The sequence below is a fragment of the Euleptes europaea genome, chromosome 6 (assembly GCF_029931775.1).
Source record: "Euleptes europaea isolate rEulEur1 chromosome 6, rEulEur1.hap1, whole genome shotgun sequence".
Taxonomy (NCBI): Eukaryota; Metazoa; Chordata; class Lepidosauria; order Squamata; family Sphaerodactylidae; genus Euleptes; species Euleptes europaea.
Window position 1 is genome coordinate 23,819,601 of NC_079317.1, and position 144,179 is coordinate 23,963,779.

A 144,179-nucleotide genomic window follows, 5' to 3' on the forward strand; every position below is an offset into this window, starting at 1 on the left:
ACTTTTGGCATCAGCTCCTGAAGGGACCACTAAAGGGCTGAGAGAAACCAGCTGAGGTAGCCCCATCCCCATCTTCCGTGGGGTTAATCCAAGGACTGTGAGCCCTGAAAGGAAGGCAGGATTAATTTCCAGGCCATGGAGCTTATATCAGCTCTTAAAAGCACAGCCAATGTCCTGAGCCATTTTTTAAACTATTTTTTGTTTGCTTTTTCAAATTTTAAATTGTAAACTACCTTGGATGCCTTGACAGAATTGTATAAATATATTAAACAAGTAGGGACCCACAAGAAACGTGCAGGGAACGGGTATTACCCCCACCTTTGTTTCCTCCACTCTACCCCTACTTCTCTGCCTCTCACTCTCCATCCTTCCAGCCTTTCTCTTACTCTTCTCCGTTTGCTCCCCTACCCCAGCTCTTTTTCTCTTACAAAGGCCCCATTATAGAGTTAAGTTATTGCTCGGTGTAGAAGGTCTGAATTCTATTTCTGAAGCATCTCCCTTTCCCATCTACTGCCCCCCACAAAACAATGTGAAGCTTGGATTGGACCCACTGTGGCCTATGGGGCCTCTTTCCTGAGGGTCACTTTTGAAAAATGCAATTGTGAGGCATGCAGGGGCCTGATTTTGATTGGGAAAATGAGTGGAAGATGCAGTTAAGCCCTTAAGGGACTGGGAATGTACTTGTGGAATCTGTAGGGGGTAGGGTGGGGTAGAAAATGGGATGGTTTCACCATGGATTGGTCACCACCAGTTCATACTGATCATTGCCTTACAGCCACGGGAAATTTGGGAGAATCACCCGTGCAACTCCGTAAATGGCAGGTAGCATCAGTTTCCAGGTGAGCGTCCGTCAGTAATGCTACATTCGCTTTTGATTATACACCTGCTACTGGATATGCTGCTAACTGGGCAGAGGATCATGATTAGACAACACTAGTGTTAAGCCTGGACTATCAGCTGCTTGCAGAGTGACCCTAGTTCTGGTTAGCTCGTTATCCCTTAATCTAAAATAAAGCTTGCAAAAATTAGATTTCCCCACTCCCTCAAAACATGCAAATACTTTAATATCCTACGTTTTATTGTGCGCAAAGCAGTCATTATTTCACATCGTAAAAAGTAACCACACACATTTTCATTCACAAAGTAGATTATCTTTATCATACACCAATATATTTAAAAAAACAGATTTCTGATATCAATATAGTTTTGCTGATTGCATTTGTGAAATAGAGAAGCTGACAATAGCTTCATACAGTCTCTCAAGTATTGGCATAAATAGAACTTCTTAAATAGAACTGCATGTTATCTGCAGGCAAATTTTGATAGAAATGTGAGCATGAATACAAAGAAAATGCCGTTGATGTCGCTAAAAAGCATGATAGCTTAAAAGAACAACCAATTAAAAACTGGATTCATCATTTTCTAAAGTGTTGGATAAAGAGAAAACTACAACCTGAAATACTAGAAGTTAAAACAAAGTATTTATACAACGAAATTGCAATATGAAACTCAAGAAATCATTTTGTATGCTATTTGGAGGTATTTGTTATTTAAAGGTAAAAGGAAAACCTGTCGACGAGTTCTATACACTCGATAGGCAATCTTATTCAAAATCTTAGCACAACCGCATCTCAGACCACTTCTGAATCACTTCTTTGTCCATGTGTCCCAAGTTCCACATCAGAGTCGACTCGATGTTCAACAACTTTTCTGAGCAAGGGAAAACTTAACTTGTTCGATTCATCTTATATGCAGAGCCGATTCACCTATATTGCTCTATTGCCGTAGCAAAGACATGTTAGGAGTTCTTAAGCTCGTCAGTAGGTATGTTTTAAAGGAGAGAGCACTTGTATTCCAAATCAAGGAACCTGAACTATAAAAAGGCATAATTGAGAGGAAGAAGGAAAAAAAAACCCTGTTTCTTTAGCTGCAGCAGTTTTTAAGCACATTGCTAAAGTAACATTGAATTAAACACTTCACTTACAACATTGGAATTCTGCACATATTACATTATTTCTATGAAGATATTTTACAACATAGGAATTTATTTAACTGACGGAGGATGTTAACAATGCAAGATGCAGGTAAGTCTCTCTTCGCCACTCCTTAAGGTCAAGGTTCTACTCCAGCTTCTGCTGATCGTTCATCCATGTTGCCTCCAGCGGTCTTTGGTTTGCATCCTTTCTTTCTCCAACTCTAGGAATTTGACTTTCTGTTTTTCCTTTAGGCAAACAAAGATACTCAAATCACACTCAGCCTGACGGGGAAGTGGCATGACACAGACTTGCACATCAAAGCATGACTGAAAAGCAACATTATTGATCAATGATAGGTGGACGTCTGACCTGATCAAAAGCGGCAGGTATTTTGCCTTTTAGAAATCTGATGATAAATTACTGGGATTAATTACAAGGTATAGCCACGTAGTTTCATCATCTGTATGCTCACTGTAGTAAATTATCAGACACAACACTCTGACCCACATTGGAATGATTCACCTCACAAAGTAAAGGCATTTGATTCCTCTCCGTGTATATCTTTAAATCTGTTGCAATGTAGGAGGCTAAGCATCAGCTATTATGCTGAGAGAAAATTTCTAACGCGCCTCACAATGAGCAGACGCGTAGAGGATAATAAAACCGAACCCAGCATAATAGCAGCGGAACAATCTTTTGTTACTCCTAATGCCTATGATTCACATCTCCTGTTTCTTCTAGGATGACTCATTTTATAGTGTCTATTTGCTATTTGCTACCAGTGGATTTTTACATGCTTTTTCTTTGAAATCTCTCTCTCTCTCGTGTGTGTGTGTGTGTGTGTGTGTGTGTGTGTGTGTGTGTGTGTGTAGGGGGGGGGTCTTCTGTGGGTTGAGGCACTTAATGGACAAAATTCTTCCAAACATGAACGCATGAAGCTGCCTTATACTGAATCAGACCCTTGGTCCATCCAAGTCAGTATTGCCTACTCAGACCAGCAGCAGCTCTCCAGGGTCTCAGGTGTAGGTCTTTCACATCACCTACTTGCCTAGTCCCTTTTAACTGGAGATGCTGGGGATTGAACCTGGGACCTTCTGCATGCCAAGTAGAGGCTCTACCACTGAGCCATGGCCTCTCCCCTAATTCTACAATGTGCTGCAATCAAATCCATGAGCTTTCTGTAGCTGAAAGATGCTTCAGCTATCCAGGGATTCCCATCGCTGCCAGCTCAGCAGCACTGAAACCCACACTAGGTTGCCAATGCGTAACTCAGGTTTTCAGGTGGGAGCAGTGCAAATTGAGTGGGTGATGCCCAGCAGTGCAATCACACACACAGAGAGAGAGACACTGAGGATATGGCCTTCCCCGTGAACCTCTAGGACTTTTGAGAACATAGCCTTAGATGCTATGAACAAGTTCCTTGCACGCTGGGATAGTCTCCGCTGAAGTGCATGCGAACCCCCCTCCCGCAACAATGTCCATTTGTGCAAGGGCCCATTGAAAATCAACAATCTCAAGTAAAAACGGGAGCTTTAATGGAAGAGAAAATATGCTCTGCAGCAGAGACTATCTAGCATGCACAGAACTCATTCACAGTATCCAAACCCATATTTGCAGATATGTATTTGTTTGTACTGCAGTCTCCACATATACTTTCACAAATAGGTTTTAGTTCTTTGTGTGCCATCATTGGTTTCACAGAGTAGCTTGCATTGCACTGTGTATACATGTCGCACATTTTATAGACAATTCGTATGGGGTTGGCTCCAGCCAGCTTTTCTTTGATCATCAAAAAGGTTATGCTGAAGCTTATGAGACCTGTCTTTTTAAAAAGCCAGATAAGAGATAGAGGCTGTCATAAGTAGAGGAACTGATCAAGAATGAGCAAAAAATCTGGCTGGATCCAACCTATGGAATTTATAAATGCTATTCATTGTTTTTTTTGGGGGGGGGAAGTTGCCATCAAGTCACAGCTGACTTATTGTGACCCCATGGGGTTTTCAAGGCAAGAGATGTCCAGAGGTGGTTTGCCATTGCGTGCCTCCGTGTCACAGCCCTGGTATTTCTTGGTGGTCTCTCTTCCAAATACTGACCAGGGCCAACCCTGCTTAGATTCTGAGATCTGGCGAGATCAGGCTAGCCTGGGGCTACCCAGGTCAGGGCATCCATAGTTCATTCATAGTTACAGAATACATATAATGAATAATATGGACTTATGGGAGGAGCTGTAGCTCAGTGGTAGAACATCTGCTTGGCATGCAGAAGGTCCCAGGTTCAGTCCCCGCCATCTCCAGTTAAAGGGACTAGGCAAGTAGGTGATGTGAAAGACCTCTACCTGAGACCCTGGAGAGCCACTGCCAGTCTGAGTAGACAATACTGACTTTGATGGACCAAGGGTCTGATTCAGTATAAGGCAGCTTCATGTGTTCACTGACATACAAATAATATTGAAAAACTGGTCCATTTTACAGGAAAGAGAGAACAGTGTGAAAATAAAGAATCATGAGTTCAGTTTGCGCACAAAGGAAAAGCTAAAGGTTTGGGTGCTGAAACAGCAGGTATGAGAAATGCTAAAAGATTTATCTAACATGTTTTGTTTACCACTGCCCCTCCTGCAAGAAGCTCTGGCTGGTTTACATGAATCTCCTTTCCTTCATTTTATCCTTACAACAACCTTGTGAGGCAAGTGAGGCTGACAGAGTAACTGGACCAAAGTCCCCAGGTGAGTTTGTGGCCATGTGAGAGATCTGAACCTGGGTCTCCCTCATCCTAATCCAATACTCTTAACCACTGGAAACAGAAGATTACTGTTAGCAGTGTGGATAACACCCAAAGCATCCTACTCCAGAAATCTTCTGTCTTACATACAGAATGCTAGTATTCTTGCTGGTCCGGTTGCTCACATTCTAAATCTCATTACGGTCTGGATGATGAAGCTGCCACCATCTTCAGAATAGTGGAAAATCTACCGCAAGGATCAGAGAAGGCACAGGCCAGGCTCCACAATGGAAAAATTCCAGGTCTTACAATGTGTGGGGCTGGTGGTGGTGGAGGATTTTTTTTTTAACTTTCTCCAGAGCTTCAGTGACCCAGTTAATACATTTGTTGGACAGCTGTTGTGTAAATGTAAATATGTAGATATGCTTATGTAAATACATGGGTAAATATGTAGGTTTACAAATATAGATGCCTATACAAAAAGACTTCCTTTGTTCATCTTTTATAATAAAAACAAACAAACCAGAAATTTGAGAATACAAAATTAACTTATAAACTACAGTATTATATGCAAATTCTGCCCTATCTTTAGATGATCACTTACAAGCTAACCTTCCGCGAATGGCTTTCTTTACTCCCATTGTTCTTTTGATCAACTGAGTTGCTCGAATTACGAGAGGAAGATGGTAAAGTGGAAGTAGAGGAAAAGGCAACAGTCCCACTGGAGTTGCTGGAACGAGTACGAAAAGTATCATCTGAAAGAGAAGGAACAGAAGTTAGGCAAGTAATATGCAATAATTTGCTATTTCCACTGAAGCTGAGATTCTGGTAGCGAATGTACCAGAGAGCCAGTGTGGTGTAGTGGTTAAGAGCGGTGAACTCTATTCCAGAGAACTGGGTTTGATTCCCCACTCCTCCACATAAGAGGCAGACTCTAATCTGGTGAACCGGCTTGGTTTCCCTACTCCTCCACATGAAGCCAGCTGGGTGACCTTGGGCTAGTCACAGTTCTCTCAGAACTCTCTCAGCCCCACCAGCCTCACAAGGTGTCTGTTGTGGGGAGAGGAAGGGAAGGATATTGTAAACTGGTTTGATTCTCCTTAAAAAAGGTAGAGAAAGTCGGCATGTAAAAACCAACTCTTCTCCTATATTGGCTGATTACAAATCCCAATGAATGGCTGCTTATTTATTTATTGCAGAACCAAGGACAATGGATACTTTGGTACCAGTGGGTAACCCATACAAAAGATTCATCTAATATTTCTGCCCACTCATCCACCCAGAACAGTATGCTCATGGCAGCTTAACAACAAGCTTAAAATGGTATAACATAGTAAAGCAAAAGGAATAATAATTCCAGTAAGGTAATTTACAACCAGTCAGCAGAATAAATCCAATTATTTGAGGAAACACTCGTAAGTCACAGTTATCAGCAAAAATCATGCCACCTCTATTTCTGATGATGGGAGCACACAGAGAAAGACCTCTGAAGGTGATCTCAGTGGGTGTGCAGGTGTTGAAGAAGAAGAGTTGGTTTTTATATGCCGACTTTCTCTACCACTTAAGGGAGAATCAAACCGGCTTACAATCACCTTCCCTTCCCCTCCCCTCCCCTGTGAGGTAGGTGGGGCTGAGAGAGCTCTAAGACAGCTGTGATTAGCCCAAGGTCACCCATCTGGCGTCATGTATACAGTGGGGAAACAAACCTGGTTCACCAGATTAGTGTCCGCCGCTCATGTGGAGGAGTAGGGAATCAAACTCGGTTCTTCGGATCAGAGTCCACCGCTCCAAACCACCGCTCTTAACCATTACACCACACTGGCTGTATATGGGAGAAGGTGATAAAGTTCACTAGTTCCAGACCATTCAAGGCTTTAAAGGTCAGTACCAGCACTCTGAATATTGCCCAGCAACTGACTGCCAAGCACAGATTAAAAAAAGAAGAAGAAACATGCTAATGACTTCCCGCATCAGGAATTGGGCAACCATATTCTGGAGCAGTTACTGCTTCTCACCTCTCTTCAAAGGAAGCTCCATTTAGAGCATGCTATAATAGTCTAGTCCACCCCTAGATCAGCATGACTTCAAACAAGAGCTCCTATGCCTCGCCTGGCTTAAGTTTCAGTTTGTTCAAACCTATCTGGTCCACCACTAATTTCAGATACTGGTTCAGGATTTCCACGGCTATTCACGAGAAGCTAAACATGAAAGACAGAGCTCGGTGTCAAGTGCATAACTGTGGACACCAATGGCCACATGTCCAGGTGACACTCCACCACTAGTTGAACGCACACGCTAAACGTAATATGAGACACAACAGAAGCCTGGCCATTTTCCAGGCTAAAGACCATGCGGTAGAGCAGCAGCACACACACACACACCGGCACCACCTTCTGAGACCGAGCTCCAGAAAAGAATGTCGCTACTGCAAAATGGAGCCACCAAATCCAACCCGGTTATGAGATCCAGAAGGAGATAGCATGATCCACGATCAATGTCACTGGATATCACAGTAAGATCCAGAAAAACAAACAGGGATTCCCTTGCCCTATCCCACCCCCTGCATGGTCTTCCCACCGGGAAGACCAAAACAGCCTTCACTCCAAAACCAGGCAAGAAAGCAGAATCAAGGGAATCAAGATAATCAGTTCCTCCTAAGTTGCTCCCACACATTCAAGAACCTTGCCCAAGAATTGAATATTGGTGATTGGAAGAAAGTTGTAAACAGTTGTAAAGATTGTGGGGAGGTTTCTTCAAGAATGACCTCAGTATTGCTTCCTTAGACGGCCATTTCTAACCTCTCCCAGATAATTGTTCAGTTCCATTCCGGCAGCTCCAATAAGTCACAATGAGCAAGTGTTGAGTAGGCAAATAGCAGGCCTAACTTCAAAGATCTTGTCTGCAAATTTGGTTTGGTCAAGTTGAAATATTTCCAGTACAACTGGACGAATGGAACTCTGAGGGGAAACCAGGTTCCCACCTGTCATTAATGTGGCATCCAGTTTCAGACAAACACAAGGCATTTCATCTGCCAAATGCCATGCGGATTGGCCACAGTGGGCTACTGGAGGCTCCTCCCACTCTCAATGCAGCCTTTTGATGCAATAGGTCTCAAACCCCTTGGAAAAGCTCCACAAGATGGTTTCCCAGACAAAAATAAAACGGAGAAGGAGAATTCATCTCCACTGGGGAGAAAAGTGGAACATAATAAAAGAATTGTAAGAAAATTTATTTAAAAAAAACAGCCATCCTACTTACCTGTAAACGAGAACAAGGAATTTTTTCCTACTCCTGGCATAGAAGAATACCCTGTCGAAGAACTTTTGCTAAAAGAAAAATATGTAATTATGTTACTGTACACTAGAGAAGTACATTTAAGTTTCGATATGGAGCAACCACAATAGCTCTACTGAACTGCCACCTCTTTCACAGACACCCGGAGGAACTAAATATTACACACCTGGAACATTTATCAGTGCTGCCATATTTCGAGTGCAAGGCTTGACTACTGAAAGACTGACTTCGAACCAGCTTGGATTTCTTTACTTCCTTGCCTAAATGGGAAAAAACGATATATATTGTTTATGATATTTTTGTTAAAGCTGACCTTTTACTTCTTTAGTTACAGCAGTATCACAGAATCATAGAGTTGGGACCACCAAGGTCCTCTAGTCCAACCCCCTGCACAATGCAGGAAAATCACAACTACCACCCACCCACCCCCACACACACACCCAGTGACCCCTACTCCATGCCCAGAAGATGGCCAAGGTGCCCTCCCTCTCATGATCTGCCTAAGGTCATAGAATCAGCACTGCTGACAGATGGACATCTAGAGCCAGCGTGGTGTAGTGGTTAAGAGTGGTGGTTTGGAGCAGTGGAGTCTGATTTGGAGAACCGGGTTTGATTCCCCACTCCTCCACATGAGCGGTGGAGGCTAATCTGGTGAACTGGATGTATTCCCCCACTCCTACACACGAAGCCAGCTGGGTGACCTTGGGCAAGTTACAGCTCTGTTAGAGCTCTCTTAGCTCCACCTACCTCACAGGGTGTCTGTTGTGGGGAGGGGAAGGGAAGGTGATTGTAAGCAGGTTTGAGTCTCCCTTAAGTGGTAGGGAAAGTTGGCATATAAAAACGAACTCTTCTTCTTCTTCTAGTCTCTGCTTAAAAACCTCCAAGGAAGGAGAGCTCACCACCTCCCGAGGAAGCCTATGCCAACTGTTAGGAAGTTCTTCCTAATGTTTAGCTGGAAACTATTTTGATATAATTTAAATGTCTGGTCATTACCCTTGTGTCCCTTCCTCATAACATCAGACAGCCTGAAACTCAGTAAAGTGCAGAGTTCATTGTTACAAACTGCAATAAGAGGAACAACTGCAGTAGAGTTTGGGAAGACCGCTGGGGAGGTCAGGCAAGTTACCCTAATCACAGAACTTATAGGTCCAAGTAGAAAAGAATGGGATTTATATCTGCCTTTGTTGGATATAAGAAGCATGGGTGACCAGGATTTCCAGAGCCTCTTATGAGGAAGGGGGAGCTTCAAGTAGAACAATCTGTACAAGACACATGGGAAGGACACCTGAGTGATCAGCCGGGAGAGGAAATGCAGAAACAGAATCTGCAGGCCGGGTTACTTGAAATTCCACATTTGACCTGCTGGCTGAAGGTAAAGTAGATAGCACCTGTCATGATTGCAGATTGGCAGGAACATTGGGGACCATGACTCCTGACTACCTGATGAGCAGGGGCAAGAAATATGGCAGCTCTGTTTGCAAGAAGAGCTAGTCCCAGCGATGTGACTTGACAAAGGCATACAGAGGAGTCAGGATATACAGGGCTGTCCCACTGATCAACAGGTGTTCCATATAGTGAAAGAGGAGAAAAGTGGAAGGTCTGGGAAGCACAGCCTACACGCAGGTTCAATCTCTGGCATCTTCACTTGAAAGAACCACAGGCAGCAAGTACTAGAAAAGCTCTTTCTCTTCCTGCGACTCTGGAGAGCTGCTACCAGTTAGAGTGGATAATACTGGGCTTAGACAGATTAAGGAGTCTGCTTCAGTATAAGACAGTTTCGCAGGTTGAATGACTGTCAGTAAATACCAGCAAATTCTTTCCTACCTGTGTTTTCCTATGTTCATTGCACTGTGGAAAATATATGTGGTAGAGATTTTTTTCTTACTTGTTGAAGAACCCGGAGGATTTCCAGAAACAGACATTGGTATGTTCTTGGTCAAAGTTGATGACGTTTTACTGTCTCTGCCTAAAACAAAGGGTATTTTAAGCACCGCAACTGTTTCAATTGAAGAAATAAAGCACTGCACAAAGCTCAGTGGCAGTTAGTGACCGTACTAACATTTTAAATTCTACACAACCTTCAAACTCTAAAATTAGTCAGAAAGACTAATAAACGGACCTAGAATAAAAACTGTCACCTCATCAAGGAATCTCTGTCGGGCTTTCAACCACAGCAGAACTGAAGTACACCAAGACAGAGTCTGTAATGAGTGCTTGAGATGTGAGGTTATCTGCGACAGTGCAGAAACTGGATTAACAGTGCGGTGCTAAGCAGAGTTACAACCCTTTAAGCACGCTGACTTCAGTGGACATAGACGAGTGTGACTCTTTTTAGGATTGCACTGTTAGTGTTTTGGTTTTAAGCTGATGTTTGAAGCTCACTCAGTGGGGTACAAGGTGTGCTTTTGGGTCTGCTGCAGAACCAGATTGGTTGTTGGGAGGGGACAGCACAAGATGTTGGCTCAGTGGATAAATAAACCTGCCTCCTGGTAAGCCATGGTTTGCAAATCAGAAAACATCCTGATGAATGCACGTTCCCTCCTCCTCCATCTGGAGTGATTCCCCACCCACCTCCAGTTGTTAACCATGGTTATTGGAAGGGGACAGCACAAGATGTTGGCCCAGTGAATAAATATCCCTGCCTCCTGGTAAGCCATGGTTTGCAAATCAGAAAACATCCTGCTGAACGCATGTTTCCTCCTCTTCTGCCTGGAGTGATTGACTACACACCTCCAGTTGTTAACCATGGTTTTGTGCTATGCACACATCTATGCAAACCATGGTTCTCAACTCTATTTCAACGTGGCTTCAATCCCTGCGTATGAGAGCCATGGATGCATTAACAACTATTTGCACGAGAGCACATATAGCACAAAACAATGGTTAATGCCAGGAAGTGAAGAAGGAGAGAGAAGGGTCACATTGAAAAGGGAATGATGGAGGGTTGGAGTTGAGCTCCAACTTGCAAACCATGGTTTGTTGGACACTGAGGTTGTGGACAGCAAGGGCACTCACTACTGGTTGTGGATGCACTGAACCACTCAAGGTGTGGCCCTAAAACAGGTCAGCTTCCTCAGTTCTAGAAATGAAAAGCCACTTTGAACTGTGAGGAAAGGTGGGATACATGTTTTAATAAATAAATGAATAAAATAGAAATCCTTGCACAATACTGTCTGATATGACGTCTGAAACACGTTTTCAGAAGCGGGTCTGTCCTTTTTGCCAAGGAACCAACTCCACATCAAAATGCACAAACTATTGGCACAAGCCAAAGCATTTTAGAGGACTGCGCTGCACAGTGCTGTGAAATTAGTTCTCACAGTAAATTAATAGCAGATGTTCTCATTAACTAATGCCACCATCACTAGAATTTCTTCACAGAACACTGATTCAATTTAGAAATGGCCTTTCACACCTCCACCTCATCAGCCCTCCATAAAAAGAAATTAAACTTTTTGTAAAAGAAAGCAAAATAAAAAACCACTTACGCTTCTTTTCGTATATTTTGTCGCTCATACTGGTAGACCTGCCCTCATTTTGCTGTTTCTCTTTTTCTAATTGTTCCTGTTGTGGAAACAATTTAACAACAGAGGTAATAGAAACCTGACATCTAAATGCGGCTGGCAGCAACCCGTAGATAAATATGCTTCCAACCCAATGAGCGTCAAAAGAGAGAAAGATGAACCTTGAAATGCTATTATGTCATATGTGATTAAAAAGAAGATTGCTCAGAGAGCACTATAGCCACACTAGAAAATGTAACTCCCCCCCACTTCAAAAAGAGAGAGAGACAGAGAAAGAGAGAGAGGGAGGGAGAGAGGGAGGGAGAGAGGGAGGGAGATAATACAACACAGTTATGCCACACAGAGCTCTTCTATTTAAAGCAACGGTTCCCAAATTGTTTGAGTCACGGAGCACTTTTCAGGAGAGAAATTCATCACGGAGCAGTAATTTTCACCTAGCACCTATTTACTAAACCAAATGACAGTAGTATTTTTCTTTCCAATCTCTTCATGGAGCACTAGGAGATATTTTGCGGAGCACCAACTGATCCACGGAGCACAGTTTGGGAACCGATAATTTAAAGCATAGTCATTTCAGCTTTCCCTCTGTTAAACTATGGGCACGTTGCTTTACAATGATTCTTGCAATTCAGGTGCTATACCTCCCAATAGCGAACACTGCTTCCAAACGACCCCATTCAACTAATCTTCAAGTTAAATACTTGACCCAGACACACATGGCGAAAGGTTTGGAACTACAATAAGGGTGATTCAGGAAGGCTCTTGTCAAAATGTCACTTGCAGCTGCCAATGGCCTTAGACAAGAATATGACGAGGAGCCACACTAGACATTTTCGTGGAGGCAAAGATTTCCACTCAAGGAGCACTACCCCCTTCCCCCGAGGCAGCCCAAAATGCTATCCTGAAATTCTATTCCGGGGTGTATGTGTCCTTTTTGTGGGGCATTTCAGGCTGCCGCAGGAGGAGGGAGGCAGGAAAATCACTCTCCATGGGCAGAAATCTTTGCCTCCAGGGAAATGTCTAGTCTGGATTCACCCCAATATTCCCCAGTTGCAACTTTTGGAGATCATAATACCTCCCTCCTTTTCAGGGTTGTGGTATGAATTAGGTGAAGTGTTTTGAACACTGGTCAAGCACTAAATATAATTACAAAAGATATCAAACCCTGGGAAGCGGTGCCAACACTCCATTCTCTCCTGAATGTGATTTTCAAATGTCTTTACACAGACAAGAATGCAGCCCCTATAACCTCTGTCCCGCATGTACAGCTCCCTTCAATTTGGACTTTGTTACTTCTAGAAATGCCTTCTCTTTCTCGTTGACACAGAGGGCTGGGTTCACAAGGAGGGCAGTTCTAATTCTCTAGCCACAGGGAGAAGGAACAAGCCTTGTGCTTATTCATGTCCTCTTTCCCCCCTTCCCATTCCTCCCGCTTCCTCTTTCACATCTGGAATCAATCTGCTACTGTTTGGTTTGAGCAATCATAGGCCGCTACTGCATCCGAATCAGCAAACTATGCCTTGTGCTTCCTTTACAAACCAGATTGGAACCCAACTTCAAACTGTGGTTTCCAGCACTGGTTTGGAAGGCAAGAACAATCATAATTTGCTAGTACGGATGTAATGGAAAACAATGATCCTGAACATATGTATATAAGCCTTGTTTCTAATCCTTCAAACTGTCATTAGCAAGTCTGGAAAATACATGCATACCAGTCTAATATGTCTTAAGTAATATGTCTGAGAAGCATTTCAGTTTTCTATTTTTTAACCCTGCTTTGAAGGAAAGTTAATTCACATCTTTATTCTGAATCTGCTGAGCATTTCTATAATACAAAGTAGTGTACATTTTAATAAACATACCATTTCCAAGAGAAGATGCTCCTCTCTTTCCTTTTGCTGGTCCAAAAGGTCATTTTCATAATACCTCTTCTGAAACTGTTAAAAAAGTTTAACCAAACAACCAGTTAGAAAGCATGCCGATGGTTTCAGTTTGTTTTTTTCCAGTATTGTACAAGTAGACACTTACAGCATCCATAGACGATTCCATTCTATCCAGTTCCAGCACCATCTATAAAAATGTACAAATATCATCTTTAACTTGTGGCAATGCATTTTAAAACAATTTCTAGTACCTTTAAAACAGGAATTTCTCAGAAGCAGATAAGAATTTTCCTGGCCACAGACTTTTAAAGCATGTAGTCTTGTTCGGGGGGAGGGGGGGAGAGGGACCAGTGGGCGACATAAGCCCCACCTGGGGAGCAGCCATGCCGATGTGCCGTTTGAGAGAACCAGAGCTGATACATGTGTGCTGAAGGTTGTGATTGTGCAAATTTCAGCAGCCATATAGCCCCTATCCAGATGGAGGCACTGGTTCTCACAAAAAGTGTATCTGTATAAGCACTGTTTGAGGGACAGCTCCTGAGAAACTCATGTGGAGGCCACTGTAAGTGGGCACTGACGCCATAGTGTGGGTATTCACATAAGGCAACAATAATTCTTTTAGACCGCTTGCTGATCACACTAGTTCAATCAATCAATCAATCAAGTTTTATTTCGATACAAAATCAGCTCTGGATAAAAATCAAAGTTAGGTTAAAATAATAAAATAAAATAATAAAAGTTGATAATTCTGGGAGGGATGATTTGAAGAAGAGGAAAGATCTTCTATGGGGAAAGGTTTTCAATTAGCCATTTACGAATCCCACTAGACTGGAGGCAAAATTTGGCTACTTGAATGGTTATCTCCAGAGCGGAGTCTGCTAAGAGAAGGGAAACTTTAGCTTCTTTCAATCTCCCAGAAAAGGAAGACAATATGGGGAGAATATACTGCGATCTTATGTTGTTGTAAAAGGGACATTGCAGCAGAACATGTTCTATTGTTTCCACTTTCTGATCACACTAATTAACAATTTGCTCTTTACACCAGTTTGGTCCTCCTGATACCCATTATGAGGGGTATCAGTTCAGTGTTTGCATAATTGCATAGAGAATGCAATGGTCTAGTTGCATCCTAAAATGATCTCGTTTGCTCAGTTCACACATAATGGCAAACCATGGTTTGGCATTACATGCATGAACTACACGCTCCTATACTCCCTCCTTCACATAAACTACAGTTTTAGCTGGGAAGCTACAGTTGGCCCTTCTCCTCCAAACCTGGGATGCAAGCCACAGAGAAGCTGGTTTACAGTCCTAATTCGGAAGGAAGCACACACCACAGCATGCTGGTTCAGATGTTGTGAGAAGCTATGACCGGCACTAAATTAGAAGTCATTGAGTCACTACTGCTTTAAATAATTTAGTTCCTTCCCCCTTCTCTCCCCAGTTAACCAGTTTTTAAAATTCATTTTCACTCTTTTCCAAGTCCTTTCACACACTGATGCACTTTGTCACCACTATGCGAAAACCTGTTGAGAGAACAAAAAGTGGAAACACATCCCCCCCCTACCTTTTTCACAATGCTCAGGACGTCCTTGTCTTTCTCCTCACACAGAAGTTTCCTGACACATAACTCCAGCTGCTGCAGCAAATGTTTATCTGTCGGGACCTTGAGAGTAGATTTCACTTTTGGCAATAAGTAGCAAAGTTTCATTCTGTTGCAGGAGGCGGGAGGGATGGGGGTAGAAATAATGTAAAGATCTAAGCAAAGCACGCAGAATGTACAAGACAAATCCTCACTCTGCCTTGGGTCAGCCAAACTCTCTCAATGTCATCTCTCTTACAGGGTTGTTGCGAGGATAAACGGGGGAAGGCAGAAAGAAGTGTGCCCTGTTGAGCTCTTTGAAGGACCAGCGGGATAAAAATGTACAAGACAGATGTGTGTGTGCATAAAGTGCCATCAAGTCGCAGCTAACTTATAGCAACCCAATAGAGAACTGGCACACTCTGGACGTGAAAAGAGCTTTACGCATCTTTTTGAGAAGGAAGGAACCTTTCCGGCGCTCGGAGTCTTTATTCGTTTCTATTTCATCACCCAATAAAAGTTGCAAAATGTCAAAGGCAGCTATCAGCAAGTGCATCAAACAGTGTATCCAGCTGTGCTATCAACTTAGCAACATACCAGTGCCGTTAGGAATTACCGCTCACTCAGTCTGCAGCGCCACTACTTCAGCAGCATTTGATGGCCATGCAGCCGTGGAAGAAATCTGTAAGGCTGCTACCTGGTTGAGCCCTTCTATGTTCATAAGACACTACAAGATAAATGCCTATTCTTCATCCGACGCGGCATTCGGCAGGAGAGTCCTCCAGAATGTTGTATCAAATGATCAATGAAGACTCCCTCCCAGTGAACGTCAGCTTTTGAAGAGCCCGCTGATGAAGATGTACTCCGAACTCAGTGGGAGAATGGAACCTTGGCTTACCTGTGAAGGTTCCTTCTACACTGAGGGAGGAGTACATCTTGCCCACCCAGGGTGAAGAATGGATCAAGATGAAGAATGTCAAGTGTCCAGATAAAGCTGAATTAAAAATATATATTAAAAATGGGAAAACAATACGTTATATATAGGAATAATAAATAAGGGGAATTAGAATAAAGTATTTTCATGTTCTACTTGTTACTATTTCTTGGTTTTAAGCTGTGTTTTTTGCAGTGGCTGCTCCTTGTTCTTTTGGGTGCACATCTGTCTTTCTGTTTTTAAAAATTCTGCTATGGAAGTCCTCGAACTGGATATCAGAGGGCGGTCTTGGCACATGTGACAGGAAGCAAAGTTTTTTTTGGATCCTGCCTCCTGAGCATAGGAACGACAAAACCCGCTGATGAAGATGTACTCCGAACTCAGTGGGAGAATAGTAGAGGTGGTTTGCCATTGCCCGCCTCTGCATCACAACCCTGGCGGTCTCCCATCCAAGTGCTAATCAGGGCCAACCCTGCTTAGCTTCTGAGATCTGATGAGATCAGGCTAGCCTGGGCCATCCAGGTCAGGACACAAGACAGATATACCAATTCTGGACATCAATCTCATGGTCACATTTGCTTGGTCATTACATTTTTATCACACCCTTCCACCAAGGAGTTCAGGGTAGTGCACACCATTCTCCCCTCTGTTGTATTCTCACAAAAACCTTGTAAGGTAGGTGGGGCTGAGAAAGAGTGACTGGCCCAAGATTACCGAGAAAGCTTCCATGGCAGAGTGGGGTCTCCCAGACCTGGGTCTCCCAGATCCTAGTCCCACACTCTAACCACTACACCATGCTGGCTCTTTCGTGCATCCACTGCAGTCTGTCCTGAATCCAGGGTAAAGCCAAAAACAAGTGAGGCTCCAGACGGAGATGATGCATACATTCTCATATTATACAGCTTGCTAGTATATGGGAGGTTTAATGTAATAGTTACTCTTGAGAAATCGGAGGCTTCCCAATGAACCTGCATTACACGACATCATCATAAAACAGGTTTAAGGAACTTGAAGAAACTGCCATGCAGAGTATTTTTTTAACGACTTGGTATAGTACCTCACGTTTGCCACTGGATCATGTGTAAGTTCAAGCACTGGAAGAAAGAAGTATTCGCAGAAAAAAGATTTGGAAAAGAGTTCTATGATGAATTCACAAGTGTCTAAAAACCGCAATCTGTTCCAATAGCTTTTCCCTTGGCCCAGTTCTGGGGAAAGAACATGTTTAAAAGAAATGCATAATCACCATCTGCAGATTTTTTCAGAAGGAACGTATAAAAATCTCATGTGTAATTACCCCATAATTACTAATCAATAATCTCAGAGGTAATGTAACGAGGTGAATTCATCACCATCATACTGATCCTGAAAAGTGTTTTATATCTTTTGCAATGAAGTGGAAGAAAACAGTCTTAATTCCCATCAAGACAAGTGGCCCACCGCAGACGTTAACACTGCCAAACATGGATAAGTATATAAGATCAGGAGTTGGACTCTGGGGTCCTCTGTCTCCTTCTGGTCCTCTCTGCTGTAAAGTCACTAGGTCAGGGTTAACCATGGTTGTATGTTACACTTGCACAAGTACTAACCATGGTTAACACTAGCCAGATTCCATTTGAATGAAAAATTTGCAGACCAACTTCAAACAATGGTTTTAAATCTGGCTAAAGACTAGCTATGGTTAGCATTAACCATGGTTTGTATTGATGTGTATGTAAAACTTAAGAGTGCAATCCTGGGCACAGTTACACCTTTCTAAGGCAACTAAATGGGCTTAAAACGCTATAACTCTGCTGAAGACTGTACTGCAAACCATAGTAAAAGTTGACAAGGGAAGAGGAAGAACTTCAAATCAGAGATAAGATGAAGTAGAGGGAACCTGTAAGCCCACCTCTGATTTCTAAAACTGGCAGCTTTATATCTACCCTGGACCATCTTGTTCTCTCGGTCTGAGGAGACCACTAGAAAATTACAACTTCCCAGGACTATAGGAAATGCCTAGAATGGAAACTGACATATATTCCATGCCATTTACCAGGAAATTTAGAAGTGCGAACATTAATATTCATCAAACGCCTATCATCCTTTCTGTACTCTTTCGGGTAGACCTACAAGTACAGATCAGAAAGTCAGGCCAGTCAACTGTTATTGCATTATTTAAATCTTTACATTATTGATATTTTTTCAGGAAGTTTAATATTCAGCACTTTTAAACTGAAGCCTCTGATGTTCTACTTCTTGAAAACTATCACGGTTATGCAACAGAGAACCTTGGGCTAAAAACACAAGATCTGGTGTAGAATGAATCTTCTGCAGAATAACTACTTTCTTGAATACATAGCAGAGTAGCAGCATACACACGCACACACACATACATGCATTGATGGGTTTTTGAAACATGCACTGGTGGGTTTTGCTGTACCCGCTCAAAGCTGGTGCAATTATAACTGGTATAGTTATAACAAACTTTTTTCCTTATTTTTACCAGGTGTAAATCTGGCCCCAATAATATCTTCTGATAGCTCCGAGCAGACTGAAGTAAAGGAACCTATAACACTACCTTAGACTGAAGGAGACCACTGGTCCATTCATTGGCTTGCTGTTTACTCTGATGGGAAAGGGCTTTTTTAGGTCTCAGGCAGGCCCTTCCCCAAGCCCTGTTCTTTGAGATTTTTTTAACAGAAGATACCAGGGGTTGAGCTTAGAAGCTTAGTATGAGTGCAAAGCGTTCAAACTATCACTCAGGTTCGGACTCCCCATGTATAAAGGCTAACTTAAATGTAATGCTGGGACCAACAATTTACTGCACAACATTACACATGCCCACTGCCTTGGTTTAAACTGGGTTGCTTCACGTGCGTTACCATTACGCATACAATGGCAGCACAGCAGCATAACGCCAGCCTGGTTATTAACCTCTGGTGTGCTAACGCTGCACACGTAGCAGTCCAAACAAGACATGGGTTGTTTGGAGCATCCAATGGCCACATCCTTGACCACCAGCATTAGATTTGAAATCACGCCTATATCTAGCCACAGTCACCTTTCCTTTCACTCTTAAGCATGCTGCAGTTCTCAGAATAAAGAGGAAACGACTCACGTTCAATCAGTTTCTGAATGACCTCGTGCCTCTGCTCCTGCTTGCGATTGTAACGTAAGTAAATGCATAGGGTTCGAGCGGCTGCTTTCTGCACAGGCAAGACATTCTTCGGGAAAGAGAAAAGGCACATTTAATCCCATGAGAGTCTCTACAAGCATTCAAGGGTGCATGGTGCCTTATGAATAGTGTACAAATAATGAAAAAGTACAGTACAGGTCATGGAAAGTAGAAAGCGGCTGGAACTTTGATATTCTCACTTCAGAAACATGGATCCGAACTAGCTATGGCCAGAAATAAAACAAAATACACACACAAAACCCAACCCCAAAACAAAACAAAGGAACTTCTTAACATTTCAAATGTGGAGACAAATCCTGGTGTTGGGGGGAAAGTTCTGTGTAGTCAAACCCAGCAGCAACCGGACAGGTGCCACTGACGCCATGTTCCTAACACATGGAAACAAAGATAAAAGGGCAATCCTCTGTGAAGGTTAAAAACAGCCATTTGTTTCTGCTGCCCTGAGGCGATCACTGCAGCTTAAACTACACCTGTGGGCAAGAGGAGACCACTTGTTTCTATAATTTCTAAAAGTCGTGTTAACTGTTGAATAACACAGTGGCAACTATGTTTCCCAATGAACCATGAATCTGAATTTCTGAGGGGGAAGGAAGATTCTCCCACTGTGTTTCATACTAAAAGAAAAAAAGGCCTCTTTAATTAGGCACTGTGGTTTCCTATAGTCTGCGCCAGAACCTACTCAGCAGAAATTATTATCCCCTAATATATGGGAATAGATTTCCTTTAATAAAACAACAACAATTCAAGATCTGACAGATGTCTCTCCCTCCCTGCTTCTACCACATAAGCCCAGCTCCATGCATTCACTGGACCAGAAAAGAGGGAGAACTGGCAATGAGCATGCTGGCCCCGCCCCCTCCTCCATGTGATCACCCGGTCATCCGCGGGGTGACCACATGGAGGAAGTGGCTGTGTGAACCCCCATGATTGGTGACATTCAGAAAAACGTGTCGCTGATCACAGGAAGTGGATGTACGCACGGCTACTTCTCTGCGCTGTCACACCCTGCACATGACCAGTCATGCGCGTACCCACCCTCCCTTGAAAGGAAGCCCTCTGAAAGGGATTACATTTATTATTTGCACAAGTACAAGAGCTGAGACCCAAGGCCACAGGCACACAGGGAGTGGGAGAAAACATAACCCAGCGGCCTATTTGAGCCAGGCCTGGTGTGACTCATGGCGTGGAAGAGACCACCTCAGGAAGTCAGGAAGATTCCCATGTTTATATCATTCCACCAAATGTATAAAACAGAAGTATTCTGGGTTTTTTGGGGGGGGAGGTTAATAAAGAGAATAAGGTTGTAGTTATTGTCTGTCAAGTTTTAAGACAACGTTCATTCTATATATTGGGTTGGAGCCAACCAGTTTTTCCACTGATGAAAAAGGGAGGACAGAATTCCCTTTGATCACCAAAAGATTTATGCTTGGGATTACGAGGACAAAACCTATTGCCATGAGTCAGTCTGCTGAGGCTTCCTCTGAGGAAGAGGACCTGGAAGCAGCAGACAGTGAAAGGGAAGAACCACAGCAAGCAGAGCAGACACAAAGAGATGAATGTTCCCTATGCCCACAACCATCCAGGGCAGGGGACTCACCTGCGTCTGACAGTAGCTCTCCACAGCCTCTGGAGCAGCGACGCAGGAAAGGTAGATCAGTCCTACTAGAGCGTAGGAGAAGTGCTAGGTTGCAAGTACAACAAGAGCACTGCCAGCTAACAACAGTGAGGATAATGAGCCTCTTCCAGCAAGGTGAGTCAGAGTGCTGTTGCTGGTTCCTCCTAGGCTTATTTAAGCAGAGGCTTGCATTCAGATAGACATGGAAACAATTTGTGCTACCAACCTTGTGCTACACAGTGACTTTACCTTGGAACTCTGCTTGCCTATGACTCTGGACTGACTCCTGACTATTCTCTTGGATTGCATTTGTATTACTTGGAACTGAACTCTATAGATACACCAGCTTTGACTTTGGACTGCTCTTGACCCTGCCTCTGGCCCTGGGACATGTCACCCATGTGGGATGGGGGTTTTCACAAGATGAATTTGCCAAGAAAAAGCTGGCTGGACACAACCCATTATACTGTTTTTGCTGTGTCATTCTCCCATTTTGTAATCCTGCTTTATTGTATGTACTATACCGATGTCTAGTGCATTCTCTAAATTTGTAATCCAGTTTTCATTCCACTGTTGGTTCTGTGTATTACACTGTTCCTACTGCATTGTTTCTAACTGTAATCTGCCTTGAACCTCTCCAAGAAAGGAAGGTATAAACAAACAAGAAAGCGATTCAGTGGTGAGCCACTATATTCCTCCCTTGAATGTTGATTGCCTTTCTCAAACTGGTGTAGAAACCAATCCAGATGCACGCTGTATGCTAGGGCCTACATCACGCTGAATTGATAAACCTGAGTCTGGATGCACCACCTGAGTTCAGATGACACAACTGAATACTTTTCCATACAAAAGGTTCCCTGCGAGCACAAAAAATTATTTAATGCCAGGGGAAAGGGTTCGAAGCCAGCTTTTCCATGACCTGCTAGCATCATATGCGCATGGATTTTCTTTTGTATGGCGGAGCCCTCACTAGCGTTTACCACTGCGGTGAAAACCATGCCTTGCAGCTGCCATCCCAAAGAGAAAGGAGATGTGCTTGAGAGAGAAAGACAATTCAATGAATAACTGAAGGGGATGGTCATGTGAGGAGCTCACATTTGTCATAATGATTGTCAGCATCCTGTGCAAAAAGCGGTAATAAATTTGATCACTCGAGAGAACGTGAGGCAAGCAGGCATATTTTTGTAGCAGCTTCTCGTGAGTCCTCCATTTCAAAGAGGTGGCTGCTCTCTGCTCCGCTCTCGTTAGTGCTGGAATCAACTCTGGAAAATTCAATAGCTACAGAAGAAAAAGAAAAAGAAATATAAATGTTGGTTATGTCATTAAAGAGAGTCTAAAACAATGGGGCCGGTTTCTTCTATAGAAAACTGTGCTTGCGTGAGTGAAATCTGCTTCTTTTGCCCAAATTCTGTCCTGAAATTTCCAACCCAAACCACAAGTGCCCCAAAACAGTGACCCAATGGGAATGGTGTTAGACATGATTGAATTCAGGAGAAAAAAATCTTGGAACTAACAATTTCTTTTTCTTTTTTTTCCAGTTGACGTTCTATGATGTTAAGCCTCTCTCCACATCCCAATCAGGCAGGTGGGCATACCTGCCCTGCAGGTGAAGCCCCTACGATTGTGCCTCTCACCACATCCCCACCTCCAACCCTACTGTTTGATCCCTTGTCACTTTGGGACCATTTCTCAGGATCAGTTCCCCTAATTCATGGGTTAAGAAGTATTTTATTCTTTTTCTATTTTACTGCATTTTAAAAATATGTTTCTTCTTTCTGTATTCATTGAACAGCTGCACCCGAAAGCAACAGCAGTATCTTTCTTAGAGTTTTTTTTTGTTTATAGGTATTTATTTATTTAATGTCTGCCATTTTTGTCTGTCATGTTTGTATACTTGCTTTATTACATTTTTTTTAAAAACAAACAAACCAATCTCTTATGTGCACCTACTTCAGTCAATGTTTGCAGTATAATTCAATACTGAAAGTTCACGTGGGTAGGGCAAAAATGGAGATGTTTTCTATAAATACATGTAATCTGAGTTGTGGCTCAGTGGTAGAGCATCTTCTTGGCATGCAGAAGGTCCCAGGTTCAATCCCCAGCATCTCCCGTTAAAAGCACTAGGCAAGTAGGTGATGTGAAAGACCTCTACCTGAGACCCTGGAGACCCTGCCCGTCTGTGTAAACAATTCTGACTTTGATGGACCAAGGGTATGAATCAGTATAAGGCAGCTTCATGTGTTCTAACTTGCACCTCAAATACTACACATATGAAGTCAGAAAACATTACTGGTATTTTATAGATAAGAAGCCCAGCAAAATTGGAAATACTCCCCTGGCACACATCTAATTCTCAGGTTAACAGCCAGTTCCTGAGATACACATCTACTCCTCACACCTTCAGACATCTTTTTTTCTAGCAACGTACACATGAGAACAGGTATCACTTTGTGACCACACTGAGAAAGCTTGTACAGCTGTAATTGTGAGAGAGCAGAACTAAGAATAGAAAGAAACCAATGCTGCATCCTTTGAGCAAACAAATAGTTCCAAATCGGGACAGCTTCCCTCACCCCTCAGTCCCAATCTGGGACCCCCTGCCTCTTTCCTTTGGCGTCCCACTCTCTAAAAGGACTTATTCCTCTTGATAACCTTATGATTTTGAATATTCTTGTTAAAACAAATCAGTTGTTTCTTTCCATTTTATTAGATGGACAAAAATAGAAGGGTTTGAAAAACTGAAATGCCAGTAGAAAGAAAGGTCAGCGGGCCGTGTATAGTGTTCTTGACATATACTGAAGCTTTTCGGGAGTTCTGGGGAGAAATCACAAAAGGGCATTCAAACTACATTCCCTTCAGCTTCAAAAATTCCCTCTGAAATCTATGGTATGATACTTAATGTGGTGTGAAGGACCACAGATAGAAAGGAAAATAAGAAACATGTATGCTTGTGCAAGGGCCTTACAGCACAATCCTAGACTAAGTTACTCCAGTCTAAGACCATGGATTTCAATGGGATTAGAGTGGAGTAACGCTGCATCAGACTGTACTGTCAGGCATGTACACCTGGATCTTTGGATCCCAAACAAATTCATGACCACATGTGGGGCTCACAGAAATTATATAGTGTGGAATTGGTACTCTCTGGCTGTGCCATCTGAATACTAATAGTGCTGCTTCATATATATTTGTGTCCATACTGAGAAGCTTGTACTCAAATAGAAAGATACTAAATGGTGGTATTCAGAAAGCCAAGGGAAGAGAAGCCAACTTGGAAGGCTTTAAGAGGGGAGTGGGCATGTTCATTTAGGAGAGGGCTATTCATGGCTACTAGTAAACATGGATACTAGTCATGATGCATGTCTGTTCTCTCCAGGATCAGGGGAGCATACCTATTATATTAGGTGCTCTGGAACACAGGCAGGATAATGCTGCTGCAGTCGTCTTGTTTGTCGCTTCCTAGAGGCACCTGGTTGGCCACTGTGTGAACAGACTGCTGGACTTGATGGACCTTGGTCTGATCCAGCATGGCCTTTTTTATGTTCTTATAAGTGAGTGTGGGGTTCAGACACAGTTTTCTCACTCAGAAGATGATTCTATTACCATGTCTGTCTGCCTTACCTTGCTTTCTGATCCACCACCTTCGCCGCCAGTAGACAACAGTTCAAGAATTTCAGGAAGGTGACCTATTACTGCATCTAACACCTGGTTAAAGAAATGATGAATCACTCACATTTCCAATAGCTGTTTTAATATTCTCCTTAGTGTGACATAGCTAATATTGACAGTATTGCTCTTTTTTATATATACATATAAAATTTTCTCTACAGAACTGAAGAGTTAGGAAAGAATCCTAATCTATCCCCATGCTGACAGGTAGGATGCCTTGTTAAATCACTGATTCCTATTTATGGTTTTGGGTTTGTTTTTTTGAAAGACAGATTCTATTGCCAGCCAATAGTGACTTGATCTATTCAGTGACTACACTCATATCTTTACTTCTACGGCCTCCCCTCAAGATACAAGTGTGAAGAAAAGCACCTTACTTTTCCTCTTATTAAACAATGGTTCAGGCTTTAGGCCTAGGGATCCCTGATATTGAAACTTTAGTAATTAAACTTAGGGGTCTGAAACAGCAAAAATGGGCCTCTTACTAAGGTGAATGTGCTTTCAGTTTTGGAAATACCCTTTGAAGGTCAGAGGACTAGAAATAACAGCTGCCCTGAATTTACAGCTATGCACCAACTGTGGGGGCAGCTAGGAACGATTTATCTCCAAGGTAACAAATAGTGCCAACAAGTGTTATCTCTGTGTTTGAGTGCTTCCAACTGGCTTGCATTTCTGCAGGATGCGAGTCAGCTCTTAACACCCGTGACCAGGGATGGCATGACGAATTAGTTCTGGTTTAATTGGCCTCTTTGCGATCTCATTGGCTAAATGGCCATTGGCTTGTGAGATGGAGAACATAAAACGATCCACCTTCTAATCAGAATCATGGAGGTTGGGTGGTGCACGGACGCAGCTAAAACCTTTCATCAAACTTTGTTTTGCCTCATAGAATGAATCTATGCTTGACTGAAGGAACCAGCATGCTGACATCCAGATGCTAACCTCTTGGACCTTGGTAACTTGTTGCATCACCTATGTGCTTTACCTATTTGCCTGATTTGCCTAACTTTATGCCAATTGCCTTTTCAACTGAAATGTGTAGTTAGAATACTGAAGCTTCGTTGTTTTTTGTGCTAAATGCCTCACGTAACTTTTGTCTTTCTGTAAACGAGCACAAATCCTTAATAAATCTTATGCCTATTGATTTGAAGTGTCTAGTAATTTCTGTGGGTTCCCAAGGCTGAATCCGAAGTGCCTGTGTGTGTTTTGACCACGCTATACTTGCGTAAACTCTTTTGGGAAGTGTGAACTGTCCGAGCTAGGTCTCAGCCTAGCGGGGAAAGTAACACACTGAAATTGGAGCCTGGCAGGGGTTGCCCTGAACTCTTGCCTGTAGGCTTAACTTTTGGCTCAGGGCTGGTGGCAGCTACTCATTGGACTTAGGGCGGAAGACCGGAGTTTAATGTTTTGCTTTTTGGGAAACTTCTGACCAAACCAAAGCAGCCCAACTGGTGGAGGCCGGTTGGAGCTCTTTGACAACAAGTCCCATGATTTCCACACAGAAAACCAAACCCAGTACTCCCAGATTTATATCATCCATTCATTTATAACTTCAGGTTGCTATTGCAAAACATGAGGCGGCCATGTCCGTGTACTAATTCATTCAAATGCAAGGACTTGTAGCTGATCTTTAAGTATGCTAACTCTTCTGGCAACCCTGAGTTGTAAACAAAGGTGTTGAATGACACTGAACTCAAGTCTGACCTCTCCCCTCCACCCCCTCCAGTTTGATATCACCCCCCTAATTACTCCTCTTTGCGTGTGGCTTCTCAAGCTAGTTTGTATCCTTACCCCCCCTTGCTAGCTCATTCGACTCTGCATTTCTCTGTCTCTCTTGGGAAGGCGTGACATGGGGCTATGTCAAAAGCCTTCAGTCATCACTTGCAGATACCTCTGTACCGAACACCTACCTCATTCTTTATGACTAGGAACATGAAGCAAACAGAAATGATTCATCCCATCAAGTCTTTCTTATTTTGGCTTGTTAGAATGTCATTTGGGATAATCGTAAATGATCTTAACACAAGCAACAAATAGGGAACAATAGGCGATTACCTCTAGTGACTCATCCTGTAATAGGGCTACCAGTTCTTTATGTACTACATACACATCGGTATTTAAAAGCTTAGCAACCTGAAAGATAAAGAACCAACAAAGCATGGACATTAGTCTTTTTTTAAAATAGTCATGTTTATTTTATAACAAGCCTTGAATGGCCCAAAGGAAACAAGGGTGCAGATTAGATCAGGTAATGCTAACAATCAAACTACGCAGGCTGTTGAGGAGTTTGTGACCTTTCCACACCTCTAGTATAGCTGCTGTGTTGCTAGAAGCACACAAAGGGAACATTCTACCAACTCCATACCCCTGAATTGTGCCCTCGGGTTCTGGAACTGCATTTTGCAAAGTTTTCTTACTTCTAATTCCTATCGAACATCTAGAAACTTTACAGTCTTCTGCCACTGGGCAGATATACTAAATAGAGTTCTGAGCAGCCAGATTTTACTATTTGGGATTCCCCCAACAAGGGGCTGTTTCCAGTCTTACTGTGAAGACACAAGTATGCAAATATGTGCCTTAAGGTGTACATATGTAACACAGGAAGGGTAACATGCACATTTCTACTAGTCACAGCTGACTTACGGCAACCCCATTGGGTTTTTACGGTAAGAGATGATGGGAGGTAGTTTGCCATTGTCTGCCTCTGCGTCACCCTGGTATTCCTTGGAGGTTTCTCATCCAACGCTTGCCAGGGTCGAGGCTAAGAGTGTGTGACTTGGCCCAAGGTCACCCAGCAAGTTTCCATGGCCTGAGTGGGGATCTGAATCTGGGTTTCCCAGATCCTAATCCGACACCTTAACCACCATACCATGCTGGCTCTCTTAAACATTACGTGTATTTATTTGTCCATTAGTATTAACTCCCATGTTACTGTGACTATGGCCTCATGTTAATTATTAGAGTAGCACTCCCATATACAGTAGAGTTAGATTGTCGCATGCTGTCTTGATCTTAAAAATAAGGATTATAGTGTTAGTGGGCTGTATCCTGTAAACCAGGGGGTGTCGAACTCAATTGTTACGAGGGCCAGATATGACATAAATGTCACTTGGTTGGGCTGGGCCATGTCTCGCCAGCCCTGATTCAGAGTGGGGATGTGGCTGCCTTGTGGGCCAGATAAACACTCTCAAGGGGCCGGATCCGGCCCTCGGGCCTTATGTTTGACACCCCTGCTGTAAACCCTCAGCAGAAAAAAATTATAGAACAAACCTCTTGCCCTTTAGCTTGTAACGCCCCTCCCAAGCTGCTCCTGAGTAGCAGGGGACCCTCAGAAACAGAGAGGGGAAGGAGCCAGGGGTGCAGGCTGCTGTTTCAGAAGAAACTGGCAGAAATCACTCTTCCTTCTGCTCTTCCAGGAGTTCTCTCATGCAAAGAAGGGAGTCAAATTCTGCTGTTTCCCCTTCTTGCAACAGCCCCCCCAGTGAGGCCTTCTGCTCTGCGCCCAAGGATCTCACAATCCTCAGAAGGAGCTTTGTGGAAAGGGGGGCAGTATGCTTTAGGGGGGGAATCTCCTCCATGAACTCCTTCCACTCACGGTTAGCAGGATCTAATAGAACATTTGCCTCTGTCTATGACTGGCTGACTAGCAACAATCTTATCTTACAATGGTATCAAAGCAACAGCAAAACGTTTCTAGATCTCTGGATCAGAACGTATTTGTTAAGGGTCACGACTATTATCAAAACAAGCCAAAGGAATGTGAAGTAATCTGTATAATATATTTAAAATGTAAAGTACCTCCAGTGATTCCACAGTATAGAATAGTCAGTATAAGACCGAGGTAGCAATTAAAAACAAAACAGCAATTAAGGGAATATACTGGAGATCTAACAGGTAATTTTTCACTCGTATGGAAAGCAGTCCAGATGAGTACTTAAAATTATTGTACGCTAACTGCCAATTAAATCGCCAGGTCCTGCAGTCCTGTGTAAGTTATGCAGAAATTGCCAAGTATTCCATTCCCACCTCTTCCCACATCTGTGCCTAATTCCCCTTTTCCTTCCAATCTGACTCCCTATGCCTCCAATCCTGGTCTTGCCTCCTATGTGAAGACAAGAAAAGGAGTCCTCTGGCCCAAATATAAATTTCTAGCCAAAATTTAAATTATACTTGCTTTTATTCAATTATCCATAATCCATCACCTTCTGCTTCCAAGTCAACTTGAATTCCTTCACCTGGAAGCATTTCACATTAACAAAACTGAGGGATTTTGTGTGTGTGTCTTTGAAGACTTCAGGAGAGGCCGTACATAGCTAAGTAGTTAAGCATATGCTCAGAATGCAGGAAGTCACAAATTCAATCCCTGGCAACTCCAGTTATAGAATCATAGAGTTGGAAGGTACCACTAGGTTCATCCAGTCCAACCCCCTGCACAATGCAGGAAATTAACAACTACCTCTCCCCACATCCCCAGTGACCCCAACCCTCCCCCCGCCATGCAGGATCCCACAATCAAAGCACTCCCGACAGATGGCCATCTAGCCTCTGCTTAAAGACCTCCAAAGATGGGGACTCCACCACCCTCCGAGGCAGCGCATTACACCGTCGAACAGCCCTTACCATCAGAAAGTTCTTCCTCATGTTTAGGTGGAATAGCTTTTATATTAGTTTAAATTCATTACTCCGTGCCCTAGTCTCTGGAGCAACAGAGAACAATCTAGTTCCCTCATCAACATGACATACCTTCAAATATTTAAAGATGGCTATCATGTCTCCCCTCAACCTTCTCTTCTCCAAACTAAACAAACTCAACTCCCTAAGTCTCTCCTCATAGGGCATGGATTCTAGACCTTTGACCATTCTGGTCGCCCTCCTCTGGACACACTCCAACTTGTCAACATCCTTCTTAAACTGTGGGGTCCAAAACTGGACACAGTATTCCAAGTGAGGTCTGACCAATGCAGAATACAGTGGTAGTATTACTTCCCTTGATCTAGACACAATACTCCTATTGTTGCAGCCCAGAATTGCATTGGCCTTCTTAGCCGCCATATCACACTGTTGACTCATGTTCAGTTTGTGGTCCACTTAGACTCCCAGAACTTTCACATGTACTATTGTCAAGCCAACTATCTCCCATCCTGTACCTGTGCCTTATGTTGCTTCTGCCTAGGTGAAGTACTTTACACTTCTCCCTATTGAAATCCATTTTATTGCTTATGGCCCAGTTAAAGGACTGTGAGTAACAGATGTTAAGACTTTCTTCACCAAAAGACCCCTACCAGACAGAATGACCAATAAAAGAGTAGGTGGGCCAATGGCCTGACTAAGGATTTAGCAAGGTTCAGATAATAAACCTTCAGCAGTCTGTCACAAGCACAATGGTTATGAGAGAAAATTTCACACTCCTCACCACAAAATATGTATACCGTATATACTCGCGTATAAGCCGAGTTTTTCAGCCCAAAAAAAGGGCTGAAAAAGCCGAACTCGGCTTATACACAGGTCAATACGGTAGAGGGGGGAGGGAGGAGGGAGGGGGGAACTTACCGCCGCCGTCTTTTCCTGGCTGGGAGCGGCCTGCAGAGGCCCCCTGCGGCCGCGGAGAGGCCGCCCAGCCGCCCCCTCTGCCTTCTCCCGGCCGGGAGCGGCCTGCAGAGGCCCCCTGCGGCCGCGGGGAGGCCGCCCAGCCGCCCCCTCTGCCTTCTCCCGGCCGGGAACGGCCTGCAGAGGCCCCCTGCGGCCGCGGAGAGGCCGCCCAGCCGCCCCCGCCGCCTTTTCCAGGCCGGGAGCGGCCTGCAGAGGCCCCCTGCGGCCGCGGGGAGGCCGCCCAGCCGCCCCCTCTGCCTTCTCCCGGCCGGGAGCGGCCTGCAGAGGCCCCCTGCGGCCGCAGGGAGGCCGCTCCGCTGGCCCCGCCGGGCCCGCCGCCAGGAGCCCAGAAAGTAAGCCTGTACGCGGGGGGTGGTGGTTATAAGCCGACCCTCGGCTTATACGCGGGTACCTAATTTTCCCCCATTTTGGGGGAGAAATTAGGCACCTCGGCTTATATGCGGGTCGGCTTATACATGGGTATATACGGTATATATACTACATCAATGTAGATGAACTATGTGTGCATATCTTATAACCATGTAAGGACCTCTGTGCAGAGCAAAAAAACTGGGCAACTAGGTGGTTATATGAATTTTCTATACCCTGAGAGAAATCTTAGGTGTGCTTTTTAAAGAGTAATTCCAACATCTTTGTGCACGCAGATGTTGCATGGAGAGGAAAAAAAAGAACTTTGGCTTGTATTTTGGGTTGCCAGAGCAACCCAAAATGGAACCTGACAACCGGTGCTGTGGTAGATTATTGGGGGAAGCAGAAGCAGAGACACAATGGAGAGGGGAGAAAGAGGTCACTGTGGGAGCTAATAAAAATAAAAAAACCCAGCAAGTGGGTAGGGGCAAGCAACCCAGAGGGAGAAAAAGCCAGCCAGGATGGGCAGTAACGATGAGCAGGAATGTGGAAGGAAAGAAGAGGGGCGGTGGGGGAAGTAAAGCTAGAGCCGAAGGATGGAAGGGGAAAAGTGGCAGTGCAGGGGCAAGATGGAGGGAAACTGGAATTGAGGGAAGTGGCATACACATACAAGTACGCACAACACACACATATTGCAATGGTATGAAGTCAATGTAGGACTACTATCAGTTCCACACAGACGACCATTAATAATCCAGCCAAATTTAATCACTTGTAGGTAACATTAACAATATGATGCTTTGGAGGTTATTAATTCATAGGGTCGCCATAAGTTGGAAGTGGCTTAACAACACTTACAGAGAGATAATGTTGATTTCACTGTGATTTCGCAGACACGGATATTGAGAGCTAGATTCCACTCCAGGAGCACCTTTGTGAGAAGGAGCTTTGACTCTCAAAAGCCTCCAAAACCTTGTCGGTCTCTAAGGTACTACTGGACTCAAATCTAGCTCTTCTACTGCAGACTAACACAGCTACTCTCTGAAACACTGATGTTTCTCCTGCTTTAGTCTCTGCTAAAGGTTAGAGTACTGCGGTGAACAAAAGTATTCACAGCACAAGACTAGGGTCTTCCACGCATTAGAGAAACTGGACCAAATTCCTCCCCTTTGTGCTAGCAAATGAAATCTTGGAGCTCAGCCAAAGGTAGTGATTTTACCCAGTTCTCCCTCCTTACTGTAGCCTCCTGCACCACATGGCATTTTGTTCAAACTCCCTCTGGCTACAGATGGTAGCATCCAGTCTGTTAAGTATAATGCAAGCTAGTACTGAAACATGTCATCTAGTACATAGCACATTAAGGGACAAAACGACACACAGTTAAAGTCCTATTAAAACTAATGGGGGTTAATACTGAGCAACAGTGCAGGAGTGAATTAGTATCTTTAATTAGAATGGTTTATAACCCTGCAGTTAATGGGACACCCAATTTAGACAGAGCACATCAAATATCTGAGCAATGACCTTAATTATATTGCTGGGAATGCACGCCAACTAGCGGGGAGGGGGGGACTGAGGTCCTTTTTCATTGCTGCATGAGACAACGGTAATTGCAAATTACCTAGAAAAATGTTCCAGATGTGTCAAAGGTAAGCATACAAATGAAGCTTGGCGTACAGAACCTCTATTAGAACTAACCCAAGGAGCATTATCCCTAAGAGGCGTATGCAATTCCTGGACTTACTTCATAGAAGCCAATAGCCATTGTGTGTCTGACGGGCACTTCAGGGTCATGGCAGAGACAGAAGAATGTAGAGTAGAGTTCCAAACTGAAGTTTTTGGGATCCACAAATACAATCATGGCCTAGGAACAAGAAACAGTGCAGCCGTCAATGTAAATTTATTATTATTATTTAGATTTTTACCCTGCTCTCTCTCACTGGCCAAAGCTGGGCTCAGAGCGGCTTAGGTTAGGTTTTATATGGACAACTGTTTTTTATATTAGCGAAGCCACTATACAGAGTCAGAGACCAGTGAATTGCCAACACTGCAGGCTTCTATTGACACTGCAGGCTCTTCCTGAATTTTGGTTTAATTAATTCCAGAACTGGAGCACGTACAGTTATGCTGCAGGTTTAACATGTGTGTGTGTGTGTTTTGTTGTTTGGTGTTTTTTTTCATCTTTACTCTACTGATAAATTTTGTATTGGTACAACAATTCAACCCCCCGCCCAAAAAAACCCCAGTCTTGATGTAATCAGAGTGTATCAAGATTCTTTCTGTTAAACTCTAGGTTGAAATTCAGCAAGAGGAGAATTTTGAAAGCATCCCACTGAAGCATCAAAGTGCTTTTAGCCCTTTTATGGCTCAAGCTCCACATTCCATATCCTAGAGTCAATGGAAGTACATTTCCCGAGTCAAAGTAATGGTAAGGAAATGAAACTGCACACTCAGCCAGTATGGTCTAGTTACTCCCAATGTTGTACTGCAGATGATATACACTCCTGTAGCTACAAAAGAAATATCACCACTTAAGGAAGTGAGACAGCAAGGTAGACTTCCTCTGATAGTGGAGGATCCATTTAAGTATTTTGATTTAATAGTTTGTGATAACCTCTTTTGCTTTAATCTTGATTGCTTTACGGTAGCTTCCTTGGTCAATGTATGGAGTGATCTGTATATGGCAAGTAGTTCTTCCCATCTGCATGCAACATAGCCCTAAACTAGATGTTACACGCAATCCTAATGGGGATTCGCAGCCAGGAGCTGCAAGTTCCCTATTTGAATGCAATTCTGAAGCGCTGCAGGGCTCTGATTTGGTTCAGGACTGTGGGTCAGGGGGAGGAGGGGCTTCAGCCTTCCTCCTGTGTCATTTTCTCAAACTGAAATGGGCTTAGGGAGACATTATTTGCCCCATTGGGGGACTCCATGTGCAATGAATACAAATAACTGTACGTGACCCCCCCCCCCGGGCAAATAATTCCTCAGAGCTGTTGCACATCAGGAAAACAGTGCGGGGGGGGGGGGTGTCTGAAGCTCCTCCTCCCCCTGCACCACAATTCCTATCTTTTGGACCCTGCATGGCTTCAGAATTGGGTTCCCACAGGGAACCCACAGCTGTTGTCCTGCTGCAAGTCCCCTTGGTGGTAATATCTTGTTTGGCTTATAGTAACAGGATCTTGCCAGCTCATATGGGGCAAGCAGCAATCAGATCTGCGAGCAAGCCAGTGGCGGCCATAGCTCTGCCTTTCAAAACTATTCTGTGTCACCGTCCCCTGCAACACCAGTTTTAAGAGCCACAGCTTCAGCCCTGCTAGCTTCAAGGTTCTCGTTCAAGTGTGACTTAAGGATATATGATCTCTTTAAATCCAGAAGAGGCAGTTATGGTTTTCTGAGAGACAACAGATTTTCTGGCACTTATTCTGGCCTAAACGTTTATAAGAATGCATTGCACACAGGCTATAAATGAATTTGGGGGGGTGGGGGGTGGACACAGAAATTTACTCACTGGTAAATTGTACGCACAGTTCTTCCTCACTGAGATGTACTTCTTTTCTTGTTCTAGGGTCTGGAGTTGTACCTGGTTGTCATTGTGTCCGTTTTCCTGCTCTAATCCCAGTGTGCAAAGCTTCTTATAGAATTCCAAAAATCGCAAGTGCTGCTCCGGTGTAAAAATCCCTTCAAACAAATGAAGTACTTGTTTAAGATTTTACTTTTACACAACAGCACAGAAAAAAAGTCTTTCAAGGCAGCCTGAGAGTTGCTAGACCTGAACTGTCAATACCTGTGTTCAAGCCCACCCAGCCAGGAAGATCACTAGGAGATTTTAGGCAGGTGACCCTTTGGGCCTGGTCTACCTCAAGGAGTTACTTATGGGATGATGGCTCAGTAGTAAAACACTAGCTTTGCATGCAAAATGCCCCAAGCTCAGTGCCCACCATGTGGCAGGTGTCAGAAATGATCTTCCTCTACCTGAGACCTTGGAAAGCCATTGCCAAGTCAGAGCAGATAACATTACTGAGCTAGTGATCTGAATATGCAAGGACAACATGAGCTAAGTCCTAGCTCCATAAAGCAGTTTAGCTTGCTCATCAATGTTCTCGCATGATAACTCCGTGGGGAGAGTTCACCTGCCAATCTGAAGGAGCAGCAGAGTTCTCAAGGAACTAAGGAGTATTTCACCAAATACGCTTCAGTTCTGCAATGCAACACTTGAAAATGCAAAGGCTGCAACCTGGCTAGCCCCTTCAGCCTTGCTTACAAACACTGGTGGGGCTTTTCACTCCAAACAGCAGTCTTCTCTGCTGTCCTGCAGATCACTTCCCCAAGAGACAAAGCCAAATACCACTGCACTTCTGGTCACATATTTCTCTAGAGAGTGGTCATGGGGTTCGCCTGCACCAGAGTCCAGGGTTTTTAAATACTGGAGAATGACATTTGGTTTTTAAAGTCCTGCTGATTGGCTATTCTACAATGCACTGGGAGTAAATAATGGCTAAGCTACCACAAATCACATGAGAATAGCGCATGGTGAGTGCTTAGCAAGACTTTGGTGTATTCCAGTCACGAGGGGAGTTGTTCCCCACTCCCTCCGGCATTTGTGAACGATGAGCTGAAGTTCACGGGCTTAGGAGGGATCTTGCCACGAGAAAATTAAGAAAAAGCTATCACTAGTGGAGGGCCAGGAAAAGGGTCCAGCAGCCCAGGATTATTCACAGTAGTACCAAGCTAGCATCAGCAGACCCATTTTGATGTCCTCAATGGCAGCTTCCTGCGCTGTGAGGAACCGGCCTCAACATATTACAACAGCAGGAAATCGCAGCATATTTCTCCCTTTTCCAATTGTCTTGAGTGTGGCCCTCCAAAGCAGGATTAAGACAAATGTTACAAGCAACGATTCATAGACTTATTATTTATATTGGGTTGAATCCAAGAGTAATTTTCTGAATGGGCATTTTTTGCCATCTCCCACTGCAGTTCCCGCACTTTGCCCTCATGCTTTTCCTGAGGGTCCCGTTTCCCAGGAGAAGCATTCTGGGAAGTTCAGTATGTTGCAGCGGGAAGGGGAGAGGCAGAAAATTTTTGTTCCACTAGTGGAAGTCCCTTTGGGCTTTGGAAAATGACTTTTGATTTGATTTATGTGATTTCTAGGCCACCCTTTCCCGGCCAAGCCAGGCACAGAGCGGCTGTCAACTTTTTAAAACACTCTAAAATCAGTGAATAGTTACATAAAATACAACAATATAACCAGGCACCCTACTGTCATAGCAGCAGATACAACTATAACAACATCATAACACAGCAGCAATAACAATTTATCCTATTTGTGGGGAGATAGCAGAGACGGAGGAGGAGGGACAAGTGGAGAAGGGGAGGCTAGCCAGATAGAAGACCGTCGCTGCCCTCAACTATATGCCTGGCGGAACAGCTCAGTTTTACAGTCCCTGTGGAACTGTTTTAAGTCTTGCAAGGCCCGAACCTCGATGGACATAGCGTTCCACCAGGCCAAGGCCAGAGTTGAGAAGGCCAGGGGTCACCAGAAGATTTTCTCCAGATGAGCAAAGTGCTCTTTGGGGGTATATTGGGAGCAGTGGTCCCACATTGGATCCAACACAATATATTCTAAGTTATTTAACTGATTTAAACTAATTTTACTAGATATTTTCTATCTCTTTCTAATGCTATCATTACATACCCTTAGCTTTAGGGATGAATGTGAATTAGAAATCTGAATGAATGAATCTATTCCACATTCGCTAGGGGAAAAATGATAGCTAATCTGATCATCTAATCATACATGACTCTCATCCAGATCACGTTGACTTGGGAGTGCCCCTACTCCAGTAGAAAGTAAGTGTGTTTAGGACTGAAGCATTCAGAAAATTCTAACCCAAGCAAAAAGTACAAAAAGCGTTAACGACCTCTCCAGCATACCATATAGTCCGTTACACAGCTTCCCTAAGTGGAAAGATAATGAAACAAGAATAGATTCATCTGCTTTGAAGGATTTTTCACAGAATGACTTCACTAACGGGAGGACAGTTTGACTTCTATCATCTGAAAAACAGAAAAGATGACAAAGGTGAGGCATGCTGCCCTCTTGGGGTAAGCATATTAAAACCAAAGAAGTGCTGCAGTGCTGCGATCGCAGCACCTCTGCGTCAAGACGTACCTGCATCAAACATTTCCAGTAGATTAACCAGGGTCTCAAAAGCTGCAAGACGTACACTGCTGCCTTCATCTCTTGCTAGTTCTACCAACTCAGGAAGCACAACATTTTTAGTCAGCTCCGCCCTATCAAAGAAAAATAAACCATTAGAGGGTGGGGGCTGTGGCTCAGTGGAAGAGCCTCTGCTTGGAAAGCAGAAGGTCCCAGGTTCAATCCCTGGCATCTCCAGTTAAAGGGACTGGGCAAGTAGGTGATGTGAAAGACCAGTCTGAGTAGACAATACTGACTTTGATGGACAGCTTCATGTGTTCATTTAAAAAGACCAAGGCCAGCTATGACTATCCACATACACATCAGAAATAGGTTGGGAGATTCAAGAGAAGTTAGTCACTTGTGCGTCCTTCAGAAAGAACCTCTGTATACTTAGACAAACAGTGGATTGGGTCCAGCAGTGCGTGAGCAGAAACACAAACTCACTCGCGAAAGCAGTAACTTTAGATAAACTGAAATATAGACCAGGAAGAACCAGCTGCTAATGACTTGCATAATGTCTTGCTCAAGTAGAAATGCAAATAGCTTAGTGCAAGCTGCCAGCATGGCCTTGGTATATTTCTGTTTACACAAGGGCTCTATCGCACATGGAAATATTCTGCTACTGTTCCATTCCTGTTTCATTCCATCATCACCTTTGTGTTCCTCCACCACAAGACGTACTGATGGAATACACCCTCTCTCAGTTAACTATATATTACATTTCAATACAATGCATACAACTCTCTTCGTAACTACTCTCAAATCATACAATAATTGCTGTCAGCACATTGCCTTTAACAAACACCGCAGAATATGAAACTTTCAAGCTATTTGCAAAGCAGGCAATACAATCCTATGCAGAGGTTCTCCATCGAAATCAATATGCAAAGACTGGAGTAACTCTGCATAGGATGGCACTGAAAAGTCCTATAATTCAGCCCACTAACTGGTGGAGCTACAGAGAATCCATGTAAGCGCTTCAGGAAACAACAGGAATGTTAAGTAAGCCTTGAAAGAAGGGGGGAGGGAGAAAAGGCCAGTAGTTGGAAGTCAATAAGGAAAGAATATGGTCATGAGTATGTTCACTCTTGGGATGTGGAATGGTATAGTATAACCCAGTCCTGTCAGATCTTAGACGTTAAGCAGGTTGGCAAACCTCCTTCTCATTGGCCTTGAAAGCCCCTTGCTGGGGTCGTCAAAAGTTGGCTGCAACCTGATGGCACTTCACACACACACACACACACAGGTTCACTCTCCAAATAAAGACACAGGAAGACCAAAGAGAAAAAGAAACGAAAACAGAATTGGTGGGATTCTTAAATTGGGGGGTGGGGGGAGATCTACATCCTCATCAAACATAGGACTGAACAGAAAAAATAGCCAGACAGGAAATAATTAAGCAGCGCTCCACCGCCACCAACATTTCTCCACTGAAATGCAAAGAGAGAGAGAGAGAGAGAGAGAGAGAGAGAGAATATCTCTGAAGAAAACAGTCTACATTTAAAGACGTATACTATAAGTCTTTTTCCAGCACCTGCTACCTGAGACCCTTTTCAAATGATGATGATGGGGATTGAATTAGGAGCCTTCTGCCTGCCACAGCCTCTCCTAGACCTGGTGGTACAGAGTAGGTACACTGTGCTACTCTGAACCATCACCATCTGGCATATTGTCAACATGTGTGGTTGCCAACTATAATGTGCAATGGTACTTCTTGTAGTTTTAGATTAACATCACCATTCCTCTGGAACTATCTATAAAATGTGTATCCAAATTGTGCTCACCCTATTCCTTGAGCTATGTGCTCCAGTTGCCGACACATGCAGGAACGGACTTCATATTCTACATCCTGGCAGAGAGATTTTACCAGTGGGAGAATTTCTCTTTTAATGCTAAAAAGACAATTTTTAAAAATAAATTAAGGGGCAGAAAAACTGATCTCCTTTTAGCTGACACATCCATTTCCAAGTATGTTAAAAGTAAACTGCAATTGTCACATAGCATCTGACAATAATTGCTAAATTCTCCAGTTTTTCCATAAGTAAGCCACAAGCAGGGGCAATGCTACAATAATACTGATTTAAACTACAAAACAAAACTTTAGGAGTCTTCTGATCTTTGAAAATTTTCATATAAACATAGATTTGTCCACACCAAGAACTTGGACTTGATTTGAATTTCTTACTGGAAGAAGTAAATTCTAAAGGCCTCATGCCAAATTACTGGGTTAGATCTAGTCAGCTTTTTTCATTCAATTTCACCCAGTTCTCCTCCTTACTACAGCCTACATGGGGACAGGGCTTCTAACTCCAGGGTGGGAAATTCCGACAGATTCGGGAACAGAGCCTGGAGAGGGTGGGATTTGGGGAGGGGAGGGACCTCGGTGGGGTATAATGCCATAGGGTCCACCCATCAGGGGAACTGATCTTTGTTGTCTGGAGCTCAGTTGCAATTCTGGGAAATTTCCAGGTCCAACCTGGAGGTTGGAAATCATACAAGGTGACCCAATATCCCACACACAGGTCCCATGATCATCAACACAGCCATTTTTTGTGGCCCCTGGGGACCACTCCATCCTTTTCATCAGTGGAAATACTGGTTGGGTCCAACCATTGTCTAGTTTTTTTTTAACTCGGATAAATGGAGAAGGATTTAAATGTGGCTGTACTAATCAAAGAAGGGAACCAGTTTGGGACAAATGTAATGGCTTACAGGAGAATTTGACTGGGATTCCTTTTCTTTCTTTCTTTTTAGAGCAACCCTGGTATTCCTTGGTGGTCCCCCATCCAAATACTAACCAGGGCTGACCCTGCTTAGCTTCTGAGATCTGACGAGATCAGGCTAGAATGGGCCATCCAAGTCAGGGCGACTGGGATTCCTTTTCAAAAGTATCTTATCCCTCACAAATAACAAGGTATGTACAAATTAACTATAGACTTTTGTTGGAGATGCCTGCCTGGCCATTCCAATCTCATTCATCTGTTTTAGACCTGTCCTTGAATACAAAATCCTTGTGATACAATTCTTAATCTAATAAAGGAAATTGTGAACTATTTCTTTCCCTGTAGATTCTAAGAAAATTCCTTTATTTTAAGATACTGTTGATAACACCAGTTAATATCTAATAATGAAATTCAACTAAATGGGGAAAAGAACAAATTTTTTCATATACATAGAAATGCAAACCTTAATTGCTTGGTCACCCCTTAAATGCTTACCAGCAAAAAAAAGGGGGGTGTTAATGGAAACTACTAATTTACAAGTTAATAATAACAGTGGTAAAACAACCTGAGATGCATTTGTTCAGGAAAGGCAGATATGCTCTAGTATCCATTTAACCAAAAGAGCTCCTCTGAATGGTCAAGGTTTGTGCAAGGGCTGAGCCAAATATTTTATAATAAACACTTTCACCTCATAAAAAGAGGAAGAAGTTTTACAAAAGCCACCCACTCACCTTGCCTTCTCCTTCCCTGCTGCCTGATCGCAGTCCCAGTAGTTGTGGTGACTGTGCCCCAAGCCACTACTCTGAACCATTTTTAGCCCACCATCTGTGCCAGAGAAAGGGGAGAATGCACCACCTTCATTCTGATTTGGCTTTGTGATGCTATCACAGAGCTAAATCCGATGGGCTATGTGGCATTTGTTGCCAAATCAGACAAAAGGCGACGTTTGGTGCCCTCAGTCTGAATTGTCTTTGTGATCTCCTCCAGCAGCCAAATCTTTTAGGCTGTGTGGTGCTGCCACACAGTCAAACCAGAATGAATTCAATGTTTTCTGCCTTCACTCTTGCACAGTGGAAGGAAAACAATGAGATTGGGCAGAAGCAGGGAACATAATTGCCAGTACACTGATTGCTAAAATGGACAAATGTAGCATACATATTTGCAGCCCCCTCCCCCAGAACCCCCCCCCCAAAGGCAGGTTCTTTGCTGGCGGCAAATAAAGGGATGAAGTTATAGCAGAGAGGAACCATTTCAACTCTCTACTCCTTTATTTATTTTTGATCTGTCAGCTGCCGACAGATAATGATCAAGCACGCAGAGGCATCCGTTCTAAATAATCAATAACACTGGGAAAGACGTGTTAGAACAGAATATTGTAAGATGATATCTGCAGCTAGGAAGACGAAAATGGCTTCAGGATTCCAGTCAAAAGGTTTTCCTGTTGTACCAGTGTATAATAGGATTGGAATATACCAATAACTACAGTAATACAGCATCATAAAAGTCTATTGTTAAGCCACTACTGGAAGGACAATAGGGCCACAAAGAAATATGCCAGTGCAAATGTTTAAGACTGTGGCACTTGTCTGCAAAATAAAACCAGGTTTGTTTTAATTTTATTCAGAATGCAATTGTGAAGAATCAAGAGAATCTTCACTCAGTGTGACAGAGAGATAGAGAATGAGTTGTTTGATGGCATTCATCACAACTGAGGGGGTCATTAAAAATCACCTTTCTGCAGGGTTATAGTGGACATCAGAACAGTTGTATACAGAAGCAGGCACTATTCTTGGACAGCCCACTCATCATTAAGGCAAGAAGAAAATGAGGAAGACAAATATGAACCTGGATTGAACATTCGTGAATCCTGGGACACTTGCTTTGGCATTTCTATTACCAGCACTGATACTCTGCAAGTTAAGATAGGCAAAAGGATTCCAAGACCCTTACAACACCACCCTAAGCAGAGTTTTAAGCTCACTGACTTCAGTGGACTGAGAAGGATGAGGCTCTGCTTAGGATGGCACTGTTGGAGGAACAAAGGGGCACTTGCAGATGAAAAAGGAAACTTATCAAAATTGCCTTCGTGCGGGTCCAGATGCTACCATTTTATGCAACCCTGTAATCCTTAATTTGGGGCACAAGTAATAACAACACACTTGATAAGTATCCCATACAAAAAAACCAAAAAATAATGGTGACAGCCAATGGGGGTAAATATGGAAATCAGGATGAACCAAGGTCATATCTGCATAACCCTTGTAAAATACTATTATCGCGGAGAATGCTACCTTTTTTTAACCCATCCAAAGTGTGAGAAAAAGCTGGGGGCTTTATTACAGGTGCAATGCAGCAAGCGGTCATTCATTCAAATTGTGTGTGTGTGGGGGGGAGAATGCACACGCAGGAGCAGCCCTTGGTGGCTTGTGTTCATGCAAGCCTTTACATGTATTTGAAAGTGGCCAGTTTTCCCACACAGAACGGAATCTTTTTACTTTGGCTGCATATCCACGAACACTTTCCTGGAAGCAAGCTCCACTGATTAAAAAGTAGACCTACTTAGGATTGCTCCCTTTGTCTCCCTATGTAGATGTTTCAATTATTAGGACATCTGAAACACATACAAGCTACTCACATATGAGCTTCAAACTTGTTAGCTAATTTTCCCAAGATTTTACAACTAACCAAGCGAGACTGAAGTGTTTGGGAAAGCTGTGCCTTGGAAACAAGAGGATTCAGGATCTAGATGGGAAAAATGGAAAGGAAAGAAAAAACAATAAAGCTAGTATTCAGTCAAAAAAGAAGCAAAGCAATAAAACATACACTAGAAATCACTATACATGTTAAAATTGCTGCTAATGTCAGAGCTGCCTAGTCAGCTACATATAGCAACCCCGCCCCAAATGCTTGCATCTTACTTCACTTGATATGGGATAGGACAGTACACTTTTCTGCAAGCAAAGTTGTGAGTATACCCAACACAAGAGGGGGTGTTGCAAACTGCTAAACTCTATGCTGACATAGCACATATATCTAAGCTTTTGCCATCTAAGAGGTAACTTTTTCACAGTACACAGCAGTACACAACCGAGTTAATATCATCCAATCCCAAACTATTACACTATGTGTGCTCATCCGATCCCAAATCACAGCTCTTAACCACGACACCACGCTGGTGCTTCTTCAGTGCTCCTAGAAATTTCTGATTTTTCTGATTTTTCCACTGGGAGAAAAGTGGGGAAAGTGGGACAGCAACACCCTCCTGCTTGGGCCTTCACATATTTATTCAAAGCTAGGTTTGAAAAATTAATGAATGGACAATGAAACAAATTCAGTACATAAAAAGGAAAATCAAAGGCTCTCAGAATGAGAGGGTAAAAGTAGAATAACAGTTTGGAAGAAAAATGGCTCATGGCTTCTGTCCAGATCAGCTACAAAAGGTTTGTAACCTCTTTCACAAGATATAAGGTTTTTCAAAAGAAACTTCAGAAAGCTGTGCTGAATGCCGACATGTCTTGGGACACAGTGTCTACTGTATCACCTGATGCTATTTTCTGACTAAAACTTCTTGAAAGACTATACTGGTCTGGATGCAACAAGAGTCATTCCTATTTTGTTATCCTTCTTTCAGGGGTGGTTTATGAGGAAGCTCCTGTGGTTGAAGAGTGTGAAATCAGAAACAAACCTGAAAAGAAAGACTTGACATTTCCAGCAAATGTAACCCTAGAATGCTTTCTTGCACTCTAATTAATTAAATTATGAAAAGGCCTGCGTGTCATTCCAGCACGAAGCTAAAAACAACTTACCAATTATAATCCGCACAAAGCAAGTTATTAAAGTTAATATTATCTTGTTTTACACTGATTCCAGGGAGGAAATGCAACAGAAGTCAATTTAATTTTTCTAAGTGGAATTACATTAGAGGGAACTACACCAAAATGCTTTGAGCCTTCCTCAAACCAACGTTTTAAGCTTCGTAACCCACTGAATGTAAGTTTTTTCGTAAAGAAAAGAATAATATAGATTCTAGTAATTAACATGTTTGTTGTACAAGAAAACAGTTCACAGAGCTTTCCTTTGGTAAGGTGGTTATTCCACTTCAAAGGATTTACAGCTGGATGACTAGAAAACACTGAGACCTTCATATTTGCAAATTCCACTGAAATGTGTAACAATAATAATAACACTTGCCATATATATTGTGTTATTTGAGCATTCAAATCACTTTGTATACATTATCTGTACATTCTATGACTGAGATGTACAAACTGCAAGTTAGCAAGCTGAGCAAATTCAGCTCTCTAGGCCTTCCTTAAAACTCCTATATTTGCAGCATGGATGAAATTGCTAAAATTGGGAGGCTATTTAATATCTAGATGTCTAATATCCCTGTGTTGGGCCAAGTAAATTGCATTCTTTCATCTTGGGATCCTTCTCATCCAGAACTTGGTGTTTTGAATTAGCTGGTCTTCTGGATTCATGAAGAATCCTCTACTGCTTTTTTTTTTTAATTCTGACTGTTGTACAACGGTACATACACAATTTAGTACAGTTTTTGGTTCATTAATCTCTTTTTCTTCCGTACAGATAAGCAGCTACCATGTGGCATGGAGAACATCTGAAGAACACCTGTTTATTTAGATTTATGAGGATGAAAGGGGCTCCCTTCTCCCAGGGCCCAGAGAGACTTCAAGGACCAGGGCACGTTTGCCTTGGCCCATTTGTTCAGACCAGAGTAGGGAGAACATTGCCACTTCTACACAGCACTTTGACATCAACCTGTCTTCCTAGTTGTTGTGGCTATATTTTATAAGAATATTTCTTCTCTTCTTTTGGTATCTTTCAAAAACAGCTTTTCCTCATTTGCTCCATTAATGAGACATCCTCTAAGTAAACCCAGCCATATCAGTGCCTCAAATGAATGATGAAAGTGACTAACAGTAGTTTGCCTAGGGCAATCTTGTGAGTTCAGGGCTGAGATGAGATTTGAAGCAGAGACTTCTTAGATTACCCTCTGTCACTAAACTATACTGATCTCTACTCTGAAGCCCAGTAGATAGTGCGCATTTTGTAGCCATCAAATTCATTATTTCAGAATACCTTAAGTACTACAGCTAAAGCAAAAAGAACCTCAGCTTTTATTTAAGCCTTTTTTTTGCTTGCAAAATTAATGCTGGATTTTTTTATCAGTTACTCTGTTTCTATTGATGCCATCAAACTTCTGCTAAAATGACATACTAATATATCTGTGTGTATACACACATACACACACACACACATATTTATAAAGCCCTTTTTCCTTTTTGGATTGAAATGTACAAGAAAAACATTAGAACAGCAGCAACAAGCTAATTTAAGAAAACACTATATTAAGACAATCACACTAAAGCCAGATTGACCACCTATATAAATAAAATAAATTATACTTTGATTGCACAATAACCAAATAAACAACAAACAACCCAAACATGTAATTTTAGAACACTATTACCCCTACCTACAGAGGTAGGGTTTTAGAAATACTTTTGTTTTCATTTACTGTAGCTCCTCTATGTTAAGTGAAAACACTTGGAACAAACTATATTCATGCTCCCTTATGAACACAGCTGGATTGCGCCTATCAAAGGAGAAAAGCATTACCTCGTGTCTGATGGTTTCTTTTGGCAAAGCTTCTATTGCAGCAAGAAGGGTTTCCAGCCACGCATTACTGACACCTGCAAGGCACAATGGATCATATATACATATGTTTGCATGTGAATGTTATAACATCAGCTCCTTTCAGTTACAGCCTCACTCCACAATTCTTAAATGACACAACTATAAGGCTTTTTTAAAAAATCATCAATTGCATGTTTTGATTGGAAAAGGGCTGGATGGAATTGAGCTTTAATGGTAATTTTAGCAGACTATCATTTAAATTTCCTGATTGTCCCAATTCTTTGTGTGAGTTCCCCTCTACTCCCACATTGGGTTCATATATCTAATGCAACAGCATAGTTTAAATAATATACATTTTAACAGACTATTTTCAAACTTCCTGCCCTCCCTTCCCCTCCCCTCCAGTAGCCCTCCCCCGCCCGCCCAGACGAATGAGGTTTTCCATAATTGTTCAATCTGGGACAGTTCCATGTCTTTGCCAGGCTGCTTCTTGATCTAGGGCATAGTGTTTCTTTGCACTATTCTAACAAAATCAGGGCAGCTGGCACTCCGAAGACAATGGCATGAGACCTGCTCGAAATCTGCAGATTGAATGCACTGTTCTCTGGACCTCAACCCAGACAACAGTGGACTAAATGGGAGTACAGACATTGAGTTTAAGCTAAGGCCCTTCACGCTCTAATGTATTTAAATCAAGATGAAAGAAAATTACAGCTAATCAACAGCAATACTGCATAGCGTGTGCTTCATAAAGCACAATCAGCTGGCGAGCCCACACTGTAGAGCCGGTTTACTTTATTTTTTATTTCTCGGTGCATGCACTGCTTTAAATAGTTTGTCACTGAGCAAACAAAAAAGCATAGCAAGCTAAGAAATCAGCAGCTTGTCATGCTCCTGACCTGCGTCTCTGTGCTCCAGATTCTGTAGAATGATGTGTAGGAGGGAGTGGGTGTAAGTATGGATGGATATTGACTCCTCTTGTAGAATAGTCAAAAATGAAACAGCAGCTGTTAACTGCATTTCCACCCCTGCAACAGGCAGGACCTCCTGTGTGATCAGAAAGAGATTTAAGCAAAAGGATGAGATTCACAGATACCAAAGGCAGATTCAACCATTGCAGAATATAAGGGCATAGCTAGGTCAAAACTCATCTGTGACAGATAAACTATATAGTGAGGCAGAAGAATAAGGAAGGCGGCGTCTGAAAACGGTGCCATACCCCACTCTGCCCTCCAAATGCTGCCTGACTAGCTCTGAGGAGTTCCTTGCCGAAAATATGCCCAGAGGTTTTTCTGAAAATGTGTTATCAAATAGAATCTAACAGTGCAACCATTTCGGATTGGGCCATAGGCCTGCAAAATACAGATTTGGCTATACTGGATTTGGTCACCTGTTTCAGGTGCCATCTTGACATTCAAGATGACTGACACAGCACCACTCTTGTTGACAAGCCAGTCAAACAAGCTGAGAGCTCAGGTGGCCTTACTTCCATTGCCATATGGTAAAAGTGTCCAGATAACCTCTGTCCATTCTTAAAAGCCAAGGGATATCTAACTGGCTTGGATCCTGTCTAGATTTCTACAGGAAAAAAGGGGGTGGGGATTTTTGCCGATTCCTCCTTCTCACAGCAGCCCAAAGCACACTCTGAAATGCTACTTCAGCGGGATATGCTACTTCTACGGTCATTTATGCATGGCTGTTTCCTTGTGGTCACCCTGCCAACTACTTTGGGGCTTTGCCTTGATGATGCATGCATTTCCCAACCGTCAGAGGTCACCTCGCTCTCCTACGCGTTTCTGCAAGTTTTGCCCGCATTTTCTGCATTTGTTTTTAGCCAGCATCCAGAAAACCCAGGCAAAATGTGCGGAAACACACAGGGAGAGCGAGGCAACCTCTGACAGTCAGAAAATGCATGCATACTCAAGGCAAAGCCCCAAAGCATTCGGCGGGGTGACCGCAAGGAAACAGCCATGCATAAAAGGCCTACGAACAATGGCCTAATCAGGAGCAAGGATCTTCTTGAAATAGGGGCCTTCAGTTCACACCTTTATTTTTGAAATATAGATTAATGGTTACCGCTGACTCCTATGGGGAAAAATGGCTGAAGGCAATGTTGCAGTGCCTGTGTTGCTTCCTAACAGTGGGTAATCCCCCCTGCCACTAATCCACTAATATGGATTCAGTGGGTGGGGGCAATGTGCCTTTGCATGGTGAGAAACTCTGGAACATCCCCAAAGGCTCTACAAAACATAAGTCTATCGTCACATTTTTATCCAAAATGTTTTCAAATAAATAAACCCTTCCTCCTCCATTTTATCCTCACAATAGCACTGGGGAGATTGGCTAAGTTGAGCAAAAGTGACTGGCCCATGTTCACCCAAGAGGTATCATCCCTGAGTAGGAATTTGGACTAACATCTCCCCAGTCCATTTCAGCCCTCTAACCATGATACCACATCATGTGTAAGGGTTCCACAGGCTAGTCATTAGAGAACTGACATATGTTCAGGTGCATTAAAAATTAGTGTGACAAAGATTGAAATGAACAGAAATATTGTGTACCAATTATTTACTGCAGCATTTCTTTGTTAGCCTTGCAAACACATTATCTTTCCCTATGTACAGTATGAATCTGTTACTATAATTTAAATAGAACTCATTTTAATGTATGTATTATGTCAGAATTAAAAATATGAATGTAATAAAGACCTGGAAAGCAGCTCTAAAATTACAATTTGCAACTTTCCTCTCTATATTACTGATGCAGAAAAAGCTTTTTGAAAGAAAAAGAAAGAAAGAAAGAAAGAAAGAAAGAAAGAAAGAAAGAAAGAAAGAAAGAAAGAAAGAAAGAAAGAAAGAAAGAAAGAAAGAAAGAAAGAAAGAAAGAAAGAAAGTTTTTATAACCAGATCTAGTTTAATTGAGGCACCCAGCCTGGTTTTAAGTCAATAAAGACAATCTGCTCAAATGCATAACCAACCAGTAAATGAAATTTTAAGCAAGCAATAATTTATAGAATATTTTCGGAAAGAAAGCCAACAATGCATCTGTCAGATTCCTTCAAATGTACACAAAAGTGATCACATAAAATCAAACAGGTACTGCATCTCAACCTGATAACTGATATTTAGATAAACCGGTGCCTGGGAGGAATTTTATTGAACAAAATTTAAATGTTTGATGTCCTAGATAATCAACATGGCTTATGGATTTTGCTGACAGCTGTTGCAAGAAGAGAAAGTGTGTTCGTCATTTCCTCCATGCAAGATGAAAAGCCATGACAGCTCAATAGGGAAATGTCAACCCAGAATTACACATATGGCTATAAGGAAAAAAACAATTGTTGAAGGCTTTCACGGTCAGAGTTCATCGGTTCTTGTAGGTTATCCGGGGTGCTACCGTGGTCTTGGTGTTTTCTTTCCTGACGTTTCGCCAGCAGCTGTGGCTGGCATCTTCAGAGGAGTAACACTGAAGGACAGTGTGTCTCCGTGTCAAGTGTGTAGGAAGAGTAATACTGTATATAGTCAGAAGGGGGTTGGTTTTGAGCTAAGTCATTGTCCTGTAAGTATCAAGATAATGTGCTAATGAGGGTGTGGTATGTTAATGTGGAACCATTGTATCCTGAAGTGATCTGTTAACATGTGGAATCCAAAGCTAATCTGCATGGCTATTGTGGACTGTATCTTTGTTAGTCTGGAGTTTTTCAGGACAGGAAGCCAAGCCTGACATTTAATTCTGACATTTTGGAGGACTTTCATTCATAGGGTCGCCATGAGTCGGAAGCGACTTGACGGCACTTAACACACACACATTGTGGACTGTAGACTATATATTACTCTTCCTACATACTTGACACGGAGAGACACTGTCCTTCAGTGTTACTCCTCTGAAGATGCCTGCCACAGGGGCTGGCAAAACGTCAGGAAAGAAAATACCAAGACCACGGTCACACTGCCCGGATAACTTACAAGAACTGAAAAAAACAATTATTCACCTTTAAGGAAATAAGTTTGGGTATACTCATCATGGTGCCCACATGCTTCGATAAGTTTTAGTGTCTTATCCATGAGCTGCACACTAACTATTTTACAATTCATGCTTTCTTTGGTGGTCAAGGAAGGATGCATACCAAGGCTTTGCCTTTGACTTCCGCAAACATTCCTAGGCTTCACGCCATAAAGCAAGTATGTGGCCCTTTCTTATTGGAAAACACATCGAGACACTGAGAATGGTGAGGTGGCACTGCCAATCAGGGGGTTTATTTATTTGTTCAAACATTTATACCCCACCTTCCCTCATACCGTAGTTCCAGGTGGCCACAACCCCTCTTAAGTTGTTAGAGCCTGCCCAGAAGGAGAGTCTCAAAAGATGCACCTTCAAATTTTTCTGTGGAGGATCAGCGGGCTTTTTGCAGTGGGACCAGCAGATCTTAAGTTTAGGGCACACTAATCTGGAGAATCGGGTTTGATTCCCCACTCCTCCACATGAAGCCTGCTCGGTGACCTTGTCCAGTCACAGTTCTCTCAGAACTCTCCCAGTCCCACCTACCTCACAAGGTGTCTCTTGTGGAAAAGGGAAGGCAATTGTAAGCCGCTTTGAGACTCCTTAAAGGTAGAGAAAAACGGGGTATAAAAACCAACTCTTCTTCTTCATTTCCTAAGGTGCATTGTGAAGATTATATTTTGAAGAAGCTCATCTATACCTAGGGAAATCCCTATCTCATGTTGATCTTAGATCTGGATGAAGAATTCTGTACCAATAACAACTATATGCTGGGAAATGTGACTCACAGTATTACAATGTGAGAACGAGCCCACACTCATCCTCATTCTAGAGAATTAGGCGGCTTTCACATGGGAACAGGATTTTACAGTTTCCCTGTTGCTGGTGTGGCTGCAGGTAAAGTGCAGTGGCAACGGGGCTTCCCCCCTGCAGTTTTCCTGCCCCTGTCTTCCTACAAACTGAAGCGAAGCCTCAGCTAGAGCTACATAGATGGAGAAGAAGGGGCTTGTTTGAATGGTTTGTAAAGAAAACAAAAAGCAAGTACCTAAGTCATCCACTTTTCCCTACAGCTGCAACTACTTTTACATATGTCAACTTCTGATCAACCAACTTGGATTGCTTTTAAAGAATAGTTAATTTGACGTCCAACAAAAAAATACTGAAAATACTAACCTTCGGGGGAGGGGGAACAAGGCCAAATACCACTTTTGTCATTAGCCCACAGAGCACATGGGGGTCAAGCACCTCTAAAATATTGCAAGTGCATTGAGCTATGTGGTTGAGAGGCGTAAGGGGGGGCCTCTAGTAAATTAATAAACCAGACTTTGGAAATTTAGCAACACTAAGAATGTAACTCAGGCTTCACCTGCACAAAAACAATGGCATTTAACTCTTTTACAGTGCATTCCTGAGAGGAATGCCTGTGCAGGGTTAGGAGGCAACGCGGCTCCGCTGCCTCCAAAGGAGGTTTCGGCTCCAGAAATCCGTGCAACCCTAATAGGGTTGCAAAAATAAAAAGGGGCATTCCCGGGCTGAAAGGGCTTTGGAGGCCGCCTACAGACGCCCCCGCCCCAGCGCCATAACACATCCAGAACACCATAAAGCCCCGGGAACGCCTCCCAGGACGCTGGCACGGCCTTTGACGGCATTCAGACACTGTCAGAAGGCCCTGGCAGCGTCCCAGGCCGGCAGCAGCACCCCATGACCAGCGTCCGGGCCTTCCCACCGGCGTTCGGGCCACTAACGCTGGCATTAGCTGCCCGGACGCCGGCGCAGGGGGGCCGGACGCTGGCGTGGTGCCTTCCTGACTTTCTAAGGGCTTTCACCCTTAGATCTCAGGAATGCACTGTAAATATATTTATAGGTAGGGTATGAGCTTTCGTGAGCCACAGCTCACTTCTTCAGATCTGAAGAAGTGAGCTGTGGCTCACGAAAGCTCATACCCTACCAGAAAATATTTTTGTTAGTCTTTAAGGTGCTACTGGACTCTTGCCCTTTTTGACTACTACAAACAGACTAACACGGCTACCCACTGTGAAATATATTTATAGAATCTGTAATAAGAACAAGGAGGGAAGGCAGCCAGGTATAGCCCAATTTTGTCAGATCTCGGAAGCTAAACTGGGTCAGTATTTGGATGGGAGACCACCAAGGAATACCAGGGTTGCGATGCAGAGGAAGGCACTGGCAAACCATCTTTGAACATCTCTTGCCTCGAGAACCCCATAAGGAGTCGCCATAAGTTGGCTGCAACTTGACGGCACTTCACACACCCACAATAGGAACAAAATCACACACTCCCAAACCCAAGATTTCAAACCTGCATTCGACATAGAACCATGGTCTCTGGAAAAACAAGCCAATGAAGATCACATACAACATGACAGTTTTACAGACTTTGGAGTGCTTCCCTGAGCCTCTGAAACCATCTTGTCAAAAGAGTCAATATATACAAGTAGCTTGTAGGTAGCTGCATGAATTCCAAGATTGCAGAAGCAATCTTCCCGTTTGTGTGCCTGGTTCAATGCACATTAAACTTGTCCTTCCAGTCTCCTCCCACATACCAGCTGGCTGGCTGGCAACACGAAAGCAACCAGAATAAGGGGCTGTCTCCCTATTAGATTCTGTAAGGCATTTGTCACAGGTGCCAACCCTGGAGGCAAGTGCCAAATAGTTCCAGGGTGCCTCGACTGCTACTGCCACTAATAGCAGACACGTCCCAAGACTTGGCTGCTTCCTCTGCCTCCTGCCATTAAAAAGTCAGGTGGGAGGATGGGATGAAGCTCAACCGTTTCCCTCGTGCAGCTCAGATTCTCTTCCAGTTCTGGTAGAAGCAGCACAGGAAGCCAAGTGAGACAGAAGAGCACAGAGACGTACCATATAGGAAAGACAAATAAGAGCTTTCTTCAGGCTAAGGATTAGGAATCTCCAGCCTAGTTGAGATGTGCAAAGGGTGGATAAAAATCAATGATTTTTTAAATTAAAAATCACATTTTTTATTTCGAATTTTTAAATAAAATGCTTTTTGAGAAAAACTCTATCTAAAGATGGTTTTCTATTTGAGATACATTATAGTCCAAAGGAAATAAGGATTAATTTTTAATTATGTAGCATGAGGCTGTATATTGATGCAATGTTTACATTTTTTGGTAAATGAATTCCATTAATCCATTCACAATGCCATGTTCTTCCGGAGGTTTCTGTCAGATTATTTTGGGCAATTTTTATATCTAGAAGATATTATCACAGATGCTTAGTGTTACAGTTCTCAAAACTGAATTTGTGTCTACAGAGATAACATGCCTCTTTTTCACGGCAAACATGTTATAAAATAAACAAACGGAGTTGAGAAAAAGACGTTAATCCCATTGTTCCTTTGCAAATCTATGTACACAGTATCAACCTCTTACCTCTTAAGTGCTAAATTTCAAGAAGTTAAATGCATAGAAGATTATTTGGAGTGGAACAGATCTGCACAAGGAGCTAGGTGTGAGGAGGGAGGGGCAAGCAGTAAAAATGATAGTGAAATCTTTTGAGCAGAATTCTCCTCAAGTCTTGGGATCTTTGTGCGTATAGCCTGAGGTTTATAATGTTATTCTCTTCCTGGAGGAAAAAACCTATAATGGCAGCAGGCTGCAAAAGAAGCCCAGTTTGGGGCTATTTTAATGTTCTTCTACCTATGGGTAAGGCAGGCATGTGTGCAAAACGCAAACACTGCAACAAGGAAATGCCAGGCCTAGTGGCCTGAATTAAACATGAGAATGCTGTTTATGTAGAAAACCATGATTTAAATATAGTCTTACTGAAAAATGATTTAAATGATGAAAATCTAGTCTTAGTGATTTAAATTGATTTGATTTAAATCAAACCCACCTTGGATGAGCAAGAACTGACACCTGACCCAATAAACTGCCTGTCATAAGGACGATGTTAGACGAACCTCTTCTTCCTTTCTACAATGAATGAATCACATTCAATTTAACCCTTTCCCCCAGATGTATACTTGCTGATCAAATTCAACAATGGGAGGCCCATGAGCAGGTCTTTCCAAAGAGTCACTCACAGGATGTTGAGGGGCCCTAACCAGCATGGTATAGTGGTTAATAGCGGTGGACTCTAATCTGGAGAACCGGGTTTGATTCCGTACTCCTCCACATGAGTGGCGGACTCTAATCTGGTGAACTGGGTTGGTTACCCCACTCCTCCACATGAAGCCTGCTAGGTGACCTTGGGCCAGTCACCGTTCTCTCAGAACTTTCCCAGCCTCACCTATCTCACAAGGTGTTTGTTATGAGAAGGGGAAGGTGGTTGTAAGCTGCTTTGAGAATCCTTAAAGGTAGAGAAAAGCGGGGTATAAAAACCAACTCTTCTTCTTCTTCTCCACCATGTCCTGGAAGTGGATGAGGTAGGTACCCTTTCTATGCCTGACTTTCCCCTCCTTCCAGATCTAATAACAGCCCAGGAAAGTCAGTTTTGGTTGGAGAAACTATTGCAGAGGAAATCAAACCCACTCACCACTGCACTGTGGGCCTAATCTGGATTATGCCCCTGCACAGGTGCTATGGGTAGCAGTGAACGTTGTACTCATATGGTCCTTCAGCTCTTTCTTCACTCTCTAACTTTTCCAAAGGACTGTGAAATTCTCTTCCCAAAGTCTGTGAATCTTTCCATTGCACTGCAAGAATTTGTAGTTCTTAAGGGGAATGGATGAGAGGGAAGGTGAATTTAAAGTCAAAGGGACAGGAAGATTTACACTCTTTTGTGGTTTAGCTGGTAGTCCAAGGGAATATACTTACTGCAAAATATTGTGTGTAAAACAGCTGTAGTTTATGAACATACCAGGTTTCCCTACACGTACTGCCATTTCAAAAGAGAAAACCAAACCGCATAATTTGCTACCGTTGCACTACATAAGAATAACGGAGTCATTATTCTGTGCACAAGATTAGCCCAAATTATTAGCAATGATAGTCAGAGGTTCTCGCAAGCACTTACAATTGTTACTCCTTTTCACTGTGTTTGATCTTCCCCCAAAGCCTCCTCAGTCACTATTATGGTTGACCTTTAAAATCTATCAAATAATTCAGGGAAACGCAGGAAGAAAGAGGAGGATGGAAAATGTGTTGGAACTATCAAGTCTTAAAGAGGCCTCAGGCTAAATTAGAAAATTGCCACTTTATTCAAAAATTAAATCAAAGAAGAAGCAACAAACAAATGTTCTGATGTGTTCCCGAACTTCAATCAGCAGGATTGCAAATGCCACACACATCCTCAACCAATTAAAGAGGAGCAAATTATCATTAGAACTCCCACTGCTTCCTCACTAGAAGGCCACATACCTAGGCACTAACAGCAGCTGATTAAAGCCTTTTGTGGATGACAAGCACACAGCAGAAAGCTAAAAAAAGGAGAAGCATTCCTTTGATTAAAAACAAAATCTAAATGCTTCCCGTCTGTCAGATTGAGGAGGAAATATCCAGGAATCGAATTTGACTAAGGAAGGAACTAGACATTTGTTATGAATTGGGGAGGGTGGGTCGCTCCAATGCTAAAATAATACCAGTTCATTTGCTGGAACAGGAAATCAGATCCCTAAATGCATTAAAGAAGCAGATTCAGGGTGATGGATGACTTGGGGAGGAGAGGAAGTGGGGGCAATGAAGCAGTGAGAGCCAGCATGTTATAATTGTTAGAATGTCAGATGAGAATCTGGGAGATCCGGGTTCGAATCCCTCTCCGCCATAGAAGCTGGCTGGGTGACCTTGGACCAGCCACATCCTCTCAGCCTGACCTACGTCACAGGATTGTTGTGAAGATAAAATGGAGAAGGGGACAATGTTGCAAGCTACTTTTGGGTCCTCAATGGGGAGAAAGGTGGGGGCATAAACCTCCCCAGAGGTCACTGATCCAAACAAGGGGGATACTCCCAGTTTGCAATCCAAGATACACATGTGTGCTACCATAGACCCTTTGCTTAATCTTTGCCTAGTCCAACCTGGTCTAGTCTTTCCCAGCCCAGTCATAACAAAAGCCATGTTGGATCAGACCAAGGTCCATCAAGTCCAGCAGTCTGTTCACACAGTGGCCAACCAGGTGCCTCTAGGAAGCCAAGAAACAAGACGACTGCATCAGCATTGTCCTGCCTGTGTTCCATGGCACTTAATATAATAGGCAAGCTCCTGGAGAGAATAGGTATGCTTCAAGACTAGTATCCATTTTTACTAGTAGCCATGGATAGCCCTCTCCTTCATGAACATGTCCACTCCCACTCCCCAGTGCGCAGCTGCTGTGAAAAAGTAAAAGGTATAACAGACAGAGCTCCATGTTTCTCTTGGAATGGCAGCTTCGACATTCAGTATGTAATTACACATTGAAAGCAAACGGAAAATCCTAAGGTGATACGCAGGACCTGATTTGACCACATTTGGCCCAAAAAGGCAAGGAGTAGCCCCTCAGGGTTGTTTCATATCAGAAAAAATGGTACTGGGGGAAAACTTTAACAACCCCTCCCCTCAATGCTATGAGCCCAGTCAGAATTGGAGCCCCACACACCTGCAATTTAAAAGGGGAAAACCCCACTCTGAATCCCATTAAATGAAATCCTGCCATCTTGTCAAGTTTGCAACAAACAAAACAAAATCTCACCTGAATAGCAAGCACATGAAACCTTGGGTTGGATCCAAGGAACTGTGACTGGGAACACTGCTGATGGGATGAAGTATCCCATTCCTTCTTGCAACCTTTTACACCAACCCAAAAGTTGATCCCGACAATCGGGGGACAATCAGGAACAGCATCAAGAGTTCTACCTCAAATGGGAAAAATAGGGGCTGTGGCTCAGTGGTAGAGAGTAGTGTTGTGCAAATTTAAAAAAAAAAGGTAAATTTCGAGTTCAGGTTTATTGGGCCCTATTTTTTTCAGGAAACCTGAAATAAGCCAAATACCCATACCAGTAAATATGGGCATTCGGCTTGTTTTCAGGTTTCCAAAAAACAATTCGGCCCTGGGGGGTCATTTTTCGAGATAGAGCCCCCAAATTCGCAGCGTACCTTGAAGGGACTCTCCTTACACGAACGCCAAAGTTTGGTGAAGATTGGGTCAGGGGATCCGATTTTATGGGATTCAGAATGGGTTGGCCCCCCTCCTCCATAGAGTTTGTAATGGCCGCTTCCTTCCTTTCTTAAGAGTCGTGGGAAAACTCAATTTCCCATGATTGACTGTAACCCTGTAATTAACCATGGGAAAATGAGATGGCAGCCATTACTTACAAGTCTAAAATGTAAGTATTTTTAAAATTCTCCTGGGGGGGGGGCATTTTTCGAGATAGATCCCCCAAATTCACAGCGTAGCTTGAAGGGACTCTCTTTGCATGACCTCCAAAGTTTGGTGAAGACTGGGTCAGGGGTCCGATTTTATGTGGTCTGGAGAGGTCTCCCCCCTCCTCTATAGAGACATATTACGAAGTTTGCAATGTTTCTCTATGGAGGGGGGGCGACCCATTCCGGACCCCATAAAATCGGATCCAATCTTCACCAAACTTTTCGGGTCGTGCAAGGAGAGTTCCTTCAAACTACGCTGTGAGTTTGGGGGCTCTACCCTGAAAAATCCCCCCCCCCAGGGCCTGAATTCAGCTTTTTCCGGAATTGCCTATTCAGCTTTAGCCCCAGGTTTGTGCATTCGGTAAACCTGAACTGAAAAATTACCGAAATGGCTAATTTTGGGTTTATTTTCAGTTCGGGTTTATCGATATGCACAAGCCTAGTAGAGAGCCCGTGTGGCGCAGTGATTAAAGTGCCAGCCCAGGAACTGAAGTCCTAGGTTATAATCCCTGCCATCCTATGAATCTCAATGGGTGAACTGGAGCCAGTCACTCTCTCTCAGCCTAGCCTACCTCACATGGTTGTTGCGAGAATAAAATAGGAGAGAGAGAAAATGATGTATGCCACCCTAAGCTCCTTAGGAGGGAAAGAGAAAAATGTACTAAATAAAACAATAGTAAATGCTAAAATAGAACATCTGCTTTGCATAATGAAGATCCCAAGTTCAATCCCTTTGTATCTGCAGTTAAGAGGATCAAGTAGAAGATGATATGAAAGGCCTCTGCTTGAATCCCTGAAGAGCCACTGCCATTCAGAGTAGACAACACTGACCATTTTTAAATCATTTTTAAATTTCATTTGTTACCCCAAACACAAATAAATAAATAAATATAAAACAAAATTTAACAGTGGCAGCAAGTCTACAGATAAATTGGCTTACTAGAGGTGGGCATGTACCTCGCCAGAGTTTAATTCAAATCTTTTAGAAACAGTAAGGACATGGAGGGGGCATTTTTGTTGACCATCAGTTAGTCTCCAGAAGACAGGCACATAGTTTAAAAGCACAAAAACATCTGATAAGATCACTGTGAGAGCCTGCATGGCGTTGTGGTTAAGAGTGGTGGACTCTAATCTGGAGAACCGGGTTCGATTCCCCGCTCCTCCACATGAAGCCTGCTGGGTGACCTTGGGCCAGTCACAGTTCTCTCAGAACTCTCTCAGCCTACGCAGAGGCAGGCGATGGAAAACCACCTCCGAAAGTCTCTTGCCTTGAAAATCCTACAGAGTCGCAATTCGTCAGCTGTGATTTGACAGCACACACACACACATAAGATCATTGAATACAAAAATTGATATAAGGGATTACTTCCTCCCATAAAGACGAAATAACTGGATGGGCCTAGAGCCTTATACAAAGTCATACCATTGATGAGACAATATGGACCTTGACAGATTAATAGCATGACTCTACATAAGGTGTGTTAGTTAATGTATACTTGTGTTCATGGATATAGAGGATGCCCTTCCCCTCGCCTAAAGGCACCATTGGATCCAACCTCTTATCTTGCCATATATGAGTAATTCATACAATTCTGAATAATTTTGTTCTTTGGTTATTTTCATTATTGAAAGACCAAAACACTGCCATTAAGACCATTGGGAATTTTGTTACTGGCATGACTGCAATGTGAGCTATACTCAATATTTCTTTTTTAATCAACACAAAAGAAATAATTCAAAATAAATCATACTAAACTTACTCTCACTTTTGGCAGAACTCTCCGAAGCGTCTCTGCAGGATTCTGTCGCATCAAGACTGGTAGATTTGCAACCACACTTGTTCCCTGGATATCCTGACCAGAACTTACCAAACAAAAAACAACACAGTTGTTTTAACATTTTATAGTCAGATCAGTTTTAATAAAGAGATGAACAGATACCACTCATATTTATAACACAAAAAGATTAGAAATCATGCTGATTTATGGTTTTGAGTAAAAGCACCCATAAACAGAACTTTAGTTTAAATTAACCAGCAAACACAACATAAACATTTCTACTTTCAATATGAAAAAAGTAAGAAATTGATAAAAACTGTACTTATTGATGAGGCAGGGAATGGAGAAAAGTGTGAAGCTGAGCACAATGCAGAATCAATCATTCACCCAGCATCACAAGTCTCTGAAGGGGTTTTTCTTTCAGCATTGTTGTTTTAACCAATTCTGTCTTTCGGGGATGACAAGCAACAAAATAGTGGGCTGGATCCAGCAATTCATCAGCAGAAGGAGCTAATTGCTGCAGATCTTCCCATTTCCCCTTCCTCTCCGCAGCCATTTCTGAGTCTGGGAAAGGTGATTCTACAGTTGTCCACTCTGGGTTGGGAAATTGCTGGAGATTTGAGGGTGAAGCCTGGGAAGGAAAGGGTTTGGGGAGGGACCTCTGTGGGATATGATGCCACAGAGTCCACCCTCCAAAGCAACCATTTTCTCCAGGGGGAGATCACTTGTAATTCCGGGAGATCTCCAGGCCCCACATGAAGGTTGTCAACCCTATGTGGGACCCATGTGGAATAACAACCATGTGGTTTCATGGGTTGTAGTCACCTTGCGTGCCTCTTCTGTCAGCATTCTGCTGACACAAAAGGGAGAAATTTCACCCTCTTCTCCCCCTCCCTCAATGTAGCCCACCAAACCAAATGGCTATTAATCCAGTCAAGCCCCACAACTCTGAGAATAAACTTTCCCAGGGTTGGAAGTGACTTGCCGGGAGGAGGGGGAAGTGGGGGAAGATCTGCAACCTTGCATGAGTGGGTTGCAGGGACTCAAACCACTTTATTTTCATTTGTGAATAAAATAACTGAGGGGAGAATTACATCCCCACCCCCAACCAGGGCCCCATAGCTAGTCCTCTGGCAAGTTAACCATTGTAATCTGTAATTCTTTGCAGTTAACACAGAAAAGAATGCTCTCTCCACAGTCAAAGCAAATTTAGCCCTGTATCAGAAATAAGACATCTTTATCCCGTGCCTCTGTAGGCTAGCTATTTACGAATCACTGTCTAAATAATTTAGAAGACAACTGCTTAGGAACATAAATAAAACTAGGAACCTCTGTACATGCAATTATTACGTAAAGACTGGTCTTTCGCAAATCTCAAATCCTTATAAATTATTTGGAAGAAAGAATAGAGGGGATGCTTATTAAATTTGCAGATGATACTAAATTGGGAGAGGTAGCAAATACGGTAGAAGACAAAGCCAGGATACAAGATGATCTTGACAGGCTGGAGAATTGGGCTAAAACTAATAAAATGCACTTCAACAAAGTTAAATGTAAAGTTCTGCATTTAGGTAGGAAAATCAAATGCATAATTATAGAAGGGGGGAGACTTGTTTGAGCAGTGGTGTGTGCGATAAGGATCTTTGGGACTTAGTAGACCAAACACTGAACATGAGTCAGCAGTGTGATACAGTAGCTAAAAAGGCAAATGAGATATTGGGCTGTATCAATAGAAGAATAGTGCCCAGATCACACAAAGTGATGCTATCACTTTACTCTGCTCTGGTTAGACCTCACCTAGAGTATTGTGTTCAGTTTTGGGCACCACAATTTAAGAAGGATGTAGACAAACTGGAACATGTCCAAAGGAGGGCAACAAAGATGGTGACCAAGTCCTATGAGGAAAGGTTGAAGGAGCTGGGTAAGTTAGCCTGAAGAGGAGAAGACTGAGAGGAGATATGATAACCATCTTCAAGTATTTGAAGGGCTATCATATAGAGGATGGTGCCGAGTTGTTTTCTGTTGCCCCAGAAGGTCGGACCAGAACCAACGGATTGAAATTAAATCAAAAGAGTTTCAGTCCAGACATCAGCAAGAATATTCCAACCGTTAGAATGGTTCATCAGAGGAACAGGCTTCCTCTGGAGGTGGCAAGCTTTCCTTCCCTGGAGGTTTTTAAGAGAGGGAGGACATCTTGGCCATCTTCTAGACATGGAGTGGGGGTCACTGGGGGTGTGGGAGGGAGGTAGTAGTTAATTTCCTGCATTGTGCAGGGGGTTGGACTAGACCCTGATGGTCCCTTCCAACTCTATGATTCTATGATTAATTAAAAATGCCTTGCTCTCTCGGACCCCCTTTAGTACAGCATTCCCTTTCCAGTGATAGTCAGACCAATCTGGGTGGCCAGAAGCCACCTCTCCAATTTGTCTCCAGAAGCAGAAAGATACATGGTATGAATTTATACACTGCTGCATATTTAAAGGGCACAGAATGTACTGTCAAGTGACATTATTAAACCTGAAGAAATTGTTGCTGCCCTTAGACCTGAAAAGTTCTTTCTAGATCTTTTCTTGATATTGATAGTTTTCCAAAAAGCAATCAAATTAGAATGGTATGAGGTCACATTAGCCCATTTTAGCTCAGTTACTTCAAACTGATAGTAGAAGGCCAGTGTGGGAAGCATAAGCTCTTTGCTGTAAAATCTCTGCCCCCTCTTGTTTGTGCATGCGCCAAGAATATGCCAGGAAGTAGAGAACTAAGCAGTCTATGTGGCCAAAAGGTTTTGTTTTCCTGTTTCTTCTCTTAAACTATAAAAGGACACAGGCCTTTCATATGACAACACTCAAATGCAATGCCACACCCTAATGTCATGACGCGTGCTATGTGAACAAGTTCTTCCCCCTCACAGCTAGAATCAATGGGTTGGATCCTGCACAATTTTTCCATTTACACTAGAGCTCTTGTGCAAGCAAAAACACAAGAATTCTTACACTGTGGTGGGCACAACCACAACATGACCACCATGGGAGGAGGAGGAGCCACGCACAGGAATCCCATGTACAGAGGACAATAGGAACAATGTTTAAAAATACATTGGAAAAGAGAAGAGAGACAGAATAAATCCAACATTGTAGTGGCAGCTGCCACTGAAACAATGTTATTTTAATTTGCATAGCCAATCAGATCTCCAATGGCCAATCAGAAGCCCTGCTGGACAGGAACTCCACCTAGCCCCACCTATTTTCTGAAAACTTGGCGGGCACCAGGAAAGGCGTCAGCAGGCATCATGGCTACCCACGGGCACCATCTTGGACACCCCCGCAGTAGGTGTTGCACAACAGGAACAGCACATGTCTATGTTTCCACTTATGCACAGCTGGATCCAAACCAATAAGTGATTTCTGCTTTAGCACAAACCGTGGTTTACCATCTGAAGAAGTGAGCTGAGACTCACGAAAGCTCATACCCTGCTAGAAATTTCATTAGGTCTTTTATGCATGGCTGTTTCCATCGCCATCACTCCTCTGATGACTTCAGGTCTTTATGTTGGTTATGCATGTCATTTCCGACCTCGCTCTTGCTCAAATTCGAGATGAAACAGGTCTCTGAAAACACGGGGAAATGCAGGGGGAAAGCGAGGCAACCTGTGATGGTCAGAAACGACATGCATAATCAACACAAAGACCCGAAGTCATCGGAGGGGTGACAGCGAGTGAAACAGCCATGCATAAATGACCTTAGTCTTTAAGGTGCTACTGGGCTCTTGCTCTTTTCTACTGCCCAGTTTACCATTACACCCAAATGGACAAAGGGAGTTGGGTTGTTTTCCAAACCTGGTTCGCAAACCACAAATAATCCACGGTTTATTATCTTGGTCTGCCGTTCAAGCGCAGACCATAGTGTGCCAGTATGGAAGTAATGGTGAAATATGGTTTGTGATGACACAGAAGACATTAATTGACTGAGTGGGAAGAGGAAGAGCAGGAAATGGGGAAGACAGGATTCTTCTAATTATGGCTTGGTGTTACATTTGAATCATGCCACAATGCAGAAAGGGGAAATGAAGATCCTGCTGGGTTGCTGGCAGCAAGCTAACAGCAGCTGAGGTCCATCTAAGCTGACTTCCTTCCCCCCTTCCTCCTCCTCAAGGTACATAGCCCAGGCTGGGCCAGAGACAAAAGCCGAAGAGCTCTTAGCTTGCAACCCAGGAGCTAAAATAGTCAGCTTGGCAGATCCAGCCCAGCCCAGATGCATTTGTTTGTTTTCTTCATTTGCTTTGTCGATTGGTTTTTGTAATGTGGAATATCTTGCCTTTTATTTTTTTGTAATCCACTTTAGGGCTCGCTGGGGAGAAAAGCCGGCTAAAAATGCCTAAATAAATAATAGATAAATAAATAAATCTGGCTGCCCTGCAGACCTAAAATGATAGCTTTCACTATAAGCTAAACCACTTATGCTTGCTCACTGTTTGTCATATTAGGAGAAACATTTGGCCTCCAAAGAAGGGTTTTTATTTAACCTAAACAAATACATTTAAATATCAAGGATGGCATGAGGTAAATTATGTTGTTTGTATCTACTAAAAATCACAGGCACTAAATAATAGGTTTCCGAGAATTTATGCCTCCCCATTCCAAACTACACTCAGTATCACTACTGACGCACCAGATGAGAGAAAAATCTCATGCTCCTCAATGACCAAAAAAAAAATCATAATTTGAGTGTCAACAGCCCAGTTTCAGAAGTGCTTCCTACAGGGAAAATGCCTGGATTCCTTTAAGAGTACCAATTGCTCATTTATTCTATAAAAGCCTCGTGCTACTCAATTTGAAATAAAAATCAAGGTTCAATTAAAGTAGCTTCATTAAAAATGACAATTTACTTCCTGACTCAAACAGATTCCTGCAGAATACTGGATGGGATCCCAAAGAACTGTGAACAGAGTTAGTTAGCAAAGGGGCCTTTTGCCAGTTCACCTATTTCCATTGCGGCACTCCACGGGTTTTTCAGAACATCATGGGATCCACAGAAGCAGCAAAAGGGTGTGATGGGCTGCAGCCAGAAAAGGAAATTGGCAGAATTTGCCCCACCACCACCACCACACAAGCCTGCACAAGGTCCAGCTTCCATCCCCAGGTACAAAGTTCTCAGGCAGCAGAGCAGAGAGAGTCTTCTACCAGACCTGGAGATAGTTCACGTTCAGCTAGATGAATCTACAAGTCTGACTCAGTATAAAGCAGCTACATGAGTTTATATATGACTCTCAATGCATTCACACATATGGAGATTTGCCAGAAAGGCCAGATGGAAACATCAAGTACACAATGTCTGTCCCTCAAACTGTCACAAAGTGCTGAATTGCTTCCAAAACAAGACTCAACGGAAAGATAGTAATTCTGTACCAGAAACGTCATATTCACATACAATACATTTGACCAACATACCTTAGAACACCTAGATTTGAGATCCCAGTAGCACCTTAGAGACCAACAAGATTTTCAGGGGATATAAGCTTTCGAGAATCAAAGCTCCCTTCATCAGATATGAGATCGAAATCTTGTTGGTCTCTGAAGTGCTGCTGGACTCGAATCTGGCTGTGCTACTGGAGACCAACACAGCTACCCTCTGAAACACACCCGAGTGTGTCACACTGTAATGCTCTACAAATGCTGAGGATATTCCTAGTATTTATCCAATAAAATGGCTGGGGGGGTCATTAATTTTGGCCCAAGGGGGGGGAGGGGGCTTGTGTAAGCTGCATGTTATAGCAGTATAATAAGCATTGCAATTCTAAAGAAGAGGAAGGACTTTCCTTTTAAAAAAAAAACTCCAAAAATCTGGCTTGCTGCCAATTCAAAATGTGAAGCAGAGGCTTTTCAACACCTACACAAACAGTAATTTTCCAACTGTGGAATTTTTTTTATTTTACTTCTACTGAAATGGCAGAATTGGTGATTCTCTAACTCTTCAACCCTTCGAAAGAAATGATTTATCACTGTATGGTCAAGCTCTGACAGTTTGAACAGAGAAAGACACACCAAAATAAACACAAGATAGTTATTCCTTCAGGGGGGTGGGTGGGGGAAGGATACAGAGCAAGTTCAGTATCACTGAGAAGCACTCACTTTTTTAACAACTAAGTACAGGAAAGCATTTCCAAACCCCTGTATTTATAGTCAATTTAACTGTTCTACCATTGTGTGAACACAGTTCACATTGCTAATGTTCATGGGAAAAATACTTTTTGAAAAAAGAATGCATTCTGCTTTTCCCCACCTTTTTATTTTAAAGGTAAAGGTTGTCCCCTGTGCAAGCACCGGTTTTTGTTTTTGTTTTATTTTAGATACCATATATTGGATGAGGAGATATATTCTTTAGAAGACAAATAAGCTAAAATTAGCTATTAGGGGGTGGGGGAGGGAAGGATGTTCTCAACAACCAGAAAGTATAACAGAAAATCAGGGTCACCCTATGAAACTGAAGGGCAGCAAATACAAGACCTACAAAAGGAAGCACTATTTCACATAATGGGTAGTTGACTTGTGGTGCTCATTGAGTTGAGATGTGTTTGAGGGTTCTGGCTTAGATGGATTTAACAGAGCACTGCACAGATTTATGGAAGATGTTTCTCAATGGCTTTTAGCCATGTTAGCTCAGATGCAGAAAGCCTCTGATGGTCAGATGCAGGGGAGCTGTCAGCAGGTAAGGGCTGTTGACTTCCAGCCCTGTTCATGGACTTGCCTCCGTGGCATTTGACTAGCCACTGTTAGAAACAGGATGCTGGACTAGATGGGCCATAAGTTTGATCCAACATGGCCACTTTTATGTACTTCTGAATCTGTAAATTCTAAGCAAGAGCATGAGAAGATGGTGACATTTCTCCATCTTTTTTTAACATTCTAATAGTCAAGTGTGGCCCAATCTGCAGATATCTAAATCCATGGATTGGGGCTACACTGACTATAAACAGATATTTCTGCAAACTTACAGGACCCACCAGGTTTGCAGAAATATCTGAAAACATTAAAACAATACATTAGGGGTTTTAAGTGCTCCCCCTCATCGCAAAGTTGATGAAGCAGCAAGGTTGCAGGTAGGTAGGTGGGGAGGTCGCTGGAACCATTGTGTGTGGGGTGGAAGCTGCCGGGAGAGTCCCCACCACTGTTGGTGTGGGGGGATAGAAGCTGCTGGGCAGACAGACTGGAGAGTTGTTGCCACTGCCATTGGCATGTGTGGGAAGCTGCAAGGCAGGTGGGTGGCTGGGAGAGTCGTTACTGCCTTTTGTATTTGTGGGGGGGGGGGAGCCAGGAGAGTTGGTGCTGCTGCTGGGTGGGGGGAGCTGCTGGGTAGGCGGCTGGCAGAGTTGCTGCTGCCATTGGTGTATGCTGGGAGGAAAGCGGCTGGGTGGCCAGGCGTGTCCCCACCACCACTGGTGTGGGGGAGGGGAACTGCTGGGCAGGTGGCCAGGAGAATTAGCGGCACTGTTGCTGTGAGGGGGAAAAGCTGCCAGTCAAGTGGGCAGCCAGGCAAATCGCCGCCGCCATTGCTGTGGGAAGAGGAAGCTGCCAGGCAGGCAGTTGGGAGAATCGGCAGCACCTTTGCTGGAGAGAAAGCTCCCAGGCGCATGCCTGGGAGAGAGAGTTGGAAAGAAAGTTGAGGCAGAAAGAAAGAGTGATGAGGTAGAGGAGGCAGAAAGAGAGAGTGACAGTAAGTATAAGGGAGTAAAAGAGACATAAAGTAAGTGAAGGTATGGGGGAAGGGAGAGAGAGAGGCTGAGAGAAGTGGGTGGAGAGGGGAAGAAGCAAAGGTGGGGAGGAATGAGATAGCCACTCCCACTTGTATATTCAAATAGCAAAGTGTGCCCCCTTCTGAGGATACTTAAATCCAGAAATTGGAGCAGTGAATGGACAAGATCTTTCAACAAACCTGAATAATGCTTCAGATTTACAGAAAAATCTGAAATCTTAAAAAAAATCATTGAGCAATTAAAAAGAAACCCAAAATGATAAAAGGAGATCCTGTAGGTTTAATAAACAGCTGCCCTCTGTGGCTGTTGCTAAGGAACCACAACAGTTTGGCCAGCATTCCATGCTTGGTTTCAGCCTGGTTTCTATCAGGAAAAGGAGGGGGTACCCTTTCTGGGGCTGTTTTGGCCTTTGAGGGAGGGCTTACCAGGGCAAGACCTAGCAGCAACTGCCAGGCAACTTGATACCAGCCTAACTGCATCTCCCAGGCCTGGTTGTTCGCTACTGTTCTACAGCAGCCACCCTACAAAAGTCAGTGCAGTGTAGTGGTAGAGTTTCAGACTGGGACTTTAAATGTCCATTTTTCTGTGGAAACTTGCAGGGTGACCTTGTGCCAGTTACACATTCTCAGCCTAACCTACCTCACAGGATTGTTGTGAGGATAAAATGGAGGAGATGAGAATAATGTAAGCTACACTGGGTCCCCACTGTGGAGAAAAGTAGGATATAAATGAAGTAAATAAGATGAGGGGCAGATAAAAGGTAGCTTGGAGGATAGGTGTGAAGGAGAGAAGGAAGCAGGGAAAGGTGAGGATATGGAAATTGCTACAATGAGGTAAAGAGGAAATAGTGTGGGAAGGGGATGCAGGACAAAGTGAGGTGCCCTCGAAAGTCCTTGAAGGTTCCATCCAGTGCAAATGGGCCCACCTCAGTTGGCACTGCACAACTGAGCCATAGCTTTCCTGGGAACAGACTGCCAGGGGGAGAGAAGGAAGGAAACTGCAGATAGAGGAGCAGATAATGGTCGGTTGGCTAGTGGGTAGGAAGGAGAGAAGGAAGCAGGAAAAGGGGCGAGGCTATGTATTGAGAGAAGGGGAAATGAGATGTCCCCTGCATGTCCTTGCAGGTCCCTCACTTGTTTAGATCTCAATGTTTTTGTTTTTTAGCTATGCTAGCTCCCAAAACCTTTTCAACCAAGATTGTGTATCAGGGATCCTTCAAGCCTGCTACAGTTTTCCATGTATGGCCTTGTTGCTGGCAGAAAACACTGAACAAAATTGTGATGTCCTTTTCTGATAACTTGCTGTGAAGGAAGGAAATAGCTTCTCCGCAGAACAACTGTTAACACTTCCTTCCAAAACAATCTGATTTTGAAAGAATTCCACCATATGTATATATGTACGCCTGACCACAGTTCTTCCAATTACCCAAGCCATATGTATGGTTTTCAAAATCTCCACAGCATAAAATTCGCTTGGTGTAATATGATAGTGAGAAGAATAAATCTTGAGCAAAATCATTTAAGTCTCTACAGTTATACACACATGCACATGCCTACAAACACACATGAAATTTGAACCTCCTGGAGAGTTCTACAGAGCCACATAGGCATGCTAAAATAAGTAAATAATAAATAAACTACTCCATACATAATTAAAAGACATATATAAAATTAGGGATGACCATGAATCCCTGTTCAGATTGAGTCATAAAAAACCTTCTCTCTATTCAATGCAGAATCAAAAAAGTAATAAATTTAAAGGGCCAAAATCAAGCAATTGAGAAATAAAAACGCTATGACTGCAAGCCTAAGAACACTTTCCTGGGAGTAAGCCCCATTGAATAACATGAGACTTACTTCTGAGTACACCTGTTTAGGATTACCGCCTATGTCTACTAATCCCAGTTCTAAAGGAGAGGTTTGCACAGCTGTAGAAACTCAGCTCCAGTCATTTCCATTGTCAGAAATCAGGAACAAGTCAATAACTGTCTAGTCAGCACAACCCAACATCCATGCATATTCTACATGCCGAGGATCTGTACAGCAACAGGCTGCTGGATAACCATATGTGACCCAAGGGACAGTCTCATGTTATTGGCATGGCAGTGTGTGTTTGCAGTGTACCTGCACAGTTGCAGTATACCTAGCTGGGGAGCAGTGAGGATGGCTCCATACAATGCCTATGGAGATCCTTTCCATGCATAAGGAGGAATGTACTGCTCCCAGTGAATACAGACTTTCTAGGTAGGATGCAACATGAAGGTTCTACAGGTTAAAGCAAACCTGCACATTACTACCAATGTGACAAAATGAGACTATCCATAGTAGACAGGAGGATTGAGTACTTGTTCATAAATTATTAATTTGAATTAAGACATTGAGAAATTCCTAAAGCCTTTGCTTTCCTCTCAGCAGCTACTGTAGACAGTTCCCTTAATATCTTGTGGTCCAAGCCATACAAACCTACCAATACAACAACAGCACATGGTTAAAAGCGGGTACCAATGTGAGTACCAAAATAAATGATAATTAACTGTTCACCTCTTTGACCACATGAGAGGAATTAAACAGCTTGTAAAGAATTCATATGAAATATAAAGGAACATAGGAAAAGGAAACTGTATGGTAAAAGCAAGATGCTCCCTAATTATCAAACCAAGGTCTGGCAACTGGAATTACCCCTTCCCCTTGTTAGTGAAAACAAGGGTTTAATAAGGGTTTACTGTGGTATCTTATTCAGTGCAATCATCTATATTTATACAATAAAAGGTAAAGGTAGTCCCCCATGCAAGCACCGTGTCATTACGGACCCATGGAGTGACGTCACATCCCAACGTTTACTAGGCAGATGATGTTTATGGGGTGGTTTGCCAGTGCCTTCCCCAGTCGTCTACACTTTACCCCCAGCAAGCTAGGTACTCCTATCTACATAACAGCAACTCTAAAAACTAGGACAGCGGGAAATAGGCTACACCAGAAGTTTCCTGCTGTTATGTTAGTTTTTTACTTGTAAGGAATCTTTCATAGAACATTCAAAAACCGCACACCCCACCTGCAGCCTGGAGTGTAAAGCTCCATTCCACCACCCCATCCTGCTTGCACATATAGACCTGGCCTCCCAAATTATGTCGTTCAGACCTTTTTGGTGAACCAGTTGTCAGGAAAGGTAAGTGGGAATTGTCACTACCAAGAGCAGAAGGAAAGGAAGACGCATTCGGGCTCCTTGCTAGTTCCTAATTTCAAACCATGTTCATCAGACAGTGTGATGTTTGAATCAGGCCAATATTTGTTACCAATTAATTGCAATGAAATTAACTGTTTTAAAGGGATGAAAAATTTTACAATTAAAATAAACCTAATGGGTCTCAGGCCCTAACCTGGACAGGGTTGGCCCTGGTATCTGGATGGGCGACCTCCAAGGAACACCAGGGTCCTGATGTGGAGGCAGGCAATGGCAAACTACCCCTGAACATCTTTTGCCTTAAGAGAAGAACCTTAAGAGAAGAATCTCTCACTTAAGGAAGAATCAAACCGGCTTACAATCACCTTCCTTTCCCCTCCCAACAACAGACACCCTGTGAGATAGGTGGGGCTGACAGAGTGTGACTAGCCCAAGGTTACCCAGCTGGCTTCATGTGTAGGAGTGGGGAAACAAATCCAGTTCACCAGATTAGCCTCTACCGCTCATGTGGAGGAGTGGGGAATCAAACCCGGTTCTCCAGATCAGACTCCACACCACTGCTTTTAACCACTACACCATGCTGGCAACACTGTTTCCCTGACCTTAATTGATCTCAGAACCTTGACTTCAGAAACATGCTTCTAGGGAAGAAGCAGACCTTCTTGACCGGGTGGGAGAGCAGATCCAACTGCCTTACTGCAAGAGCTATAACCCATTAAAAAACACTTATGGTTGCACTTGTATGCACACTAACATGGAAGTAAACTCCACTGTGTTCAAAGAGACTTACTTCTGAGTAAATATGCATAGTACTGGGATGTAAGGCTGCAATTCCATGCATGTTTACTTGAGAATAATTTCCCTCGAACTCAGTGGGCCTTGCTTCTGAACTAACATTAATCAGATCAGACTGCACATTTTGAAAAACACTGGGAATAAAGGTTATGGGGGGAGCTGTTCTCTCCAATTAACAAGCTTCTCTGTGCAATATCAAAAAGCCTTCTAAGGGATAGGCAAACACAAAATCTGCTGCACTGCTTTTCAACACCTTGTTAGGGTTGTCGACAATGTAATTTTAATTTTGTGAGGGTTTTTTTTAAAGCCAAGTTCTTAAACCTTCGCGGCTCACAGCCACATTATAAAAATGATGGCAAAAAGGATTTTGCAAAAAGCTCAGAAACAAAGCTCAAGACAAAAATACAGCCCCAACATCCTAATTATCAGATCTCAAGGTCTCCGATCCATATAGTAAGATTTTCTAAGAGTTGCTGCAAGCTTTTCATAATCAACGGTTAGCATTTTCAGAGTATGATAGAATAAGTACAAGATGTTCAGAGAATGAGAACTTGCATATTCATGAGAAAGATATGGAAATTACTTATTTCATGCATTTCCATTTAGCTCTGGCCCTGAAGCTCAAGATTTACTTCTGACACAATACTCAATGTAGCGCAAGTGTCCTACCTAAGCCCAATAGCCCCTTTAAAATATATATTTTAATTAACAGAACCTAATTGTCTTTGTAAGTAAAGGACAGAGAATAGATGCATAGATGATAGATGGATATTTTAAAAGAGCAGTTATGACTCAGAACGTTTAGACTGGCATTAAAAATCAATTATACCACCGTTATAAACCACAGGTGGATTCAGTCCATCTGCCAACAAGCTGCGTTACAGAAGGGATTTTTTGCCACCTTTCCCATTACAGGGTAGCCCCCAGCCCTCCGAAAGATGCTACTGAGGATCCACTTGAGAACTATATCGGATGAAGTGTGTGTGGTGGAGGGTGCTGCCAGAAAACTGAATAAGAAATCAGATATACTACCACAGACACAGGGGTCATGCCACAGACAACTCTCACAGGGCTCAGCAGAGCATGAGTGGCTCGAATAGTGCCAATAGGGAGGCCTGGATGGGGATGTGGGAGACAGTCTTGGACCACCCATTTCCTGTCAACACACCTGTAGAGAAATTCCTTCTCCCATAAAGATCACATTTATATTACAATGATTGGGACTATACTCTGTCTATGTACAAGTACATGGCTGCAAGTTCATAGCTAGTACTGGTGAGTCTAGATTGTGTCTAGATCAAAGGAAGTAATACTACCACTGTATTCTGCATTGGTCAGACCTCACTTGGAATACTGTGTCCAGTTTTGGGCTCCACAATTTAAGAAGGATGTTGACATTTGGAGCGTGTCCAGAGGAGGGTGACCAGAATGGTCAAAGGTCTGGAATCCATGCCCTATGAGAAGAGACTTAAGGAGCTGGGTTTGTTTAGTCTGGAGAAGAGAAGGTTAAGAGGAGACATAACAGCCATGTTTAAATATTTGAAGGGATGTCATGTTGATGAGGGAACTAGCTTGTTTTCTGTTGCTCCAGAGACTAGGACACAGAGCAATGGATTTAAACTAAGAGAAAAGCGATTCCACTTAAACATTAGAAGAACTTTCTGACGCTGAGGGCTGTTCGACGGTGGAATGCGCTGCCTCAGAGGGTGGTGGAGTCCCCGTCTTTGGAGGTCTTTAAACAGAGGCTGGATGTCTTTAAACAGATGGCCATCTGTCGGGAGTGCTTTGATTGTGGGATCCTGCATGACAGGGGGTTGGATTGGATAGCACTTGTGGTCTCTTCCAACCTTGTGAACTTGTGAGTCATCACTGACACAAGTGCCATGCATTTCAGGGTTTAGAGGTGCAAATGGCTCTAGCCAGCACAAGACAAAAGGTTAACTATCTAACATGGAAGCTAGAGGACCACACCTAAGAGACAGAGATTTGAAAAGCCAAAAGATCATATTTCTTCCTCTTAGGAAGATCAGGACTGACCCCAGAGGAGGAGAGACTCTCAAGGGGAGATTATAAAATCTCTGGACACAAGCAAGGAGCTCTCTTATTCTTATCTCTAGGGTTCTTCCATGCCCAAGCTATGAAGAACTAACCCTTTACAATGGGACTCCATCTCGACCACGTATTAATGGACAACAGGGAGAATTCCTGAACTATGAGAGCTAAGGTAATGATGGATTTTCAGTTATGCAACTTTTAGAGATACTAGCCTATCCTGCTTTAATACCTTTCAGGATAATATAGCGTTAGGGTTTGCAAACCTGCATGATTTCACTGTTTCTTTTTATCGTTGCTCAACCCGACTCTTGTAGAGACCATGCGTAATTTTTTTCCTTTGCTTATTAAACCTTCTCATGCACTGAGTGCCTAAAACCTGGTCTCTGTACCCACACTACACCTAATTTGGTACGGTTTTCCAAAGAGCAGGGGCAGCGGTCAAGCTCACCCTATCTAAAGCATGCAAGAGTGAAAGACTGTCCCTATGCTAGTTAGAACAAGAGAAGTGGGAGACAGGGCAACTGGGCAGAGCCTTTGAACGGCAATGCCGGCAAGAGTGCTATAAGTACAAATCCTTTTATCCATATCTCGCAGATTTGTTGACAGCCATCATTTCAACCCAGAGAGAAGCTGGTATTTATCTACAAAATTTGTATCCCACCTTTCTGCCCTTGCAAGGGTCCCACAAGATTCCATTTTGTCCCCTATGCTCTTTAATGTCTCATATCAGCAAGATTGCCTCTCCCCCATGCTCTGCAACGACAGTTTTGCACATCAGAGCAGGGTCTTCTGCAGGTGCCAAACTACAAACAGGCAAAATCACTGCCCGTAAATGTGCCTTCTCTGTTGTGGCCCCCATTTTATGGAAAGGCCTGCCTGAGGAAGTCTAGAAGGCTCCCACTCTCCTAGCTTGCCGCAAACTATGCAAAACTGAATTATTCAAGAGGGCTTTTCTACACTAGGCAATGGAGTTGCACTGTACTAAATGAGTCACAAAGTTACTTGGAAAAATTAATAGGGACTGTGGTCTATACTAAAGCTTCTTAAACTGTGGGTCGTGACCCCATATGGGGTTGCGTAACCGAATGTGGGGGTCATGAATCTTTTTTCAATTGTAAAATTAATTTCTTTATGATTTGTTATCAGTAAATGTTTGATTTGTATACCTGTTTTATATACCTATATACCCGGGGTCGCGTAAAATGTTTTGGGCAGAAAAGGGTCATGAGTGGGAAAAGTTTAAGAAGCCCTGGTCTAGACTACTGTGAATAACTTGCTGAATCTAGGATCCTACTATGGAATTTTGCACCGTTTAATGTGTCATGTTAAAACTTATGCTTTGCTTCAGTTCCGTTTTTAGACTTCTGGCTGGTTGTATAACCCTAATCCTGTTGCATTGTTTATTGAATGCCCCATCCATCAACTGAATTGACCCATTGTGTGTAATCAGCCTTGAGTCCAAGTGAGAAACGCGGACTATAAATAATGTAAATAAACAATTAAATAAATAATTAAATAAACATCTACATGAAACCGTTGGGTGAGGTCATCTGGAGATTTGGGCCGGGTTGTCACCAATATGCGGATGACGCTCAGCTCTATCTCCCACTCCCAGCTGATCCCGGGGAGGCCGTGGAAACCCTGCACCAGTGCCCGGAGGCAGTTCTGGAGTGGATGCGGGCTAATAAATTAAAGCTTAATCCTGACAAATACTACTGGTGGGCAAAAGATCTAATGCGGGATTTAAATGGTCACCCGTTCTGGATGGGGTTGCACCCCCCTTGAAGTCTGTAGTCTGGGGGTGCTCTTGGACCCAGGCCTACCACTGGATAAGCAGGTGGCAGCTGTGGCCAAGAGTGCCTTTCTGAATTTCACATCTAGTTTGTTGCATACACATTGCTATGAACAACATATTAAATGTGATGGAATTCCTTCCTGCCACATCAATCATTCATGACTCCAAATGCAATGGACAAATATAGCTAAAGACTGACATTTCATTTATTCAACTCAATTTGTAGCAAGGGGTGTCATGTTCTATATGCCTCACACTGATTTGTACTATGGCTTTTTTCAGCACATTTATTCTACTTTAAGCCCAGTGTGAAACTGTCCAAGGTCAGGCCTTCTCCCAGACTTACCTGGGCCACAGGGTCTGTAAAACGGAGCTATTCCACCAGGCCTATGATTGAGGGCAGCACCTCCCTATCTCCCCCACACCACTGGTCTGATGGTGTGGGCTCCTCAGTTCTCCAGCAACTGCTCTGTGGATTGAGCGCCATCTTTGTACTTAATTTTGTATTTAATTTTAGGAAATCATTCGTATTGTTTTAATTCAATTCAGAGATGTTAGATTTTAACTGTTTATTTTAATGACTGTTAATGGCCTGGCTGGTGATTCAGGGAGGGCTAGAAATCAAATTAATAACAACAACCACTACCACCACCTTAGGGCTGCCAACCGTTCCTACGGTTGCCCTAGACTGCACAACACTGCCTTTCCTGGTGGCATAGAGCTCTTCCACATCACCAAGCAACCCCTTTAAAGGGCTGCTGGCAACAGCTGCTGCTGGGCCAGGCCGGCCTGGCTATTAGGCAAACAAGGAACAGGCACAAGGCAGGCACAGCTGGGCTTGTGCTCAGTTACGTATGGCCCACAGAAGAGGCCAGAGAAGAAGCTCCAGGTAATCTCCAGGCTATACAGTGACTTGAGAAGAGGAGGAGGAGGAACAAGGGGCAGTTAACCCCTTCCTCTCTGCACCCCAGGGTCACGGATGGACAGGAAGGAAAAAGCAGTCACAGACTCCCTGGATCCCCACACACAAGCAACACAGCAACTATGATGTAGACCAATGTTTTGTGATCACAAAGTGTCAAAAGATAAAACCAAAGGGTTAAGGACTACTGCCAGTGGTAAAAAGGATATTGCAGAGATTGAGAAGGTGCAGAAAAGAGCAACCAAAATGATTAGGGGACTAGAGCAACTGTCCTATGAGGAGCAGTTGAAATGTTTAGGGCTGTTTAGCTTGGAATGAAGGCGGTTAGCTTGGAATGAAGGCGGTTAAGGGGAGACATGATAGAGGTCTATAAAATTATGCATGGTATGGATAGAGCGAACAGGAAGAAACTTTTCTCCCTCTCCCATAATAATAGAACGTGGAATCATCTGCTGAAGCTGGAGGATGAGAGATTCAAAACAGATAAAACTTATTTTTAATTGTGGAACTCCCTGCCCCAAAATGTGGTGACTGCTGCTAACTTGCAAGGCTTTAAGAGGGGAGTGGACATGTTCGTGGAGGAAAGGGGTATTCATGACTACTAGTTAAAATGGTTACTAGTCATGATGCATACCTATTCTCTCCAGGATCAGAGGAGCATGCCTATTATCTTAGGTGCTGTGGAATACAGGCAGGATGGTGCTGCTGCAGTCGTCTTGTTTAGGGGCTTCCTAGAGGCACCTGGTTGGCCACTGTGTGATCAGACTTCTGGACTTGATGGGCCTTGGTCTGATCCAGCAGGGCTTTTCTTATGTTCACTTCTAGGACAGCTACAGCCCAGACAAAAAGTTTTGCTGAGGCAGCCCCATCCCTATAAAACAGACTGCCAAGGGATGGGAGGGCTGAATCTTCCCTTCGATGGTTTAGAAAGAAACGCAAATCAGAGTTATTTAGAAAGGCTTTAGTTGAATATGGTTTGTATTGACCCTTTAGTCGATTCAAGATGTTCATTTTAATCTTATTTATTGTATAATGGATTGAATCTTATTATACCCTGAAATTCTCTATAGAAACTGCTCTGAACTTATCTTAAGAAAAGCAGCATATCTTAAATAAATCCCCATGGATTCCTAGACAATTCTAGTGCATCTTCTGTGCTTTTTGATACACGTATGAAGTTGCAGTTGAATATAATAATATAGCAGCAACAACCCCCTTGTTTTATCTGAATTTCCAAGGCTTACACACTGCCCTGTGGCAGACTAAATATTGGCCGGTGCAACCCTGTCAGGTCTAAAGATGATTAATAGTTTTTTAAGATTAGTTGGAGGGAAAGAGCTCTTGTCATGGGATTCAAGCTCACGCACAGATTAGAGGCACTGTTGGACCTATCGTGTGCATGAAACAAGTATGTTCAGGGGCAGTCAAAAGAACTTTAAGCTAAGAAGGGTTTCCTGGGGCCATTTGGCTGGGCACTGCAGTAAACACAATGCTGGACTCGGATCTTGCTGCCCTTGTTTTAAATTCTTACGGTGGTGAACAAGGAATTAAACAGACAACAAAGCTGCACAGGGGATTTGGAATACCTTGATATCCTTGAAGGAACACATTTTATTTATTTACTTAGATTTTCTTTGAAACATTTCTCTCCTGCACTCAAACCCGCTCCCAAAAGTATTTAAAAACAAATCCCTTTTCCTCCCCCCATCTTTTTTTCTTAGTATATCATAGTTAATTTACTATACGGCATCCACGCTGCTACCGTCCAAATACCCCAACTAATTTCTGTGGGGGGTGTGGTACCCTGGGAACTAAACGCATGTTGGATACAAGACTGTAAGTGTCTTACAATGTGAAAACTGCAATAAACAGTAGGAAAGATATTTATCTTACCCATCCAATCTACTTAAACCAAAAAGCAATTATTACAACAACTGTATTGGGAAGGGTTGAAGCTTACTATACTTTCCCCTACGATATACAAGGGAGTATTAGGAAAGGGACTGAAAACAAAGCCCTTGTATAGATCTAAATGCTGTTGTATTTAGAAGGTCATGTACTATTTACTCATTCTCCCATAACACTCTACCTTGGAGATATGCAGCAAGCAGGGTTGCCAACCTCCAGGTGGTAGCTGGAGATCTCTTGCTATTACAACTGATCTCCAGGTAACAGAGATCAGTTCCCCTGGAGAAAATGGCCAATTTGGCAATTGGACACTATGGCATTGAAGTCCCTCCTTTCTCCAAACCCCACCCTCCTCAGGCTCTACCTCCAAAATCTCCAGGTATTTCCCAGCCCAGAGCTGCCAATCCTAGCAGTAATGTTGATAGGCAGTAGATACAGGTGAAGCCAAATGAAGTATTTATTCATACAATGAGTACTAGCACTTGTGGAATTTAACATCTCAGGATGTAGTTATGGTAGGGTTCCCAACCTCCAAGTGGTAGCTGGAGATCTCCCACTATTACAACTGATCTCCAGGTGACAGAGATCAGTTCACCTGGAGAAAATGGCTGTTTTGAAAGGTGGACTCTGTGGCATTATAACTCATTGAAGTCCCTTCCCTCCCCAAACCCTGCCCTCCTCAGGCTCCACTCCCAAAATCTCCTGGAGTTTTCCAACCTGGCGCTAATAAAACCTAAGTGATGGTCACTAAATTAGATAACTTTAAAGGAGATTAAACAAATCCCCTTCACAGAGGATGGGTCCATTAATGTCTATGAGCCATGGTGACTACACAGAACTTCTATATTTGGAGTCTGTAAAGCCTTTTACTTTGACAGTATGTTCTAGTAATAATCCTTGCTACTATCTGCTTTGTTTCATACCTTCGGTCTCAGGAACCCTGTTCTGCAAGACATGACATTCCTAATTTTCATTCACCCGTACACAGACAGGACTCGGCATACTACAGATTTAGGCACCAATGATTAGTCAACATGGACTTCCTTTCCAAGTTGTCAATTCTCCATCTCCAAAGTGCGCTAGTTGCCAAAGCAAACAAGAATTACAGAGAAATAGCACTGCCAACAGAGCAGCAACCACACAGTCCAACACATGGCAAGGGTTATATTCTAGGAACTTAAATTTCACTAGTGAACATTCAATCACTTAATTTTAATATTGATAGCGAGGAGGTTAGAATATCAGTTTCAAACAATGCAGACTATCGGATTATTAATTTTATATAAAGAGACACCTAAAGACACTGTTAATTAAATACCCATTAGGAAGCTTTCAGTGTTAGAAGTTTGACATTGTTTTGCACACAGTTTTTATAACTGACTGTGATTCTATACACATACAAAGAACAAATTTTTTTAAAAGATGTGCCTGTGAAGAAAAAAATCACTAATAGAATCCTTGTTAATCTGATGAAGGCTTTTTACTCAATATTTTATGAAAACTAGAAAAGTGTGTCTTCTACCATATGAACATATAAAGCTGCCCAATATATATGGAAATAGGGCATTGGTCTATCTAACCCAAAACTGTCTGTCCTGACCAGCAGTAAATCTTCAAGGTCTCAGGCAGAGGTTTTCCCCATTCCTTTAACAGGAGATGCCACAAACTGCAACTGGGACCTGAGGAAAGACGATCCAACTAGCACAGGTTATCTGTGTAACCATCACTTTTCCTGTGCATACTATTCTATCAACATGGGGACTTCTAAGTGCCAAGGCATGCTGAATAAGTACACCTAATGTTCAAAACATTTTCTAGCTAAAAGCACCCTTAAAGCCTTCTGCTTGATCAAAGCACGACCCAGCTACAATTTATCCTTTATGTCTGTAATATTCCTTCCTGCAGGCCCCAACTGCTCATCTTATATGGGATGGAGATAGATGGGGTGGCTCTGCTGTGCTAATTAGTCACCAGAGAGTTCCAGGCTGTCCAAGTTGTGTTAAAGTCTTAGTTATTTCTGGAATTTCAACATTTACTAGTTCCATGATATGACTTTTATATTTTGTCACAGCGAATCTCCTCAGTGCAGAAAAACAATGGTTTGGGTCTATTTGAGGAGAAAACCAGGGATGCACTGTATACCCGTGTGTACATATTTGGCCTCAACTTGAGGGCAAACAAAATCAGGAGAGAGTGTTGCCTCTTTGAACTCTAAAACTGTCAGTACTCCAAAGCTTTCAAAAGACAAACAACTGCCTTGTGGATATTCTCATTCAGCACAAGGAGAGATGTCACATTTCGGTGTGTGTGTGTGTGTGTGTGTGTATGTAGGGGGGGGGAGCAACATACAGTAAAAGCTTTATTATCTAGCACCCATAAGAAATGGAGGTTGTTGGTTAATCGAATGTGCCAGATAGTCAAGCTTATTGCTCTGCCCCTCACCCTCCCAGAGGAATCCACAGCCACCAAAACTCACCCCGCTGGGAACGCCATCAAGACAGCCTTCATGTATGTCAGAACCCTCCCCGCCCCTGAGCTACAGAGCTATTCTATGCAGCAGGTAAACAAGATGGCTAGCTGTACAGGACCCCCACACACAAAAAAAAACACCCAGCTGACTCCCTAAGCTTGAGGGAGGCTGGCGGGGAAGGAGGCACCCAAGGATGATGTCCAGAAGCCCAGGAATGACAGGAGACATCAAGCTGGGAGTGGGATGTGAAGACGCAGGGGTATGGTGGCTGATGGGGAGGAGCTTACCTTCTGGGCAATGCAGATTAACTGAGCATTTTGGAAAACCAAGTGCTGGATTACAACCAATTAAATATATGCAATTCTTATTTTTATCATATCTAAATTTACTACTGAAGCATAGAAAATTAATTATGTAACTCACTATACAATTATTTAGCAAACATAAAATGAATTGCTTGGGATATTTATTTAACCAGCAGGCCTCCTAACCCTTCTCCTACTAAAACCCAACAACCTCAACTCTGTCAGTTGGCCAACAGCCAAATTGCCAAACTCTTTTTTTTTCTCTTCAACTTTCTAACCCACCGTTTGAAAGTGATTGGCTGAGGCTCCTGGAAGGTGGAACTTGACTGTCTATCACACTCCCATGCTGAAGTTAGTAATGAGCTGAGGGATGGGAACCCATCACTATCTCTCAAATCCAATGAAATAAGGATATAGCTATGATACAGTCAACATATTTATTCTCTCCCTTGGCTGTTCACCAAAGTCCCTAACCCACGTGTGCCCCAATGTGCGGGTGAAGAGACATAGCCTCGTACCCATTCATTTGAGGCATGTTTGTCTTCACTGAGGTTTATATAATGCCCAGGAGGGCTGTAATTGGCTGTATACTTAGCATCCTAGACATGGGGGTATAACGTTAGGCTGGATAAGGCAGATATATTTGACCTCTTCATGTGTTGTATGGGAAATTATTAAAGCTACCCAAGGGTTTACACCAGCATCAGGGACATGACCATAACTGAGAAGGCTTAGGATGTTGACTAATCCCTGGACTACCCCAATACACTTCTGACGCTACCCATTTCCACACAAGTGCCAGGGTTACACCAGCTTGGCAGCTTGCTGATGGCATACCTTCAAGACATTCCAGCCTATCTATGAAATATGCCAGCAGAGGGCTTAGTTGTCATACTAACCGATTCAGAAGCAGGGCTTGGGACAGCACTATGAGTAAATTCATAATAATTGTGGACATCAATAGCTTGTATATATGGAATCAGACTATTGGTCTATCTGACCCATATTGTGCAATTATTATTTTAATCCTGAGACACTGTCATTCATTTTCTTTCCCCAATCAAAATCAACAAGTAAATAAAGAAATTTCTAAGAGATCAACTGCTTTCAATTTCAAACTTTCATTACTGAAAATTTCCTTGAAATTCAGAGCTGAAGATTCGCATACAGATCAAAATGAACTTCTCTACTCTTTCAAAAGTTAATGGTTTTTTTTTTATTTGGTGTGAATACTTCCCAGCATGAACATGTGGCAGAAGATGAAAGAATCTGAACCAGGGTATATAGGACAGTATATAATAATTGATACTTTAAACTGTCTTACCTAGCTATTAATAGTTATTTTTAAAAGTAGGTTGAGGGAGTAGAGAATGTGGAACAGAATTTTGAAGCCTTGTATCAAAAATATTCTAAAAGATTGTATAATAATGAGTGAATTTTTAAATGAAAAGTTTGAAAAGATTTTTTTTCCATAAGGGTACGCCCCCCCTCCAATTTCAGGACATTTCTATGGGAGGAAAAATGAGGGTTATAAAAAAGCCTTGGGGGAAAGCAAGATCCCCCCCCCAAAAAAAAAAAATTCCAGTTTTGTTTTCCAGGTCTTTACATCTCTAATAACAAGAGATGGGACATACACATTTGATTAATATGTTGGTATTTTGTCTAATAGGGACTGATTAAGATCTTTAGAAAAAAAGACACACTCTAGTTCTTCCTAACCTCCACCCCTTCACGCTGAAATTGCTGGATTGCAGTTGATAGTCCCCCCCATATTTTTAAAATAATTCTAGCCTATTAGGGAGAAGGTAGGATTTCTCCCAGATATTCCTGTTTTCCACAGGCAAAATTTTATGTCACATGAGAAAGCAAAATACAAGCCCCACCTAAATAGCCTTCAAGCTTGAAATCTATCCCAAAACAACTCTCTTCCTTTAAACTGCTTTCCAAAACAATCCTGTGAAGGTTCTGACATAACCCCCTATAAAACTAACTACACTTGTACTATCATCTTCTTGTTACTCGTGGCTTTTGTACTCAGATCACTGCACTGGGGGCACAATCAGGATCACTTCAAAATGGCAGCTGCAGTCCCGTAGCAGCCACAAGGACACCGCCCCATCTAGTGTGGTCCTGATCTCCTTGGGGCAAGTATCTGTCCTTTTGCTTATGATACTGTGTAAAGTGCCATATATGTTGATGGATATTAATGATTCATGTATTGACGAGATTTACTCCCCATCTCGCCATACATGATGCCAAGGAGGCCTCCAACACAGCAACAACAGTACAATTAAGCCTAATAAAATCATAAGAACACAAGAAAGGCCCTGCTGGATCAGACCAAGGCCCATCAAGTCAAGCAGTCTGTTCACACAGTGGCCAACCAGGTGCCTCCAGGAAGCCACAAACGAGTGCAGCAGCACCATCCTGCCTGTGTTCCACCGCACCCAAAATAATAGGCATGCTCCTCTGATACTAGAGTGGATAGGTCATCCAAACAATCATCACAGTACAGTGGTATCATCCAGGAAGGCGCTTGAATACTATCTCTGTATGTCTGAAACAGCCACGACAGTCATTCAGGAGAGGTCAAAAAGAACTGGAGGCCTTTCTGGAAACTCTCCCCACCTCCCTGGAAAAATCTGCCTCCCACTTAGAGAGCTAAAAGACCTTTTGAACAAAAGGTATCACTTAGCATTGTCCCTCTCAGTTCCCTCACAGCAAACAAGAGTACTCTGGGCTCAATGTAATTTGCAGCTGTTGTCATCAGGATATCTCATTACAAACTGGCCCTTTTCTTCCACAAAGCTTATTTCTGCATTATTTAATCGGCTAATTCTACACAGTTTTCCAACCACTTCTGCTTTAAAGACAGGAGTCCTTACATTTCAATGTTTTGTTTAATTTGCCACCAGATAGTCAACATGATTCGCCCAGTGTTGTTTAACTATGATTAAATAAAAACAAGAATTGGCTGTATGCTACTGTAGCTATGTATCATAGTAACCTTATTTACCAAGATCAGCTTGCTTAATCCAAGTTTCATACTCCTTTGTCTTCCTTCTGAGGAACTGCCAGCCAGAATGGAGTAATTCAGACAAATGGCTATTCTGAGATGTTGCCAAAGCAAGCGTTCTACTGCAACCTCCTCCTCTTCCAAAGTTTATTCCAACAAAGTTTAAACATTACTGCCTGTTTCTAACAGATAACACAACTTGAATACTAAAGAAAATGCTACAACCACAAATAAAATCTTTCTCATCTATAAGCAATTTGGTTCTTAAACTTCTAGCTACCACCTTAGTATTACCAGAATCTGTTTCTTTAATGGCATGCTAATATGTCCCACTGTTTCCTGTGGAAGAAACCACCAACATGCTTATGTGTGACTTTCATTCTAAGTAAAAGGTAAGAAGAGTCACACCAGATGAGACTATGGAAGATCCATGATCAGATCTCCGATGCTTTTTTTTTTTACAAATCAGATTGGGGTCATGGCAATGCAAAAGATAGGGATTAATCCTTCCTCCATGCCACTGTCAAAGTCTCGCCCATTTGCCACAGGTTGAAAATATATAGGTATTTGTGTACTTTGAAGGGAAAGGGAAGACTGAGTGGGCAATATAAACTGAGCAATATCTCTTCCATAAAGTGGCATTGCCCAATTCAGTTCCAGGGGAGTGGGGTAGGAGATGATGAGCATTTGACAAACGAGAACTGTGATTGGATCTCCATCCACCTCCTTGACTTGAAACCTAAATGCTCATGACTACAGATGATAAAGAGTCATGCATGCAGAAATAGTACACTTGAGCGATCAAATGTTTTAAATATTTGACAGCCAATCTGGTGTAGTGGAAAGAGTGCTGGACTTTGCCTGGTTCAAGTCTCTGCTCTATTATAAAGCTCACTAGATAGGTCATTATGACTCACAGGTTTGCTCTGAAAAGAAAAAGGGGATAGTATCATGTACATTGCTCTCAGCTCTGTGAGGAACAGGGAGATTCAATAGCAAATAAACACTTTTGCAAATGGTGCTAAAAAAAAAAAGCCAAGGCGGCAAATATCCCCCCAACTGTTTTTCAAAGTCACATGATTTCTAAGTGCATTTTCTCTTCGTAGCAAAAGCAATAGGTCATAAGATAAATTCAAGAAACCTTCCATTATGGTTTAGCATTCGTCACGTTCATGTATACTTCCTGATCTCTAAAATGCTAATTAGAATCAAATTGAACATGATGCTGGAAGATCTGTGGCTGGCTCACTTGTGAATGTTTATTGCTAAATAGTAGCCATGTTGGACCTCAATTCAGATCCAAGGTCACTGTGCATGGGAGGAGAGGAAACTGACACTTTTTCCTTGTGTTGTTTTCCTAACCCCTAATTGCCACCACTCCTCAAACTACATTCGCTGCTGCAGAAAAACATACAGGTTTCCAGGGCAAATAACACCTCTGGAGGGGCCGCTTAAAGTCAGGAGTAAATTCCCCTGTCCCCTGTCCCAATCCAAATTGCCTTCCCCTTCAGCTACTATTTAGCAATTTAAAAACCATGCACAGGTGTCTTGTCTGGGTGTTATCTTACCCTGGTCCCTCTTGCTCCCTGTTCTCAAACTGCCCTATATTCTCCTGCTGTTCAATTAATTTTGATCTCAGGACAATTAGGTTAGATATTTCATCAAAATATTTTTGTCCCTAACTTCTTCTGAACCAGTTTTCATCTCCTCCTGTCAAGCAATTTGATCTATGCTTTCTGCCAGCAAACATCCCCTGGAGTAGAAAGATTTTTTCCCCCATGAAGAAGCAGTTTGCAGATCAAATCACATCAAACTGAGAGGATGACAGCAGCCCTTTTCAGGGGCTCAACGGAAATAGAGTGAACGTGCACGAGGTTGCAGCAGGAACGAAGTGGCATATTCTGCCCCAAACTTGAAGGGAGAGGCTGCAAGGGAGGAAAGTAGCAAGCATGAGCAGGGTCCAGCTCTCTTTACCCAGGCATCCTTTATGTTCTACAGAAACAGGGTCTCCCGCACCTGGCACGACACAGGGCTGCAGCAGATCTGGGTTTAAACGGATGAATGTAGTGCCACCATGTGTGGTTGGAGCCCAAAACTAGGTAGAACGTGTTTGTGGTGAAACCATCAGCGAACAGTGTTTCCACAAGCACAGTTCAGTGCCCCTGTTATCAACCTCACTCTCCCCTACCAGTGAATGAGCATCTGTAGTTAATAAATGACCCAACACCAGCTCTTCACTGAGCGCAACCTCACCCCTGTCCTCTCAATCTGCTCAGCAAATCCCACTTAGTAAAATGGTGTCTTCTGACAGTATAGGAAAAATAAATTATCCTGGGTTAAGATACCCATTTTCTATTTTAAAATAAAAGGCACAAGAAATTTGAGTGGGTTTATTCAGCTGCCAGTTACAGCTGTGCTTAAATCAACTTGTACCCCCAGGTCCAAAGCTCCCTGAGCATTTCCAAACATAAGGAGTTCCCGGCTGATGAGAGGAGCGATATAACATGCAAAGGGATGCGTGTGTGAGACTCCCCTCTCCACTGTAGACGGAGCAGCCTTTCCCTCAGAAGAGGGAAAGCACCAGTTAAGGAACTGAAGGTTTAATGGCACACTTTAATATTTCTTAAGCTAGATTATCAGGCATGCAGGGAGCTGCTGCTAGGAAAATCCACCAAGGCAAGCTTTCCCCATAGGACTCAATCCATTAATCTAGACCAAGAAAGCAATGTAACCCTGATGTAAAGAAGTGGAGGCACACCTCAGGATACAGCAACTGCCTCGGATGCAGAAAGGCCCCAAATTCAATTCCTGAATTTGCTGTTAAAAGGATCATGTGGCTAGAGATATGAAAAACCTCTGCCTGAAATGCTGGGGGCCCTTAGCAGTCACAGTACACAGCACAGGGCTAGATGGATCAACGCCGTGACTCAGTATAAGGAGCATTTATCCATTCAAGCATTTATCCATTCAAGCTTATTATGTATATGCTGCTAAATGAAGAAGTGATTCAAGCATGATACAGTGGATCCAGTCATATGTATAAATTGGCATTGTGGGCGTCAGTTTTCAGATAATGTACCAACTACAAAATGTAAATTTGTTATGCCACCGGGTGGGAGGGAATCATTTTCAAAAGTAGCTGCCTATTTGCCACAAAGTCATTTAAGATTCTTACACTGATATATGGCAACAAGTACCTACATGCATGAAAGAAATCTCTTTATTATTTCTGAGCTTTTGATACATTACATCATAATGATCCATCTAGAAAATTAGGTCTCTCCCACCCCAGATGATTGGGGGAAGAACGCCAGGTGGAGAAAAGTGTAACTGATAGTCATAAACCACCATGAACTTGGCTGAACCAGGGTAGAGATGGAGATGGCCCCAAAAAATGGTTATGCTGATTTAAAGCCCTGGACCTATGTTCAATAAAGCGCTGCCTGAAAGAAAGAAGACAAGACACCAGAACACTACCAGCAAGAACTGGATGTATCTTCCCACTTGTGGATTTACATCATCATTGCCTCCTTACAGCTAGCTCCCAAAAAACTGCCTTCGTTCCTAAGTTTTGCAAGAAAATTTACATCATTGACCACCATAAAGATAAAACACACAGCAGTTACCACTTTTTAGAGCTTTTATGTTAGCTAAATTGATAAAAATGTGGCTTAAGAGAAAGAAGACAGAACAGCCCGTGACCCACTAATGTCATGGGCTTCTGGAGCATCTCCACTGCTACACATTGAAATCGGAGGAATTGCATGTCCTCCATTGCTCAAATTATGGGAGTGAGAGGAGCATGGATTGGTCCCCTTTGCCCGTTTATGGAAGGCATTATTTGGCCACCGCTTCTATTCAAACGTCCCCATGAACCTCCGTCTAAATCTTGACACAACGTGGTTGTATGTCTGGTCGAAGAGGTCAGCCTGGTCTTCGCATTGCTTTGTTCATTGGTGTTTTCACGATTTTATTATTATTGTTTCTACATTTGAGCCACCTCAAGCAGGTTGCTACAGAGGTGGTAGAGAAATTAATTTAATAAATAGGTAGATCATTGCTTTCCTGTACCATCCATCCTATATTGCAGTTGATAATTCTTCACTGGAGGAATCTCTGTTGGATGAGCCCAGCACTGGGGTATATTTCCCTTTCTTAATCCACTTCTCACAAACCTATGGATAACAAAGAAGATTCCTGCTCCAGGTAAATGATTCCTTGCTGTAACAGAATGCACTCTGTAGGAATCATTTGTACAGAGCCCTGTAGGAAGAGAACTGGTATCAGACAAGGTGGCTAAGACCGAAGACAGTCCTAGGGTGGAGCTTATATTGTTACCACAATTCTCGCACTAACTGCATCTATCCCATTACTTGTATTCTCTCAACTAATCAGACAGCTCATAATCTCACTGTTATTGATTCTCCTCCCTGATTGTGCTCTTATGTTTATATATACAAATTTGTTTTAATATTTTATATATACTTTATTTTAAGTGCTGATTTAATGTCTCAAAAGTTTTAATGTTGAAATGTTTGTCCCTTTTGAGACCCTGTTTGGGTGATAAAGGTAGCATAGAAATGTTTTAAATAAACAAAATAAATAAATAAATTCAAACTGAGAAATAAACTATTCATCCAATAACATGGATGAATTTAAAAGGGTAAAATGGCAATAGGCTTGAATAATGAAGCAAGTTAAATGAGCAATAAGGTGAATCAGAGTGTGGCTAGAATTTCCATCTGTTTAAAGGATAATCCACACATAGAATCATAGAGTTGGAAGGGGCAATACAGGCCATCTAATCTAACCTCCTGCTTAATACAGGATCAGCCTAGCCCTAGAGCATCACTGACAAGTGCTTGTCCAGCCACTGCTTGAAGACTACCAGTGGGGGGATCTCACCACCTCCCTAGGTAGCTGATCCCACTGATGAACAACTCTTACTGTAAAAAAGTTTTCCTAATATCCAGCCAGTACCTTTCCTCCTGCAATTTAAACCCATAATTGCGAGTCCTATCCTCTCCTGCCAACAGGAACAGCTCCCTGACTTCCTTTAAGTGACACCTGTTCAAATACTTAAAGAGAGCAATCATGTCCCCCTCAACCTCCTCCTCTCCAGACTAAACATTCCCAATTCCCTCAGCCTTTCCTCGTAGGGCTTGGTCTCCAGGCCCCTAATCATCCTCATCACTTTTCTCTGCACCTGCTCCATTCTGTCCATCATACCTGATTCCAAATCTACCCTCTTCTGAAAATTTAAGGTGTAACATATAGGACAAAAGTCTTAAATGGAAGAACTCCTCAGGAAATAAATGGTCCTTAATGAGTGATCGGCTTTATAAAGCATGCACAACATACCAACACTAGCCTCTATATCAATGACACTCACTCAGCAGCCAAATGTGGCTCTTTGACATGTTACCAGTGACTCTTCTGAGCATTGTTCCCCAAAGAGGCACCTGTCACATTTTCCAGTAAATTGAACAAAGCCATTGTCTGGCAGGGTTTGAAACCTTGAAAGGGCCACCTGCACAGGGACGGGAAGATGAGTAAGCTGTGAGACTCCCCGAGTTGTGATCTTCATGGTAGGGATGAAAGTAACGGGCAGTTCTCTCCAGCAACACCCACCCTAGTCCACAGCGTCTGAACTCTCATCCCAGTACTAGGGTAATTTCCAGGAGGAGAGCAACCTGGTCACAGAGAAGAGAGAATACAACCACCACCACTACCACTGGGGCAGCCACCCAGGAAAAGAGCAAGCTAGCCAAAGTGGGGTGGGGACAGTTTTACTATCCTATCTCCATGACCAGCTTGCTCTCATCCATATGTCCTGGCAATCTGACTCTTACCTCAGCTACTGTGCCTCATGCTGATGAGAAAGCAAGAAGACAGAGAGCAAAGCCCTTCCCATCACTCCAGATACACAAGGGTTGGCTTTCAAAGGGAGAGGGGGACAGACCATCCTACATGCTCAGAGGTACTCTGGCAATGGAAAAGCTTCTGCATATATTTAATAGCTATATTTTCTAATATTATATGTGTGTGCTTGGAGTGGTACATGGTATACAGTAGTCACATGGCTCTTTTGGTTGATGGTAACTGCAAATGTGAATCTCTGTGAGCCACGGAGTGAGTACCACTTGCTCTATACTGGAAAAAAAAACACACACACACAAAATTCAGGTGCTCCAGGGGAACCAACAGCCATTTGCCAAGGTGGCAAGGAAGGAGAGCTCCAACTGCTGACACTATTACAGGTTGAGTATCCCTTATCCAGACTGCTTGGGACAAGAAGTGGTCCGTATTTCGGATCCTTCCATATTTTGGAATATTTTGGAATTTTTGCATATACATAATGAGATGTCTTGGGGATGTGACCCAAGTCTAAACATGAAATTCATTTATGTTTCATATGTTTTATATATACTTTATACATTTAGCCTGAATGTAATTTTAAACAATATTTTAAATAATTTTGGTATATTGAACCATCAATGGTGCTGCTGAGGGCCTGTGAGTAATGCCTGCACGTCAGCTCAAAATGCCCAGTTTTTGGATCAGTCTGGATAATAGATGTCTGGATAAGGGATACGCAACCAGTACTGAGATCTAGATACCTGCGATCAACTTTGATACTGGTACATAAACTCTTTGATACTGGTACATAAACTCTACTTCCTGTCCCTGAACTTGATTCACAAAAAATACTATTGTCTGAACCAAAATATAAAAATTGGAACTGTTTTTAACCACATCCTGCTTCATCCCCCGCATGATCCATATGTACAGGATTTGAAGTGGCAAAGCTGACAGACACCTATCTGACATCTTGACAACAGACTAAATAGATTTTTACCAGACTGTGTGTGTAAAGTGCCATCAAGTCGCAGCCTTGGCAGGAGGTTATGCTATCATGACACCGCTTTACCATGTTCCCAGCTCAGACATTTATCATACAAGCTGCCAACATGTCTACTGTGGGCTGAATGTATCTGGACACAGTAAAAATAGTCATACAAGGGCTGCACCCTGTGCCAATCTTTGCACAGACCCGTGCAAGCCACATTCTCAGCCTGTCAATCTGGTCAAGTAAATCATCTCGAAGACTCCAACACTGAAAGCATTATGTCAATAATGTTTAAGTCTGAGGGGACACTTGCTGGTGCAAGTGCTTTGAGGATTCTCAGACATAATAGAGGACTACCATTTTAGACCTTCAAACACAGTGATGCAACACACAGGTAGGAGTTCTACAAAGCCCCAGACCCAAATCTAGAGAAGTCTGGAACATGTTTCCAGAAAAAAGAAAGTTTTATCAATTATTGTCAGCTACATGGAAACGTTTGAATACTTTTGAGTCTACTCCAAGCATATATTTTCTTTACGTTTATTGTATTGCACTGATACTTCTTTTCAATCTTCTAATAAAGTCACAACACACACAAAAAACACCCCCTCCTGCCCTTCTCCCAAAGGACCAGTGAATAAATAGCTCATTATTCTGACATATCTTCTCAACTGTGAGAGTGGCTTCTTGGGTGAATAATGGGAATCACTAAATCTGTTCCAGATTCTTTTCTCTCCATTATCCCAGTGTTTTGAGCAGCCTCCACTACTCAAGTGAGAAGGATCGGCCCCACCATATCAAACAGCAAACACATTTTCTGTTTTCTTCAATTTAACCATAGATCAAGGAGAGTTTTCTCACAGAAAACATGAATCACTTCAAAGTGACTTTGCTTTCTCGGTATAGCTGATTCATACTTGTGGTCTGAGCTTGGGGGGGGTGCATGCGCGCATTACACTTTACACACGTTGGCATCGGGATGGAAACAAGATGGCAAGTGATTACATTTACCAAATGAAGAATCCTGAGGTAAAAGCTAGGTCAGCCTTATATCTAAGTAAAAGCTAAGTTCTCAATCATACATGCTTCGTCCTATTTTTTCGGGCTCACAGCCCCTATTTACTTTCACAAGGTTCTGCTGTCAACCAACAACACTGGTTTAATGACTGGCGTTATTGCCAGTTTTATTTCATTTTACTCTAACCTACCATTTACTAAAATTAGATTGCTCTGTTTTATTAAAGAAAATTCATCTCCCTTTCATATGCATCTCGATTGTATACATACGGCCAGGTCCCATCTGGTAAAAACTGACGATGCCTGTACTACCAATAAGTGAATTAACATCCTTCCGCAGTTGGAGAAAAACCTGCAGTACAATAATATCTGCAGCATAACAGCTTCCGAAGGGGCACTAAAGAATGCCCAAGAGCTGAAATACACATTTAGAAAGATATGAATAGTGAACAGTCTTGCTAGATCAGACCAATGTTGTATAATGGCTCAAGGCACCAGACTCTCCTATTAATTTATTTCACGGTATTCATCAACATTTTTATCAATGACTTGGATGAACGAGTGGAGGGAACCATTAAATCTGCAGACAACACAAAACTGGGAGGGTTAGCTAACACCTTAGACAACAGAAATAAAATTCAGAATGGTTTTGATAAAATTCAGCAGAGACAAATACAACATTCTACATACAGGCAAAAAGAATCAAATGCACAGGTACAGGATGGGGGACTCCTGACTTGGCAATAGTACATAGGAAAAGGACTCAAGACTGCAGTTAATCACAAGCAGTGAGATGCAGCTGTAAAAGTCTAATACAAGTTAGGTTCCATCTTAGCTGGCCTCCCTACCATACACTATCCCCTATCTTATTCCGAGTTCCTTAGTTCTTCCTGATACTTTCTTTCCTTTCCTGTTCCTTGCCCCTCTTTTCTCCCTCCCCCTTGACTGGTTACCCTGTTATTGTCATCAATATGAAAGGCACCATCTGGAATTGTTTAGAATTGTCAAATTTTAGAATTTTAAATAGGATTTTAGTAATAATGTATATTTCATTGTTAAGATATATTGCTTGTATATTGTTGCATTTCTGACTGTGAGCCGCCCTGAGCCTGACTTTGGTTGGGAAAGGGGAGGATACAAATATAATTAATAATAGCATAGCCAGAAGTAGTAACAGTTCCAAAACTATCCATCCTAATCGGACCTCATCAGGAGTACCAAGCCGGTTCCGGGTGCTGCACTGTTAGACAGACGTAGACTAACTGGAACGGAGGAGGAGGACAACAAAAATAACAGAGGGCCTGGAAAACAAATTCTGCAAGAATATGCTGAAGAAACTGGGTAAGTTTCACATAGAAAAGATGAGATGGGGGTGGACATGATAGCACTCCTCCAACACGTGAAGGGAGGGAATGAAGAGAAAGTGGGGGATGTTATGCCTCTGTGCATCAACAGAGGCATAACATCCAAATCGCAAGACATCATAGTTCCGCTGTACACAGCATTGGTCAGGCCGCACCTGGAGTATTGTGTGCAGCTCTGGAGGCCTCACTTCAAAAGGATGTGGACAGAATTGAGGGGATTCAGAGGAGAGCAACAAGGATGATCAGCGGACTGGAGACCAAGCCCTATGAGGAAAGGCTGAGGGAGTTGAGAATGTTTGCTCTCTTTAAGTATTTGAAGGGCTGTCACTTAGAGGAGGGCAGGTAACTGTTCCTGTTGGCAGTAGAGGACAGGACTCGCAATAACGGGTTTAAATTGTAGGCGGAAAGGTACCAGCTGGTTATTAGGGGGGGGGAATTTACAGTAAGAGTTGTTCGACAGTGGAATCAGCTACCTAGGGAGGTGGTGAGCTCCCCCTCACTGGCAATCTTTAAGCAGGCTGGACAAACACTAATCAGGGATCCTCTAGGTCGATTCTACATTGAGCAGGGAGTTGGACTAGATGGCCAGTATGGCCCCTTCTGATTCTATGATTCTATGACTTGGTTGTCTCCTGCTCCAGAGGGCAACAGTCGAACCAATGAGCTTAAGTTACAGGAGGGTAGACTGTGCCTGAACATTATAAGAAAACTCCTAAGACTGAGAGTAGTTGAGAACAATGGAACCAATTATCTAAAAGGTTAGTGGGTTCTCCAATTGCTGAAGGACTTTTTTTCCTGTTCTCAAGTTGCAGCCAACTTATGGTGACTCTGTAGGGGTTTCAAGACAAGAAGACATTCAGAGGTGGTTTGCCATTGCCTGTCTCTGCATTGTGATCCTGGCATTCTTTAGTGGTATCCCATCCAAATACTGACCAGGGTCAACCCTTCTTAGCTTCCAAGATATGATGAGATCAAGCTAGCCTGGGTTATCCGGGTCAGGTCTTTTGGTAGAGACTAGAAAGCCTGGGATGCTCTAGGTTTTGGATTTCCTGCATTGAGAAGGATATTGGATTAAATGTTTTACAAGGTCCCTTCCAAATCTAAGATTTTATGGATTTTAAACCTCCAGCAGGTTAGCATGTAGGTACACATGAAGCTGCCTTATACTGAATCAAACCCTTGGTCCATCAAAGTCAGTATTGTCTACTCAGACCAGCAGCGGCTCTCCAGGGTCTCAGGCAGGGGTATTTCACATCACCTACTTGCCTAGTCCCTTTAACTGGAGTTGCCAAGAGTTGAACCTGGGACCTTCTGCATGCCAAGCAGATGCTCTACCACTGAGCCACAGCAACTCCCCAATAAACCAAACAAGAAAGGGAAGGGAGGCTTCTGATGGTGCCTTATACTGAATCAGAACCTAGGTCCATCAAGGTCATTATTATCTACTCTGACTGGCAGCGACTCTCCAGGGACTTAATTGAGGTCTTTTACATCACCTGGTCCTTTAACTGCAGATGCCAGGGATTAAACCTGGGACCTTCTGCATGCCATGCAGATGCTCTACCTCTGAGCCACAACCCCTCCTCCAATGTCAGTGTGTTGCCCTGATCACCACAATGAGTGAGTTTTATACTGAAAATGCAATCACAGTATGGAAGTATAGTATGTGATCTCTTAAGAGAAATATCATCTTTTTTTAAATTGACAAAGGTATCCAGGTGACATTTAAGAGGGCTCTTAATATGCAGATATTAAATATCAACCTGTGATTCAAGGAAGAATCAGAATAAGCCTATGTAACGTAAGAAAGAATTCCTTTCACACTCATCCGCATATTCTTTTCCCTTGCTTGATACAAAATAATAAAATACACATTTTTTTCTCAAAACACTTTCTCAAACTGAGAAGAGGTTAGAAAAGTCTCACTTCCTCCCCCTGGAGAAAAAAAAAAAAAGCAAAACAGCAACAAAAAAGGATTTCGCTGTTTACAATTATCAGTAGAATTTCACGACGAGCAACAGTGTGCGAGTGACTCATCCACAGCTTTATGCTGGCTCAAAGCGTCCTCATCTAAAAACTCAGCAGCATCAGTGCTAGCAAGCTTATTCTCTGCCTTCCTCTTAAAGCCGACTGTTTCATCTTCAAACCTGTGTGACAACATAACTAATACTTTCAGTATTTGTACACTGCATATGTACAAGTCATTCGCCCTTTCCTTTCCCTTAATTAATTTCTCTTCAATGTGAAAAGTGACAATTATAACAAGCATACAATATTTCATTTCTTATATTACCACACTACATTTAAACTGACAGCCTTGCTGTTATTTAAAATGTAAGGCTGTTCAGGACCAGTTGGGTTCCACAGTTCTGGGAAAACGTAGCCCCCATTTGAAAGGAGGAGAGCCAAGGAACACAGACTTTGGCAAACAATAGCCAGAGTTGTTACTTCTATGGGGGGGGGGCTGAGGAGGAGGAGGAGAGTTGGTCTTGATACCCCACTTTTTCTCTACCATAAGGAGTCTCAAAGCAGCTTACAACTCCTTCCCTTTCCCTCCCCACACCAGGCACCTTGTGAGGTAGGTGGGGCTGAGAGAGTTCGGAGAGAACTGTAACTAGCCCAAGGTCACCCAGCAGGCTTCATGTGGATAAGCAGGGACTCAAACCTGGCTCTCCAGATTGTGTGTGTGTAAAGTGCCTTCAAGTCGCAGCCGACTTAATGGTGACACCTTTTGGGGTTTTCATGGCACGAGACTAACAGAGGTGGTTTGCCAGTGCCTTCCTCTGCACAGCAACCCTGGTATTCCTTGGTGGTCTCCCACCCAAATACTAACCAGGGCTGACCCTGCTTAGCTTTTGAGATCTGATGAGATCAGGCTAGCCTGGGCCATCCAGGTCAGGGCGCTCTCCAGATTAGAGTCTCTTAAACACTACACCACGCTGGGGTTTTCAAGCTGGGGTTTTCAACATATTTCTGCCATCAGTGTACTTTCTAAATGGCATATGAAGCCATATCTCAACCTAGACAAGACTGAGATGCTGCAGATCAATAATATAATCAGGGACTATGGCATCTGCCTACTCCGCATAGGGTTACACTCCCCATGAAGAAGTAGCTTGGAGGTGCTATTAGATCCTTGCCTACAAATGTAAGATCAGGTTTCCTCTATGGCATGTAGCATCTTTACCCAAATTCAGATCATGGACCATCTATAGCTTGAGAAGCATGATGTGGCCACAGTCATTCATGCTCTAATCACATCTAGGTTAGAGTACTATAGTGCACTCCACAATCGGCTGCATTTGAAGACTTCAATTGCTTCAAAATGCACCAGCAAGACTGCTAGCTAGTGTCTATTACAGAGAACAAGTCTCACAGTGGGAAATGAACATTGATTGCCCATTCCTTCCTGGCCACAATTCACAGTGCTGGTTCTCACCATTAAACCCACAAACAACTTGGAACCACCTGCTTCCATTCCAAGGGTTGTGATCATTTTTAAAGGTCCTACTCCTTCACATTATCCTACTCTTCTGTTATCATGCCTTGCCTTTGGACTCTACTCCCTGCAGCAAACTACCTAGCGCCAAATCTGTAACATTTTAGTCACTGGATTTTGTGCTGTGGTCTCCCACACTGCAATTTTTATGCTGTGGTTTCATAGTGGGGTTTTATTATTGATGTATACAGCTCTTTATTTGGTTTTTTTTCCCCTTGCTATATTATTGGTTTAATGTTTTGCAAGCCGACTTGTGAGCTTTTAGGTGAAGGTCAAAATGTTTCAAATAAATAAATACCAACAACTGGCTGTACCTTCACATTTACAGAGATGAGATTACACCTACCTGGATGCTACCTATTTAACAGGAATCATATCCCTGGCCACATGCAGTTGCATTACTCAGGAACAACTCTGTTACCTTATGAATGTTGGGCCACTGCTGCTCATTCTTATCCTGCTTCTGGATCTCCCCCCTTTATATAAAAAATTAACCTTTTTTTCAGGCTCTGGTTCCAATCCTTTACAAATATGTATTAGTTTTACACCATCAACTGTTCTTGGAAACAAACAAGTTTCTCCTGCCATCATCCCCCTCCCCCGCCTTCCTTAAATTGATGGTCTTCTCCTTTTTCACTAGGTGGTATTGCTTTGTGGTCCTTAAAATGAACCTGGAACTCCTCCCAACTCCCACATATAAAAGGGAAGTCAGCTGAAGACAGAGCACATCTGGTAGAGCTGAAGAGCTAAGAGTTAAAGAACATAGGGAACCATGTCAATGCCAGATTAAGACTTCACTTCCCAAGGCTTTTAGTGCTTGATCTATCACTCTGATATTTGACTTGATTTTTTTTCTTGATTTTTCAACTGTTTGTAATCATTGGGGGGGTTAGTCAGTTGATTCAATCTTAATTGTTTAAATAGATTTGGAACCTGTTTACTCACACAAAGTTTTGTGGGCTCAGGCTAATGTCACCCTTCTGTCTACCAACCAAATGGCTTTGTGAGGTTCACATTCCCTCTCCTGCTATGTCTGAGAAAGCAAGGGGGAAAAACATTTTTGCTCTTATGAATAAATGAATCCTATCCTGCCCTGACCTGGATAGCCCAGGCTAACCTGATCTCATCAGATTTCAGGGTCAGCCCACAAGGGGTCACCATGTCAGCAAAAAAAAATCCTACATGCATGCTCAAAAGCCATGTCATTAGCCCACTGGTCAACTGACTGGTTCATTAATCAATCAACCTCACCACAATCAAGTACTGTCAACCAGTCCATGAAGCCAAGAATGCCACTATATAAACTTTCTTTATGGTATTATTCGTTAGCAAGGGCGAGAGGGAAGTCTGCTTCCCCCAGCCCTGAACGCAGGCAGTGCCCATCTGCTATAATTGCTGGCATTTCCAAAAAGTCATATTTTTAATAGCTGCTTATTACTTTAATATGTCTCTGTTCCACTTTTGGTTTTTTTAATGTTGTGACTGTAAGCTGAACCTGGAGTTCCAGGGTAAAAGACAAAGCCAACAACTTATCAGTTCACCAACTTACCTAACTTTGCTGAAAGTTATAGTAATTCATTGCAACTGTTTTTTAAAATTAATTGAATAGTTTCACAATAACAGTTAATGGCTTGGATCCAAGCCAGCTTTTTCACTAAATTGTACTCAATTCACCTTCTTCCTACAGCCCCCATTGCATTTTGTTCATGCAGGCCCCATGATCCCCAGCATACAGAGTTGCAAGGTCCACCCTGGCCACTAGCGAGGGATGGGGGGATAGGGTTGCCAGATCCAGGTTGGGATACTTGTGGAGATTTGGGGATGGAGCCTGGGGAGGACAGGGATCTCAGAGGGGTAGAATGCCATAGAGACCACCCTCCAAAGCATGCATTTTCTACAGGGGAACTGATCTCTGTAGTATGGAAATGAGCTGTAATTCTGGGGAATATCCAGGTCCCTCCTGGGGGCTGGCATCCCTACCAGTATAGCCTTTTTAGGTAGGTAAAGTGAACCTCTCCTCCCTTTTTCACCAAAGGAAAAGCTGGTGGGATGCAATCCAATATTTACTTACTTGCTTATTTCGAATACCAATTTTGCTCTCTGCTCAAAGCAGTTTACAGTAAAACAAATGAATTAAATGACATATTAAAAACAGTAACACAATTAGAAAGCAATCCTGAGCTGGATCTAATCATAATCCTGCTCAGGTCTATTCAATGCTCCTAGGAATACTCCTAGGAAAGTATTCTTAGGATTGCAGTTAAACACTATTAGAACGATTCAGAAAAAGTCAGTCTAAACAACATAGGCTTGCACTGATGCCTGAACTGGATAAGGGGCAGCCCTCACTTCGAATGATAGCCCATTCCATAACAAAAGGACAGCCACGAAAAAAATATCCGCACTCTGGCAGTCAGATATCTCACCTCATTAAAGCAGAGAAAAGACAGCAAGCCTTGCCTGAGGATCAAGGTTTTAATATGGTTTTGCTCAAGTATGAAACCTGTTGATCTTTACATTATTTGTGTTTGGCCAAAATAATATAAAATCTAAAAACAGCAAGCCATTATATGACAATATATGACCGATATTTAACCAAACAACTGACCACATTTCTATTGACCAATCTAAAGCCCAATACTATTCAGCCGTGTGCAGCCATGAGTTTCCAAGATTCATTACTCGCTGGGTGTGAAAAAGCACTCATAAGAATGTAAGAAAAGCTGGATCAGACCATGGTCATCAAGTCCAGCAGTCTGTTCACACAGTGGCCAACCAGGTGCCTCTAGGAAGCCCACAAAGACGACGACTACAGCAGCATCCTGCCTGTGTTCCACAGCATTTAATATAATGGGTATGCTCCTCTAATACATGCAGAGGACAGGTATGCATCATGACTAATATTAATTTTGACTAGTAGCCTTGATTAGCCCTATCCTCCATGAACATGTTCACTCCCCTCTTAAAGTCTTCCAAGCTGTCAGCCATCACCACATCCTGAGGCAGGGAGTTTCACGATTTAACTGTGCATTGTGTGAAGAAATACTTTTTTAAATCTGTTTTGAATATTTCACCCTCCAACTTCAGCAGATGACCCCATGTTCTAGTATTATGAGAGAGGGAGAAAAGATTCTCCCTGTCCACTCTCTCCATACCATGCATAATTTTATAGACCTCTGTCTCCCCTTAACCCCCTTCTTTCCAAGCTAAACAGCCCTAAGCATTGTAACTGCTTCTCATCGGGCAGTTGCTCTAGCCCCGATCATTTTGGTTGCTCTTTTCTGTACATTCTCAAGCTCTGCAATATCCTTTTTTAGGGGTGGTGACCACAACTGTACACAGTATTCCAAGTGTGCCCATTCCTCCAGTTTGAAGAGGTCATTTTGGAGCTCTTCACAGTCCCATTTTGTTGTAGCCACCTGAAAAAATTTGGTGTCATCTGCAAACTTGGCCACCTCACTGTTCACCCCCACTCCCTTTGCTTGCCTTAAATCTCCTACCTACCTGTTTCGGAAGACCACATTTTATGTTTGAAAGCAATTTGGTCCAATTCATTCTCTCCACTCCATTTATGTTTTATTTATTCCTGTCTCTACCTTCCATCACTCTTATTTTCAAGAGCCAAAGTAAAAAAAAAAAGTTCTTAAGTCTTTTTGCCAAAGAAACACAATCTATTGCTATGACAAGGGTTGAGAGAAGAAATTTGGTTTTCCTACTCCTAGTATCTGACTGATTTGATGCATGATGCTCCTGCCACGATTTGGGATAATATAATGTATGAAAAGATACATATCCACTTACTCTCCTTTGTTATCTTGAGTGACACCCCTAATGACTCTTTGCAAGAATAAATGAATAATAGGCAGTAAACAGTTTCCCCTCCCAAAACCTCTTTAATAAGACCACACAATTTCCCAAGAGACTTCTTTAGAAATTCAGTGTTGCTTTTTTTTTTTTTAAAGAGAGACCTTCATCGGTTGATCGGGGAGAGGAGTAATTTGCAAAACAGAAAAAAGGTGTTGAGATCATCACAATGAAATCTCTTGAGGCTCTCCTGAAAGCCAAATCCAAGTCTTATTAAGGTACATATTCCAATTAGGTTGTCTGAGAGGCTGAAGTGGCTCTTCAGAACACATGTGGAAAATTCAGCTTGGAATAAGGCAAAAGCATTAGAAACGAAGGTCATACCAAAGAACAACAGTGAAATCTTCTAGCCTTTGTGCTTTCCCCTTACGAGAACACCTAAACTGAAAAATGGTTTTCTGATCCTTAAAACTTCAGTAAGGATAAAGAGGTGGATGCAGAAATACCAGAGAGTAACAGCCAAAGGCTACTCCGCAACAGCATATTAAAACCTGTGGACTGCTGAGATAGAGCAGTGCAGCATCTAACCCACTTCAAACCCCACCTCAGCCAAGAAGTGCGACAAAGTGGCCTTAAGAAAGCCAATGCTCTCTCTGCTTCAAATCACCTTCTCTCATACAGTCCCAGTCTCCAATATGGAGGTGATAAAACTGACCTACCTTACTGGGCTGCCAGGATGAGGGAATAATATGTGAGAAGTATTCTGAATACTCAAAAAGGGCTGTGTAAATGCCATTGTTATTATGCTTCTGACCAGACTGATGTCAAATGAGCACATTTATGCTTTAGTGGTTCTTGTAGGTTATCCGGGCTGTGTAACCGTGGTCTTGGAATTTTCTTTCCTGACGTTTCGCCAGCAACTGTGGCAGGCATCTTCAGAGTAGTAACACTGAAGGACAGTGTCTCTCTTTATTTATGCTTTAGATTTTATTCCACCCTTCCCTCAAAAGGTTCTGGTTAGCATACTTAGGCCTTGTCTGGTTATTTTTTCACCTTAACACTCCTATGAGATAGACAGGTACTAGCCCATGGTTTACCTAGTGAGCCTTATAGGAAAGTGGGGAATTAAATGCTGAGACCACTACATCAAACGGGATCTCAGCTTCCTGGTGACTGTCTCATTAAGAAATTACAAACTAGCCATGCTAATTTGCTGCAGTTTATAAAACTAACACATTTTGGGTAGCATAAAACTTCTGGAGCCAGAGCCCACTTCACCAAACATTGCAACTGAGAAATGAGTAGTCTTGACGTTCAGTGTTGTTTTGCCAGGATAAGGTCAATACTTTGTCACACTCCCTACAATTTCCATATGCTTATACATGCTTTATTTATTCCAAGTCGGCCTGTCAAGTCACTAGCCCACAAACTTTTTTATAGCCTGCCTAACCACACCTCTATGTTAGCTGCTTGTAACCTAAAAGGGAGGGATTTGTACGGCTTTGCTGCTTGGTCACTTGAAAACCATTTTTATTCTACAAAGGTGACCAGATGACCCCCAAATACCATTTAAATAGAAATGCCATGATTCTGTAATGCCCTGCCAAGGGAGGTCCTCCTCACTCCCTCTTTGCCCATGTTTTTACACAGGCTAAGCAGTACTTTTTAAAAGAGGGCCAGCGTGGTGTAGTGGTTAAGAGTGGTGGTTTGGAGCGGTGGAGTGTGATCTGGAGAACTGGGTTTGATTCCCCACTCCTACACATGAAGCCAGCTGGGTGACCTTGGGCTAGTCACACTCTCTCAGCCTCACCCACCTCACAGGGTGTCTGTTGTGGAGAGGGGAAGGGAAGGTGATTGTAACCCGGTTTGAGTCTCCCTTAAGTGGTAGAGAAAGTCGGCATATAAAAACCAACTCTTCTTCTAAATCACAGGCTACTTGGTTTGTGAATAGTGATATAGTGAATAGTGATCATTTGGCTGATGTAAATTATTAGTTTGTTAAAACATCTATATCCCACCTTTCATCATGGTTCAAGGTGGCTTACTATAAAACTTAAATGCATTTTCAGTTAAAACCAAAATAAAATACCTACCCCCAAATCTCCCCTTCCTCCACATAAAAGATGCCTAACATTCAAACCCCCTCAAAAGCCCAGACAAATAGGCAGGCCTTGCAGTGACTCCTGGAGATCTCCAAGGAGAGGGGCCCCTCACCTCTTCAGGGAGCCTATTCCACAGAACCAGAGCCACGATGGAAAAGGCGCGGGCTCCGGTCAATACCAGACTGGCCACCCGAAGTGGTAGGATAGCCAACAGATGGCTGCCTGATGACTATCACTGGTGCACAGGGACACATGGAAGTTATGTTTAAGTTATGATGTCAGACACTTTATGGATCCTGAATAAGACAGAAAGGAAAAAAATATAATCAAACAAAAAAATAAACAAAAATAAATACTAAATAAGTCTTCCAAGGCACAACGTCTAAATGAATGTATTTAGCATTTCATTGTGGAAATATACTATGAATTTACATGAATGGTGTTATATTTCATATTCAAAGAGTTCCCCAAACAGTTTTTTTGTTTCATCAGTGAAACAACATTTAGTAGAGTATCTTGTATTTTTTTAAAATTTGAAGTACTAGGCTACAGCATGATTTTGCCCAGGTCTGAGTACAAGCTAGTCTTGAAACCAGCCATTTGCCTTGGGAAAGTGACATCTCTTCCTAAGACTGTTTTTTGACAACGTCTGTGCTTACTATGCCCTGTGATATGCAGCAATGACAGTATATATATTATCAACAAGGCTGGCATACCAAAGTTCTTGAAAAATGATGGATGAGTTCATGAAGGACAGGAGGGATGAGTTCATGAAGGACAGGAGGCTTAATAAGAACAGAATGCTCTCCAGGCTGTTGAAATGACAGCACGTGGCAATTGCCAAAGGTATGATATTAGACTTGAACAGGTTGTTGTTTGAACCAGTTTTGTTCCTATCTATTTGTAACAAAATACAATATCAAGGAAGAGTAATACGACATGTGCAAGAGAACCATGCTATGACACCATGTTAAAGAAAACTATCACATCTATGTCACCTTCGAGATAACAGGTTTCCCTTCAATCAAAAAACAACATTCATTTCTACACCAGTCATATCTAGCACACTTAGCAGTACATTCCCACAGAGACTGGCACCCTGCTAAACCTTTTGACATCAGTAGGCTCGGAGGGATGCAACTCTGCTTAGAGAGATGCATAGGTAAAGGTGCAATATTTCAAAATGAAATATCCACAAGCAAAGATTGGAGGTCTGGTTTACGATCAAGTCAGGCTTTCTCCTGCCAAATAAATACAGTTGAACACCATTTGGTACCAGTTTACCACACAGCAACAATCTGTTACCTGTAAGCAAATTAACATTGGGCCAGTTTAATTCTATGTACACTCCACCAAGGAATCATAGAGTTGGAAGAAAAACCAGGGTCATCTAGTCCAACCCCCTGCACAATTCAGGACATTCACAACAACCTCCCCCTCACACCCCCACTAACCTATACTCCATGCCTAGAAGATGGCCAAGATGCCCTCCCTCTCATGATCTGCCTAAGGTTATGGAATCATCATTTCTGACAGATGGCCATCTAGGCTCTTCTTTAAAACCTCCAGGGAAGGAGAGCTTACCACCTCCCAAGGAAGCCTGTTCCACTGAGGAACCACTCTAACTGCTAGAAAATTCTTCCTAATGTCTAGACGGAAACTCTTTTGATTTAGTTTCAACCCGTTGGTTCTGTTCCGACCTTCTGGGGCAACAGAAAACAACTCAGTACCATCCTCTATATGACAGCCCTTCAAATACTTAAAGATGGTTATCATATCACCTCTCAGCCTTCTCCTTTTCAGGCTAAACATGCCCAGCTCCTTCAACCTTTCCTCATAGGACTTGGTCTCCAGACCCCTCACCATCTTTGTTGCCCTCCTCTGGACTTGTTCCAGCTTGTCTACATCCTTCTTAAATTGTGGTGCCCAAAACAGAACACAATACTCTAGGTGAGGTCTAACCAGAGCACAGTAAAGCGATAACATCACTTCGCGTGATCTGGACACTATATTTCTGTTGATACAGCCCTAGATAGAAATTTGCCTTTTTAGCTACCACATCACACTGCTGACTCATGTTCAGTGTTTGGTCTACTAAGACCCCAAGATCCTTTTCGCACACACTACTGCTAATACAAGTCTCCCCCATCCTATAATTATGCATTTGATGTTTCCTACCTAAATGCAGAACTTTACATTTATCTTTGTTGAAGTGCATTTTATTAGTTTGAGCCCAATTTTCCAGCCTGTCAAGATCATCCTGTATCCTGGCTCTGTCTTCTACCATATTTGCTACCCCCCCCCCCCAATTTAGTATCATCCACAAATTTAATAAGCAGGCCTTAGACTTGCACCGTCCTGACTGTAAGCATCACTCATCTTGTCCTTCCACTGCAAAAAGAAGGGGGTCAGGGGCGATAGATGAATCATGAAGGCAGGATCTACTTGCATTCAATAATACATAGATAAGACTAAATTCATTTTAAACATTAAACATGTGTGGGAACTTATTCCCCCACCACACACATACAGCACACATGCAGACCCACCAATCCATCTACAACATGTATGGCCTATGTGCAGAAAATAGGCACTATTAGAAGATATACTGTGGAGGGGGTTCTATAGCAAAAAGCAATATTGTAAATCATGCTGTCAAGCCAATAGGGATATCTTGCCAGAAATGTGCCAAAAGATGTTTAATTGGGTATTAGCAAAGAGGCAAAAAACAAAATTTCACAAAGAAGCAAAAATTTACTCTTTAGGAAAAACACAAGTAACTGAAGAATAACAGCACAGTTCATCGATAAGAATAAGCAATACTCAACAAAAGGAATCGCTACAACTCTTAACATAATTAGTTCGATTAGAATAACACCAACCGGCCAATTGATTTTATTGGTCTTCAAGCATGGGCTCCCCATGACAAAGTGCTTCATCAAAAAATGCACAAGGATTTAACATTGTTCAGGTTAATATGTTGCATACGTATTTGGATAGGATGGACTGTGCTCAGGAGGTTCCTGAAAAAGTTGATCTGGAGAATTTGGTCAATGTACAAAAGGTGCGCTACGCACACAGCTTTTGGATAAACTACACACGTGGAAGACCTAAGTGTCACTGGAGAGTAAAAAGGCAATGCATTGAGGAGCAGATGGTTTGAATCGAGTAGTAATTTCCACTGATGGACAGGCCTTCCATCACCAGAGACTGATTTCCCCACCTCTTCTCCTCCACTGCAGCCCCAAATGTTCCCAAAATGCCGGTCCTGGGGGACGGGGAACAGCATTGGGGAGGAGAGGAGGTGCACGTCTGCATTGGGTACAGGGAACTGGTGAAAACTGTTCCATCCATCCCACGTCTATCTGCAAAAATGCTCCACTGGATCCAAGTCGTCATATTTCTCAAACAAGGCACAGCACTACTACACTGGGACAATTAATTGGGCCCAAAACAACACTACAGACATTTCATTATTTGTCTCAAAAGGGAAAAAATATAACAAATGTATAATTCCCAAGAAAGAATGTCTCCTGTGAAAGGAATAGTCAAATAAACGAACATGCCTCCAATATATTGGACTACTTCTCGACACAGTTATCAAGTTGGATCACACCTAAAATTGCCACAGACAGAAGCACTTTGGTCCATGGAAACTCTAGTTCCCCATCTTCCCCCTCCAACTGCAGTCCAAAATGCTCCCCAAAATGCTGCCTGAGGGAGAACCCCCAGAAATAGCTGGGGGTGGAAGAGTCAGGATGTAGGAATCACCTGGGGGTAGAGATGCAAGCTCTGGGTGGAGAAATACCTGGAGATTTTGAGGGTGGAGCCTGAGGAGGGCAGGGTTTGCGGAGGGGAGGGACTTCAATGGGATATAATACCACAGAGTCCACCTTCCAAAGCAGCCATTTTCTCCAGGTGAATTGATCTCTGTCGCCTGGAGATCAGCTGTAATAGTGGGAGATCTCCAGCTGCCACGTAAAGGTTGGCAACCCTAGCAGTGGGAAACCCTTTCATAAGCAGAAATTTTAGGTAGAATGCAACCTATTCTCTGAATAAATTATGTGGAAAGGCAGAACGAAATTTAAAAGTAAAGAAGAACACAAAAACAATGGAAAAGCAAATATTTAAGGGCTATGTAGATAAATCTTAGTAGCTCTTTTGCTACATAAGCAGTTACTAACTCAATTAGTCTCGTGTTTAAAATGACTGCAGCCTACACACACACACACTCACAAACACACGCACACATCCAGTGGAACAACACTAATCTTCTATCACAGGCAGACTGTCACCTGTTTTTACTCCTTAGAGAAGGGGAAAAACTTTGCCTTGCACCCACAGACTACTTCAACAGTAAGGAAGGAGTTCTACTGAGTCACTAATGACTGCCTCCAGAGCTGCTGCTTCTGCACTGATTGGTCAGAAGACATCATTTCAATCTATGCCCACACAATCGAGACGCACAGAAATTGGATTCTGTGGGGTCAGAGCGGGCCCCTAGCAACTGTGTCTCTGTGCTAACGGCTCCCACTTTGAAAACAGCACAGAACAAGACAAAGCTCCAGTAATGACACTGCTGAACATGTGATCCCTAACCAGGAAAGGAAAGAAGGCATTTGCCGCGATGAAAAATGTCAGGTAATGTGGTGTCAGGACCTGGCATCCGTAGGGATCTATACCCAACTCTATTTGGAAAGCTCTGCGGCTCAGGGTCCCTAAGGTTAGCAGCTGAAGTGTGACACTCAGATGATACGGTTTTGACGACTAAAGGCCGAAGGCCGAGTTCCTAGTATTTACTCCAGGCCCACACAATCCAGAGGTTTCATACTGGCTGCCAATCACAAGGGATGACATTTCACACCCTTAGTCCCTTCTGTGCATAAAGAAAGCTACAGGATTGTTCGTGGTATGTTACCAGGCCAGTTCCTAGCTTCACTTCATAAGGTGCCTGGATGAAGCCCTGGAGCCCCCGATACATGGAAGAGAACATTACAGAAAACTGCTTCCTTTGATCTGTTAAAATTAACTATTTGCTACAGCTTTTGTTTTACATTCATAGACTGAACTAAGCTTTGGGGGAGCAGGAAAAGCCATGCACAAAAATTACTTTATATATCCAAACAAACGGAAGCCTATCCGGAATTTACGAATACTCAGATGTTTGAATAAATCATATACAGAGCACTGAAAAAAACAACATGGTAAACTCAAACTACTAATTATTTCAAATAACGTTTGGGTGATGAGAAAATGTGAAGGGGCAGGGCATGGTCGACGATTATGATTGACTGATGAACACATGAAGTTCCCTAGTACTGAATCAGACCACTGGTCCATCAATGTCAGTATTGTCTACTCAGAAGGGCAGAGGGCTTTCACACCTCCTCCTGCCTGAAATTTTTTTTAAAAACCCGGAGATACCATGGATTAAACCCAAGACCTTCTGCATACCGAGCAGATGCTCTACCACTGAGCCACAGCCCTTCCACAAATGTTGCCAAATGTATAACCAGCTGCTTAAAATGCTGGCTTAAAGAGTGACAAACTGATGGTATTAGCAGAGTACAAACTACATTTGAAAGATTGAGGCAAACGGGGCTCTAGAGAGCTCTAAAAATAGCTGATCAAACTGAAAGGAAGCTTACAGCTGGCACTTCAATTACTGAGCATTGTATAAAAATGTGTTTTAATCAAAATCCTTCAGCGCCTCCTTCAAAGATGACATCTACAGAAAGGCAAAAGGAATAAGTTGCCAACAATTAATGCTCAAGTCAGTTAAAGATCTGTAAGTAAAGAGTTTCAAGGAGATGGGAAGGAAGATAAGGGGCAAAATACGCTGCATAGGTAAGTATCAGTTAATGCAATACTAAACAAGAGTTACATTCTTCCAAGTCAATTGCCTAAGAGTGTCATGCTGCTTAGGATGACAGTGAATGTCATCTGCTGCCTTCCAGATCCCTTAAAAAGTTCCTTGCTCTACAGTCTCTGAAGCAAAGCTGTCCTAGGAATATGAAGTTATTAGTCTTGCCAGTACGTCCACAATTTGGTAATCCTTAAGAACCCTGTGGAAGGACAGCTGAATAGAGGGGAGGGGCAAACAAAAAGCCAATAAGTAGCAAAGCATCTGCCCTTGCACAAAGCAGCCTTACCCAACAGCTCCATGGAAATTCGATGAACTATTATTGTCACACACTTTTCAAAAATCTACTATTATACTAACACAAAAATAAAAAAAATGGAGGAAGTATGATGATGGAAATGTTTACATCGTAAAAAGGTAATGTAAAAAAAAATCCAAAATAACCTCTTAAGAAATACCTGAGCAGATAAACAGCCCTTTCAATATCATTGAGTTCTTCATCAACGGTCAATCTTTCTATTTCTTCTGGTGTCTGTCAAGTACAAACCACAAATTAACATTATTAACGTCTTAAATCCATTTTATAATCTCACCACTCTAGTTCTTGGCCCAATGCCATTATAAACATACTTAGGTAGTAATCCTAAAAACACTCTCCTGGGAGCAAGACCCATTGAACAAAATGCAACTTACTTCTGAATAGATCTACTTAGGCTTGCTCCCTTGATCTCTGGGGTTGGTCCAATCTATTCTAAAGTCGGCATGCCTTGCATGATGGCATAATTTATGCTTTACAGCTTGAAAGACCAGAGCTTTAGCAATTAAGTGGATGCCCACAGAAAATTCAAGAGCTCCTTGGTTATGAAGCTGCTCTTGTATAGAACCAGCTAGTCCAGCCTTCCTGTCTTTTGCAGCTAGCAGCAAGGTTCTCTCTCAAAGAAGCCATGATCCTTTAACTAGCAATGTCAGGACTGAACCCAGGACTTTATACATCCAAATCTACTTAGCTATGTCCCCCGCTCATTTCCTCAATCATACTGACAGGATGTAATTTTTAAGTCACTTTCTTTGGAACCATCTCCGGGAAGTCTATAAAACTGTTCCAAGGCATAATGTCCTGAGGCCTTTGGTTTTAATCCTTGGTATTTCTGGTAACGTTTTTTAAAAAATCAGACAGTTCACTTTAACTGAGGGTTTTATTTTCTCTAATAAACTACAGGGTTACACACAGATCCAAAATTATGGAAGCATAAAATCTTATTCAAGTTAAAGAACTCAGCATCTGGACTGCTTCTCTTGTATGTAAAATTCTATTTCGGACAGCGTTAAGGGAAAACACTGAATGATTCCTACCAATACCTATGAAAACCATCTACTCAAATTAAAGCAAGCCGCGCTTCCACCAGATCCCAATCCGAAATGTCATTCGATTTTAAAGAATTTTACATAATCTCCCCTTTATGAGACAGAGAGGTATAGAGACCCCCACACACACACACACGCACACACATCATATAGAAACATACATACCTTTAGGCTTCTGCGCACGGGCCTTTCTATAATAGTAAGTTCCTGCAGGTCTTCTATGTAACCAAACAGATTGTTCTGGCTAAAATCCATTTTGTAGGAGAAGATGATTATCGGATGCATGTACTGCTACTAGCTGGAAGCTTCAGTCCTTGGCAAACCAGGGTCGGGCAAGCTTCACATTGCACTGAGGCCGGCGAGGAGAAGGAAGAGCGAGAGCCCGCAGCAGCAGCAGCACTCTCAGCGATGCACTGGCGGAGGTGGGCGAGCGGAGGCTGCTGCTGCTGCCGCGGCTACCGCCTCCTCCTCCTCCTCGTAGGACGCCGCTGAGCCCCCACCGCCCAGGAGGAGCCTCAGCAAACACAATGCGGCACCAGCACAGCCCGCCGTTGCTGCTGCTGCTGCTGCTGCTTCTCTAGGAGCATCCCCGGCCCGCTCAGCACCAGGCTCCGGGCAAGGAAACTTTGCCGCCCCGCCGCTTCACTTCGGCCTCAGCCCCTCCGGCGTTTCCAGGGAGAAGAAGAGCAGCAACATTTCCCCTCCTCCTCCTCCCCCCCCTTGCAAAACAGATTGCACGCCCTCCCTTCCCCTCGGCTCGGAGGTGGAGCGGAGCCCCGGGGGGCTGCAACTTTTCTCCTGTTCGCGGGTCTTCGGCCAGGGAGCAGAGGGAAGGCAACCGTGGGGTGGAGGGGGGGGCGCTTTCCCCGCAGGGGGGCAACTCACGGGAGGCTCGCGCCGGCAAGCATCGAGCCGGCAAAGGGAGACGCGACTGGGGGGCGAGTTTTCTTCCTGGGGGGGGGGGCAAATGGCGCCAAGGGAGCTATTGGGGGAGGGATGCGGGGGGCGAGCAAATCACCGCGTGGCGAATGTTAAAACGGGGAACGGTTTAACCTGAAGGGAGGGAGGCTGTTAGCAGCTGCCCTAGACGCAGTTTAGGGAATGGGGGGGGGGTTGATTCCTTGGGAGGGGGGGCAGTGAATAAGCGCAGCTTTGTCTTGTAGGGGGAAATGGTAAAACTGTAGGGGCAGATCTCCCCACCAGGAGCAGCTGGTGCAGAAAGCGGCTCGGGTTCGAGCCCCCTTCGGAGCGATTCTCCGCCTCTCCAGAGGGCGACCTCTCGCCGCCTCTGACCTCGGCGAGCTGCCCTCCCTCTCGGCTGGCCGGATCCCAGCTGATGGGGGGCGACGGGGGGGGGCTCTTAGGGCCCCTCTGAGGGGTTCGGCTTCATAGGCCCCGGGGCGGACTGCGCTCCCGCCGCTGCCCGACGCCTTGCACGCCGGCGAGAGGAGCAGGAGTCGCTGCGGCCTCTGCCGCGATCAGCAGCGCGGAGCCCGTCGCCAGGGCAACGAGCCACTACAGCGGCCTCTGCGGGGCAAAAAAGGCCGCCCGAGCGCACCAATTTCAGAACGCGCCGAGAAACGGGGGAGGGGGTGTGTGTGTGTGACGGCCAGGGGTCCTTGTGCGTGCCGCGCGTGACCCCGCCACTCTGGGGTCACGGGATCATCATGCCACGTGCCCCCCCCTCCCGACGGCCAATAAGTTTCTATTGAATGACTAATAGGGGCTGATTCCCAGTGGGTAGCCGTGTTAGTCTGTCTGCAGGAGTAGAAAAGGGCAAGAGCCCAGGAGCACCTTAAAGACTAACCAAAATATTTTCTGGTAGGGTATGAGCTTTTCTACTACTGCAGACAGACTAACATGGCTACCCACTGGGAATTATCCTTCTCCAAATAGAAAAGGGCAAGAGTCCAGGAGCACCTTAAAGACTAACAAAAATATTTTCTGGTAGGGTATGAGCTTTCGTGAGCCTCAGCTCACGCTGAGGCTCACGAAAGCTCATACCCTACCAGAAAATATTTTTGTTAGTCTTTAAGGTGCTCCTGGACTCTTGCCCTTTTCTACTACTAATGCCCTCGAAGCTTGCAACGTGAAGTGAACGTTGTTATTTCCATGAACGCATGAAGTTGCCTTATCCTGAATCAGACCCTTGATCCATCAAAGTCAGTATTGTCTGCTCAGACCGGAGATCAGGAAGTACTTTTACAGCTTATTCTTTTTAATGGTGCCAAGTTTAAACATACCAGCCCAACTGTTGTGAAAGTCCTTTCTCACACACTGGACTGCACAATTTCAGATGGGGGGGACTGAATCTTTGAAATGCTTCCCCTGTTAAAAAAGAGCTTTCTTTGCATATAACATTAGCACATCAAGGAAGATTCTAATTTCTCCCAGATAAGCTAGATGTACAGAAACCATTTGTATGAAGTAGCATTTAATCATTTAACCTCCTACACACAACACGCCCCTGCAGCCTTGTGTACAGTTCAACTAGAAGAAGAGTTGTCTTTTATATCCCGCTTTTCTCTACAGTAAGGAGTCTCAAAGCAGCTTACAATCGCCTTCTCTCCCCCCCCACACACACACACACAACAGGCACCTCGTGAGGTAGGGGCTGAGAGAACTGTGACTGGCCCAAGGTCACCCAGCTGGCTGCATGTGGAGGAGTGGGGAATCAAACCTGGTTCTCCATATTAGAGTCTGCTGCTCTTGTGGAGAAGTGGGCAATCAAACCCAGTTTTCCAGATTAGAGTCCGCCGCTCTTAACTGCTACACCACACTGGCTCTCTACCAATACTTCTGATGAGATTGCTAGTTGTATAGTTTAGCTATCAGAGATGGGAGCTTGCAGGACAGTACAGATTGCAGTCTATAGCAGGATTTACTTAATTTATTTGTGTCCTGTTTTTCTCCCAAAGCAGTTTACAATTCAAAACAGTAAATACAATAGAAATAAACCAGAGACGGGAAGGGAGGCTTGTGAGTACAGAGCAGATCTTCCTCCCACTAACAGCCAAAGGACAACAGACAACAGCCCTTCAGCTGGTACCTCTGGGCATGCCCAGTCCTGTGGAGCCGGACCAGCTAGCAGGCTCTTTCCCATTTTCTTTCGTGCAAACACACAATGAATTCACACATTGTTGAGTACTGCACTATTGTCCTCATTCACCTACTGGATTTCCTGTCAGGGCAGGAAAATCTAAGACAGGGGTCCCAAACATGGTCCCCCTGGGCACCATGGTGCCTGCTGACATTTCTCCTAGCACCCACCAAGTGTTTTTTTTAGAATGTGGGTGGGGCTTTTGCCCAGGAAGGTTTCTGATTGGCCGCTGTAGATCTGGGTTTTTAAAGGTTGCTTTGGCCAGCACCTCCACCATTGCGCACAGTCACTGTGCGGCTGAAGGTAAGTTGTGGCTGATATTTTGTGACTGTGCCCACCCCACTGTCAGAATTCCAAAGGTGCCCACAGGCTCAGACAGGCTGGCGACCCCTGATCTAGGTAGTGAATGGATAACAAGAGCGCAGCATCCAGTAGCATGCTGATCCAGCTTTAATTTCCTGCCCGTTTTGGACTTTTTGATGAAAAGTGAGGATGTGGTGTCTGAAGTAGCAGAAACTGATGTGGAGGGGGGAAATAAGGAATGGTATAAGACAGTGGTTCCCAACCTTTTTTTGACCAGGGACCACTAGGACTTTTTTGTTCGGTGCAGGGACCCCAAGGTTCAAAATAAAAATTCCGAGAATTTGAAAATAAATTTTAATCTTAACTGTTAGTTAAACATTAAACTTAGAATAATATTTGAATATTTTTTTTTATAATAGAAAACTTTTAATTGAAAAGATTAATTTATTATGGGTTTATAACTTTGTTTCGTGGACCTTAATTTAGTTCTCGCGGACCCCTGGGGGTCCGTGGACCCCCGGTTGGGAACCAGTGGTATAAGAGGACAGGTTGTATGGGTGACCTCCCTAAAGAGATAATGCAAATGCTTATCTACTCAGTTTTATTTAAGGGAGGAAAATAAATGGGATATTGTAGAGCTGATACGAACTTTTATAACCCCACAGAGCTTGCCTCCAATATCTCACAAATGAAAATATAGTACTTGTAACATCTTTAAGGTTTATTGCCCAAGGTGCCAATGGATATATTGCTGAAGGCTGTATTGTATTTATTTACTCTTCAAGAGCCTGTAACCTCTGCTGATTTAAAAACCAAGGGTGTGTGTGTTTTCTTCCTTTAGGGTAAAGCTGTACTAGGACAACATAATCTTCCTAACGTTATGTTATCAACTGTTCAAAATATAACTTGGCAGCTTCAGCATATGAAACAGAATGTGTATAACATGGTGTCTTTAGGGTTGCCAACTCTGGGTAGGGAAATTCCTGGAGATTTGGGGGGTAGAGCCTGGGGAGGGTTGGGTTTGGTTAAGGGAGGGACCTCAGTGGGGTAGAGTGCCATGGAGCTTACCCTTCAAAGCAACCATTTTCTCCAAGGAAACTGATCTTTGTAGTCTGGAGATCAATTGTTATTCTGCAAGATCTACAGGCCTTACCTAGAGGTTGGCAGCCCTATGCCTTCATGCTATTTTCACAGGTGTAGGCAAGAGAGAAGAGGTTACCAGTCTCCCCTTTCAGAGATTTACTTCTAGACAGCTGAACCCTGGAAAAATAACAAACCTTACCGATGACACTAACTAGATTTTAACAAAGCATCCCTCCCCTCCCCACCAAAGGCAAAACTAGCAGTAGATTAAAGCTGGTGCTGGGGGGTGAGGTACCAGAAAACAAGGACTATTCCCGCTAAACAGAGGGGGTTACCGCATTATGTATTCCCAGCGATGTATTAAGAGTTTGAAAATGCTATAAAAAATCATCGCTTTAAAAGGGTTTTTGGATGCCACCGCTAAAAAATGGTTGGAAGACGTCTTCGCAGCTAAAGGGGCCGAACAAAGTGCGAACAGTATTTTTTATAACAGTTTCAAACTCTTAATACAACGGTGGGAATACATAGAAAGTGCGAACAGTATTTTCAATAATATTTTCAAACTCTTAATACATCACTGGGAATACATAATGCGGTAACTCCTAGAGACAGCAGGAGAGCATCAAATGGGGGGGAGGGATACCCTCTCCCTCACATTGTAAGTAGAAGCTCTGTGCGGTATTGTGCAAAGGGAGCATTGATTGTCACTCCCCACATAAATGGATTCAGGGCTGCAGCCCAAGGCTACGCGCCTCCGAACCATTCTGCCGCATCTGAAAGGCCTATTGAAATTATTTCAAGAGGTTTATGCCAACGCAGCAGCTTGCGATGAAAGCCATTCCCTTCCTCTACCTCTTCTTCCCCCTCCTCCATGTTGGGTTGGAAGGACTCAGCCACAGAAACCGGAAATGGCAGCCCACCCAACCCCACAAGGCTTGTTGGGGGGCAGCGGGGAAGGATGGGGGGATTAAATTGTGTGGCCCGTGATCTGACTTCATGACCATTCAAATTATACTCCTTGTACTGAGCAGACACTAAGAGACGAGGGAACAACCAGAAATGTTTCTGCAAATGACAGTAATGAAAGTATGAAGCAGCAGTTCCTTAGCAACAAACGGCAAGCTGTGTTAAGTGGTGTTCTTATTTTTATCATGGCTTGTGTGTATTGGCAACTCTATTCCAAGCATTTATATACCGATAGATATTTCGCCTCATATCTATTATTTTACAGAAAGTGTTATCATGACATCCATAGTAGCTTATTTTTTTCCCCCTCACAAAGGGATTTGTCATGGGGAGATTTTCCCCCTTATTCCGTGCTGAACGGCAGCTTAAAGTGGGGGGGGGGACAGAGCTTCCTCACAACTTGGTTGACCATTTGTGGTCTTTCCATGGTTTCCTGTTTTTTCCCTCCATGTTTTCGCAACTCACCTTTGATCCATGAGGAACCCATGTAAAGATAATAAATGGAAAACCATGTTGTGGGGAAACTATTAGAAAAGTAGCTGCAGCAGGGCAGACCAGAGAGAGAGAGAGGATGATTGTCTAGGAGCAATTGTTGTTCACCACAGATGACCAGGCAAGTGCTGAATTAGGAGGCTGATGGTACAATCCCAATGGGTTTAAATTGGAGTACTTCAGCATAAGATGATTGCATTAAAAGTTCGATGTGTGCACAAAGCTTCCAAAGAATTTTGAAATATAAGAAAAGATGCACAAAATCACAGAGCAATGCTGTTTAGCTTTAAAAGGGGTTTAGACAGATTCATGGAGGAGTGGTACACCAACGGTGACTAGCCTTGTGACTGAATGAAGACTCCATCTACGGAGGCAGCAAACCTCTGAATGCCAGTGCCCAGCGGCAGCAGCAGGGGAGGGCCTTGGCCTCTCTGAAGGGTTGCCAGCTCCAGGTTGGGCAATCCATAGAGTCCAATTGCCAAAGTGGCCATTTTCTCCAGGTGGAGATTTTCTATCAGCTGGAGATCAGTTGTAATAGCAGGAGATCTCCAGCTAGTACCTGGAGGTTGGCAACCCTACTTCTATCCTCTGTTGTTGTTTTTTGGCCCTTCAGGGCAACTGGTTGGCTACTGTGTATCCTGGACTAGGACATATGCTGGACTAGACGGACCACTAGGGTTGCCAGGTGGGAGGGTTGGGGGCATGGGCATGGGGGGGAAGCATGTGATGATGTCACTTCTAGTAAAAAAAAACAGTAATACCAGAGTTTCTGGCAATACCAAGATACTTGTAAAAGTTAGGCCATGGTAAAGCAGTTTCCAACTTTTACTCTCAATAATTGTGTATATTCACAATTTTGCTTAAAGAAAACTCAGGCATTTACACTTCAGAATTCCAAAAATACCCCAAATAGTAAACTCTGTATGATCAATTATTGTAAATTATGCATTTTACGCCATTAAAGCAGTAAAATAAATCTAGGTTTAATAAGAAAGATATTGCACATATTTGTATTCAGCCCACAATGCTTTATATCTTTATTTTCAGCCACACCTTTCTGTAAAGACTGACAACAAGGAGGCCTGCAGAAATTAAAACAATGAACTTAAACAAAATATCCATCATCCATAGATAAAAGTCATGCATACAAGGGAGCCAGCAGGTTAATGCTTTTAGAATAGACAATGCTTTGCTGAATTAGTTCAGAACTAATTGACGTGGGTAGGTTTCTGGTAAAAGGCTGTTCCTCATAATAAAGTGTCCTCAGTAGTATAAGTTGCTGTCAGGATGACTTGCAAAGAAGAGAATTGGCATGGGTTTTGTTTAATCCATTAAGGATGTGAATTCACAATAGCATAGGGTGAAGTGCATGCAAATTTTATTTGTATTCCTTTTCAAGAACATAAGAAGGTCAGTAGTTCATCTAGTCTAGCTTCCTGCTTCACACAGTGACCAAACCACTTGCCCAGGAGGGCCAACAGACATTTAGGGTTACCAATAGGGTTGCCAGTTCTGGGTTGGGAAACACCTGGAGATTTTGCGCGGTGGGGGGGAGACACCTGAGGAGGACAGGGTTTGGGGTGGGGAAGGACATCAATGCCATAGAGTCCACCTCCTAAAGCGGCCGTTTTCTCCAGCTGAACTGATCTCTATCAGCTGGAGATCAGTTGTAATAGCAGGAGATCTCCAGCTAGTACCTGGACGGTGGCAACCCTGTGTAATAACAAATCTCCAGCCACCACTTGGAGGTTGGCAGCCCTAGTTATCAACCTCTAGGTCAGGCCTGGAGTCCTGGAATTACAGCTGGTCTCCTGACTACTACTACTGGAGGATATGGCACCTTTGGGGGAGTGGTATCACATCCTCACTGAGCTCCCTCCCCTCACCAAACGCTGCTCTCCCCAGGCACTGCTTCCAAATCTTCAGAAATTTCCCAGGACAGAGTTTGCATAGCTACAGGCTGAATCCTTCCCGAGTTTGCACTGCTACAGGTCGAAGCCTTCCCCTGAGGCTGCCTCCTAGCACTGGTATTCAGATATCTGCAGCCTCTGTATATGGAAGTTGGGTTGCCAACCTCCAGGTGGGGTCTGGAGATCTCTCAGAATTCCAACTGATTTCTAGAGATCTGTTGAGTTCCCCCTGGAGAAAATGGCTGCTTTGAAAGGTGGACTCTATGGCATTATACCCAGTGAATGACCCCCACTTGGATCTTATGAATGAGTTCTATGCACGCTCAGTAATCTCTGCAGAGCTCACTTCCTCTACCACTAAAACTTCTGTTTATGCTAAGCCCCATTGAATACCATTAATCTTGCACTAATAGAAATTTTAGCCAAATAAGAAGCAAGCCCTGGTGCAGAGGCTATCTAGGGTACACATTATTTGTGGACAGGATCCAAGCCATAGTTTCCATTTTATTAGCAATTAAAATAGTTACCTGCAGGGTGAATACAGGGAAATGTGGTAGTAGTAACATTCAAATGCAGGGGTGAGGTCTATTTTTTTAAATATAACTAATTCCTGACCCTTTCCTGTCCCTTCTTACCTCACTGGGTGCACAATTGATTTCTTCCAACCTGAATAATTTTTGGTTTTGAAGCTTGACTGAAAGAAAAATGTTTCAAACACCAAAGTAAGGCATAGGAGAGCGAAGGGTTTCGCTTCACTCATCTGTGCAGTTTTTGTTTAAAAATAGACATCCATATACCCTTGTTTTTAAGGGATTGGGAGATTGCCTGTCTTTTGTCCTATCATGGTTAACCTGGGATTGGGAGATTGCCTGTCTTTTTTCCTATCATGGTTACAAAAGTTAATGGTATGGGGGGAGTGATTTGTGTCAGAGAAATGGCACTGTTGTTTTTACATGCATCAAAGATTTCAGAATTTTTATCTCCATTGACCATTCTCATAGGAATCTTAGATACTTCCTTATCACAAGTATTTCATCTAGTTTGGCCCTGCCTTTCATTGCCAGGATGGGCCAGCATTTTTTTTAAAAAAATCAATTTTTAAAGGTATCTATCTTATGCACATCACATCTTATGTATGAAAAATATATGAAAAAAAGTTTGGATAATTAGTCTCTGATCTATATATGGAAGTTAAAATTAATCCCTGCCCTGCAATTAGAACTTGGGATATGAAATGTTTTCCATCTGTGCCTTTAGTTTGTCTCCTAAAATATTACAGGATTTTTTTTCAGTAAGCAAAATGGCTACCCTTTAACTTTGTTTGAATGATCTGTAGAGTTAGCAAGATGTAGGTCTTCAGCTTTAAAATGATCCTCTCTTGAATAAAAACATCTGCATTTTAAAAGTGAAATAGCTGGAAGACCCTGCCATTTCTTACAAGGCTGCCTCATACCTGTCACATTCCAAACATTTATATGCAAGTAACATAATATATGTAAAGTCTTGTCAAGAATTACTGTCTGTGGGTCAAATAGATGTTTATTAATTTGTACCCCGCCTCTCTCTCCAATGGGGACCCAAAGTGCCTTACATCATTCTCCTCCATTTTATCCTCACAACAACCTTGTGAGGTCGGTTAGGCTGAGAGAGAGTGACTGGCCCAAGGTCACCCAGCGAGCTTCTATGGCACAAGTGGGGTTTCAAACCCAGGTCTCCCAGATACTAGTCCGACACTCTTAACCACTATGCCACACAGTTTGGAAACAACTTTTTTGTCTACCCGATTCAAATATCAAACAGGGATTGCAGTGACCTGATTTCAATACCAAAAAGGGCATGTCTGTGAGGGGAACCAACCAACCCCCCCATTTCCCCACAGTCTGTTGCACTTCCAAAACCAGAACCACGTTGTGGGGGAATGGAGTCTATGGCCTGACTGACACATGCAGGAGAATGAGATAGGAATCGGGGCTGGAAGCAGAGGTGGTAGAACAGACGGCACCACTTAAAACAACATGTTTTGGAACACTCCCCTGGAGTGAAAACTCCCTGAAAATAGAAAACCAGCAGTGCCAGGGATATAAATGCGCAGGGATGCGCAGAAACACTCTCCGCATCTCAGGCTCCATCCACATGAAAACCTTTGGCTTCCAAACTGCGGGTGTAAATACAAATTCTCAGAACAATAGAAGGAGGTACTGACAAGTATTAAACCACAGTATAGGTTTTAATATAAAGCTTGTTCGCAATAATATTCTACAAAGAAGGCACTGGACTCTTGTGGAATGTTTCAATAAAGGGCAGATTGCTGCAGGTATTGGAAGGGGAGAGTCACTTTGAACCATATTGTGAGTTTGGCTGGCTTGTGAATGAGCGGTCAGAGAATGTTAATGTTTCTTATATGGCTGTAGATGTTCCCCAGAGTTCACTTCCAGACGCAGCATCTGATGAAATGAGATCTTGGAAGATGTATATGTGAGAAACATTAGTCTGACATTCGAGTAGATGGAGAGAGAAGCAGAAAGGGAGCAAGATGAGAGAATTTTTAACTGGAGTTAGATTAACCTGGGGATGCAGCCCCAAGGAAAGGGAAGAGGGGGTCGCACAAGTTGTTCTCAGAGCTGCTGAGAGCCATCAGAGCCCACAGATGAAGACGATTCCCCCTACTGTGTCCCCAAGCCCGACACCTTCCTTACCCAATCCAAACACTGGAGGAGTTATACCCAAAAGACAAGTGAAATGAGTTGTCTCATTATTAAAATGTAGTTGCCTAATGCACTCCCAGTTAACTTCCTGAGGTGGTTTATAAAGTAAAACAGACTACCAAACCCAGTAAAAATCCAAACCATTGTCCTAGATGTCCAGATAGTTCCTTCCTAAACAAAGAGGTGTCTCAGATTGAGTTGGCTGCTCAGCCCCAATTCATACACATGAAGCTGCCTTATACTGTATCAGACCCTTGGTCCATCAAAGTCAGTATTGTCTACTCAGACCGGCAGTGGCTCTCCAGGGTCTCAGGCAGAAGTCTTTCACATCACCTACTTGCCTAGTCCCTTTAACTGGAGATGCCAGGGACTGAACCTGGGACCTTCTGCATGCCAAGCAGATGTTCTATCACTGAGCCACAGCCCCTCCCCTAGCTTGGATCTGTGTTCCCTATGCCACAGGGTGAGTCTGTTTCCAAAAGGACTGGTGTTTTATAAGCAGTTTGTGATTCGATACAGGAGGCTGCCACACAAAGGAAAAAGGAAATCATACCATTGGGTATACACAAGACTTGGAGTGCACTTAGGGTTGCCAACCTCCAGGTGGTGGCTGAAGATCTCCTGTTATTACAACTAATCTCCAGCTGATAGCGATCAGTTCGCCTGGAGAAAATGGCCACTTTGGCAATTGGACTCTATGGCATTGAAGTCCCTCCCCTCTCCAAACCTCGCCTCCTCAGGCAACGCCCCCAAAATCTCCAGGTATTTCCCAACCCAGAGCTGGCAACCCTAGGTGTACCAAAAGTGCTACTATGGATCTCGGCCATTAAAAAAGCAAAGTGTTGCACAAGTGGAATTGTGCTAAGTCCATCTTTCTGCTCGCACATTGTTGGAGCCAAGCCCAGCCAAGGAGCTTTTTCTGAAATAATTTCAAAAGCAAATGAAGCACATTGTTGTTTTGTTAAAACTATATTAAAGCACTCTCCACTGCTGCGGGCCAACATGTTATACCATGCACACGGAGAATTGTACTGAATACATTCCTCTCAGGCATTGCTGCATCTAATCCAACAAGAAAATGAAGTAAAAAGTTGGCAGCGTCAGTAGAAAGAGCAAAGAGGTATCTAAACATATTGATCAACTGAAAAATAACAAGATATGGCAAGGAGACAAGGAACGGAAAGAATCAAAGGTACTCCAGGATTTTGAACTTGCAGAAAAGAAGAAACGGCAATTTTATCCAGAACAGAAGAAAGCGATGCTGAAAAAAGGTCAAGAAGCAGGAGAAAAACAGCATCAGCTCAGCTTTGGCAGAGTTAAGTTGGGAGAAAACCGGAGTTCATTCAGTAAGAGATAATAAAGGAAGCAACAGACAGTTGCTGCTGCAGAAAGGATAAGAAGAAAAGTGGTATTGAAGGCTAAAGGCATGGACAGTGGAACTAAGAAGATAAAGAGTAGAGAACAGGGTCTTTGTATTGATCCCTGAGATCTTTCTGGATTTCTGGGAACCTGCAAGGACGGAGGTATCACATCCCCCCCTTCATTATTTCCTCTTTCCTTTTCCTGAAAGTCCCTGTAGCCTCTCCCTTTTCCTGCTTCGTTCTCCCCTTCTAAAGATGCCAATCTCCAGATGGGGCCTCAAGATTTCCTGGAATCACAACACATCTCCCAACTACAGAGGTCAGTTCCCCTTAGGGCTCCCCGCTCCAGGTTGGGAAATTCTTGGAGATTTGGGGGTGGAGCCTCGGGGGGAGAAAGGTTTGGAGAGGGAAGCAACCTCAGCAGGGTATAATGCCATAAAGTCCACCCTCCAAAACAGCCATTTTCTCCAGGGAAATTGATCTCTGTCATCTGGAGATCAGTTGTAATTCTCACCTAGAGGCTGGCAACCCTAGTTCCCACGGAGGAAATGGCTGCTTTGGAGGGTGGAGTCTATGGCATTATATCATTCTGCTATCCAGTCCTCAAACCCCACCCTCCCCATGGTCCACCCCCCAAATATCCAGGTATTTCCTAACCTGGAGTTTGTAACCTATCTCCTTCCCACTCAACAGCCAACCTACCTTCATCTGCCTCCCCCACCCCCCAGCAGCCTCTCCCTAGGAAAACTGTGACCCAGTTGTATGGTGCTGGCCACTAGGCCAGGCCCACTTGCATGGTAGGGAAGGGAACCCTCAAGGACTAGGCTGTTGCCTAGCAACAGCCACTGAGGGACTCCATTGCTTAAAGCTACAAGAGCTCCATTTATCTTTTGGAGGGATTTTAACCCCCAATGTGTGTTTTTTTTTAATTTCAGATTTTTCTGCAAACCAGGCCCATTGTTCAGGTTTGTAAAATGATTTGTCTTGTCCGTTCACAGCTCCAATCACCTGATTTAAGTACCCTCAGCTTTAGCCGACTTTGCTATTAGAATATAAGAGGCAGATTATCTCCATATTCCATAGAGCGGGTGCAACCAGAGAAATAGTCCAACTGTGTGTGTTCTTTGCTAAGGATGCACATCTCCCACTCTCAGAGGACAAGGAGTAACACATGGATAATGTTCTTTGTTAGAGCTTCACTGCTACCCTCAAGCCTTTGTAGGTCTCCTAGATCATTTTGACACATTACAGGGGAGAGAGAGGGCGAGGCCCAAATTAATTCCATGAGATCCATGGCTGAGTGGAGACTTGAACCCAGATGTCTCAGATTGCATTCTGATACTCACATTATCCAACAATCTTTTCAGGTGGGTGGCCATGTTGGTCTGAAGTAGAAGAGCAAGATTCAAGTCCAGTGGCACCTTAAAGACCCTGGAAATCTTGTTGGTCTTTAAGGTGCCAATGGACTCAGATCTAATATCCAGTGATGTGTGACTCCTACCCACGGGAAGGTTTGTTTCTCTGCCCCTCTCAAATCTGAAAACTAGCCTCTGCAGGGGTGCAGGCAAGACTTCTTTCTGCCATTTCTACATAGTCAGTGAATGCCTCACAGAACGAAATACATCCTTCTATGGGTTAAATTGGATGACAAAGCTGACAGTTGCCTGTAATTGGCAGCTTTTTATAGAGGATGGAGGCATGTGGATGGTTATTATGGCTGCAATTCATTTTTACTGTTTTTTTTTTAATATATTGATTGTAACTATGTGGTGGGGGGTTTTTTGTTTGTTTTTTTTTTAATTAAATTGGATCCACTGTAATCTGCCTGGCATGATTGTGCTGGTAAAAAGTCAAGTTTTAAAACAAATAAATAATACATTCTAACATCCAATGGTTCAGTTTTTCCAAGCCTCTTTGCTAGTTTTCAACACGGATCAGCAACTGTGCCCTTAATTGAGGGTTAATCTGCAGGAATTAGCAAATGAAGCTTCTCAGGGCAGGGAGAAGCACCTGTTATACCCCTGCTGCTGATGTAAGTATTCAAGCCTTAGCTACAGAGAGGCCTGTGGGAATGTTGGTAACCACATTACGGTATGTCAAGTATATCGAAAGCTTGTGCCACAATGAAATTTGTTAGTCTTTAAAGGTGGCATAATTATAGAGCTGCCAAGCTCCAGGTGGGGCCTGGAGATCTCCTGGAATTCCACCTGATATTCAGACAACAGAGATCAGTTCCCCTGAAGAAAATGGCTGCTTTCGAGGGTGGCCTCTATGGCATTATACCCCCACTGAGGTCCCTCTCCTCCCCAAACCCCAACCTCCCCAGGCTTCACTCTCAAAATCTCCAGGAATTTCCAAACCCATAATGGGCAACCCTAGCCACAAAGCTCTTTGCCGTTTTTATGGCAGCAAACTAACAAGGCTACACCTCTCCATCACCACATGCAGAGAAAGATCAGACACTGATCAGTTATGTCCATGCATCTCTAGCAATGTACAATACTGATTTGCACTGGCTCAGAGCAGCTTCTAAATGCTGGGTTTTAGACTCTTTGCAAAAGAAGAAACTGTTCCCTGGCACCCAGGTCTGTTCAACATGGCTGAGAAACAATTGCAGATCATATAAAGATGAAATCACACTCATTATTGCAATAATTGCATTTCACTGTCTGGCCTCAACCTTTTTCTTTCAGAAACCTCCTGTCTAATGTCTCTGCCCATGTGTCACATTGTAAGAGAAGCTGTTCCGGCCATCTGTCTTTCTTAATGCATAACTCCAAAATCCTCCATTATCCTAATGTATAATTTAAACAGCACTTTTCTTTTGCCAAGATCAACCTGCAAAGAGCTCTTGATCACGTGGGAGAAAAATAACATGCTGTGTCTTCTTGCGGTGCACTTTCCACCTACAGCTTTTTGGAACTTTCTCCCCTCTCCTCCCCACATCGAGTTACTCTGCACATGCTACTTCTGTCAATGAAGGGTAGGGACACACAACAACAAGGGAGAGAGGGCAGGAGGAGCAAAACAATAGGAAAAAGTAGGAGAAAATAACAGGGTTCGAATTGAGGTGAAGTGTGAAGTGACATTTAAATCCATACAGCTATTGTACTCAAAACATTAACAGCCTTACTGAGTCGGAACAGCAGACACTTAAGAGAAAACGGTCTGAGCTCACATTGCGCAAAAATGTGCCTGTTCATTAACTCTGACAGTGTGACATTCTCAACCAGAGGATGTATTCCAGAGCAACTGGATGCACAGAAAGTGGGATTCTTCCTCAATCTATCACAGTTGTGCCTAAAAGGGAATTTCACAAAGTGCAGCTTGTGCCACGAAAGGACTGCAGCAGTGAGAAAAGCCGTGCCAAAATCCCCCCTTTTGCCATCAAGTCACAACTGACTTACAGCACCAGCCTAGGGTTTTCAAGGCAACAAACATTCTGAGTCAATTTGCCATTTCCTGCCTCTGCATCACAACCCTGGCAGTCTCCCATCCAAATACTAACCAGGGCCGACCCCGCTTAGCTTCTGAAATCTGATAAGATTGAGCTAGCCTGGGCTGTCCAGGTTAGGGTTCTCTCTCCCATACTTTATTATTAACTTTATGTACTGCTTTTCTGTGAAGATTCTTGACATTCAAGGTACAACTTCCTTGTCCTCCATTACATCTGGATGCCCTAATGCTGGACAATTCTCAGAAGACAAACACATACAGGATATGTTTACTTATTTATTTACTCCGTTTATACCTCCCCTTTCTCCTCAATGGGTAACCAAAGTGGTTTACATCATTCTCCTCTCCTTCCGTTTATCCTCCCAACAATCATGCGAGGGAGTTTAGGCCGAGAGTGTATCCCAAGGTCACCCAGCAAGCCTCCAAGGCAGAGTGGGGATTTAATCCTGGGTCTCCCCAGGATCCTAATCCAACATTCTAACCACTATGCCACACTAGTTCTCATGGATACGTACATATCATAATCTCTAATCAGTTTATTGTCACCCACATAAAGCTAACCATTGTGTATCCTCTGGGGGAGTTGTAACTCTGATCAGTTGAGGTTGCCCTACTTCCTATTAATTTCCCGCACTTGCCAGTGTGTTCCGTCAGTCTCTAGAGCAACCCTGTTCTTCCAAATCATCACACAACCTCTCATTAATCCACTGGCTGTTAGAAGATAGCGTTAGGAAGCCATCAGTAGACTCTCGGTGATTAGATCGCCGCTCCTCCCATTTTTTTTTCCTGGCAAGGATTTCTATGTCTTTGATGCCTGGGAGACAGAAATTCAACAGGTGACTTTTTCTCCAGCACAGACAAATCGTGGAGCTTGAGTTTTAATTTTATTTTTTTTTGTTCTCGTTAATAGAAGGTAAACTTGTGCAAACACGTCCCAGGGGAAGGGAGCCTGATGTGGGAATACGAATCAGCTCCCAGAAGGTTAGCAGAAAAAAAATAAACAGAGTATTGACAATGAATAGGCCCAGTGATGTGCACACAAAGCTAAAATGAAAGATAATGAAGGCAGGACAGAAAGTGGCTATGGAGAAATGCCCAGAGTCACCAGTCACAAAAAACCTTCGCACAAATGACAGATAAGCCTCTGTACCAACTTTTTAAGGCAGAAAACTGCTACCCTGCTTACTCATTTTTAAACTTTAATATGCACCTCTATTGGCTGTTCACTGTTAAAAGAAATATCAGCAACACCTTTTGAAATGCTGTGTTTCAACAGGCATATCAATGAGAGAGAGCCAGAGTGGTTAAAGTATCAGACTAGGACCTGGAAAACCCAGGTTCGAATCCCCACTTCGCCATGGAAACTTGCTGGGTGACCTTGAACCAGTCACACACTCTCAGCCTCAACCCTGGCAAGTATTTGGATGGGAGACCTCCAAGGAATACCAGGACATTACACAGAGGCAGACAATGGCAAACCACTTCTATTAGTCTCTTGCCTTGAAAACCCTATGGGGTCACCATAATTCAGCTGTGACTTGACAGCAAAAAAAAATGCCTATGAGAACCAAGATTGGTTATAAAATGTTACCTTCATACTCCGCAACGATCTCTGTTTTCCAGGGTCAGCCCCTATCTCAAGTACCTGTCCAGGTAACTATTGTCTCTCTTTTACCTTTTGGAAAGGCATTACAGATGCCTTTTATATATTCTGTTAGTGTGCACAAGAGTTTTTCAGGATTCAGTGCTCCCTGCATTTCTAGACGTTAAAATGTCTAAATAGGGACACAGAGTCTAGCTCACACATATGCAAACATCTGCACCCTGACCCCAAACGACCACATGCTGCTTTCCCTTTCTCCCTCTTCCCCATCCAATTTGAAAATGTTGCTGAATTTGTTTGACCTTGCAGCTATTTTATAATCAGATCCATTGTAAGATTCAGCTTGCGACCCAGTACAGAATTACTTGGGATGAAGGCCCATTGAACTCAGTGAGATTTACTTCTGGGTAAGCCTGCACAGAATTGCACTCTAAACATTTTTCTTCTATGACAGGTAATGGTTATGGTCAGTTGTTATTTATTATTTATTTACATTATTTATCATCTGCCTTTCTTACTGAGACTCAAGAAGAATTACATACTGTAAATCAATTACAGTCAACACGATGGAACACACAATAAACAATGCAATAAGATTTGGACTGCAGAAAGCTGAAAGAAAGCATATGTATTAAACTGACATATTAAATTATGCAGAAATTATATAGAAGTAAAATACACACAGCAACAGGTAATACATACTATACGTGGTAGTATAGTCCACGGCCCCTTTCCCTTCATTAAAGCATCTTTCTGAACCATTCAATTATAGTATAGCCCTACTGTGTATGTAAAGTGCTGTCAAGTCACAGTCAACTCATGGTGACCCCAGCAAGGGGCTTTCAACCCAAGTGATTAAGCAGAGGTGGTTTGCCATTGCCTTCCTCTGCAGAGTCTTCCTTGGAGGTCTCCCTTCCAAGTACCGACCCTGCTTAGCTTCTAAGATCTGATGAGATCAGGCTATACCATGCCACCTTCCCTCCCATAGCCCTATGTAAAAATACCACCCACCCGAATAATTGTGTATAGCTTGTGGAATGCCAGGAGAGTCAGAGCCCTCCTGACCTCATCAGGCAGGGCATTCCATAAGATATGGGCTGAAACAGAAAATGCATGTGTACAGGCAATTAAGTGTTGCCTTTGCCTATCTGTATGGAGAAGAAGGCCCTGCTCAGATGAACGAAGCTGTCCTGGCAAAGTATGGGGAGAGGCCGTCCTGCAGATATGAGGGTCCAAGGCCATGAAAGGTTTTGTATGTGATAGTCAATAGCTTGAATTGAGCCCCATAACTGAGCAACAGCCAATGCAGTAACTGCAGAAAGGGATGATATACATACTCCACATAGCATTCTGCACCAACAGAAGTCACCTATGTAGAGTGCATTACAGTAGTCTAAGCTCAATGTAGCCATGGCATGGATCCAGACTGGACGAGTCCAGGTAGGGAACCATCTTCTGAGCTAATTTGCTTTTCCAGCAGTAATGTTGGATCCAGTATAACCTAGGCTCTTAACTGAGTCAGCAATGGTCAGCTGAAGCCCACTGAAGGTGAGAAGCCCAATTCCCTTCAAGATCTCCACCTTCCCAAACAGTATGACTTCTGTCTGGTCATGATTTAGTTTCTATTTATTTGTTTACCCTTAGGCATTTAAGCACATCAGACAGGTAGCAATTCAGGACCTCTACCACATCATCAGAGTTGGATAAGGAGAATGTTTACTAACAACATACCCTCTTCAGAAGCCAATGCAGAAGAGGCAATTGCAGAGTAAATCAAAGAAGTAAAGGCTCTCTGGGAGGCACTCAAGTAGTGAAAGCTGAGGTAAGAACAGGGACTACAAACATACAAAGGTTCCAGTTTTCATCTATGGAATTTGGACAATAGGGTTGTCAGGTCTGGTTGGTGGAGTTTGAGGAGGAATTTCACCTAGAATCTATGATATACCATAAAGTCCATCTTCCAAAGAAGCAATTTTTTTCCAAAGGAACTGATCGCTGTCCTCTGGAAATCTCTGTAATTCCAGAACTCCAGGCCCCACCTGGAGGTTGGCAACCCTATTGGACAGTATACATTTCTCATATAAGCACAAGCCAATTAAAAAAAAGTTTTCACATTATAATAACACATCAACAGGAAGGGAAAGCCAGGGAGTGCAATATTAGCACACAGCAATTAGGACACTATAGGGTGGTAAGCTCTCCTTCCCTGGATGTTTTTAAGAAGAGGCTAGATGGCCATCTGTCAGCAATGCTGATTCCATGACCTTAGGCAGATTATGAGAGGGAGGGCACCTTGGCCATCTTCTGGGCATGGAGTATGGGTCACTGGGGGTGTGGGGGAGGAGGTAGTTTGGAATTTCCTGCATTGTGCAAAGGGTTGGACTAGATGACCCTGGTGGTCCCTTCCAACTCTATGATTCTAGGGGGTCAGTAGCTTAGCTGAACAGGTGAGAGATCTGTGTATATTTCTTCATTAGATCTGAGTTGTACTGAAGTTCACCCTGTACTTTCTGCATTTTGTGGTCCCTTGCTGTTTGTTTCCTTACCAACTGTTTTGAGGCTATGGTCCTAAAAACACTTACCCTTGAGTAAGCTCCATGGGACTTATTTCTGAGTATGATTGCACTGAAATAGTAAAAGATTCGCCTACTGCATCTGAAGAACTGGGCTCTAGTCCAAAAGTTCACACTCGACTCCTGTTTATTCCCACCTCAATAGTTTCCTATCCTAATTTGCCATCAGATAAAATAACAGGAGAAAGAAAAACATAGAGATACAGGCAGAGAACACAAAAGCAAATTGGTGCGCGTGACAGCGAGTCGAGCAGTTCCTCCCGTTCCCTCCGTCTTGTACACTTCCTACGAAATGGGCTGAAGTCCACCAAAACTTATTTGCTACATTTTTTTTAATTAGTAGTAGTAAATGCTTTAAGTTGCCACAAGACCCCTCTGATGTTTTGTTTTGGTTTTTTCCCTGCCACTACACCCCCTCCACCCGGAACGGACTTCCCACCTGCACATCTTCATCCACAACTAAAATGGGATAATTCTCAGTGGGTAGCCGGGTTAGTCTGTCTGCAGTAGTAGAAAAGGGCGAGAGTCCAGTAGCACCTTAAAGACTAACAAAAATATTTTCTGGCAGGGTGTGAGCTTTTGTGAGCCACAGAGTAGAAAAGGGCAAGAGTCTAGTAGCACCTTAAAGACTAACAAAAATATTTTCTGGCAGGGTATGAGCTTTTGTGAGCCACGGCTCACGCTGTGGCTCACGAAAGCTCATACCCTGCCAGAAAATATTTTTGTTAGTCTTTAAGGTGCTACTGGGCTCTTGCCCTTTTCAACTAAAATGGGAAACACTTAACCCCGCTGCCGCAGCCTGGGCTCATTCGTCCACAGGCTGCCGTTCTACGGAAAGTTCTGTTTTGGCGCAGGGGGATGACGTCAACGTGTCATGGCTGCCCCCGTGATGCTCCCACGTGGCCGGGTTCTCCAGGAAGCGTCGGAATCGAGCCCGGGACTAAAGCGGAGGTTGGCGTCTTCGCCGTGGGCTTTCCGGTGGGTACTATCAAGGCTCGGTCGGCTATTCTCAGGTTGGCAAAAGGAGCCTCGTATCTGGGCCGAGGGGTACATGGGGCGGTAGTTCGAGCGGCAATGAGCTGCAGTGGGGCGGCTGGGGAAAAAAGGAAAGGAAGTCCGCAGAAACCCCCACCCATCTTGTCAGATTCCCCCCCCCGCCCTTTAATAGTTTTACCAAGACACTTCTAAGGTTAACAAAAATATTTTCTGGTAGGGTATGAGCTTTCGTGAGCCACAGCTCACTTCTTCAGATACTGTGGCTCACGAAAGCTCCTACCCTGCCAGAAAATATTTTGGTTCGTCTTTAAGGTGCTACTGGGCTCTTGCCCTTTTCTACTACTTCTAAGGTCGTAGCCTTAAGCCTACTGACTTGGTAGGAACCACCCCCTCCCCCCCTTGACACCGACCGCGCTACCTTCTGAACCGGCATGGGGGGGCACGAATGCGAGTTCGAACGAAACACCCTTCGGTGTTGTTACGGGTACTGCTGAAGCTGACGATGGTGCCGTTTTGGCATTAGATTGCTGTCGGGCTGGCATGGTGGGAGATCGTTGCTTTGTGGAGACGCACAAACGAACAGAAAAACGTCTAATGAAGCGTGTTGTAACCCGTGAAAGTTTAAAAAGGTAAAGGTAAAGGTCCCCTGTGCAAGCACCGGGTCATTCCTGACCCATGGGGTGACGTCACATTCCGACGTTTCCAAGGCAGACTTTGTTTGCGGGGTGGTTTGCCAGTGCCTTCCCCAGTCATCTTCCCTTTATCCCCAGCAAGCTGGGTCCTCATTTGACCGACCTCGGAAGGATGGAAGGCTGAGTCAACCTTGAGCCTTGAGCTACCTGGAACCGACTTCCATCAGGATCGAACTCAGGTCATGATCAGAGCTTTTGACTGCAGTACTGCAGCTTAACACTCTGCAACACTCTTTCACCACGTGAAAGTTTACGCCGCGATAAATCTGTCTAGTCTTTTAGGTGACACAAGACCCCCTTTGTTTTTAGTCTGCCTGCAACGTCTTACATTAGAGAGGCAGCTCTTCCCAGCCCACCACGTCTCTTTTCTTTTTTTTGGTTAAAGATTTCTTTACTATGTTTGATTATTCAGTCTCCAATTCTCCTGTACGTTGGAAGAGTGCACGGGCACTGAGGCTTTTTTTGTTGGGGGCAGGGGGAGGTTCTTTCTTTTCCTTGCACAATTCATTTGCCATTACCAAAAGTGCAACATACAAATTCAGCAGCTGTGCGATCCCCATCGCTGTACCTATTTGGTGACGAAAGAAACTAATGTTCAGTTGGTTCTTGTGGGTTATCCAGGCTGTGTAACCGTGGTCTTGGTATTTTCTTTCCTGACGTTTCGCCAGCAGCTGTGGCAGGCATCTTCAGAGGAGTCAATGTTCAATGTTTGCATTTCATGCTTAAGTCAAAGGCAGATCTCCCACCAGGGGCGGGGGGGGGGGGACAGTCTTACTTACACAGCTGCCTGTTTAAAACGAGAATTTTTTTTACTGCATATAGTAGCAGGTTGTCCAGTTTAGGATCCCTTAACCCCAGGCTAGCCTGCTCTTGTCAGATCTCAAAAGCTCAGCAGGGTTGGCCCTGGTTAGTATTTGGACCGGAGACCTTCAAGGAATACCAGGGTCATGATGCGGAAGCAGGCAATGGCAAACCACCTCCAAACGTCTCTTGCCTTGAAATCCCTAACGGGTTGCCATACGCCAGCTGTGACTTGACACCAAACACCCCCCCTCTTTTATAAGGCCAAGTAAAAGCAAGATTTTTTCTTTCTGTTCACAGATTTCATCATTCAAGTCTAAAAATATTTTTCTTTAATGGTGTCATTCAATTTTACAATCATTTGAAGTCTGACAACTACTTTGGAGACCATAGATTCTCATAGGGCAGTTGCCAATTGTAACATAAGTTGGACAGGCTTGCTGAAAGGGGGGGAAATATTACAAATAATACCAAATTTGAGAGGATGGCTGTTCGGAACAAATTGTGTGGAACCAAATGTTCAAAGCTAGTAAGAGAACACAAGCATATGAAGGCCATATTGAGGCAACTTGAAGTGGGAGTTGCTCACAGGAGTGATTTTTTTTAAATTGTTCAGAGAGAGAAATGGTTTGGCCTAGGTAGCAGCTATGATCACCTTTTAAAACATTTAAAGGCTTGAGCAGGGTGAGAAAGACTATTCAAGGGAGAAGAAATTTGTAGATTGCAGGCACTTCCGTCTGGACTTCTGTACCACTGAGATCACAAATGTCATTCTTCCAGCAGTCCCTTATTAGAACAACAACACTTATTTCTAAGTAAAAGTCATGCAGAAAACAAACATAAGACAGGCCATGCTGGATCAGACCAAGGCCCATCAAGTCCAGCAGTCTGTTCACACAGTGGCCAACCTCGAGGAACCCTACAAACAAGACAACTGCAGCAGCAGCATCCTGTGTATGTTCCACAGCACCTAATATAATAGGCATGCTCCTCTGATCCTGGAGAGAATAGGTATGCATCATGACTAGTATCCAGTTTTACTAGTAGTCATGAATAGCCCTCTCCTCCATGAACATGTCCACTCCCCTCTTAAAGCCTTTCAAGTTGGCAGCCATCACCACATCCTGGGGCAGGGAGTTCCACAATTCAACTAAGCATTGTGTGAAGAAATACTTCCTTTTATCTGTTTTGAATCTCTTACCCTCCAGCTTCAACAGATGACCCTGCATTATGAGAGAGGGAGAAACAAATGCTACCTAGATGAACCACAAACGAAGTGACAGGGTGGCTTGAGCAGCTGATCAGGAATCAGTTGCTGGTTCAGCCACATGTATCTTTGGTGAGGTGCCACACCTAAGGTTTCTGGCACCTGCAAGAAGAAAGCAGCAAACATAACCCATATGGAACTCAGCTGTTGCTGGCAGCAAGATCTTCCCCACTTGCTCTCCTTTCTGTACATTACAGGCATGATGCTAATGCTGTTTCCCCTAAGAGTGGCCTTGCTGGATCAAATTACAGGTCCATCTAGGCCACCATTCTATTTCCAGGGGAAGAAGCCAGTGTGGTGTCATGGTCAGACTGTTGGACTAGGTTCTGGGAGACCCAGGTTCAAATCCCCACTCTGCCATGGAGGTTTGCTGAGTTATTTTGGGCCCGTCTCACACACAATCAGCCTGTGTGTGTGTGTGTTAAGTGCCGTCAAGTCGCTTCTGACTCATGGCGACCCTATGAATCAAAGTCCTCCAAAATGTCCTACCTTTGACAGTCTTGCTCAGATCTTGCAAATTGAGGGCTGTGGCTTCTTAATCCATCTCTTGTTGGGTCTTCCTCTTTTCCTGCTGCCCTCAACTTTTCTTAGCATGATTGTCTTTTCCAGTGACTCTTGTCTTCTCATAATGTGACCAAAATATGATAGCCTCAGTTTAGTCATTTTTGCTTCTAGGGTCAGTTCAGGCTTGATTTGATCTATAACCCACTATGTTTTTTTTGGGGGGGGGGGCAGTCCACAGTATCCACAACACTCTTCTCCAACAACACATTTCAAAGGAATCTACTTTCTTCCTATCAGCTTTCTTCAATGTCCAGCTTTTACACCCATACATATTTACTTACTTCAATCAACCTGGCCTTTCTAAAATGGAGAGAAGGGTGGGGTATACATGATGTAATCAAAGAAAGGAAGAAAGTATGGCAGGAGGACTTCAGTGGACTTAGAAGGGTGTAACTGGTTAGGATTTAACTGCAGGGGGGCATTCAGATCTCACATTATACCACAATTTATAAACTGGTTTCTTCAAACCCTGGTTAGTTATGACATCCAGATGCAGACAGTCCAATGGAATGAGGGTTGTTGGGTAACACCTAAGTGGGATTTCTAACTAGAGCTTGGAACTGATTTATTTACCATATTTTGTTCTACGTGTGATGACTTTTAAATTCGCAAATTGCACTTTGTTGCATAGCCCTTCCTCTTGCAGCTGCCTGACCACACAGAGAATAGCATAAGGAGCATGTCTTCCTTCTGGAGAGGTGAGAGAGAGGCAAACAGTAGGCAGCCGGGGGTTTAGGCACAAGCCAAGATTTGTTACTTGGATCTGGTAGGCTAGCCAGATCTTGTTGTGTGAATTGTGGTTTAAACAAATCCCAATTTATTGTAATGTCTGAACATGGAATATAAGGATAAGGGGAAACAGAATGGGATCAGGGATAGGTGTATGTGGCACAGAGCAGCAATGAGGATTCTGTATTGATCAGAAATAGCCACCAAAAGCTTTGGCTGCACCATACAAAGCTTTACAGTGCTATCCTGTGCAAAGTTACCCCAGTTACTCTCATTAAAATGAATGGGCTTAGACTGGAGTAACTCTCCTTAGGATTGCACTGTTAGTGCACTAAAAAAAACCTGTGTGGGTGCTCCTGTGTATATTGAGACATCTTGTGTCCCACTTCCTAATAAAGAACTCACGATAACTAGGCTTTTGGCTGCAGAAACTTTATGGATTAGTCAACAAACTGATTATCAGTAAGGTTAAGTTGTGTATTTCCAGCTTTGCAAATGGGTTTTCTTATACTGGCTTTTTATTGATGTCTTGCTCGGAATTTTGGTGCAATTTGACCCTTTAATTATAAAAGGCTTCTGATCCCTGGCCTACTGGCATCTGGTCTATATTAATTGGTCTGTACCATATTTACCATAGTTTCCTTGGTTCTTTTTTTGAAGGTCAGCCATGAAGCTTAAAAGAGGAAATAAGTTTAAGACCTCATCGAAACTGAAGCAAAAAGGCATCCAAGTAACAGGGCAATGGAAACCTATTGAGATCGACCCAAATCTTTTTGCCGATGAGCAGCTTGGTGGCTTAGTATGTTTTGAAGAACTTACAGATTATAAACTGGTGTCTTCCTTGAAAGTGGGAGAAGAAACCAAGACGAGAAAACCCAATAGTGAGGAGGAGGAGGAAGATCCTGTGAAGACAGAGAGCCCCGTTCTTAAAAAGAAGAGAAAGAAAGAGAAGAATCTGGGACAGGAGGCCAGGGGAGACACCGCACTGAACACAGAGGATCAGGCAACCGAGTGGGAAGATGCTGTCGTTAGCCAAGTTGAAAGTGATGTGGGAGCTGCGACAAGCCTAAAAAGAAAACAGAAAAAGAGAAAACGGAAGAAAGCATGTTCTCCCCAAGACGTACACACCACTACTTCTAAAAAGGCGAAAAACTGGACAGCGGAAGTTCTGTCTGCCTCGTCGGATCTCCAAGTAGACATGTCCACGTGGAAAGGTCTCTTTGTTCCTGCCCCTGTTCTTCGGGCACTGAGTGAATTAGGGTTCAGTGCTCCAACTCCTATTCAGGCTCTGGCTCTGCCTTCTGCCATTCGAGACAGCATGGATGTCCTTGGTGCTGCGGAAACAGGTACAATCTCATGCTGCTACCCTGTCCCTTGCAAACCGTGTGTATATGTTCCACACATCCATGAGCCTGTTACTCTCCAGTCAGGGGGGAGGCAGGATAATGTAGTAAATATCAATGTTCATTTCTTAAAAACACACAAGACACAAACTACCACATCTTCAGAACTTCAATAATGACATCTGTTTCTTCTCTTTCTTGCCCCCAAGTGCCACTATGACCTTAGGCAGATGATGAGAGGGAGGGCACCTTGGCCATCTTCTGATCATGGAATAGGGGTCACTGTGGGTGTGTGGGGTAGGTAGTTGTGAATTTCCTGCATTGTGCAGAGGGTTGGACTAGATGACCTTGGGGGTCCCTTCCAACTATGATTCTATGGTTATGTCTTAAAGAGGCAGTAACATGTAAGCAAGCAAATGCAAAACTTACTATTTGCTGTCTTTTACAAGCACACCTCAAACAGGGGGCTCATCAGGTGCAGAATGTCAGCATATGGAGAATGTCAGCTTTTCTTTTCTTTTTTTGGTAATGAAGCAGGTGTGTAAATAAGCTTGACCATTTTAAATCGGGGCCTGGTGAAATCTACTGAGCAGGCCCTCAGTGGTGAAGGCTATGGTGTTCTGCACAGCTTTCTCAATCTGCTTTGGGTAGCAAAAATAGAAAAAAGGGTTTGTGGCTCAGCGGTGGAGCTTTGCGGGTTGGCATTTCCAGGTTCAGTCCCTGGCGTCTCCCTGGTGGCAGGAGTTATGGAAAGACTTTCTCTGCCTGAAACCCTGGGGAGTTGCTTCCAGTCAGTACTGAACTTGAAGAAGTAAAGGGCTGATTTGATCTAAAACATCATCATCATGTCCATCTTCTAATTTTGTAATGAATAGTGTAGTATGCCTAATTGTCTGGATGTTCTTTACTGGACCTTGTGTTGAACACATGAAGCTGCCTTATATTGAATCAGACCCTTGGTCCATCAAAGTCAGTATTGTCTACTCAGACCGGCAGCGGCTCTCCAGGGTCTCAGGCAGAGGTCTTTTACATCACCCACTTGCCTATTCCCTTTAACTGGAGATGCCAGGGATTGAACCTGGGACCTTCTGCATGCCAAGCAGATGCTCTGCCAGTGAGCCACAGCCCCTCCCATTCTGTTGGGACTTGCTGATCACTACCCCCCCCCCCATTTTCTCAATTTCTTTAATTGACAAGATAACAAGAGTTTTAGGTCTGAGGTTCAACAAATGGGGGGGGGGAGCTTGATGCCATTTGCACCTGCAGGATCGTGCCCTTCCTCCTTCCAAGGCTTGTTTCCCTCAGCCAGACATATTTCAAATTTTGGAGTGGAGGGGGAATTACAGATTGCCTAGAGGAGCATTGGCGGGAGAAGGCTTAGCCCCCTACCCAGTCGCACACACTGAGCAGCTTCTTGTTCCCTGCAAATGTTTCCCCTCATGCCCCAGATTAGTGCTAAAAGGGAAACATATGGAGGAGGATCCCTTACTTTTCTTGGAACATCTAGTTCCATGCTCAAGTCAAGGAGTTAAATGTGTGTATTGGGTGTCTTTATATAGAGGAGAAAGTTGATTAGAGCAGTAAGTTACGACACGGTTTTTCTTTAAAATGGTATATGATCTTGTCTAAAACAGCAAAAATGACAATTCTGACCCCTATGGGTTTGTTTTACATCCTACTGAGTGAGGTTAGCAAAAGTAATTGGATTTTCTATTTCCCAAAAAAAAAAAAAAAGGTTCTCTTCATTATTGGCAAGAATACAAGAAATAAACTCTGTGCACCTGGGCTTTTAAAAAAATGGTGCTCCTTTTTTAACTCTCAGAAGATGCTAGAAGCCTTTGTTGTGTTCAGCAGATTGAAATGGCTGCTCTTTTGTAAAAACAAAACAAAAAAAACCCCTAGAAGTTCTGAGAATCACAGATAGTTTCCTGGCCCCTTGGTGGTCTTTGGACCCCAGCATCCTGAGAGAGGGTGTGTACAGTTCCACAGTACAGCAGTTGGGATACTTTCCTTTGGGCACCCTCTGTGGTTGTGTCTCTTTTTGTATCTTTTGTTTCTCTGCAAGCAGTCCGTTAAAGCAGGCCGGTCATGATGTTTGTGTGTGTGTGTTTTAGGAAGTGGAAAGACGCTCGCTTTCGCAATTCCAATGATCCACTCCATCCTGCAATGGCAAGCAGCGAAAGGTTTGGCAAGTGAAAGTGACGGTACCCTTGAAGAAGCAGCAGGTAGAGAGGATGATTTGCCAAGCTTGGAAGTGACTGAGGAAGCAGAAGGCCTGAACCCTGATGGGAGCGAGGCTAGTGGTACCGTTGCTGAGGATGACGAATCTCCGGCAACAGGCTGCGTGAAGGTGTCGGAGGATATGGAATCAGATTTGGGTGCCAAGAAACATGATGTAAAGAAAAGCAATCCTCTTCTGGGATTGGTCCTAACTCCTACAAGGGAATTGGCAGTCCAAGTCAAACATCATATTGATGCAGTGGCCAAGTACACAGGTATGTCCGTTGCTGGCATTGCATTTTGCCTCATTTGCGAGCTGCATATGAAATTGCTAACTTTGGCTCCATTTCTGTGCAGGCTTCAGTTTTGATAGTATAATGGTGGCTGAGCTGTGTGTTGCTACAGAGAAAGCGCAGAGTGTGATCAGTAGGGTTGCCAGGGCCACCAAGGCCATTGGTGGAGGAAGGGGGTGGGGGTGGGATCTTACCAGGCTTAAAATGAAGCCTAGGCCTCGACGTCTCCTGTGCTATGACGGCACTTTCAGAAGTGCCGTCATCACGTCAACGACAGTGAAAGATGCTCTGGTATTTGGGCAAAAATTCTATGGTAGAAGCTGTTTTTACCATAGAGTTTTGCCCAGATACCAGAGTGTCTCCCCTGTCGTCGCATGCGTGATAACATCAGTTCCGGATGTGACATCATTACACTGGTGATGTCAAGGCCTAAGCCTCATTTTAAGCCTGATAAGTCCCCCGCTGGCCTGCTGGATGGTTCCAGGAGGAGCGGGCCCAAAGTGGGGGATCCACCACCTCCTGTGGGGGTCTGACAACCCTAGTAATCAAGGCCACCCACCAATTTAGCTGCCTCAGAATCTCACTTTTCATTTTAGAAAAATGAGTTTTCTAGTCCTCATGGTATGGCTGTGATGCTTAAAAAACACTGACAATGCATACTGAGGTTTAGATTCCTGTTATTTGTGTGTGCCTTGTTCTGGGGAGAGGGGAGGGTTGCTGGTGGTAGTTTTCTCATTTCGTTTTTACTTTGAGTAAGATTTGAGATTAAGGCCTTAGTGCATTTGGAGAATTTTCTGGCCAGTGAACAACACGTTTCCAGACAAGAAGCAGCAGCTTACAAAACATAATAAAAACAAAACATTAAAAGGTGTTAATTAAAACTGTGCAAGTGTGTAAAACACAAATCATTAATCAGTTGTGCAACATCTGTGCTTCAGTAGCATAAGAAACAGAGCATATAAGTAAGAAAATAAGCAACAAATAGAGGGAGAACCAAGTGAAGGACCAAAGCTTTTTGTTGGCCTAGAACAGTGATACCGAATGTGGTGCCCATGGTAGTGGCCAAGGTGTTTCATGGTGCCCATTTGCTTCTCCCCCAAAGCATCTTATCCCCAAACAAAGAGCCAGGCTGGCTTTCCTCCACTTCATTGCAAGAACAGAACCCAGAAGCAACAGTCGTCCTAGTAGGAGGTGCTTGGTTTGCAAATTCCCAGCATTTTGTGACTATCCCCAGTACCCATTGGCAGCCATTTTGTGACTGGCCCCAACCCTCCATGGCAGCCATTTTGTCAGGGCAGCCGTTCCGTCCTCTCAAAATTCTAAAAGTTGTCCACGAGCTCAATATGGTTGGTTGGGGACGCTGGTCTATAAATACCTACCGTACAAGAGAAAAGGTTTTTTAAATTGGTGCTGGCAAATGAAGGTCTCTTCTGTGGCCTGAGTAGTGTCAACATGCAGCCTGATCCCATGTATGTTTCCTCGAGAAGTTCCCATAGAATTTACCTCATGAATAAATATTCATAGGATAGTGTGGTACCTTGAGTTCTAGCATCCAGCCCAGTGCCAGACTTAAAGATACTAACGCTAATTTGGAAGTGGTTCTAGAACTTCCATTTCTGGTGTGAGGCTCTTTTGGGTTATTGGTGGCTCTGGAGCGACAGTTGTAAGCTTCCTGAGCGTTTCGGTATGAAGAACAGCCCTCCATTCCAGAAGTGTTTGTTACTATCAGGCTGTACTGTTCCTTCTGGTACTTGTCAGCGAGTGTAGAACAGAACAGATCTCTTTCAGTGTTTGTAGCTCCGGGAAGCATTTTGCTTTAAGGCTTTCTTTGAATTAAAGGAATGTTTGGTGACACGACAGATCTTGCAGGCTCATTCTCTGAGGAGCTGGTTCACTGATTTCTTGCGGGGCGGTGAACTGTGTCATTAGTTTGCTTTTATGCTGTGAAATATTACACATTTTAGGATGGCGTGTACCTTAAGACAATGCTACAGGACATTAATGTCATGCCAAACTGTGCTTTTCAGATATTAAGTCAGCCCTTCTTGTTGGTGGGATGGCTTCTCAGAAGCAGCAGCGAGTCTTGAAAAGGAAGCCAGAAATCATTGTCGCAACCCCAGGGCGCCTGTGGGAGCTGATTCAGGAGAGGCATCCGCATCTCTCAAGCCTCCGGCAGCTCAGGTATTCAGAAGTTTTTCAAAAATGACACACTTCTCTAACAAAGCCGTGGCTACTTTATTACTGTGGACCCTTGCCTGTACTGCAGTGCTTACTACGTGAGCAGTTCGGAATGGTTTAGGATTGGCACCTTTGCTGAAAGTTAATCGTTGCCGCATTTAGGATTGGGGATAGCAATGAACATAGTAACCAAAATGTTTATTGTTGTGCTTAGATCGATGGGCTCAAGGCATTTTATTCTCACAACAACCCTGTGAGGTTAAGATGAAAGAAATTGTCCTGAGAGCTCCCTGGCAGAGTGGGGATTCAAACTTGCCTCTCCCAGATTCTCGTCTGACACTCTAACCACTTCACCACATTGGTTCTCACTTGGCCAAGTTTATCTTCTGAGACTTTCTACAGACTGAATTTCCTTCATTTCTTATTTGTCTTGATTGTGATTTTGTGATAATGTTCAAGCAGTACATTTGCAGGCTTCGAGAATTGTTGTGTGTATGTTTTAAACATCATTTTATTTATCATCAGTATATCTAATTATCAACATGACTCCATCTGTGGATACTTAAATCTGGAGATTGGGGCCATGTACAGACAAGAGGGATCTTTCTACAAACCTGAAAAAAGCCCTGAAATCTTTACAAGAAAAGTGCAGGGGCGGGTTAAAAAACCCCAAATTAATAGAAGCAATGCCCATAGCTTTAAGAAACAAATTCCCTCAGTGGAGGTTGTGCCAGTTGCTAGGCAGCCACAACAGTATTGTCAGTTTTCAATCCTTGGTTTTTGTCAGTGAAAGGCAAGAAGACAGGTCTTCAAGCAAAATCTTAGTTCTGTAGGTCATTCCCAAGGAGCTCAAGGTGGCAAACACGACTCTCTTTCCCCCCATTTTATTCTCCCAGCAAGGTAGGTTAGGCTAAGAGACACCTACTGGCCCAGCATCACTCAATGAACTTCATGGCAGAGTGAGAATTTGAACTCAGGTCTCCCCAGTCCTCAACCAACATTTTACACCGCACTGGCTGTCAGTCTCCTCTCATTTACTCTAAGGTCTTGGAGTGTATCAATGGCCACGTTCCCAAAAACTCACACACCACACAGGGGCTCTGTAACTCTGCATGCTGATTCCCACTTGTTCAAGCAGAGTTGTGGCCTGACAGGATCAGCATGTTGCATTTTACCTGCCTTGCATGTTCCCGTGAGCACATCTTCCTTTTGTCGGTCCTGACCCTTCTACCCATCAATTTAATTGTGTCCTAGTGTTATATGAGATAGTATTATGCATCTCTCTAGCCATTTTTCCTGTTTCCTTCATGAGGACTAGAGGTTGGGAGAAAGCTGTTTGCTCAAGGATTCTATATGTTTATGACTTGTGATAAGAGCTGAGCCCCCTGTTAATCAGGCCAAAGCTGGTACACCATCTTCAATATTAGTCTTGCCGATAACTACAGATGTGACTAGCTCAGAAACGCTTTACAAACCTGCCTGCCCACATATATGTAGGTTAGCCATTCAAGGGATAACAACAAAATTATGTAAAACTTCCTTGCCTGGTCAGTTGGAGGTTAGGGATTACAACAAAATTATGTAAAGCTTTCTTGCCTGGTCAGTTTATGACAACCAACTTGCTGTTTGCAGCCCACACCAAAAGATGCTTTGTGCAAAAAAAAAACCCCTCAACAACTCCAGCTCAGAATAAACCATATAGAATGAGCAACTTTGTAGGAAAGGGTTGTGTTTGCTTAGATTTTATGCTTTTTCCAGAAATGCTTTGTTGTGTGGAACTTGGGACAAATGGTGAGCAATGTAAATCTTGCTGAGCTTCAGCCTGTGTTGTTTTAGGTAGATCCATACAGGTTCCCTGTAGCTATCTATTTACTTGCCTGTCTGACTCAGCTAAACAACTGAGGTAGTAAAGCGAGCACAATGCAGTTTGTTTTTGACAAAGTGACTCTTGGTATAATTGCTTTGACTTGTCACGAACAAACAGTACCAGTTCAGTGCCTTCCGCTTTCTGGCTCGGCTCATATTTGAAAGGAAGCTTGAGGGAGTGGCGATCAGCGGTCCAGTTCCTTGTCTATGTCTTGCCAGGGTGTTCACACTCATTGTGCCGAAAAGTTGTCCTTCCCCTTCCAACTGAATGTGTGAATCAGCTCTGAGGGCAATTCTCACTTACATGGTTTTGTACTTGTGTACAGATCCTTGAATAGAAAATCTAAACATCTCTTATCAAATCAAAAGTGTTGCCAGCCCTTCGGACCATCTGGGTCATGTTCATCGAACGTGATATATAGCACATTTATTTTGGGTATCTGTACTTCGCTAGAAGTAGGAATTAGCTTTTAGTATGGTTTGTGCAAAGGATGTCATCCTTTTTCTTGTGAGGTTGGTCTTCTGAAGTGTAGCCAGTTTTAATGTATCTTGAGCAGACTCCTACAAACTGTTTCTTGCCGTCTCCCTGGCAGATGCCTGGTGATAGATGAAGCTGACCGGATGGTTGAGAGAGGACATTTCTTAGAACTCTCTCAATTGCTGGAAATGCTGAACGATTCCTACTATAACCCCAAGCGTCAGACGTTTGTCTTTTCTGCCACCCTGACTCTGATCCATCAGACTCCCACTAGAGTTCTCCAGAAGAAAAAAGCCATGAAAATAGACAGGAAAACCAAGCTGGAGATGCTGATGCAGAAAGTGGGCATCAGGAGCAAGCCTAAAGTGATTGACCTGACGAGAAAAGAAGCCACCGTGGAGACTCTCACTGAGACCAGAATCCACTGTAATGTGGAAGAGAAAGACTATTACCTCTACTACTTTCTGCTGCAGTACCCGGGCAGGACCATGGTGTTTGCAAACAGTATAGACTGCATCAAACGACTAACCGCACTCTTGACCATATTGGACGGCAATCCTCTGCCTCTTCATGCAAATATGCACCAGAAACAAAGACTAAAAAACCTGGAGAGGTTTGCAGAACGTGACCGGTAAGTTTAATGTATAGCAGTAGACTACGTATATGCTGGCCACCAATTAGTTTTCTTGACAGGCTACTTAGCGAAGGGGTAAGGGGTGAACATATGAAGCTGCCTTATATTGAATCAGACCCTTGGTCCATCAAAGTCACTACTCAGACCAGCAGCAGCTCTCCAGGGTCTCAGACAGAGGTCTTTCACATCACCTACTTGCCTAGTCCCTTTAACTTGAGATGCCGGGGATTGAACCTGGGACCGTCTGCATGCCAAGCAGATGCTCTACCATTGAGCCTGGGACTGCAACTCATCCTCTGAAACGGCATACCTCGTTTGCGCTTGTTGTAGATGTCACTTTCTCCATGTACTTTTGACTGTAGGTTTGGGCCAGGCTAGAGATATGGAGGTCTGGGGGGTGGGGAATAAAAAAATCCAGGAAAAAACTTCTTTTCCTTGGGATTTTTTTCCCAATGGAAATTTCGTGTAGCAAAAATAAAGCCTGCGGGCTTTATGTTTGACACCGCAACCCTACAGGATCCATTAATAGTTATCAGCAATAATATTAAACATCAGTACAATCAAATGGATGTACCCATTCTACAACTGAGGCATCCTTAAATACTGAGGCATCATTAAAAGCCCTAGAAAATAAAACAGACCTGCATATCTACAGGTCTTTAGACAGGGAGCCCTCCTTAACATCCTTTGGCAAGCTGTTTCACAGAGTAGGTGCCGTAACGGGAAAGGCTTGTGCTGTGACAGAGGAGGAATGGCAAAAAGTAGCCAGCTAGAGCTGGGATCCCCAGTGTGGTGCCCATGGGTGCTATGGCACTCACCAAACCTTTCCTGGCTTTCACCAAGTGCTTTTAGAAAGTGGGCATGGCTAGGTGGGGCTTTTGCACAGTGGGGCTTCTGACTGGCTGTGTAGATTGAAAGGCATCCTGTTAAACAGAGCTTCTGCCTAAAATTCTGGAGTTACTATTGGAGTTATATATAAGCTCAGTCTCTGACATTGTGTGGTTGACTTTGTCTCCTGGAGCAACCATTTTGTGATTTGCTCCACCTACTGCAAAGAGTTGCCAGGTCCCTCTTCGCCACTGGTGGGAGGTTTTTGGGGTGGAGCCTGAGGAGGGCAGGGTTTGGGGAGGGGAGGGATTTCAATGCCAGAGAGTCCAATTGCCAAAGCTGCCATTTTCTCCAGGTGAACTGATCTCTATTGGCTGGAGATCAGTTGTAATAGCAGGAGATCTCCAGCTAGTACCTGGAGGTTGGCAACCCTACTACTGCAGCAGCCGTTTTGTGGTTGTACCCATCACCCTGTGTCAGAATTCCAAAGGTACCCTTAGGATGAAAAAGGTTGGGGACACCTGAACTAGAGGAATGCAGCTTTCTACCTGCAGTTCTTATTAGTAGGGGTGGAAAGTACCATCAAGACACAGCCAATTTATGGCAACCCTGTTGAGTTTTCAAGGCAAGAGACATTCAGGGATGTTTTGCCATTGCCAGCTTCTTCGTGGTGATCCTGGACTTCCTTGGTGGTCTCCCATCCAAGTACTAACCAGTGCCAACTCTGACAAGATCAGGCTAGCCTAGGCCATGGAGATCAGGGCACTTATTATAAACCTCCTTGATTTATTACAAGCCACATGTTTTTAAATCTGCTGAACAAACTGATTGCAAATGTAATCACTGCTTATTTTGTACACTGTGTCCTTTTCCTGCAAATTATTGAGAGAGTCAAAGAGTAAGCCCGTTGACTGAAATCATATCATAAGCTTACTGGAAATTCGGCCCATGGGCTGTCCAAATATTTTGAAGCCTGTCCTCACGGTCTGGAGAGACATAAAATATTCAAAGGAAGTATTGAGCTGGATCCTATGGAGCCGTTCTGTTATTAGCAGTGCTTTCCTCCCTCATGAGGAGCTTCCACAGATGCCAGAGGCTCCTCCATCACCAGAAGGGCCCCTTCTATCAGCAGAGGGTTGATAGTGTGGGAGGAAAGTAACTGCATTAACTAAAATTAGCTCCCTGTCTAATGAGACTAGGGTTGCCAACTGCCAGGTAGTACCAAGAAAAATAAACCCCTAGTGCTGTATCAAGTCCAGGTAGAAAAACGGCAGCACACAGGCTCACAATAAACTAGAATGAACCACAATCTTTGTTAAGTTTCAATTCTTATCACTATACTTATTGACAATATTCACAACCACATTCAAACAATACACTCACAAGTGTTTCAAAAAAACGATATTCAAAAATCTATAGGTAGCATAGAAGCGAAAAGGGACCAAAGCACTTGCAGTTCCCAATGCAATGGTGAAGCATGATGAAGCTGCAGCAGGGCACAGACTCTTCAACGAATTAGTCACGGTGTGATCATAAAGTAGCATCCAGAACTCACAGCACAAATGCCCGGCTGGCTGAGGCAGTCTTCGCCCCGCAGGCCGGGAGACTCCGGCACAACAACAGATAGATGGGAACGCTTTCCCCGGAATAAGTTCCCGCGTTTTTGCTAGTAAG

At 43.3% G+C, this 144,179-nt stretch overlaps 2 protein-coding genes and 1 non-coding gene across 3 annotated transcripts in view; 2 read left to right on the forward strand and 1 right to left on the reverse strand.

The window, feature by feature from the left end:
• Window positions 1-1,783: 1,783 nt before the first annotated feature.
• On the reverse strand, window positions 1,784-108,423 carry PPP4R4 (protein phosphatase 4 regulatory subunit 4). Its single transcript, XM_056850764.1, has 25 exons — window positions 108,230-108,423; window positions 107,158-107,231; window positions 57,990-58,092; window positions 45,811-45,958; window positions 44,894-44,967; window positions 41,889-41,995; window positions 38,315-38,422; window positions 36,501-36,622; window positions 36,263-36,385; window positions 33,837-34,006; window positions 32,073-32,192; window positions 26,426-26,503; window positions 24,323-24,406; window positions 21,797-21,979; window positions 19,009-19,114; window positions 16,969-17,116; window positions 14,963-15,107; window positions 13,541-13,582; window positions 13,375-13,449; window positions 11,473-11,552; window positions 9,874-9,950; window positions 8,155-8,248; window positions 7,953-8,020; window positions 5,299-5,449; window positions 1,784-2,221 (listed from the first exon to the last, which is right to left on the reverse strand). The coding sequence occupies exons 1-25, from the start codon at window positions 108,347-108,349 to the stop codon at window positions 2,197-2,199; spliced, it is 2,625 nt and encodes an 874-aa protein (XP_056706742.1). The 5' UTR covers window positions 108,350-108,423; the 3' UTR covers window positions 1,784-2,196.
• On the forward strand, window positions 36,653-36,725 carry TRNAS-GGA (transfer RNA serine (anticodon GGA)). Its single transcript has one exon. It is a non-coding gene; the product is annotated as a tRNA-Ser (tRNA).
• A 24,905-nt stretch (window positions 108,424-133,328) lies between the features above and the next one.
• The window catches only part of DDX24 (DEAD-box helicase 24), a 19,988-nt gene continuing 9,137 nt past the window's right edge, over window positions 133,329-144,179 (forward strand). The window contains exons 1-4 of the mRNA XM_056850765.1: window positions 133,329-134,011; window positions 136,123-136,503; window positions 138,549-138,702; window positions 141,159-141,674. Coding sequence (XP_056706743.1) covers window positions 133,333-134,011; window positions 136,123-136,503; window positions 138,549-138,702; window positions 141,159-141,674 — 1,730 coding nt within the window. The 5' untranslated portion in view covers window positions 133,329-133,332. The remainder of the gene's footprint in view (window positions 134,012-136,122; window positions 136,504-138,548; window positions 138,703-141,158; window positions 141,675-144,179) is intronic.

What these genes read in the sequence shown, in the direction of transcription:
- PPP4R4 (XM_056850764.1), bottom strand. Translation starts at nt 108,349, where the DNA reads ATGCATCCGATAATCATCTTCTCCTACAAAATGGATTTTAGCCAGAAC. An exon ending in CCGTGCGCAGAAGCCTAAAG is followed by an intron (nt 107,232 to 108,229) that starts GTATGTATGTTT and finishes TGTACTTGACAG; the next exon opens with ACACCAGAAGAAATAGAAAG. An exon ending in TGGAATCGTCTATGGATGCT is followed by an intron (nt 13,450 to 13,540) that starts GTAAGTGTCTAC and finishes CTTTTTTAACAG; the next exon opens with TTTCAGAAGAGGTATTATGA.